General features: G+C 35.5%; 3 protein-coding genes across 4 annotated transcripts; 1 reads left to right on the top strand and 2 right to left on the bottom strand.

Moving 5' to 3' along the window:
• Positions 1-44,976: 44,976 nt before the first annotated feature.
• On the top strand, positions 44,977-119,362 carry LOC106136824 (neuroligin-4, Y-linked). Its single transcript, XM_060954300.1, has 11 exons — positions 44,977-45,151; positions 90,708-91,216; positions 91,564-91,781; positions 107,973-108,125; positions 109,501-109,701; positions 110,042-110,540; positions 110,990-111,080; positions 112,554-112,727; positions 113,307-113,458; positions 115,857-115,975; positions 118,068-119,362. Exons 2-11 carry the CDS (start codon positions 90,861-90,863, stop codon positions 119,087-119,089), a joined length of 2,985 nt encoding a protein of 994 aa, XP_060810283.1. The 5' UTR covers positions 44,977-45,151; positions 90,708-90,860; the 3' UTR covers positions 119,090-119,362.
• Positions 98,554-105,114, bottom strand: LOC132904336 (uncharacterized). 2 transcript variants are annotated; one of them, XM_060954299.1, is made up of 3 exons: positions 104,114-105,114; positions 103,358-103,480; positions 98,554-102,725 (listed from the first exon to the last, which is right to left on the bottom strand). In XM_060954299.1, exons 1-3 carry the CDS (start codon positions 104,370-104,372, stop codon positions 102,709-102,711), a joined length of 399 nt encoding a protein of 132 aa, XP_060810282.1. In that variant the 5' UTR covers positions 104,373-105,114; the 3' UTR covers positions 98,554-102,708. The 2 variants fall into 2 exon arrangements, with proteins under 2 accessions (XP_060810282.1, XP_060810281.1); XM_060954298.1 differs by having other exon boundaries at positions 104,114-104,681.
• A 6,726-nt stretch (positions 119,363-126,088) lies between the features above and the next one.
• Positions 126,089-129,335, bottom strand: LOC132903935 (uncharacterized). The gene is made up of 3 exons (XM_060953503.1): positions 129,300-129,335; positions 127,113-128,926; positions 126,089-126,096 (listed from the first exon to the last, which is right to left on the bottom strand). Exons 2-3 carry the CDS (start codon positions 128,920-128,922, stop codon positions 126,089-126,091), a joined length of 1,818 nt encoding a protein of 605 aa, XP_060809486.1. The 5' UTR covers positions 128,923-128,926; positions 129,300-129,335.
• Between the last annotated feature and the right edge of the window lie 14,844 nt (positions 129,336-144,179).

The following is a 144,179-nucleotide window of genomic DNA, read 5'->3' as shown; positions in this document are numbered from 1 at the left end:
CATATCTAGTCTATTTGAATATAGGTCAATGTAAGACTGGAGAACAAAAAATCAGTGACATATGCGTCCCACCAAGTGACACCTAACCTACGCAAAGTTGTTAAAATAAATGCTTAGGTATATTTTGCTCGCGAAATTAAATTTCGGGTTAATTGCGCCGCGTACAATTTAGATTAGAGTTAAAAAGGGTTAAAATTTTCTTTTTGAATGGTGAGGTTGAATGTTGTGTGTTTTGTCATCGGTATGATAAGGCAGCGGTGATAAGGAAAAATGGGCTTTTGACCCCAAAGCAGAATACGTATAATTAAATAATATATACACATGTTTACATGAAATCGTTATAATGTTTTGTCTACAGTAAAATAAATCAGGTGATAAGGAAAAATTTGCTGTTGATTAAAAAATTAAATAACATAAACTTACATACGTGTATTCACGTCTATATCCTGTACAGGGTAGACAGAGCCGAACAGACTTAAAAAGACTGGTAGGCCACGTTCAGCTGTTTGGCTAAATGATAGAATTGAGATTCAAACACTGACTAGGTGGCCCATTGCCTAAAGAAGAATCCCAAGTAAACAAGCTAATCCATTAGTCGCCTTTTTAAGACATCTATGGAAAAGAGATGTAGTGGTCCTATTCTTTTTGCTATAAGTACCGGGAACCACACGGCACTGCCTCAAGATATTGGTTGATTTACTAAACCAATCAACGTTTTAATACCGTTATAAAACTCGTGAAACGAAAGTGTCTTATATATAAGAATATCTACCAATATCCTATAATGTACGTTTCAAGTCTTACGTTTTATGATACCGATGATACCCTCAACTTAATCCACGATTATGTACCGTAAAACGATCGTAAAGTAAGGCTTGGAGCACTAACTTTCCGAAACAGAAATGTGTATACTTTAATTAAAGAATTCACTTAGCGCTTTGCTTTGGTGATTTCAGTCTCAAATATTAATTATTCCAGTCTCTAATATTAATTTTCCCCTCACTATATATACAGGGTGATTGGTAAATCGAGTTTTATATTAAAGGACTTATTAAATAATGTACAAATGTTATTTTAAATAAAACCAACAAAATACTCACTAATTAATAAGTCATAATTATATTTTTTTGTATAAATGACATCGTTAATTTTAGTTAAAAATAGGACAATAATTAAAGGTTGACGTTCATTTTTTTGAACAATTTGGAAACGGAATCAGATACTGAGTAGCCTCTTCACTACATATTATAAAACAAAGTCGCTATTTTAGTCTGTTTGTCTGTATGCCTAAATCTTTAAAATTACGCAACGGATTTTGATGCGGTTTTTTGTAACAGGTAGAGTGATTCAAGAGGAAGGTTTTTATGTATAATAACATTTATAATTTTGCACCCGCGCGAAGCCGGGGCGGGTCACTAGTTGAATATAAGACGCGATTTACTATTCACCTCGTATATATGCATTGTTGTTCTATGGATTTAGCACAAAGTGCAAGTATATGAAAAGGGTATGTTAAGGTGATTTGGTCAGATGAAGAGGATGAATGAAAGCAAATTAACTAAGCAGATATACAAGGAGAGTGTGGAGGAAAAAGGTCGGAGTTGGAAGGCCTAGACGAATGTATCTTGATCAAATTAAGGACGTCCTGGTAAAGGCACGAAGCGAGTTATGACTCGTGGCAAGTGGAAAGATGTAGTCTCTGCCAATCCCTCCGGGAAAGAGGCGTGATTTTATGTATGTATTTAAATCTATTCTAGTGACTATTGGCTCTGCCATTCTCTCCGGGAAGTATGTACTTATGTAACTAAAATAAGCAATTTTCAGAGTTACGACACAAACCCATCTTTGATTAATCCAAAAATTTACGACTTCACATACGGAGAAATTTAAGTGTCAGAATTTTAGTGTTATTACGAAAACGCCGTAAATGGTTGATTACGTTTTCGAATAAGTTAATATTTTTTTTTCTATATACTATAATCCTACTAATATTATAAAAGCGAATGTTTGCGAGTATGTCAGGATGTCAGTATGGGTGTTTGTTACTGTTTCACGCATAAACTACTGAACCGATTACGATGAAATTTGGTATGTAGGTAGCTAAATACCCGAAATAACATATAGGCTACTTTTTATATCGGAGTTCCCGCGGGATTAATAGGGTTTCCATGCGCACGAAGTCGCGGGCGGCCTTAAGTATACTATAAAACCAAAGAGATATATATATGTATATATATATTGGGATTATTCTTATAGGCTATAAGCTAGCAACCTGTCACTATATAAATCTCAATTACATCATTAAACGTTACAGCTGAACGTGGCCAAATAGTATGTGCAAGACCGTTGGATCTGTCTAGGCCGTAATGTGTAAAGAAGTGATTATGTGTATGTATATACTTACGTTCCCTTGCGGGGTAGACAGAGCCAACAGTCTAATGATAGAATTGAGATTCACATAGCTAGATTTGCTAGCCCGTTGCCTAAAAGAATCCCAAGCTATCCCTTATACTTACCTTAATCGTTTCTTCTTTTTAGACATGAATTAATTTCACGTCTTTATTAACGAACAGATTCCAAAATTAAACCACAAATAATCTAGAATACCTAACATTCTAGAAGTTAAATTTTGTAATCAAACTAAAATGGGTTGCCACTATCAACAACTGACGAATTCCCCGGACAATAACGAATTCTGACGAGCTGAATCCATCGTTGTCAAAACAACTTATCTGACCAGCGCTGACGGTTTGAAGTTAAGGTTATTGTACACAGTAGCGGGTTTAGGAGTAATAGAATTTAGTGTTTGTTGTTGATATTTATCTTGTTGTTACTTCGGTTATGTTGATTTAAAGTTATATTTCGAATATTATCGATCACAAAATTAATATGAATTGTAGAATTGGGAAGATAAGAGTGTGACAAGACATGTTTTAAAATCAATACCTACACGATTAATAACATTTTTCTTACTAGTTAACCACCTTTTTGTGTTTCGTACACGCTTCTAATATTCTGTTATTCTACTAAAGTTTGTGAGTATGTATATTTATGTATGTTTGTTATTCTCTCACACAAATACTACTGAACTTTTTACGATGAAATCTGGTAGCTGAAAACCCAGAATAACAAATAGGCTACTTTTTTACTACTACATTAATTACACGCTGACGAAGTCGCGGGCGGCTTTTAGTAATATTATCAATGCGGAAGTTTGTTAGCACGTGTGTTTGTTACTCTTTAACTAAAGAACTACTGAAAGGATTTTCAGTTAACCTTGGAGTAATATAGTTTAGACATTGAAATACTATAATAAGATAAAAACTGTAGAAATTTAAGGCAGAAAGTCGCGGGTAACAGCTAGTTATATTTACTGTAACAATGACTCTTATTTGAGATAAAAAAATCCCCAAATTTATACTAAGTTTTTAGTAACATAGAAGACAAACAATAGAAATGTACACTCAGCTTCACAAGTTCTGATTTACGAGTACACTGAAGTGTTAATAAATCATACTGGTTTATGTACGGGAGTTTTTATTGCATGGATCACTGTACTAGTAATAGATTTTCAGTGCTATATGTATGGCACGGATTTTACTATTTCGGAACATATAAATAAAAATTATTGCAACTAGAGCTGCGTAAAAGCATTGTAAATCATTCGAACAGAGGATTAAGTTAGAGTTTTTCTCGATCAAACTAGTCGTGCAAGTAAACGCGATTTTGTATGTGATTTAATTGTGACTATATAGTTTTGTTACATGAATACATACATACATATAGTCACGTTTATATCCATTACCCGTAATTATAATCACCGTAATAAAAATCAGTGTTCGCTACATCCTAGAACATAATTATCACGAGACTTCTGACTTGTAATTCTAAATTCCGACTGACCAGCTAACAACATAAGTAAGTTTTCCATCTTGTACAATGTATGTAGATTACACCTGCTCATTATTATCATCCGTCAAAATGTAACCGATTGTGTAAATAAATTGTTCTAATTTCCTTTAGTCACCTTTTACGACCGATGGATGTCGTAAAAGGCGACTTAGGGATAGGCTCATAAACTTGGATTTCTTTCTTAGGCGACGGGCTAGTAACCTGTCACTAAATGAACCTCAATTCTATCGCTAAGTCAATCAGCTGAACGTGGCCTATCAGTATTTTCAAGACTGTTTTCTTTGTCTACACCGCAAGGGATATATACATGATTGTATTTATGTATAAAAAAATACATAAAGACAAAAATAAAAATATAAAGCTTGAATTATCTCCAATTTCACTATACAAAGTAACTAATTTAAATCAAGTTAAATGAGAGTGCACAGTTAAAAGGACCGCTTTAAACAAAATGCAACATCAGAGATCGGATTCAGGTTACTCAACTTAATCAAACGAGCGACTGTGAGCAATCCTGCGCTATTGCTTTCGAGTAGCGGCAGCGTATTTGCAAAGTACATTCTAGTGATATATATTTGTATGGTGTAATTTCTGGTACAATAAAGTGTCGAAGTTTCGGTGGTCGAACGATGTAGGTCCTACCTCGGCCTAACTAACTAACAATTATCTGAGTTATTAACATTAGTTTGAGTGCTCGATCGTGCTGAATCGATGCTCTTACGATGAGAAAACCAGCACATTTAAGCATGGTTACATCATGATTCAATATGAGTTACGGTCACCTATATGTGTATTTATTATTGCAATTTACGTATAACTCTGAATCTCTTATTTAATAAAAATCGCAATTAAAAATATTGTGATTTTTATTAAATATGTAATGTAGGGTAAACCAGGCAGTGATTGCCCGTTTTTAGAAAAAAAATCTGAATCAAATGTTGTATTTTTACTTGTTTAGAATATAATTTACTAAGTTACTCTATAGTCAATTTATAGTAAATTTTAAAATTGACAAATAGCAACACTGAAGAAAAAAAACAGTAATGGCGGATTTTATCAAGACGGGTGAAGGTGTTACTCAAACAGGTAAGCATTTTAGCAATTTTTTTAAGGAATTAGGTAGTTTGCAAATACGCTACCTTGTATATTTGTTTTACAGCTACGGGAAAATGTGGAAATTCACAATTTTATTTATGCACAAACTACAAAGTGGTTAGTTGGCAGACCTAAGAAATATAACCGTGCCGTGTTAAACAAATTATTTTACATGCACATACATTCAAGCTTGTGTTCTGAAACATTATCAAAGTTATGTTTTTCTATGTTCACATTTCTCCACTTTTCATAATCAAAGAAATTTTCAAAGACATAAGTTTGAACATTAAATAATTGGTATTTAAAAAATACATAAATACCTTGTCACGTCTTTAAACTTACGCGTTACCTAGAACAATGACACAAGACTTTCATATATTTACATTAAAGAAGAATGCTAAGTCTAGATACAATACAACACAATACAAATTATCTATATTGCCCATAAAAAGAAAACATATGTAGCAGAAACATACATTATGAATACGTTGAGTAGAGGCAGACTTATCGCTAAGCAATCTCTTTCAGCCAACCTTTAGGTAGTGAAAGGTAAAAACAAGGAACACACCTAACAGATACAACTACAGCCTTTCCCTAGATCAAATTTTAGAATCTGTGCTGTAGATTTTGTTTTTTTTTTCTACCAGATCAGCATGGAAGTTATAAAAGTAGGTACGTACATGGAACTAAAAAAAACATAGCTTCAATTTGTTCAACTAGAGAATTAATTTAAACAACATTAAAGCTACCCGTTCCAAAAATATTTACCAGATAAACATTCAACAATAACAACGTATTTATTTCAAATTGAAATATCAATGAAGGGTAAAACAACGAAACGGTTTCATTTCGCCCAATCCCAAGGGAGCTATCTATTGGGGCGTAACGAGCGATCGGGTACACTGATGTGTGCCGTTTGGACCCGTCTGACATATTGTGGCAACTCCGCCGGAATAAATCACACCCTCTACCTGCATTTTCATGAAACACTGCCATAGTGTTACTGGAAATTCTTAAATTTTGGTAACCTGAAAGTAAAGAGTTTTTTTTGTTATTAGGTACTACGACTCATATTCTTTTTTTTTTGTATCGTACGTCCTAGGTCAGGTCAAGAGTACCCGAAACCGACGAGCTTGCATGTAAAGAGTTATGAATGTGGATGAAGCGAAAGAAGTGTGCAGGGATCGTGGCAAGTGGAAATATTTAGTCTGCCTACCCTCCGGGAAAGAAGCGTGGTTTCATTTATGTCATCTATGTATATTTTTGACATCATCAAATAAAGCGGACACATGCTCGTAACTATGCCAATTTTCAGCAAACGGTTTCACCTTGACAGAAATTTAAATCTTCTTTTCATTCACTTCCAGATGATCATAGATCTTTCTTCAAATGACATACATCTAACCTAAAATCCTAATAGAAACGGATACACATACTACATGACATACATATACAGTGGTGATACATTTTTGCCATGAGTTACGGCCCGGCCGGGAGATATGAAAATATACGGCGTTTGGCTAACCAAACGCCGTGACTGTAACACGTCTAAACGTGTTACAGTCACGCTTCAAAAGAGTATACGATGAGCCTTTGGCCTTATCCAAATGTTATTCTTCCAGCTGCTATACATGATTCACTGTGAGCGACGATTCAGGCTCGACTGCCACTAAAGGTAAGATCTTCAGCCAGGCTAAGTTTCTGGGGAACTATAGGTTCGAAGATATTGAGTCGGAACTTGTATTTATGCTCCAATCCGTGAAATCTTTGTTTGCACGATTTAGATTCTTCGCTACTATTGGCTTAGCGCGTCAATTTCTTCGCGATGATTGACAGTCTCCGTGACATAAGTGATGTCGCCACACCTAGAAAAAGGAACCCTACTGTACACATACATAGGTATATTAAAATTTTACTATTAACTTCTCATATATCCTCTTGCGCCGTGCGGTTCTCGACACCATGAAGAAAAAAAGAAATGAGACCACTCCATCTCGTTCCAACGGATGTCGTAAAAGTCGACTTTGGGATAGGCTTATAAACTTGGGATTCTTTCTTCTTGAGGGCTTCAATGATGTCCAAAATAACTATTCAACGCGGACGAAGTCGCGGGCACAGCTAGTATTTGATACAACAACTTATACTAAAACTGCTAATGTGAATACAATTGAAATTCGCTGCGAACGATAATCTCTCTATTTTATTTATAAAGCACATAGTAACAATCTGATCTACAGACATAATATACCTATACATTTATGCCCTAAATAGATTTTAAAATTTATTTAAAAGTTTCCAAGAGACGCGGCGAATTTCAATAAAAACACGTCATTGGCTGGAATTATTGTAAAACAAACATATTCTCAGAACATAAAAGAAAAGTTTTTTTTTTTTATATCAACTCGAAGAGGGCATTCTATACGAGTACACTATCTGTGAAGTTTTGTCTAGTGACTTTTGTAATCCTGACGGTCATTTCGTGGTAACAATACATACGCATTACAATCAAATTAGACAAATCTGTGCGTTAAGCGTCTGAATTCTAAGAACCTTATGTTTGTTGTTATAAAGGTCATTATTCCGTAAGTGTTTTCGAAGGAGTTTTGCAATAAATCATAGTCTAGGTACTAGTAGCTGGCTTACTGTGACTGACACTTACACGGTCTTATAATTATCCATTATTTTTTATTGTCTTATTAAAAAAGGAGGAAAATGACAGTCATTAACGCACATACAAAACCGCAAAATATACATTTACTCTCCATCTTATCTCATCTCAACATCTCATCTCGATCTCTTTCCCATGGATGTCGTAAAAGGCGACTAAGGGATAGGCTTAAAAACTAGAGATTCTTCTTTAAGGCGACGAGTTAGCAACCTATCACTTTATATGAATCTCAATTCTATCATTAAGCCAAACAGGTGAACGTGGCCTATCAGTCTTTTTAAGATAAACTAATAAAATTAAGATGAAGTATTTATAAAATAAACAAAACCGAATGAACTGTATAAGTGTGAATGTGGACCCGATTTACACTCAGATCCAACAGGATCCTTTTATCGGGAAGCGATCCCGTTCGCGACGTTGCCCGGATTCAGTCTTTTGTTATACATTTTTATCGTACTTTAGATAGTATTTTTTATGAAAAACATATTTTTCATACGTCTTTCAATCTTTCAACGTCTAGGCATACCTAGAGCGGTGGTTGTATAAAGCAAGTGTATGCTGAGATTTCTTTTCAATTCCTTCTTCAATTTAATTCTGATTAAATTAATCTTGCATTTTTTACATACAAATATAAAATCACACCATTTTCCCGAAAGGGTAGGCAGAGATTACTTTTTTCCACTTGTCACGATCTCTGCATACTAACTATTAATGCATATTTTTTCAAACTGATATATAAAGCATCTTTGCATTAAAAGTAAGGAAGATGTAATGTGATCATGTGTTTTCGTAAAAATGTAATGTACATTAATTTCATCTATATTGAATTGATATTAAAGTCTACTTTGGTTCAGAATCAATAGCTCTAAATCTGACACCGCACAATATCTTATTCTTCTTAAAATTGGTAGTAAAAATCTACTATGGAGTAGAGACTCCATTTAACTCCAACTAGAAAAAAGGACTATAAAAACGTTTTTAAATATTCCCTAAAACTGAGGTACATAATATATTGTATTCACCTTTATTATTATACTTATAAAGGAATGATAGAGTGGTCCTCACTCCATCACTTTCCCATGGATGTCGTAAAAGGCGACCAAGGGATAGCATAATAATCTAAGTATTCTTCTTTTAAACGATGGACTAGCAACCTGTCACTCACAATTTGAGTTTTAGTTTCATCATTGTGCCATACAGCTGATTTCTAAAGACTGATAGGCCACGTTCAGCTGCTAGGCTTCATGATAGAACTGAGATTCAAATAGTGGCTGGTTGCTAGCCCATTGCCTAAAAAAAGAAGTTCATATGCATGCATACCTTAACATTATTAAATAAAAAAAAATAAAAGAAAGTTTACGTGCCGAATCGGTGATTTAATAGATAATAACTATTGACTAATCTTGAGCAATATAGAATACAACGCGACGTGGAGACTGTTAAAACATACATACATAATATCACGTCTATATCCCTTGCGGGGTAGACAGAGCCAACAGTCTTGAAAAGACTGATAAGCCACATTCAACTAATTGGCTTCATGATAGAATTTAGATTCAAATAGTGACAGGTTGTCATCCCATCGCCTACTAAAGCTTATAAGCCTATCCCTTAATATAAAAAAGTCAACGTGCTGAATCGGTGATTTAATAGATAATAACTGGTCACCCTAACTCACCGCTCATTACACCCGGAACTATTTTTACGAGGCCATTCCCTCGATATTGGGGATTAAGTAAAAACTGTCGTAAAACTGTCGCAGCGTGAGCGTGATGACGTCATTAATCTGCACGTAAGTGGTTTTACTCTGCTATTAACGGTGGATGAAACGGGAAATATGTAAGGGTTTGTGTTATATATACATACATACATATATACATACGTACATATATACATACGTACATATATACATACGTACATATATACATACGTACATATATACATACGTACATATATACATACGTACATACATATGTACATACATACAAATATGTGTGTATATAATATCTTCTTTAAGGCGATGGCCCAGCAACCTGTCACTATTTGAATCTCAATTCTATCATTAAGCCAAACAGCTCGGAATAAAAAAAAAGAATAGGACCACTCTATCTCGTTCCAATGGATGTCGTAAAAGGTGACTTAGGGATAGGCTTATAAACTTGGGATTCTTTCTTCTTTTAAGCGATGAGATAGAAACCTGTCACTATTTGAATCTCAATTGTATCATTAAGCCAAGCAGCTGAACGTGGCCTTTCCGGTCTTTTCAAGACTTGTGGCTCTGTCTACCCCGCAAGGGATATAGACGTGATTATATGTATGTATGTTTATATCTTTGAATGCTACCTCTATCTATCTGCCATGCGAAGCGGGGGCGGGTCGCTAGTTTGTTAATAAAACAAATAAACACAGGCAAAGACGTTAGCAAAATCTAGACGTGTCTGTCTTAAACGTGCTAGATATTTACCTACCTAAGTCTTAGAGATATCTCGCTTTGGGAACCCGAATTAGTGCAAACTGCAAATTGAACTGCAAATCTTGTATCTGCTTTGAGAATTCGAAATAATTGTCACTAAATTCTCACTTAGAGAATTCTACGGTTTAATATAGACATGGTTTACTAATACAAAAGGTAACAAGTCCGTATATAACAGTATAAAGCAAAGTCGCTTACCGCGTCTATCCCTATGTCTGTATTTATGTATGCTTAGATCTTTAAAACTGCGCATACATATCAACATAGCTACATATAATCACGTCTATATCCCTTGCGAGGTAGACAGTGCCAACAGTCTTGAAATTACTTATAGGCCACGTTCAGCTGTTTTGCTTTAAGATAGAATTGAGATTCAAATAGTGACAGGTTGCTAGCCCATCGCGTAAAAGAAGAATCCCAAGTTTATAAGCCTATCCTTAAGTCGCTTTTTACGACATCTATGGAAAAGAGATGAAGTGGTCTTATTCTATTTTGTATTGGTGCCAGGAACCACACGGCACATTCTGTAGTTATATTATTAGTGTAAATATAGAGTACTATGATGAATGAATACAAGGGCGTTTTACGAATATATAACAAAACTGCTCTAACCACATTGTTACCATGAGAATAGGAATCGTTACGAGACTTACATCAGATCAGAAACCGCGTCGAAACTCCGAAACATTGATGGGGTTAATCAAACTTCACACATCTTGGTACATTTGTAAGGGAATGATTACTAGCGGTTCTCGAATCATTTTCGTATATAAGAATAACTTTGAGCCTTTGAGCGTGGTACTTGGCACTGTAGAATACTCAAGGACCACTCAATATCTTTCCCAAAGTAAAAGGCGACTAAGCGATAGGCTTATAAACTTGGGATTCATCTTTAAGGCGATGGGCTAGCAACCTGTCACTATTTGAATCTCAATTATTATGCCATACAGCTGATCGCGGCCTGTCAGCCTTTTCAAGACTGTTGGCTCAGTCTACTCCATGAGAGATATAGAAGCCATTGTATGTATGTATGTAGGAACTCATAAACTAAAGGTTTGACCAGATCCCTTCTCTTTCGGCGTTTCGTGTTGTAGTAGTTGATTTTGCTGGTGACTCAATTCTTAAAATTTACATATATAATATCTGAAAAACAGTTTTTTTTAGATTTAAAGGTTATTTCCGTTCTTTTTTTTTAAATGCCACAACAGTGTAAAAAAAATATAAGATAAACATATATTTTATGTTATAAGTATTTGTACTATTTCTAATAACTATTCATAACTGTGTCCGTCTAATAACTATTCATTATTCCAGTATTTTTATGACATAATTTTTAGGTCCACATGAAAACATACGCAAAGGCAAGCTTATATGCGTTTGTAAGCATTAAAGCCTTGTAATGTTTTATTCACGTACTTAAGAATAACGCTTGTAAATTATACAGAATTATGTCTAATTCCTTCACATTTGTCTGTGGAGAATTATTACAGTAATCAATGCGCTTATGAATAATTGTTGCTTGCACTTAAGATGTGTGTTGTATTAACATATGTATATATGAACGAACATATATAGACTATAACCTTAAGCTTCATTCACATGGGATTTAATAGAAATACTTGTTCATATCCGCGTTAATTTAGCGCCACGTATAAAAGAATGTTAGTTTTTAAAAACTGGTATAAAAGAATTCCTTTCCACCTATATAAGATGCAAAAACCAGGGGTTCAAATTTTTCGGTGAACTTTTACGGAGAACGAAGTCGCGAGCAACTACTAGTGGTTACTATACAAAGTGCAATTCATTATTTTCTAAGTCGCTCCTTTTAGAACTTTCTCTGATTGGCCTGGGTCTTGGATTTTTATCTACATAAGTATTTATTATAAAATATAGTAACCGTTGAGTTAGTATCTCGTAACACAAGTATTGTACTTACTTCGAGGCTAACTCAATCTGTGTAATTTGTCCCGTATTTATTTATTTAAAGAGAAAACAAAATATTTATCGTAATGTATATATGCCGTGTGGTTCCCAGCATTACTTAAAAAAGAATAGGACCACTCCATCTCATTCCCATGGATGTAACAGGCGACTAATAGAAAGGCTCATAAACTTGGGATTCTTCTTTTAGACGATGTGCAACAAAGCAACCTGTCACTATTTGAATCTCAATTCTATCATCAAGCCAAACAGCTGAACGTGGCCTATCACTCTTTTCAAGACAGTTAGCTCTGTCTACCCCGCAATGAATATAGACGTGATCATATGTATATATAATTACTATTTTCGATGTAGGTAAACATTTTTTCTCAAGTACCTATACAAGTATCAAGGGAGGTATTTGAATTTTTTTTTGTCACTCACCAAACGTAGGTAATCTAAATGAGACATCCTTCAACATAATCCTATTATTTCCTTGGCCATAATCGCATTAGAATGGGACAAAAAACCCGCCGTTTCATCATTGTCACAATGAGCACCGTGTTTTATTTAGAATTGCGAGGTCAAAAAGGGCACGTAAGTAGGTACGTAAATGTACAAGTATTAACATTCTACATTTTAATTTTTGACTTTTCTCCGTATTAACTGGTATAAGATATATAAAGAAAGAAGTGTGCAGGGATCGTGGCAATTGGAAGGATGTGGTCTCTGGCTACCCCTCCGGGAAAGAGGCGTGATTTATGTATGTATGTTTGTATAAAAGTTATATATATTTTATTTTATTGGTACCGCGTGGTTCCTAGCACCAATATAAAAAAGAATAGGACCACTCCATCTTTTTCCTATAGATACCGTAAAAAGCGACTAAAGGATAAGCTTATTAAACTGGGATTAATCTTATAGGCGATGGGCTAGCAACTAGCAAGATCAGTTTATGGAATTGAGCAATTAAGCTGAACGTGGCATTTCAGTATTTTCGGGACTGTTAGCTCTATCAAACCCGTAAGGGATTATGACGTGATTATATGTATGTATTTTATCTCATTCGGGCTGAGGAAATAATAATACATAAATATAATCACGTCTATATCCCTTGCGGGGTAGACAGAGCCAAAAGTCTTGTAAAAAGACTGATAGGCCACGTTCAGCTGTTTGCCTTTATGATGTAATTGAGATTCAAATAGTGACAGGTTGCTAACCCATCGTCTAATAGAAGAATCGCAAGTTTATAAGCCTATCCCTTAGTCACCTTTTACGATATCCCTGGGAACGAGATGGAATGGCTATTCATTTTTTATTGGTGCCGGGAATCACACGGTACCAATATAATAAAGAATATATATACCTTTTATGAAAACATACATAAGGTATGTATGAAATAATAATGATAATAACGAAACATATAGTAGGAGCAACAAAAGTGTGAATCACAGCCAACGCTCGGAAACTTTTCGAATCAACTTCAACAGTTTCCAATCGTTTGATATATTTGGGGGAATTGTTGTAATATAATATTGTTTTCTAACTTATATGTTCCTTATAATAATGAGGAGGAAAGAAAATAAATAAATAAAATAAATATATGCGGGTGTTTGAAAATACAATAACGCAACCTCTTTGAATAAGCAATAGATTGAAATAGGTTAGAACTGGCCACCTATAAAAATATATATTAAACAAAAAAGAAAAGAGAACGACGCGGGAACTACGTTTTTTAAATACAGCTCAGTACAAATGTTTAAGTCCATATTTTGTAATGTATACAACACATTATATGTCAATGAGTCCAGATATATAAGTGCAGTGATTATTAAGAAAAAGTGCAGTTTTACTTCATAGAACATTACATTCCTTTTACAAGTTTCAGTAATTGAATAAATAAATGCATGCATCATCATTAACACCGGGACAAATTACACAGATTGAGTTAGCCTCGACGTTAATATATGTTCCTTATAATACATGCATACATATAATTATATGGTCACGTCTATATCCTTTGTTCCTTATATTAATGTGGAGAAAATAATATAATCGTTAACTGCTTACTTTCGTCCGGTTTAGCCGGTGTTTAACCTTTTGCAAAACTACCATTTATTTTTTAAATGAAGCCATTATATTCTACTAATTTTCAAAGTATTATTCGTACCAATTTTGCGTTAAAATCAAAGATGCGTGTTTTCGCATTTATAATATTAGTGAGAATGTAATAGAGTATCTACAAGAAGGTATATGTAAGTACTTATATAGAAATAAATCACAGTTTAGCGAAAGGCGTGAGGTATCTGACATTTTTTGTTTACTACCAGTCAGACATTGAACTATCAAACTATTTCGTTGTATTATTATTAATGTACGTACATACATACATACATAAATCACGCCTCTTTCCTGGAGGGGTAGGCAAATGTACGTTTAGGCAAATGTACGTTTTAACGTGAACATACCTTTTTTTCGGTAAAAACCAAGTCGAAACATCAAAAAATAATTCTTATTTGCATACATTAATAAGCATTATCATGTCATGGTCATGTCTAGAGGATGAATGAAAGCAGGTTTACTAAGCTAATATACAAAGGGAGTGTGAATAGGACTGTTGGAGTGGGAAGGCCTAGACGAACGTTGATCAAATCGGAGACGTTCTAGCAAAAGGTCAGAGGGGTAAGTACAAGTTATACTCGATCAAACGCGTCGAGCAAGTGAACGCGAATTTTTTTATTTTTTTTTTATACATAAATATATACGGGACAAATTACACAGATTGAGTTAGCCTCGAAGTAAGTTCGAGACTTGTGTTACGAGATACTAACTCAACGATACTATATTTAATAATAAATACGTATATAGATAAACATCCAAGACCCAGGCCAATCAGAGAAAGTTGGTTTCTCATCATGCCCTGGCCGGGTTTCGAACCCGGGACCTCCGGTGACACAGACAAGCGCACTACCGCTGCGCCACAGAGGCCATCACACATTTGTATGTGATTTGATCAGCGCCATCTAGGGGTAACGCGATGGCACTAATGCAATTCTATACAAATATCTGAGGTAGCTAAAGGTCAGGTTAAGAGTACCCGAAACCGATGAGCTTGCATGAAGAGAGATGAATGTGGATGATGCGTAAAAGAAGTATGCAGGGATCTTGGCAAGTTGGGATGTAGTCTCTGCCTACCCCTCTGGGAAAAAGGCGTGATTTATGTACGTAAGTATCGTAATAAGCATACAAGTATGTAAAAAAATTGTTAAAGTCAATTGTAACTTTTACAACTACAAGCTTTACTTAACAGGAAATGTTTCTATTAACTAATAAATCTGTGGTCACTTAGCGAATTCGTATTAAACAATACCAGAAGAAAGTTAAAATAATGGATTTTTCGTTGGCAATGTCGCTGTAGGACAGACATGCATTGCCAAAAAAGGCATTTTTTATGCCTTCAGTTTACGCCCCGACCCATTTATAACTAAATTATGGAGCTTAGAAAAGGGGAATAAGGTTTAATTTTAATAATATGAAACATCCTTTATTCGGTATCTCCTAGCGGTTCCCGGCACCAATAAAAAAAAATAGGACCACTCCATCTCTTTCCAATGGACGTCGTAAAAGGCGACTAAGGGATAGGCTTACAAACTTGGGATTATTTTCTTGAGCGATGAACTGAACCTGTCACTATTTGAATCTCGATTGTATCATTGTGCGATACAGCTGAACGTGGCCTCAGTCCGACTGTTGGCTCTATCTACCCCGCAAGGGATGCAGATGTGCCTGTATATGTATATGTACGTGACAGACTCCACTCGGTTCTCAGTTCACAGGTCTAACCAGTTACGCTCTGCCACGGGACAAAACGAACAACACAAGATTGGACGCTGGATCCGCGCCAAATGTCGCATGACCTAATATCTTTCTGTGCTTAGTGCGTGACGTGTACGGGCGTAGTTTTGTGCTGTCTCCGTTTAGAAAATACAGGCTTGAACTATTTCAACAGGAGTTACAAACTGACTTCGAGGCTAATTCGATCTGTGTTATTTGTTCTGTTTATATTTATTTATTTATCTACTTTTGTTTTAAGTTCTATTTTATTTCTATGAGTACGTTTCGTGTAATAGTAGAATGTCAAATGAAAGAAAAATTTAAAGTACAAATATACCGGTAAATATAAAAAATCTTTACAATGGTTGTCGTAAAAGGAGACTAAAGGAAAATCTTATAAATTTGGGATTCCTCTTGTAGGCGACGGGCTAGCAATCTGTCACTATTTTAATCTCTAAAAAATAATGGATGCAAAATGTTGCACTTAACTTCACTGATAAAAACTGGCTGTAAAATCTATACTAATATTATAAAGCTGAAGAGTTTTTTGGTTTGTTTAAACGCGCTAATCTCAGGAACTACTGGTTCTGTAGGAAGGCTTTAGGCTATATAACATCACGCTGCAACTATAAGGAGCAAATAAATAATGGAATATGTAAAAAAAACGGGGAAAATAATTCATCCTTGAGAGCATCAATGATGCCCAAAATAACTATTCCACGCGGACAAAGTCGCGGGCACAGCTTGTTAAAGAATAAAAAGGGTTCTGTGTCCGTTACCCCTTATTCTTAGAAAATACTTCTCTGAGGATAAATTATTAAAATTCACACTCGGTCGGATTCTGTGATTTGTGTCGTGATCAAATCGAACTGAAGATCGATTCGTGGGCGACGGATGTCGTAAATGTTTTTGTGTCGTGTGGTTCCCGGCACCAATACAAAAAAGAATAGCACCACTCCATCTCTTTCCCATTGATGTCGTAAAAGGCGACAGGGATAGGCTTGCAACCTTGGCATTCTTTTTTGGGCGATGCGATGGGCTGGCAACCTGTCACTATTTGAATCTCGATTCTATCATTAAGTAGCTGGGCGTGGCCATTCGGTCTTTTCAAGACTATTGGCTCTGTCTATCCCGCAAGGGATGTGGACGTGACCTTATGTATGTATGTATGGATGTTGTAAATTCCAAGGATTAACAACGTCTTTTCTTTAGTTATGAAGAGATGAGTACTTAATACATATGTTGGTCGTCTTTTGCGACATCCATAGAAAAGTAAAAACCAGACTCACCTTATCCAAGATCATACCTCGGGTTCCACCCCAGAGAGGCTAGGATATAATCTGCATTAACGATAGGAGGAAAAATAATAGTTTAAAAAAAACTAAAAAACTACGCTTTATTGCTAATCAAACTAAAAAATAGAAAATAAAATTTAAAGACAAAGGAATTATAAAACAGTAGTAGCAAGTCGAACAATCGGTTATAGTCAATTACCTCCGATTAAAATTATAACAAAATTAAATTTATAAACAAAACAATTGAAATCTGAGTAAAAAGCGTGGGGTGCCTGATGTAGTAAATATTAAAATCATTCTATTAGCATATATTTATGACAAGAGAGTTATGAAAATGAAGTAAAATGCACCCCACGCTTTTTACTCTGATTTAAATTGTTTTGTTTATAAATTTAATTTTGTTATAATTTTAATCGGAGGTAATTGACTATAACCGATTGTTCGACTTGCTACTACTGTTTTATAATTCCTTTGTCTTTAAATTTTATTTTCTATTTTTTAGTTTGATTAGCAATAAAGCGTAGTTTTTTAGTTTTTTTTAAACTATTATTTATTTTCTATTTTTTAGTTTGATTAGCAATAAAACGCCTAGTTTTTTTATACAATTATTTTTTGGTAGAAGTGTTAACTTCCTACTACTTCTACTACGCTGTATAACTATCTTACTAGAAATGACTTTCGCAACCATGCGCCCATCGCCGGAGGTTTTCACAACTAACTTTCTTAAAGTTATATGTGGCCTGATTGGATTAAATCTCATAATATTCTCATCATCATGATTCTTTTTTAGGCGATGGGCTAGCAACCTGTCACTATTTGAATCTCAATTCTATCTTAAAGCCCAATAGCTGAAGGTGGCCTATCAGTCTTTACAAGACTGTTGGCTCTGTCTACCCCGCAAGGGATATAGACGTGATTATATGTATGCATGTATGTATGATGATTGTTAAACCCAGTTGAAAAGAATTTTATAGTGATAAATCACTGTTAATAATATTTTTGACTATCCAGCAAACATAACAATTTTCGATTGTGGCCTTGCCAGGAATCAAACCACAAGATTAAGAGGCAGATTGATACAGGAACAAAAATATTTCAAACATACCTCCACTGCCTTTACAACCAGGAACGCAACAATGTTTATCTGAAGACATCGTGGCACTTTTGTAGTAAAATCTGTCTTTCACAAAAACAAACACAAACTTGGGACTCCTATCTCAAATAATCAGGTACTTTTTACAGGAGTCCTATCTCAAAATATCTGCACAACACAGTGAACACAGTCAGAGTCCAATCTCAGATGATAAAATCACACGAATATCCGGAAGAACAAAGCTCGACTCAACGGAAGATTCCAAACTCCAAATAACGACAAGTTATCAGCACAAAACAAAGTGCAAATAGGTAAATACACAGGCACCGGTAAAAAAACAGAAAGAAAGTTTACAGGTGTTAGAATCGAATTCAAAACTTACTGCAAAACTTATTTTACATAAATAAACAAACTGTCACTCATTTTCCAAGCGAGTATTACAGTGTTGCTATTATAAATATGCAAAAGTTACATAATGTTAATTCAAGAATCGCATTAATATGTTAAATACGTATTAAATATCGCAAAGTTCTGTAGGTAGTAACTTTATTCTTGTATTGTTGTAAATTTAGTTGTTCAATTTTCATTTATTACTTTTGTTTTATTACTTATATATTTTTTATTGTTTTAAAATATTCTACTAATTCTACTATTGTTTCTAATGGTAATTCTAAATGGAGCGATGCGATGAAATAAAAAAGCCTCAGGTTAATAGTAACATTATATGGAAATATATTACATCTCTTTTTGGACTCCTTATACGTCAGAACTTCTTGGTTTCTTGTATGGAGATTACTGGCACTGGTGCTATCTCTGTCTCTCTTACTCTCATACGAAGGATCTAAAAATGAATTTATTAATCCTGGCAGTTTTAATAAGGATAATGAGAAACTCTTATCAAAATATTGCATTGTCATCGGTCCTTGATACGTGTGCAAAGTTTCAAGTTGATCAGACGTTTAGAAATCAGTGAAAATTAAGCTCAAAGATTCCGTTACATACATACATACATACATACATACATACATACATACATACAACCCAAGCTAATAAAAGCGTAGTAAAAAAAGAAGAGGCTTATCATGAACAAAGATTCCAAAAGCGCTCTAGAATCTAGATAACAAAAAATTATCAAGCGTCTTAAAAATGTAACAAAAATGGCAGACTTACATCAATCACTATATTTCCACAAAATTGTCAGTGTACTTTCGCAGTGACTCGACAAAATAAAAACATGAGTTGCAAGTTAAAAAAAGTCTCGACGGTGGAAAAGGGAAAAAGAACTCAATTATCATCCCCTCTCAAGTTTTTTTTGTCAGAGGTACGCGACCAAATTTAAAATGCGCCTCAGCGTCCTCAGCCCGTTCAAGAGTGCCTTATTTGAAAAATACGCATCACAATTTGCACCATTATCTTTGATAACTGTCACACACCAAAACAGGAGGTTTAGCGAAAACTAATACTTGCTTTATCAGATTTGAGTTTTGTTTAAATAAATGAATATATATGCAGGACAAATTACACAGATCGAGTTACCCTCGAAGTAAGTTCGAGACTTGTGTTACGAGATACTAACTCAACGATACTATATTTTATAATAGATACTTATATAGATAAACATCCAAGTCCCAGGCCAATCAGGAAAGGCTCGTTTCTCATCATGTCCTAACCGGGATTCGAACCTAAGACCTCCGGTGCCACAGACAAGCATTCTACCGCTGCGCCATAGAGGTCGTAAAGCGTATGAGTCATTAATACTTCAGGTGCTTCCCTACTTATATAGTAAAGGTTGGAAATGAATCGCGGATATTTCAGTTTGTTTCTAGTAAGGCGAAACAATTTGCGATGTCCCTTTCAACTTCAGATACGTGAATTTTGGACTGACCTCAGCATCTTGTCGTCACAACTAAAAGACACTATTAAGATTCTGCAGGGAGTCAAGAAAGGGTACGCGTGTTAGAGAGATGCAATTAAAACGCGAGAGCATCGTACTCTTCCCATGATTCGGCTCGTATAACCGCAAGGTAGGTAAAGCCATGGGTAGTGGTAGGACAGTGACCTTAGCGTCTTTTCACATTCAATTTGTTACCACTATCATTCCCTATTGCGCCTCAGTACCTATAAAACGTAATATAAAATCATCCCAGTTTTAAACCCACTAATTACTTTTGTATCGTAACTGATTATCTTTAATTATTATGATTATATTTTTCATTTACTTATTTATCTGCAAATTATGTATGTTGAAAAAGACCGTTAGCTCTGTCTACCCTGCAAGGGTACATAACCGTTATTGTATACAAATATATTATATAAAGAAGAAAAAAAGTGAAGCTCATATAGAACAGTCATAAGAATTTGAAATCGCAGCGTGCGCTGACGAAATAAACTCACTTATGTATTTCGAATAATGGAATGAAAATACAATTCTCCGGATGCAGAAACTGCATGGCTGTCCAAACATTAAGACTGTATTGCATACTAATGAGCTTCAAGATCGACTTATGCAAGTATTACGTTATGAGCTTGGTATATAGCTGGTACCTACATGTTTGATTAGATGCGGAGATTCGTTTGGTTTCGTGAATGACTTGGTTTAAGATTATGTGTTATTGAGGCAATTATTCTTAGACTTATCCATCTAAGTCAACCGCCAATTAATAAAGTAGAATAGAATAGATTTATTTTCAAAATTGGATACAAGAGTACCCGAAACCGCCGAGCTTGTTTGAAGAGATTTATGAATGTGGAAGTAGCGAAGGAAGTATGCAGAGATCGTGGTAAGTGGAAGGATGTAGTCTCTGCCTACCCCTCCGGGAAAACGGCGTGATTTTATGTATGTATGTATTGGATACAAGGTGAGTATTACGATTACTTAGTTAATTAAAGATATTAGTATTACTTATTGACGTCACATCACTTAAATCTAATGAGTGCTACTTAGGTTAAATGTTTTTTTTATTCTTTTTTCCAAAATGAAACTATTTATCAACATTACTTACTTCTTTAAGGCTGAATTATCAGGTTTTCGTAGATCCATAGATCAACCTTCTGATTCTTGCACAAAATTTACCTATCACATAAAAGCGTACTTTTGATCACATTTTCAGTTGTAAGTTTCCAATTTCGTGGTTCACTTAGCTAGCTACCAATGTAACGTTTGCAATTTAACGTTTTTTTTTTCGTAAAAACAGAACTAACAAAAAATAGGTCTTTTTTTCCAGAAGAAATGCGAAAACCGCTTACTCTTTGTAAGAACATTACGTGACATCCCCGATATAATCCCGCGATTCAGTCATAAGACTAGAGTTTCAGTGGACTTTGTGATTTATGTTTCTTTGTAACAAAGGTCAATGGTGAACTTTTACAATGAAAATTGTAATTCTTAATATATATATATATATTATATAGGGCAGACTGAATCAGCAATCTTGAAATTTCACCTTCAGTTTTGTGATAGTACTTATTAAGATTGAAATATAAATAATAAGGCGGTATGGTCTAGCAACCTGTCATAGTTCGCTAGATCATATCGCCTTATTCTTACCTTCAATCAAGATAATAATATTTCTGTTATTAGTACGAAAGAATATCCAATAAAATAAACACAAAGTAAACGCTACACCAATAATTTGCGAAAGAAAAATTCCGAACGATAAATCAAAAAATTTCCGCCATAAATTTCAAGCTAGAAAACCTTAACAATACACAAATTAATGCAGTATTCGTTGTGGAAACGGGCAGTTCAATTAAAACGGACTTAATTTCCAATTCCGCTCCGTTTTCTCCAAGTGATCGGCAGTCACTCTGTTACTCCAAACTCTGAACCTCATGGTTTTGAAGTATACAGCGTGCTGATTTGAAATTTATTACGATCTCTAAACGGTAGCCATTGTAAAGATTTGAAGACCCATATTTAACAAATATAATTATAATACCTGTCCCCATAGCAAGGCACGCGCGACGCTGAATGAACTGTCGCTGTTTCGCTTTTTAATTATGACGTGAAACGAGATAGCGATAGAGAAATAAAAAGGCGGTTTCTCTTACTCACTCATCGAAGTATTTCTTGATTAAATTCAACCTTAATGTATGGGAGTGAAACTAGGGGTATGGCTAAAGAAATGAGAGCGTTAAGGAGTACGATCGGTGTGAAATTGAGTGACCGGATAAGGAACAGCGTGATAAGGGAATGTTGTGATGTGAAAGAAGATGTAGTTACAGGAATAGAAAAGGGTATGTTAAGATGGTTTGGTCATGTGGAGAGGATGAATGAAAGCAGGTTGACTAAGCAGATATACAAGGAGAGTGTGGAGGAAGGCTTAGACGAACGTATCTTGATCAAATTAAGGACGTCCTGGCAAAAGGTCAGGTCAAGAGTACCCGAAACCACCGAGCTTGCATGAAGAGAGTTATGAATGTGGATGAAGCGAAGGAAGTATGCAGAGATCGTGGCCAGTGGAAAGATGTAGTCTCTGCCTACCCCTCCGGGAAAGAGGCGTGATTTTATTGTATGTATGTAGTTCTAGTCACACAAATTTAAAAATGTACATAGCGGTAACATTAGACAAGTATTTATCGTCATCTGAGTGTACTACAGGTTGCTTCAGAATCTGTGGTCCCATTTCTGACTAAGGTAACATGACTTAGGAAATTATGTTAATTGTTTATTTATCATCAGCTTTTACCTTAGTCGCTCCTTACAATCACGGATAGATTGAACTGGTTTTATTTTGTTCTGCCGAAAATAATGCAATTTAACGCAAGACCTCCGTGGTCAGATGTCAGTCGCTTCGTGTAAAAACCTGACTTCGCTCAATCCGGAATCCTGGTGGACCGGAACTAAAGCATAAAAACGCACGACACTAATACACATTGAAGCATTAGAAAAACAGATTCTTATTGGCTAATCTAAACTGCCAACAGTGCACTCTTCAGCACGTTCATTTCAAATAAAACACACGATCATCCCGAGGGTTCTTGCCTCATAAACGGAACTATTTATTAAATAGCACCATAATAATTACCTGTTCCGTTGATGGCAGTCGTTACGCGTCGTATTACTTATTTACAGAATTGGAGTACCCCATATTGTCTTGTTAGAAGTTATAAGAACACAGAAGGGCATAGAATTTCATGTTTCTTGTTAATCTGGAATGGTCACGATGAGATCATTTTTGTACAAATTATTTCAGCTTCTTAAAATTTTGTAAGTAAAAATACTTAATAAGATTTTAAAAAATTCTTACATGATAACCGTACGGTTATTTAACATACAGACATACATGTTATCACGTCTATATTCATTCCGAGGTAGACAAAGCCAACAGTGTCCAAAGGACTGAAAAACCACGGTCAGCTGATTGGCTTAATGATTGAATTGAGATTCAAATAGTGACAGATTGCTAGCCCATCGCCTACTATCGCAAGTTTATAAGCCTATCCCTTAGTCGCATTTTACAACATCCATGGGATGGAGTGGTCCTGAACACAGCTAAACGTGGTCTTTCAGTCTTTTTAAGACTGTTGCTCTGTCTACCCCGCATGGAATGTAGACGCACTTGTATGTATGTATGTTTAAATGTTTTAATGCCACATCTGTTCCATACATCCCATATTAATAGCACTGCTAGAGATTTACGCCTTGCGCAATTTTTTTCTTCGAATGTCCACTTTGTAATCCTTAATTCTGGCAATACTTCAGGCAATAAAGAACTGGCTGAAATAAAAAAAAATAGGTTCTTAATTCAAAGTGCATCCAAGTAAGGTCATCGCTCGAGATACGCCTGGAACTAATTTGTATTCAGTAAAGAGGGCGCTCATCTCGCGTTTGTCGCTTAAGTGGATTCAGACGATTCGTTGATAGAACATTACTTTAATATTCTCTTACATTTTAATTTCAATTTTCATAAGTCATGTCTATGTCCCCCGCGGGGTAGACAGAGACAACAGTCTTGAAAAGACTGATAGGCCATATTCAGCTGTTTGACTAAACAAACGTGGTAAGATAGCAACATCTATTTCAAAATTACTAAGAAATATTGTAATTTTCCGACACCAAAATTATTTTAATTTTGTAAAGTAATTTTGGTGTCGGATAAATAGCTGTAAAAATTGCTTAATAATTCGTAGCATTTTTTTGGCATAATAATAATTTTACAATTTTTATCAACCCAATTTCAGGCAAACTTTTTTTAATTATATTTTTCTTTTACATTTAATTGCTTACTTAAATAAGCTCCAAGCAAGAAGGTTTTAAGCCAGGCGTGTTGTTTTAATATATTATTATGTATACATACATCCATACGTAAAATCACGCCTTTTCCCCGTAGGGGCAGGCAGAGACTACATCTTTCCACTTGCCACGATCTCTGCAAACTGCTTTCGCATCATCCACATTCATACCTCTCTTCATGCAAGCTCAGGTTTCGGGTACTCTTGACCAAAATTCAAATTCAAAATTCAAATTCTTTAGTAGTCTTCCTTCTTTCTTATCTTCTTCCCAATCCGGCCTTTCAATCCACACTCTCCTATTACTAGTATGTAAAATAACTTATAAAGATCTACTTTTTTGTAAAGGACTAAGGGATAGGCTTACAAATTCGGGATTATTTTTTTAGGCGATCCAGCAAGCAACCTATCATTATTGGAATCTCAATTCTATCATTAAGCCAAATAGCTGAACGTGGCCTATCGTTCTTTACAAGTCTGTTGGCTTTGTCCACCCCACAAGGGATATAGACGTGACCATATGTATGAATGTATGTAATTTTTTGTCAAAGTGGTAATGAGTTACGTCATGAAAATAAGTTAAAAAAAAGAAATAAACAAACTTCTGATAACTCGATAAAAATCAGCGTCACAAAATAAATATAATGTTAAAATGGTATATTAACACAAACAGCTTTCAGCTTCAATGTTACAGCGTAAATAATTGCGATACTACTCTTTTCGAAATTACAACCTTACGTCACTGCGATTAAGGCTCAATTTTGATTAATCAATAATATGACCCTATTCGTAGTACGTATAGTTCAAGAGATGGTTGCACTTTTGGTGGCTATTAAATTTATAGATGACTTTTATAAAGTAAAAGTCATCAGTCTGTAGGCAATCTTCTTGTACAACGTAACATCGGTTGTCATGGATTTTGTTTAGTCAGTAAAATGTGGGATATAATTTTTATTGTCAAATATTCCTAATTTTTATGTTCAATAATATAGTAATTTTGAACTGATTATTTCTCTCCTCATTTATCCTTATATCTTCTCTAGAATTTTTTATTGGTGCCGGAAATACCGGAAATACCAATAAAAAAAAAGAATAGGACCACTCCTTCTCTTTCCCATTGATGTCTTAAAAGGTGAAAGGCTTAAAAACTTAGGACTCTTTTTTAGGCGATGGACTAGCAGCCTGTCACTATTTGAATCTCAATTCTATGATCAAGCCAAAATGCTGTCAAAGTGGTCTGTCAGACTTTTCAAGACTGTTGCCTCTGTCTAATACGCAAGGGATATAGACATGATTATATGTATGTATGTCATTAAATCATAATTTAAACAGAAAACCACGATACACATGATTATATGTATGTATGTATGTGATCAAATTATACTTTAAACAAAAAGCCACGATATAAAATGATAGTATCCAAACACGTAGCTAGCTCTTACACTATAAAATGCAAGGTATATTTGAAAGCGATGCAGTTCAGGATACCAGTGAGAAATACCTGGTGTTGTTAGCGCAAGGAAACACGTCTGGCGGAGGCGTGGAATGAAGACGGGAAGTGTAGATTCTGTCGATACTCATTAGTGCACGTAGTCAGTACGTAGACCAGATTGACAATTGGTAGAGATTCCAAGACTCTTTAAGAAAAATACTTTATGTGTTTGAGTGTTCGCTTTCTCAAATATGATTTGTGATAAATAATCTTCTACTACTTTTTCAAAACTCTAAATTCTAAAATTTTATTCTGTACTAGCTGTGCCCGCGACTTCGTCCGCGTGGAATATTTATTTTGGGCATCATTGAAGACCTCGAGGATGAATAATTTTGCCCGTTTTTTTACACATTTTTCATTAATTCTTCGCTCCTAAAAGTTGCAGCGTTATGTTATATAGCCTATAACCTCCCTCGATTAATGGTCTATTCAACAGAAAAATATTTTTTCAATTCGAACTAGTACTTCCTGAGATTGGCGCGTTCAAACAAACAAATAAACTCTTCACCTTTATATTATTAGTATAGATTATGGGAAAATTCATATCACATAATAATTGTCATATCTTTTGTTTTCACAACGTTGGTTGACGTCAAATAAATTACTCAAAACTAAGTTATACTGCCGCTTCCAAAGCGTCAGTGCAGAAGTACCGGTAACAAACTGCACTGCAGCATTTTCTTAAACAACATCAACTTGACAACTATCCAAACTTAGAACAGAAATGTGGAAGAGAGAATCCATTGTTCAGATTAAATGACTTACAAGAAATAAAAAAAAATCGTTAAGTTACCAGTACCAATACAAAAAACGAATAGGACCACTCCATCTCTTTCTTATGAAAGGCGACTAAGGGATTGGTTTATAATTGTACCGACCACCGACGTTCTAGTATTCATAATTTTCAACTGCTATTTATAACTGTAAGCGAAAATAACTTGAAACATTCTGAAGTATGGTAAGTTCATAAGACTTTTATCACTAGCACCAGCCGGTACTTACGAGTTAGGTTTTAAGTAAGAGAGCTGGGAATCGTAATAAAATGCTTGCGAATTTGTTTGGGCAATTTCTATATAATAAATACATACATATAATCACGTCTATAGCCCTTGCGAGGTAGACAGAGCCAACAGTCTTGTAAAGACTGATAGGCCACGTTCAGCTATTTGGCTTTAAGATAGAATTGATATTCAAATAGTGACAGGTTGCTAGCCCATCGCCCAAAACAAGAATCCCAAGTTTATAAGCCTACCCCTTAGTCGCCTTTTACGACATCCATGGGAGAGAGATGGAGTGGTCCAATTCTTTTTTCTATTGGTGCCGGGAACCACACGGCATAAATAATAAATGTTTTGTGTAAATATTTAAATATGATATGAGACTCTTTTTTAGTGCGATGGGCTAGCAACCTGTCACAGTCGGATTCTCAATTCTATCGTTGAGCCAAGCAGCTGATAGTGGCCAGTCTTTTGAAAACTGTTGGCTTTGTCTACCCCGCAACGGATATAGACGTGATTATATGTTACGTTATGTTATGGTAAAGACGATTTCACTTAATTTGGTCGTCTATAGTGGTGGTGAAGGAAAAATATAGTGTTATCAGCTGTGTGTATCGTGTGCTGTTTTCATCCCGGAGTTCCCACGGGATTGATTCCACGCGGACGAAGTCGCTGGTGGCTTGTAGTAGGAAAACATTATTATTACCTTAAGCTGTGCCAACACCGCTCCATTGCAGAACAGTTTCATTAAAAAAAAGAAATGCGAAAGCAATATAACGAATTTTTCATCATTCAAAACGAATTATAAGAAAACCACAACACGCGCGTGAAATGAACCAGTTTTGACTTCAAAGAAAAAAAAACGAGAGTGAATTTTTTCCCCGCACAACAAAGGAATTCGTTTATATGCGGAAGGAGAATTGCGTGTTGCCCTTAAAATGAAAGTAAACTTGACTGACAGTTTAAAAGGAAATTGTGTATAATAATCGAAATATTACGAGATGAACAAGATACCGATATAAGGTAAAATTATTTTGATTATTTGTCATTTTTGCAAAATATTCCATCATTACGCCATAGAGCTGAACGTGGCGTTTCAGTCTTTTCGATGCTATTGGCTCTGTCTCCCCTGTAAGGAAAAAAGACGTGATTATGATTATACACATATGTATGTATGTATGTATGCAAAAGAAACAATTCTGGCTCAAGAATATCTATTATCTTCCCTCATCCCGGGAATGTGCAAAGTACAATTGTTATTGTAAATTACAGTGCAAGAGCTTGTCTGGAAAAGACTGAAAGACCACGTTCTGCCGTTTCGGTTACTGATAGAATTGAGATTCAAATAGTGAGAGGTCGCTAGCCCATCCCCGTTAAAAACAGTCCCAAGTTTATAAGCCTTTCCCTTAGTTGACTTTTTCGTATACATCGTCATTTACCATCAGGTGAGATGGAAGACAAATGCCTTACCCAATACATACATACATACATACACATAATCACGTCTATACCCCTTGCGTGGTAGACAGAGCCAACGGTCTTGTAAAGACTGATAGACCACGTTCAGCTATTTGGCTTTAAGATAGAATTGAGATTCTAATAGTGACGGGTGGCTAGCCCATCGCCTAAAAGAAAAATCCCAAGTTTATAAGCCTACCTCTTAGTTGCCTTTTATGACATCCATGGGAGAGTGATGGAGTGGTGCTATTCTTTTTTCTATTTAGTGCCGGGTACCACACGGCCTTACCCAATATTGATTAAAAAAATTATTAGGAATGTAATTTGTTCCTGTTGTGTCCATACATTTATTTACGCCCCCAAACGCCAAGACATCAGCTTTTTGGCAAATGTATTCACAAAATTTAAGCGTCCTAGCAGAATTAATCATATAAGCTTCTTACTCGTTTCAGACGCCTAAGTCGTATCTAAGTTTGCGCATTATACAACATAATTGCGGCGCGCAGAATTCGTAAAGCCTCGTGTAGGCTTGTTGAAATGGGGATTAGGGAGATACCTTGTGGGTTTGTGTAGTTTACATATAGGAGAAAATGTTTTGAGGAAGGGTATTTACTATTCTCAAGTCAAAAAAAAATGATAAAGTAAATATGTATATTTTAATATACGTGTATATTTATATGGGACAAATAACACTGAGCTTTCTTCAAGGTAAATTGAGAATGTAAAAGTATTATAAATATATATATATATTAACCACAAATATAGTATGTGGAGAGGATGAATGAAAACAGGTTGACTAAGCAGATATACAAGGAGAGTGTGGAGGGAAAGGTCGGGGTGGGAAGACCTAGACGAACATATCTTGATCAAATTAAGGACGTCCTGGTGAAGGGTCAGGTCAAAAGTGCCCGAAACCGCCGAGCTTGCATGAAGAGAGTTATGAATGTGGATGAAGCAAAGGAAGTATGCAGGGATTGTGGCAAGTGGAAAGAGGTAGTCTCTGCCTACCCCTCCGGGAAAGAGGCGTGAGTTTATGTATGTATGTATGTATGTACAAATATAGTATACCTAGCAATATTTTAAGGATCTGTTTCTTCGTCGTTACCTTCTCCCACTTTTGACGTGGGACCGGCACAGTATGTTAGTTTTTTAAATAACTAGTATCATTTGCCATCTCACTGGTCATTCCCTTTTTAAGTCATGCTATCCTTTACGCTGTCCATCTACCTCTTTCTCGAATATAATATTTTGAGGATTTTCAAGTATAAAATCTAAAAAAGGTTCGTTTTATATTTAACAATAGTGTAATATAGTCAAATGACATCACTATCCCTATTCCAAACCTAAGCTAGTTACTTATATAAAGACATTCTTTATGGTCAAAACTATGTAGTGCTTTCATTCGGCTCCTATCTCTGGTCAAGCTGTTTGCCATGGAAGGATATGTACATCAGGTATTAGTCAATAACCTTAACTCCGACACTCTTAAATATACTTCCAAAATATTACTGAAATTATAATTTAAAAAAAAGACTTCCCACTGACAAATAGTGTAAATTAAGGAACAAACTGCTAATTCTTAATACTGTCTCGTAAAACCTTGTCTCTTGAGCGTCGGATTTTTTCTCAGCATTTGCACTGTGGCCCAAAAGTCAGTTTAAATTGTGTACATACAAATATTCTTGGGCAAATTACGGTATCCCGCACTTTATTATGACTTAAAGTTTAATAGTTTATCTAAAAAACGTGTCAGTTACAAAACAATTTTTATTCGTGTTTTTAACTTCCTATCATTATCAAATTATTTAGTATTTTGTGTATTTTTTCGTCAGTAAAGCAGGCTTTCAAGCAGGCAGACATATTATTTGCAGTATTTTTATAATAAATATAAAAAGTCTCAAAAAATTATAAAATTAATGTCATACTCGTATACTTTCGTAACATATTCCATGACGTAGTTACATTCACTATTTGTGGCATCCACATGTGACAGCTGCTGTATACGTATAGTAAATAAATGATTCATAATTTGAAAACATTAAAATGTTTAATTTAACAATAATTTTAATTAAAATGAACTTCTTTACAAGAGAAACGTAAATTCAGATTTTGAGACACGTTCAAATTTTTAGTCAATACTCGGTCCAGCACAAAATGGGACAGGGTGTTAAAAAAGTTTATCTTTACCTCTCATTATCCTGGAATCTTTTAGTTGAATTTGTTGGCTTAAAGAATTTTCCTGGGAAGCTGGGAATTTTCATGAATATTTTTCTTGTATTTACGAAGGCGGTGAGGTTTCTGTTATCAAAAGATTTAAGTAAAAGTGAAAATTATACTTATATAATAAATGCGAAAGTTTGTGAGGATGTGTTATGTATTTTTGTTATTTTTTCACGCATTATTTTCTTAACAGATTATGATTAATTTTGGTACAAATACATACATACATATAATCACGTCCACATCTCCCCGTGGGGTAGACAGAGCCAACAGTTTTGAAAAACCTGAAAGGCCTCGCTCAGCTGTATGGCTTTGTGATGGAATTGAGATTCAAATAGTAATAGCTTGCTAGCCCATCGCCTACAAGAAGAATCTCTAGCTTTGGATGTCGTAAAAGGCGACAAAGGGAAAGGCTCGTCTTTTCCCTAAGTCGCCTTTTACGATATCCGTGATTGGTAAATAAGGTAAATAAGGTAAATAAGGTAAATAAGGTAAATAAGGTAAATAAGGTAAATAAGGTAAATAAGGTAACCTGGACACTTCATTTTTCCTCCGCCGTCAGATCACAAAAACATCTTGGCTTCCAATAAACAAGAATACGTAAATGTCTTTCGTAAAAAGCCACTAAGTGCCGCGTTAACAAATCGTGTAAAAACGCGATTTAATCTAAAAACCTTTATGTTAACCCTATCAAGATCGGCTTTACATAAGGGCGTAAATCCATTGCTACAACAAGCTATAAAACTATCTTCCGTCATGCTTACTGTAGGTTTTAATGGTGAATTTGCGGGGTAGACAGAGCTTGCAGTCTCTAAAATGCGAATGATGGAATTGAGATACAAAATAGTGATGTCACACCTTGCTAGCCTACCGCCTGAAAGAAGATTCCCAAGAAGAAGTTCTTGTATGATGATTCAAGCACCATATCAATTTAATGATTTTCGCCTCACTAAAATGATCACTTCAGGTTATGAGATATTTTTTCTTTGAGTGGCATTATGTAATTTTTCAATTGCAGGGTAGACAGATCTAGCAGTCTCGAAAAGACGTATGAAGGAATTGAGATACAAATAGTCATGTCATAGTTTGCTAGCCTACCGCCTAAATGAAAAATCCTAAGTGAAGCTATTGTATGATTCTAAAACGATATCAATAAACCGATTTTCACCGTTTTTTTTTTGCGGCGTCTATATTATTTTTCAAAATAATTATAAACAACAATACTTATAAAACTGTTAGCTCTATCTACTCCACAAAGGATATAAGCGTGATTATATGAACGAATGAAGTAGTAAAGGTGCCGTGTGGTTCCCGGCATCACAACAAAAAAGAATAGGACCACTCTTTCCCACGGACGTCTTAAAATACGGCTAAGGGATGGTCTTATAAACTTGAGATTCCTCTTTTAGGTGATGGGCTAGCAACCTGTCACTATTTTCTTCTTCTATCATTTAGCTTAACCACTGAACATGGCCTTTCAGTCTTTCAAGACTGCTAGCTCTGCCTACCCCACAAGGGATATAGACGTGACTATATGAATGAATCCTTAGAGGGAAGAGACACGAACGCCAGGAAAAAAGTTACATACATACATACATACATAAAATCACGCCCTTTCCCGGAGGGGTAGACAGAATCAACAGTCTTGAAAAGCCTGAAAGGCCACGCTCATCTGTATGGCTTTGCGATGGAATTGAGATTCAAATAGTAATAGCTTGCTAGCCCATCGCCTACGAGAAGAATCCCTAGCTTTGGATGTCGGAAAAGGCGACTAAGGGAAAGGCTCATCTTTTCCCTGAATCGAAGGAAAAAAGTTGATGCGATATAAGCTAAGATATAAAGAGCTGTGGATTCATACCCATAGCTGTAGGCCTCCGCTGGCATCAATCAATGTCATCAGAAAGGCTGCGACGTAATTTTATAAAGATTTCATTGGAGGAGACTTTTTATTGCTTCCTGAGCGCGATTTCATTTTGTTATCATACTTTTTTTTTATAGAATCGAAGGGTTACGCAGTTGCGCTTGTTTTTAACCCTCGACTGAAAAGAGGGGTGTTTGTTTGATGAGAAATTTTGGGGGCATGTGTGCCTTTTTTGTATCTTATTTTTACAGCTTGAGAATGTTTGTCGTAGGACGTTTAATAATTGAAAAAAATATATACATGTACAACCTGAAAACGTCTTGATATTAGTGCCGATATAGCCTTGTGCATACAAATAATGTAATTAACAAAATATATAATTTAATGAAAGCTTATTTAATTCCTTTGAGAATTTGTCATATTTTAGATCTATGTATCTAAATATAAATTAAATTTCAAAGCGTTCATTTTCACTTTGAACTGCAATATGACATCACAACGAGAGACCTGCCCGCGGGCAGATGACAACTGTAAAGCGCGTCGGATGCACGCGGTATATGTATTTATGTAGCTAGCTTTTAACCCGGGCTATGTTTCAGTGGGAATTCTGGGAAATTTAAATAAATAAATAAATAAATCTATACATTCATGGGAAAGAAATGGAGTGGTCCTATTCTTTTTTGGTAAGTATTGGTGCCGGAAACCACACAGCACTCTATAAGCTTAGATTAAGTGCCGTGTGGTTCCCGGCACCAATACAAAAAAGAATAGAACCACGCCATTTCTTTCCCATGGATGTCGTAAAAGGCGACTAAGGGATATGCTCACAAACTTGGGATTCTTTTTTAGGCGATAGGCTTGCAACCTGTCACTATTCGAATCTCAATTCTTTCATTAAGCCAAATAGCTGAACGTGGCCATTCAGTCTTTTCCAGACTGTTGGCTCTGTCTACCCCACAAGGGATATGACGTGGCCATATGTATGTATGTAGATTTTGTGAACGCCAAACTTCCCCATTACCGCTGATTGTGAGGCGATTATAACACCGTTAAAATTCACATCTGTTGAAGAAAATAGGCTCTGAGGTGACTGATTTACATATTATCTTTGAGGAGTCACGAGTAAATTTTCCATGGCTTGTTATTGAGCAATCTTGCGATTTGTTATTTGAACCGACATCAACTTGTAACAGAGTTTAAAATTTGTTTGTGAAATTTATTTGGAGCTGGGCTCATTCCGTTATAGATGTTTGTGAACGTGATTGCGTTTTAAACGAATTTCGGACTGCCTTGGGCGTCGATGGGGTTTCATGGGGAATCTAATGGATGCCATGATATCGTGTCAAGAATTTTTTTTAATCTTAAAAACTCGTTCGTTATTCTATGTTACTTGAATTGTACTTGTTCTTGTTTCCAAATAAAATATTTTCATTTCATTTTCATCTTAAAAATTTAGTTATAAAATTGGGACCTTATGCGCAATCTCCGTTAAAAATTGTGGTTATGCCTGACCCCTAATTAAAAGCATAAAAGTCATACGTGAAGCTTGCATGAAGAGAGTTATGAATGTAGATGAAGCGAAGGAAGTATGCAGAGTACGTGGCAAGTGGAAAGAGGTAGTCTCTGCCTACCCCTCCGGGAATGAAGCGTGATTTTATGTATGTACATATGTAAGTCATATATAATTACGACTTTAGCCCTTACGGGTTAGACAGAGCCAACAGTCTCGCTTAAAGGCCACGTTTAGTTGTATGGCTTTAAGATGGAATTGAAATTCAAATAGTGACCCATCGCTTAATAGAAAAATCCCAAGTTTATTAGCCTATCCCTTATTCGCATTTTACGACATCCATGGGAAAGAGATGGAGTGGTCCTATTATTTTTTCATTGGTGCCGGGAACCAAACGGCATATTACGTCATCCTACCCAAATTCACAGCAAATCCGCCTCTATTACCGCGGCTTAGAGTTCCACGGAGACTTGATATACGTTTGTACAATTCTATTTACATAATGAAAGCACGAACAACAAAATTTGTTTTATCTGTCGAGTTATCAAGGTACTCGTAATATTATTTTCAATTTACATGCTACGACTGTTTAAGTACAAAATAAGTAATGTACTGCGAATGTTGTAGGTTTGGATCGTAATAACGCGCAGTACTGTTTATTGCTAGCTCGAGTGTTCCTCCAAGGATAATGTAAGTAATCGCAAGTGGAACAAAAAATGTATGGACTATTGTCAAAAACATTTGTTTTTTTTTTCAATTTATTTATCGTCATTGTCCTTCCATTTGTGACGATTGCGCTCTCCGTGGGAATGACTCGTGGTGAACTATGAGGTAACTGAAATAAGTGATCGCCGTTTGACCTGTGCTTATAGCAGATTGTAAAACTCTGCAGGGGAATTTATTTAAACTTCATTGCACAAAATACAAATGTACAGCACAATTGGCGGACTCAATGCTTGAAGCATTATCTTTATTATCCAGTCAACCATTGGGTCCGACAGAGAACTTCATGTGGGGTCAAACTAAATAAATAAATAAAAATTATTATAATAATCATACATTAAAAACACAATAAATAAACAATAGGTGCAGCGTTTACCGAAATGAGTGAAAAGGGTAATAGGTATTAAATACCCTCACGACTCAAGAATTAATTCATTATGGATCGTGGTTACACATCCAGTTGCCTGTTTGTGCTAGTTTCTTCCCGATATTATCTCTTACTCTCACTCACACTTCTTTTTAAAAAAATAGTCATTGTCACGGTGAAAATTAAACCTTCACCACATTTTTTAATACTTTGCTCTAAACTAGAATTTGTAATAAAGATTAATTATAATAAATACTGCTGCTCCAATCACTTTTTGTGCAGATTTTCATATCACACGTGAGCTAACACAACAAACGACGCCTCAGATTGCACAGTTTATTTCATCTCAGTCGTCATGTCATGTCATATTTACACTCGCGTGCGCAAGGTGAAAAGTGATTTTGGGCGCCAATGTTAGCGATTAAGGAATCAGGATGTGATACATTAGATAGATGTACTACTAATATTATAAAGCTGAAGAGTTTATTTGTTTCTTTGTTTGATTGCATGAAAAGAGTTATGAATGTGGATGAAGCGAAAGAAGTATGCAGAGATCGTGGCAAGTGGAAAGAGGTAGTCTCTGCCTACCCCTCCGGGAAAGAGGCGTGATTTTATGTATGTGTGTATGTATGCTGTTTGATTGAACGCGCTAATCTCAGGAATTACTGGTACGAATTGAAAATAACTTTTTGCGTTGAATAGACCATTTGTCGAGGAAGGCTTTAGGTTATATTACATTACTCTGCAACTATTAGGAACGAAGAAATAATGGAAAATGTGAAAAAAAAAAACTGGGAAATTATTCACCCTTGATTGGCTTCAATGATGCCCAAAATAACTATTCCACGCGGACGAAGTCGCGGGCACAGCTAGTTTACTATATAGGTCATGAGTATAAAGGATACTGACGAGTATGTTAAAGTTAAGAAAATAGCTTGAAGTATGCATAAAAATATACGTGCTACTAGTATTTTATTCTTTAATCTCAATTGGTCAAAGTAATATTATAATTTGTTAAAGTTTTTCACAAACTTTTTGTTCCTGTCAAGCTAAACAGCGTCGCTGTAACTGAGTCCCTACATCTCGAAACGCCGCGAGTAGGCTAGGAGTTCAGTGTTGATAGAATTCTTTATGCCGCTTCTATATTTGGCATGACTTTCCGCGCCGTCGAGCAACCGCGAATGACTTCTGACGAATCTCAGTTCTTACTGAATGAAAACGTTTGTCTTAGTAAAAGAAAATTTATGTTAAAATATCATGTTATACCGGCTGCTGTAAGATTAAGGAATCGAGTTGACATTTTTTTATTCTTTTTATCCATTTAGCCTGATCTCTGATCACGCTTATAACAAGAACCTCTTTCTCAGAGGGGTAGGCAGAGACTGCATCTTTTTCTCCCAATTGAATTGAGATTAAATCAGACAAAGTGAACATACATACATATCATCTTTATTTCCAGGAGGAAGGCAGAAGTGCCGTGTGGTTCCCGGCATCATTAAAAAAAGAAAAGGACCACTCCATCTCCTTCCCACGGATGTCGTAAAAGGCGACTAAGGGATAGGCTTATAAACGTGGGATTCCTCTTTTAGGCGATGGGCTAGCAACCTGTCACTATTTGAATCTCAATTCTATAACTAAGCCAAACAGCTGAGCGTGGCCTATCAGTCTTTTCAAGACTGGTGGCTCTGTCTACACCGCTAGGGATATAGACGTGACCATATGTATGTATATATGTAATTTACTATTTAAAGTATTTTACGTACATTTTGAATGCTGAACCCCAAGCCTTAACGTTGATATTATAATCTTTTAACCATGGAAAATTATAATCCTAAGAAATATCCTCTAATACAAGGGATTTTCTTTTGTAAAGAAATGAATTTTCTTCAAAAATGTACATTTCACCTTTATTTTTCTCGCCGAAAGTCGGCCATATTTGAATTTATCTTAGGCGACTGACGCGAAGGTATGATAAAGGGATTCACTTTTATTTTTCTTTCCTGCTTTATCTCTCTTACTTTTGAATTATAATGATATTGATATATTTTAGCGTGTCAGTGATGTAGTGGTTAAGTCTTCGAGTTATTTTTTTTAATTTCTTAATTGCAGCTATTGATAAAATATTTCAAAGAAAAAAAAATTGAATTTAGAATTTATTGTATTTTTTATTGATGAAACGTAAAATCAATAAGGTACATCTTATTGATTTTACGTTTCATCGATAAAAATTACATTTTTTTTCTTTGAAACATTATACAGTCTTTACACTATTAAAAATTCGTGATTTTGTAACATCGATATTGCGCAGACTAGTGATGTAACGAATATTTGCATTCGTGATTATTTTCAAATTTAATCGTTACAAATCTATCAAAATCGAAGGATTCCTTCTATATACAAACTCGTCCTTATTTTTTCATTAAACCTTACCATCTGATACCCTTAAATTTCACCCACAAAAAGGGACCTTAGGAAATCAGTGGTGTTTTTCTTCCGACAATGTTTATTATTATTAGCTCCCGACTCCCCATACTAATTTCCGTATCGATGTGGATCGATTTGTACTCTAGGGATTTGCCCTGTACTGAGTTATTCAAAGCATGAAGTTTTCTTTTAAAAGGAATATCATCGTTATGAAAATTATTTATTTATTACAAACATCAATGGCCGTTCTTCAAATAATCAGTATTCATAGTAATCATAATCAGACTGTGTTCTGATGCATTTGAACATTAAGTGTATTATATATATATATTTAGTTAAGTTTATATTTTTTTTTTTTTTTAATTTATTGGGAATAAATTTATATTATAACGTATTCTTTATGTTTTTATGTGCGCTGACTTGTTGATTATGAATGTCTTTATACTTCGGTTGACTGGAGAATTCCTGAAAATCCTGAATCGGTGCCCAGCTACACTGCCTAGAGAGCCTACATTCATACATATAGTCACGTCTATGTCTCTTACAGAGTAGACAGAGCCAACACACTCGAAAAGACTGAAAGGCCACGTTCATCTATATAGTTTCATGATGGAATTGAGATTTGAATACTGACAGGGTGCTAGCTCAACGCCTACAAGAGGAATCCTAAGTATGTAAGCTTATCCTTAAACGCCTGTTACAACATTTGGAATCTCTATTCCAAAGTGCTCAAAACCACACGGCACCCTACATGCTAAATTTCAGCTTCCTATGCCCAATACTTTCGGCGTTTAATGTATGAATGAACCATGTTTTATGATTGATCTTTCTCGTAGCACTTCTACGAAAACTTGTAGCATCTGCTACGAACTTATTTCTTCGACTGCTTTAACATTACTAAATATTTGAAGAAGAATTTCATAAAAAGCAATAATTCCAAATATTTGTAAGGAAGTAGTGAATAGTAAGAAAGAGATGGAGAGATTTTATTTTTCATCAAATTCAATTCAAATAAAAAAAAAAAACAATTACCTATTCATTACTGTGGGACATTTCAAACAGCACTTGATAGTTGTCATATCCTTTGGTCTCACATCATTGGTTGATGTCGAATAAATAACGTAAAACTTAGTTTACTGCCGCTACCAAAGCGTCAGTGCAGAAGAAGCAGTCTTTCTTAAAATCGAAACCTTGTTACTGAGAGTCGTTACTGGCATAAACTGGTCTTCTCACAATGGTACTCCAAACAGCATGATGCTTGCCTACTCCATAGCTTTCTGAAGACAGGTGCAAATAGTAGATTAAATCATGTCCAATCTTGTTGGAGCTCGTCCTGACCTCGGCTTTGGACATGACCCAACAAAAGAAGTCTTTTGACTATCGAGGTCGCAACGGCCTACGTGGTCAAATAAAATGATTAGGATTTAGTTTAATCAGTCAAAATAACTGTCCAAATAGAAATAATGTTATTTCGTGAAAGAGAACTTTTTAATTCGAATATTTTCTATTTGAATTAATACAGTTTCCATTAATTTTGAGAAAGCATCGGATGTGAGCTTGGAATACAAATGAGATGTTATCGAATGGCACTAAGTACTGTCTAGATTTTCAGATAATTATAAATCCACCAGAAGATATAGATTCTTAATCTAAATAAAGTTTTTAATGTGTATTTGAATAATATACATATATACAATACATCCCTTGCGGCTTAGATAGAGCCAACAGTCTTAAAAAGACTTGTAGGCCGCGTTTAGCTGTTTAGCTAAGTGATAGAATTGAGATTCAAATGATGACAGGTTGCAAGCCTGTCGCCTAAAATAAGATTCCCAAGTTGGTAAGCCATCCATCATCAAGCCAAAAAGCTGAACGTGGCCTATCAGTTTTTTCAAGACTGTTTGGCTCTGTCTAACCCGCAAGGGATATAGACGTGACTATATGTATGTATGTATGTAGAATTTGTCTTTTCACATTTATGTTATACGGTTATGTTATCTCAACACAATCCTACGTCAATTATGTTTCGATAGGTATAGCTATATACAATTTGTCTTTTCACATTTATGTTATACGATTAACTCAATACAATCCTAAATCAATCTGTCAATTTTCGATATAGCTATAAAATTTAATAAATCGAGAAGCCTTTCCCAGGCATACGATGGACGTTACGTTGTCACAGAATAAATTAAAATGACGGAGTGAGGCCCGATTGGATTATCAATATTTATGTTTGCACGTTTATGACATAATTGTGGAAATATGCTAATGGATACAGGTTTCCCTCCCGCGGGAATTAAGCCCAAAATGTAACCTATGCTTTCTCTCTCTCATCTTTGCGTGTTCCCAAGGTTCCTTTTTCTATTTCTACGTTTTTATCTATTACTGCGTAGCAAAGAAAATCGCTAAAACTAAAATATTTAATGATATTGATCATAAATTTCGTTAAATAGGTACAACGAATTCTAATTACCTATACATATATACATATATATACTCACGTTTGTATCCCTTGCGGGGTAGACAGTGCCTTTAGGCTGGAAAATACTGAAAAGCCGCCTTCAGCTGTATGACTTGGTGATAGATTCCGGATTTTAATTGTGCCAGGTTGCTAGCCCATCGCATACAAGAAATATCCAAAGTTTGTTGCGTTTCCCTTAGTCGCTTTTTACGACATCCGTGGGAAGGATACGAAGTGGTCCAATTCTAAAGTGGACGCGTACCACACGGTACCTAATGTAATTACCAAACAAAAACATCAACTAATTAGAAATAAATCAGAAATTCGTAGCAAAAGCAAAAATTTTTTGTACAAAAGACGAAGGCTTATCTCATTCTCAAATAAAATGGTCTAATAAGAAAATAAATCTTGAAAAAGAAAAATATGATTATGGAATTCGTCATCTCAAAAAAAAATTTACTTTATAAACATCTCGCGAAAATGATTTCACATTTTCCGAGTTAATAAACCATCCGGCATTCAATATGATATATACGGCGGCATCCTGAGATTTCCATAATTGCTAACAAGTGTCAATTTGTATGATAAATCGTGGGGATTTGAAAATTACGAATAAACGGTCGTCTACGTGTGGCGTAGGTACATTTGTAAAATTATAATATATGTATATCTTATACTAGCTGTGCCTGCGACTCCTGGAATAGTTATTTTGGGCACCATTGAAGCCCTCTATGGTGTATAATTCTCCCCGTTTTTTTCACATATTCCATGCGTGATGCGTGCGCAGCGTGATGTTTTATAGCCGAAAGTCTTCCTCGATAAATAATATTAGTATAGATTAAGTGACGGGTTAGCAACCTATATCGAATCTCAATTTCATCACTAAGCCTTGTAAGTCTTGAAAATACTGATAGGCCACGTTCAGCTGATTGGCTTACTGATAGAATTGAGATTCATATAGAGTGACAGGTTGCTAGCCCGTCGCCTTAATGAAGAATCCCACGTTTATAAGCGTATCCCTTAGTCGCCGTTTACAACATCCATGGCTAAGAGATGGAGTGGTTCTATTCTTATTTCTATTGATGCCGGGAACCACACAGCACCAAATAATAAGGCAACATTAACATTAACGGATACAAATATTAAGGCAACATCAACATTAACGGTTACAAATATTAAGGCAACATCAACATTAACGGTTACAAATATTAAGGCAACATCAACATTAACGGTTACAAATATATAGGCAACATCAACATTAACGGTTACAAATATTAAGGCAACATCAACATTAACGGTTACAAATATTAAGGCAACATCAACATTAACGGATACAAATAATAAGGCAACATTCATAATATCTCTACTAGTGGTATTAATACCTTCATTGCTTTGAGCATGTCACATGCAGTCTGAATGGAGCTTTCGCGCCTTCAAAGCGAAGTGGGGCGCTAGCTCGAATCACAAGTGTATGTGTGTCACTCGCGAAACAAACAAACAAACATAATTCTGCATTTATTACATACGTATAACTACGTCTGTATCCCTTCCGGGATAGTTAGGGACTTTAAGTAACTGACTATAGACTAGTGACCTATAAGATTTATTGTAGAAATGAGAGGAATAAATTTCCATTAACAGGATACAATATTGAATCAAACATGTAATTAGTCGATACATCGAAACATGCCGTGTTAATTGAAATCAAATTATTCTTTGTCCAATCCCGCTTCGATTCTATCGCGACCGAATTAAACGAATTATAATTCGATTCAAAATTCAACTAATCGAACAAGTTGGTACGAGGTACCTGCAATTAATTGACATTGATCAATATACATTGCTGCTTTTGAATAAGCCGATATTTCCTTCTTTTGACTTAAACGCGTAATGTATAGAATATTCATTATTCATATCGTGTTTTAAGCAGTTTATTAGGTTCACTTGTACAGAGTTTAGGAAGAATATGCCAAACGATGATATCGCACCAAATGACCGACTAATTTCCTGATATTTTGATACAAACCGGTCACTAATTTAGCGATACTGTCGAAAAGAAAAGTGGCTCGTAAGAAAAAATATTTTTCTTACGATCCGCGACCTATAACGTTTCAACATTTATTTTGTAACGAGTACTAGCGCTCGAATTCGCATACGTTGTAAAAACCTGAGCAACAGTGTACCATTCCTTTTATTATCTATAATACCTTATGTAGAAACCGCTAATTTAGAATAAAACCCAACCAATCATATCCGAAAATGGGTAAAAAGACGATTAAAAAATACTATGTCCTAATATAAAAGACTCGCTTTCGCACGCGTCTCCTCCATATAAAACCAAAATTATCGGTTAATTTTGTGGTCTAGTTTTGCACTTATTAGGTATTGAAAGTGGGGAGAGAAATTAACGGTATCTGCGGGCGTAATCTAATAGTATTTTATATTCATCCAAATTTAGAACGGAAGTTTTAAACCCATTCATCACATTTCCAAATTACGAGGTTAAGAACTAAAGAACAAAATTTAAATTCGGATACGGTTTAAAATTTAGAAACAGAGTTCTAAATTCGAATTCAATAATAATTTTGAAAGTGAGTTTTGAACCAGATCAATCAGATCTCGAAACGACCCGGCCGAATCGAAACAGGGCTATATATTGGATTTATTTGAGGCAAAGCGCCGACAATCCACTAACAAATACTTGGAACTCCCTAACACAAATATTGGTTTCGTGTTGTGTTCACGCCTCGCATTCCGTCTAAAGTAGTCTGGACTTTTTAAGAGGATAGACGCTTTAGTTTTTCTAAGTTTAAAAGTTGTTTTTGTACGTTTGCGCGTGTTTTCTACGATGTACGATAAAAGTTCGAGTCACGAAATATTGATAAATTACAGAATTATTATATAGATTTCTCATATAATTTTAAGTTTGCTTAACTTATAAAACAAATTGTTCTTGTCAAGCCAGGAATAATTAAGTACTTACTGCATAAATAGAGCTACAAGAATTTAACTTCTCTGAAGCTAGGAAAACCAAAATTAGCTTTAAATATAGTTCCTCGCTTAAATGTCAGTATGTAAAGATTGTAAAGTTTTACTTAAGATTATCTCTCACGCCGTTACAGGTAAATGCTCTAATGCCTTAGAACCTTATAAACGCAACCCAAATAAAAGTAATTGTGTCATAGCGACCTTACAATTTGAACCCGTATACCGAAGAAAACGTACGCTTTCGAATTTCTTTGGTCACGCCACTTACCGACGCATTTATTGAAGGCTTTTTAATAACAAGCGGTAAAACAAAACGCAAACTACTCATATCGCGTTTTGTTCACTTTGCCTCACAGCATGGTATGTGCGACGCCGTTTTCATCGCGCGAAAAACTATCGCTGGCCCGTTTCATGTCATAATAAAAAGCGAAATAGCGGCGGCGCGATAGAACGGCATAGCGCGTGCTATTCTACGGCTGGAGGAGAAGCCGGAATTCAAAAATGACCTGGATTGGGCAAGTCAGGTTTTTACACAAAGCGAATCCCGTCAGATCTTCGCAACCCTTTCCAAGGAAACTTTACATACATATAATCACGTCTATATCCCTTGCGGGGTAGACAGAGTCAACAGTCTTGAAAAGACTGATAGGCCACATTGAGCTGTTTGGCTTAATGTTAGAATTGAGATTCAAATAGTGACAGGTTGCTAGCTCGTCGCCTAAAAAAAAGAATCCCAAGTTTATAAGCCTAACCCTTAGTCACCTTTTACAACATCCATGGGAAAGAGATGGAATGGTCCTATTATTTTTTCTATTGGTGCCGGGAACCACACGGCACTTAAAGGAAACTTTACTCACATTGAGTCATGGTATCACATCCAGTTACCGAAATGTGAATGTCTCCCTACGATATTTTCTCCTAGCTAAAGAACAGCGGTTACCAACAAACTAAATCATAACATGAAAAAAATTAATTCAAACGCGCTTAGCAAGACTGAAAAAAATACACATACAGACGCTCAGCTGTGACCAAGACGGAAGATAACCTAAAAATGTAACTTCATATTCTGATGTCATCAGGATAGCTGTCAAATAATCAATGGGTGGAATGAATAATGTTCGCCATTTGAGTAACCGGTCGGCACTGTTTCGAATAATTAATTTTTGGGGTGTGTACTGTAACGTTTTGTGAGCCTGATTTTGACGGCGCATGCGCGGTGAGGCAGGCTCTAGGCGCGCTGTGTAGGGTGTCCACATGTAAAGCGGTATTGGAATAATGGCGAGGTGATTTTTTTTTGACGAATATTCCGGACGCGGGTGTATGTTAATAGATGTTATTTGTGTGCGTTAATCTTCAAAAAAATTGTACACAAATTAAGTAGATGTCACATTTCTTCCGCTGATAAGTTTAAATGGTAAAAGAAAAGATTTCGTAAAATCATTGCAAAAATTGCGTATCTAGTATGTTAAAAATCGTATAAGTAAAATTACAAAATAAAATGTACTCTTTTATTAGTTTATCAATTCATTAATTAACAAATAAGAATATCCATAACTTTTATTAATTTTTTTGTGTAATTTACAATTAACTAAATATTTCAAATGTTTTAACTTTCAATTAAATTTGTAAACATCAAACTTATTATTTAACGCATTAAAAATTCCATTAATGATATTCCTTCCTCAAATTCCTTGTAAATCACCCCCGAATAATTCATAAAAAAAATGGCTTAAAACCTACTTGGTCACCCTATTTGCAGCTTCCAGTACCCGAGAAGCTCTCATATTGACCTATACGTATTACGAAGTTCTCTTTCAGGCTGTGCGAAAGAGACGCAAGAAAACATTGAACAGAATCCTGGCGGGTTCGAAAAGGACGGAAAACTTGAGTACAGTGCCAGGTCTATTCGTTTCAGTATATCGCGACCGCTCAAACGTGGCGGGTCGGTGCGGGTGAAACTGGATTTTTCGAAAATACGATTCAGATATGAGACTTAGTGCTGTGTGAAATATTAATATAACTGTGCAGTGCGAGTTGAGTGTGAGAAAAACGGTGAATTGTGCGAGGATTTGTGGCGTGTGTTCTCGTTACCGACCGAGCTATATCCCGAGGGAGTCATTCCAGGAATGTAAGTAAATTTGACGCTTTTAAGAATTCCATCCTTACAGTCGGCTTGTTTTCGGTGAATATTTCAAAAGTGCTTTGGTATTTGGGGTGATTGGACATTTATCGTGATTATTGTTATTTGGAAAGTCAAGGATTTTAAGTGTTAATAAGTGCAATGTTTATAGTTCAGTTGACATAACCTCAATTTATAAGAATGGAGTATTTCCTCGTGGATTTAAGAAATAAGAGAGAAATGATGAAAATCTCAGTTGTTTTTATGGGCTTATTGTTATAAAAGAGGAAAAATAAACAAATATAAAACAAAATGACGTTGATCATTTGTGATAAAACTTAATGGCCATGAGATTCCTTGGAACTGCTTTAAACGAGTGGGTTTTAAACCAGGTAATTAAAAATTAAAATTAAACCTGTATAAATTAAAATTTACTATAGAAAAGAACAATATTTTAAACGAAAAAATTATATACTTTTTTATTTGTTACAATATAGAGAGATATTTTCTAATTGGAGTACAGCACTTAAAGAAATCGGATGTCCGCGAGTTGGTGATATAGATTCTAAAGCAATCATGTGTACGCGCTTAAAGACTTTTTTTAAATAATTAACTTATTTTTTTTGAACGGCCTGTAGCACAGCACGCGCGATCACCGTTTTTTATCGCGCGAAAAACTATCGCTGTCCCATTGCATGTCAAAATAAAACGCGAAACAGCGATTGTTTTTCGCGCGATAAAAACGGTATAGTGCGTGCCTCAGAAGCAGTATAATTGATGTGACTTTATCGACGAGCTTGCAAGAATGAAAAGTAATAATATAGAAGAAAAGAAAGATACATTTCTGCTTTCTTTACTTCAGGTTTTTATTTAATTTTGTACACATATACCGTGCCGTGTGGTTCCCGGCACCAATAGAAAATCAAGACCACTCCATCTCTTCCCCATGGACATCGTAAAAGGCGATTAAGGGAATAAACACATTCATCTCGTACAGGTTTTATCGTGATCCAATACAGGTTTAAAAGGTAGCAGAGGTCAGACGGGAATTCTTCGTGTAAAATAGTTTTGGTTCTAAACCACTAAAATCTTCTTCTTAGTCGAACACTCTTGACAGAGTGGTCGTGGTTGCGCAGACGAGGTACATGGAGAGGTGTTCGGCAGGTCGTATTCTTTCCTGAGGACTGTTCTCTCAGTGATGTGCTTCCATTTCTGCCGGTGACAGACGTTGCGAGCACACTGGACCATGGTAGACTCAGTAGCTTTTTTGATCAGGTCAGTCCAGCGAGTTGGAGATCGACCGCGTGTTCCATTAAAATCATACATACATACATATCACGCCTCTTTCCCGGAGGGGTAGGCAGAGACTACCTATTTCCACTTGCCACGATCTCTGCATACTTCCTTCGCTTCATCCACATTCATAACTCTCATGCAAGCTCGGCGGTTTCGGGTACTTTTGACCTGACCCTTTACCAGGACGTCCTTAATTTGATCAAGATACGATCGTCTAGGTCTTCCCACTCCGACCTTTCTCTCCACACCCTCCTTGTATATCTGCTTAGTTAACCTGCTTTCATCCATTAAAATCACTAGCATAAAAATCACGACAAACACAGTAGCGTCGAACTAGTCGAAACTGTAACAGCCATTTTTCAAAGGTGGTTAAAAATGGAGCAAGTCGTCATATACGAGTTACCCCCGTATCGGCATTTGGCGAACCTCCAACACTAAACGTGGGATAAAATTTTTAGTTTGGGAGCGAATGCATCTCGGTAAATTTATAGGCTTTGTCTTTGTGGAATGTGTTCGGGTCATTTAACGTGATACATGCATCACTTCTTTCTCTCTTACAGGGTAGTCAGAGCCGTTATATCCCAAAAAGAATAAGTGCACGTTTTGAATAAATATACATTACGTATATGTCCTTTGCGGGGTAGATAGGGCCAACAGTGTTGAAGAGATTGAAAGACACATAAACTATAAAACAGTGAACGTGACCTTTCTAAAATATAATTCCTCAGATTTTTTTTTACATCCTGTTGCAAAAAATAAATAGTCTTAATAAAATATTAAACATATAATGATAGGCTTTATAGACGCGGGCAAAAGCTAGTGATGTGGTCCATTTCAGCTAGTAAGCCATCACAAAATGAACGTAGTAATCGAGCCATGAATTTGATTCTTATACGCAAAAGTTTGCATTTATTTAGTAGTACCATGTGGTTCCCGGTACCAATAAAAAAAAAGAATAGAACCACTCCTTCTCTTTCCCATGGATGTCGTAAAAGGCGACTAAGGGATAGGCTTATAAACTTGGGATTCTTCTTCTAGGCGATGGTCTAACAACCTGTCACAATTTGAATCTCAACTCTATCATCAAGTCAAAAAGCTGAACGTGGCCTATCAGTCTTTTTAAGACTGTTGGCTCTGTCTACTCCGCAAGGGATATAGACGTGATTATATGTATGAATGTATGTATGTAAAAATGTAGTCTCCACCTACCAATCCAGGAAATAGACGTAAAATATGTTAGTGATACTGAAATCAAATAATATGAATGTCCATTTCATCGCAACTTTGCCCAACAAAACTTTCCACTGAACATGCATTTGTTAATACATCAGAAACTAATCTCTAACAGACATTAACTCTCCCTGTATTCCTGTGGGAACCATTATTCTCTCTGTCATCGAACCGACGAAAGCCATTATTTATTCGATTACACCGCCCACGATTATGTGACTTCATACATTGTAATTTAGTGACTGAAGTTAGTGAAGCGGTTTGGGACTTGGGAATCAAAGGTCCTTCTATTTTCGCATGTCTGTTGACCTCGTTGTGGTTATACATACATACATATGGTCACGTCTATATCCCTTGCGGGGTAGACAGAGCCAACAGTCTTGACAAGACTGAATGGCCACGTTCAGCTATTTGGCTTAATGATAGAATTGAGATTCAAATAGTGACAGGTTACTAGCCCATCGCCTAAAAAGAATCCCAAGTTTATAAGCCTATTCCTTAGTCCTATTCTTTTTTGTATTGGTGCCGGAAACCACACGGCAATGGTTATATCTGAATCACAAGGGCTTGGATTCGATCCCTGCTCAGGTCATGTCGATAAATGATCGAAAGATTGACCTGGGTTCATTGAATTAGAAATATCGATGTTAGAGAAATGTGTGGAGTGAAAGAGGATGTGGTGACCAAAATTAAAAAGAGCTTGTGAGATGGTTTGGACGACATAATGGATAAGGACATGCTAACGAAAGGAATTTATAAGGCATAGCTGACTGTAAAAGTTGAACAGGTTCAAATTTTCAAAGACCAAATTTCGAATGTCTTGAAAAAGGAAGATGTTAGGAGTACCCGTAATCGTCGAATATGCATGAAAAGAGTCATGTGTGTGGAGGAAGCATTTAGTAGAATCATAAACATGACACAAGGTTTAATAGCCAGGGTGTTCGTTATTCAAAATAAAAACCATGAAGGTTCAACAATTTCCAATTATTCCAAAAAAAATAATAATTTCCAATCCTAATCAGATTCATAGACGTGTTCCTCTGCCATTTTATGCCAAGAAACCTTACGCAGTGCATTAATCACTGAGCAAGCAAAGCATGAATTATTCAATAGCTTTCTTCAATCTCGCGTATATTGATGATGTTTTTATGATGTAAAATGTTTGACGCTAGCATATAACGTTCACCCCTTTGGCGCCACAAGATACTAATCATTTGAATATGATAATGATGTCTTTTTTAAGGCTACAAATGAGATGGAAAGTCGTCATCAGAAGGATAGATTTATTAACTTAAATTGAAGAGAATTATGAATGTGAATGAAGCGAAAGAAGTTTGCTGGGACAGTGATATGTGGAAAGTAGTGTAAGCTGAAGGAGAAACCGCCAGATATCTGGTTAAGCAAAGCAGAAAAGGAGAAGAAAGAAGAGCTGTTTTAAAATTAAATAGTACCTTCTTAAAATTAGTTTTTCACAACTTATTTTTAAAATTTTGCACATAACTTGGTAAGTGTTCGTTTAGAACAACAATAAAACTTCATAGTTGTAAGAAAACACCAAGGTCTGAACGGAGAAAAATTAATACAATTTTAAGTTTTTTTTGTTTTCTATTTGATAATGATCAGCATGATATGTTTAATATAGGACATACATACATATAATCACGTACTGTTGGCTCTGTCTACCCCACATATGATATAGACGTGAATATATGTATGATATAAAGATTCTTATGATGACATTGGAAAGGGTCGTAACTTCACTGACCTCTTTTATTCTATTTGGGGAATCTAACCCAATTTGGATCATTATTGTTTTTGCACAAGGTAAAAGTGCTTCCTTTGGTCAGCTAATATTATATTGAGAGATGTACACTGAGCCACATGGAAGAGTATACCGTCTGCGTATCATATTTGTATTGCAAATGATATACTTATCCATGTGGCAAACTGTACAAATACTGATTATGTTTCTTTTTAATGTCAGGTCACTGTCAGACAGATCTGTTTTGTTATGAGCGAAGTATAGTGGTAGGTAGGGAGTGAATTAAGTATAGTCATCGAATGATGTATTAATTATAACATATGAATATTAGAGCTTTCTCTTTACAGCGTCGGTAGTCGAATCGGTAAAGTGCCCGGTTAAAATGTGTGATGCGCAGAAAGACACAAGTTCAAATCCCGCCTTGGCCATGTATCAATACTATTTTCAAAGTGATGTACATTAGATTGAATACGAATCAAAGCTTTTTGGGTGAGGGAAAACATCGTAAGGAAACCTGCACATTCAGGAAACTGAATGTGTGACCATGGATCCAATACGGGTAAGGTTTAACCTGCAAAGGTTGCGGAGGTCAGATAGGAGTTGCTTCGTGTAAGAACCTGACTCAATCTAGGATCCATGGTCAAAGGCTTACCCCGGACTTCTCTTCAGAGAGGCGAGGATGCAACCTGGACTAAAGCCAGAAGGAAGATTACAGCTCTCTCTGAGCTACATTTACCTCAAAACAGAATAAAAGGCTAAGAATATTACAACTAAAGCTTCAATAATGACTCAATTCCCTATAATATCATCTCTTCGATCCACGCTCATATTTTATCTACAGACTATTTGACATTCGCACTGATGATAGTTATTGAATAATTCATGTTCTTAGTGATATGATTAATGCTTTTTGCTGGAGCTATTGAAGGAAGATAGAACCCACTGTTATGTACTAATGGGCAGTTATAGATAGATTTTTTTAGGTTGCCTATTATGTTTCTGACTTGGATTAATGACTGCCATCTAGTGGCAACAGCGTTAACTAATGAGGGTATTGAAGTAGATTGCTTCTCGTCTAAGGACTAAGTTTCATGCCTTAACTGATTAAGGACTTGTAGAGGGTTTCTGTATATGCCTACTTAGGATTAGACTCTATTCCGATGTAGTAAAACATAGTTTTCACCTGCTACAGATTTCAATATTCTTATTTTGCTTCGTCGGTAATACCATATTTTCCACCAGAAAGTCTCCGATTTTAAAAGTACGTTCGTCTGGGCGTTCTCTCCTATTGTTACAATTTATTTATTTTCTTTTTGTATTATTTGCGTTCATTATTTATGACCTTCTAAGCCATATTATTAGTATTTCTGTATTGATTGTATTCTTATTTTTTTCCAAAATTATACTTTCAAATAATGAGTGTGTATTTTTTAATTGTATTTTCTTTTATTTCTTAAAAGCAGCCTTTTTAAAAAACACAGACAAACAACCAAAATACAATGATAGTGCTATCTGTAAAATCAAAGTAATAACATATTCCCTTTGAATTTTAATAAAGAAATTTGGCTAAAAGCATTCTCCGACAATTCTCAAATAAGGGGTAATGTTAAATGTATTTGCTCATCTCATTTTCTATATTAATTAACCAATAAACACGAGAAAATTCGCTTTCATTATGAAGAGAGGAATTAATTTCCATGATTAAAGCTGTACTTTGTATCGTAATAATTATGGACATGTAGGGTAGGATCTGTCGACAGTGCTAATTATAAGGATCGTGGTACTTATTTTATACCAAACTAGAGGGCGCTTGTGTCTTCACCCGCAATTCCTGATAATTCGAATTTTTATTCATTATTATGGGACAATGTAAATATCACTTAATAATTGTTATGTCTTTTGGTTTTGAAGCATTGGTTGACGTCATTATTTCACTGGAAGAATACATTGTTATGATTGATTGATTGATCGAAATTTAAATAATAAATAATTCAATTTTAAATGGAATGTCACATTTAAATAAATTGATGCACAGAGTGTATTGAATTTTTTTTTTATCGTCGTTCCCCATATTTTTTTAATCCTTTATTAAACCTCTAAGTGTACTCCTAGACCACATAAGAAATCAATATGTCAAATCACAAGTCCGGTGGTACATATGTCATTAAGTCTCTTAGTAACGGAGGAGTTTTTTGTAGATATAAATATAAGCTTATTACAGAAGCTCTCGAAGATATTTCTAAGAAGAATCTACTTAAAGTATCTTTGAGCTAATTTTACGGTTGAAATTTATATCTCAGCAGGATTTGTCGCAGTTTTGTCATTTTTAAACTTCTTTTATGAATCACTTTAACTTTTTCACACATTTTTACTTGTCGAATTAATTTTCTATCACTAAAGTATGTTTTTTTAACTGAATTTGAACTTTGTCAGTACCATAAAATCTTAATTTTTAAACTACTCATATATGTGTCTGCTTCCTATTATCGTCCTAACTTATGAAATAAATTTATTCGCGTACACAAACAAACCTGCCCTAACAAACATTAGCGCTGTAACATACATACATACGGTCACATCTATATCCCTGGCGGGGTAGACAGAGCCAACAGTCTTGAAAAGACTGATAGGTCACGTTCAGCTATTTGGCTTAGTGATAGAATTGAGATTCAAATAGAGACAGATTGCTAGCATATCGTCTAAAAAAGAATCCCGAGCTTGAAAGCTTAAAATATTTCCTCATGTTTATGACCAATTATGTCGGGGTAGACAGAGCCAAAAGTCTTGAAAAGACTGATAGGTCACGTTCAGCTATTTGGCTCAGTGATAGAATTGAGATTCAAATAGATACAGGTTGCTAGCATATCGTCTAAAAAAAGAATCCCGAGCTTGAAAGCTTGAAATATTTCCTCATGTTTATGACCAATTATGTCGGGGTAGACAGAGCCAACAGTCTTAAAAAGACTGATAGGTCACGTTCAGCTATTTGGCTCAGTGATAGAATTGAGATTCAAATAGAGACAGGTCATATCGTCTAAAAAAAGAATCCCGAGCTTGAAAGCTTGAAATATTTCCTCATGTTTATGACCAATTACGTCTCTGTAGCTGACGGTGGGTAATATTAACCTAATTAAACTTTGCGTAGACTGCACTTACACATTACGGCTTCATTCATATAGCTCTGTTGCAGTTTAATTTTCTAGTGTATAAACATTTGTGAAGTCATAAGTTGTAATGTTATATGCCGTGTGGTTCCCGGCACCAATACAAAAAAGAATAAGACCAATCCATCTCTTTCCCATGGATGTCGTAAAAGGCGACTAAGAGAAAGGCTGATATAGTTTTGGGATTCTTCTTGCAGGCGATGGGCTAGCAACCTGTCACTATTTGAATCTCATTTCAATCATTATACGTGACCTTTTAGTCTTTTCAAAACCGTCGACTCTGTCTACCCCGCAAGGGATATAGACGTGATTATATACATGCATGTACAGATATTCAACACGGAGCTCACCGATGATGGCGTCTCAGTGTATGTTTCATCGTCTCCCGTAAATTTATTCCATTGGGTACGATGACGTGTGTCAACAGATGCGCGCCAACTTTGTTCATTTCATTTTGTTTTGTTCCTGATGTGTTGTCGTCAAAAGAGAACTTTCCAAAAACAAAATAATGAAAACTTCACTCTCAATACGTTTATATTTTAAGGTCGCTTTTGTTTAAACTCTGTATCAAAACAAAGGTGCTTCGTTGGGTTTGCTGGAAGATATATAATTTTTGATTCAGTACCTATTTCTGTACAGACATAGATACATATAATTACGTTTATAACTCTTGCGGGGTAAACAGAGCCATCAGTCTTCAAAAGACTGAAAATCCATGTTCAGCTGTTTGGCTTAAGATGGAATTGAGATTGAAATAGTGACCGGCTGCTAGCCCATCGCCTTCAGTAAGAATCCCAAGTATATTAGCTTTTCACTTAGTCGTCTTTCACGACATCCATGGGAAAGAGATGGAGTGGTCCTCTTCTTTTTTTCATTGGTACCGGGACCCACATGGCACTATACAAGGTTGCTTTAATATTATACATGATTATGATTATAAATAATCAACTAAAACTATGTATAACATACATTCTATAATTAGATTTCAAATTGAACTCCCAACAAATGTGGTTTTCAATTTTACCAAAATTCAAATACCAAAATCACGGATGACCAGACTGGCTGGAAATTTATCTGAAACTCATTAAAACACGGAGTTCGCTCTCGTCTATTATATTTTGACAGTGATTCCCAAATTGGGTCCGATCTACCCTTTTGTTGTTCCTTGAACACGGAACAATAGCTGTATACTTAGTCTAAGTAATTTCGAAGCCAGCGGACTCAGAATTTAATTGCCCACTATTGTGAATAACGGCCTTTATTGTTTTAGTATTAATAAGGGTATTTAACTGGTGACCGCCTTCGTGGTCCAGCCGTTGAATTCTGTAAGACTTGATAATGGTTCTACATACATACATATGGTCACGTCTATATCCCTTGAGTGATAGACAGAGCCAACAGTCTTGAAAAGACTGAATGGCCACGTTCAGCTATTTGGCTTAATGATAGTATTGAGTTTCAAATAGTGACAGGTTGCTTGCCCATCGCCTAAAAAGAATCCCAAGTTGTAAGCCTACTTATCCCTTAATCGCCTTTAACGACATTCATGGGAGAGAGATGGAGTGGTCCTATTCTTTTTTGTATTGATGCCGGGAACCACACGGTTCTAATTCTGTCGGAATCCGAACTACCATACAATACAATACAAATTATCTTTATTGCCCATAAAAAATACATATGTAGTAGAAACATACATTATGAATATGTTGAGCAAAGTCGTACTCATCGCTAAGCGATCTCTTCCAGCCAACCTTTGGGAAGTGAAAAGTAAACTCTTGGAACCGGATGGGCGATATACCTAATAATAAATTAGGCGGAATAATAAATTAACTACCTACATACATACGTAAACTATAAATATAAACTTATACAGACTACATTCATTATATTATACAGAATAAATAAATATGATATACATAACTATATAAAATAGCTTAATTAAAATAAATATTATATTATTACGATCCACGGGGTTTTTCACTAATGTTACTTAAACCTTGGAACTAACTTAATATTTTTTTATATATCAGCTTTCTTACTGGCTCTTTCTCAGTTATTAAAAATATATATATTTTTTAAATAACGTTAATTTACTTCTGATGTAAAGGCCGAAATGGCGAAATAATAGTTCATAGAATTATTATGAAAAACTGCAATTACGAACATAATTAAACTCGACGGTCTATTAATATAATGAAAGTAATTTGACGTTTAATTATTTCAGTCGTCCGTCGCTAACTAGAATATTGTAATAAATTGAGCGTAGTAATTTATTATTCATTTAAAATGTAAAATGTCATTGTAAATATAATTTATTATGAAAGGAGAAGGTTGTTATTATGAAAATGAACGAAATTTACTAATATTATAAATGTGAAAATGTGTTTGTTTGTCCACTTTTCACGACAAAACCACCAAAACGATAGACTGGGATGCGCTTTTTCTACCATGATCCTGATTTTTATGAGTCAGGTTTTTACACGAACTGGCTGCCATCTGACATTCGCAGCCTTTTCAGGGGATGGATTCCAACCCCTGGCAGTGTCCGCATATTTTTAGGCGTACATACATACATATATCTCTTGCGGGGTAGACAAAGCCATTAGTCTTGAAAACATTGAATCTTTCACATTCAGCTGTATGGCTAAATACATATAACCCTTTAATTCGCAGCGTTAGATATACATAACACACACATTTCGAAAATTCTACCTTCAAAACAATATCGATTCTACAGCGGTTTTTTCGATAAGTTAGTTAAAGACATCACTACCCACCCATAGCAAAATATAAAACGTTATTAAGTTGTAAATTTTGAAATTGAGGTACAAAATAGCGTCCCGACCACGAACTGCTCCCGCGCACAAGGTAAGAAATATTATTTTTATTTAATTAAAAGCATGATTTTTCGTTATATTTTACATTAAATATGTTTTTATGTTTGCATTCTACAATTATTAGTACAAAATATTACTAACAAAGTCATTTTGTGTTTTCTATAACATGTAAAAGTGGAATGTTAGCTACAATTAACATTGCGAAGCTAACGGTGATTGAGGCGAAGTTACGAATGTTAACAATAACTAACATTGCGAAATGATGAGCAATGTATTTAGGCTTTTTTATTTTAAATAACCATGGTGTTGGAGGGTGTTTGCATGAATGGTGGCTTGATTTTGTTCTAGCATAAGTTGCGCTTAGAGCGTGTGAAGAAGATTCCGGTCCTCATCTCTCTGGATAGCAGTATATCAGACGGTGACAAAGAGATAGTAAAAGACGAAACTGTTTATAGTTCTGCACTTCCCTCTCTAGATTCCTCTTTGGAACGTCTGAATATTATAGACGAGTCACATGATGATACGCTTTTGCCTGAAGACGTGATACCATCCACTCCGTCTATTTCCGAAGTTCTCGCATCACATAATTTACCACAAGATTTGCCTGCCATTCAATCAATATCATCTGTCTTGTCCGTTCCACCAACTCCTGAAGCTTCAAGTGTGCCCAAGATCACTCGTTCAAGAAAGAGACCTTTACCAACCTTGTTGATAAAAAAAGACAGCATTCATTAAAAAAAACCCTTGAATTTTGAATGGGAAGGCGGCAGATTTAAATAAACTGCAATTTTGGATGAAATAACTTTTATTAAATTTGGCTCTGAATCAAAGTCGCCATCTGAATACTATTTCGATTTCTTTAATGAAGATGTTATAAAAATAATTATAGAAAACACAAATTTATATGCCGTTCAAAAATTTCTAAAAAGTTTCAATTTCAATTTGAGTTTAAAGCGTTACGAACAGATACGTCAATTTTTACACTTTGTCGACAATACCCAACCAAATGATGATCGTTATTTCAAAGTTCGGCCGATTTTTGAAGTAATACGTCAAAACTGTCTTAAAATAGAAGAAGAACATTGGTACAGTGTTGATGAAATGATGGTGCCCTATAAAGGAACCAGAGCAAAAAAGCAAAGAAGTGGGGTTTTAAAATATTTGTCAGGGCAGAAGTATCTGGTAAGTAAAAAAAATCAAAAGCCGACGGGACCGAGGCCTTCTGATGCAATTCGCCGTGACCACGTGGGTCACATGCCTGACTTCATAGCAACTCCAGGCAGATGCAAATTTTGTAAGAATGGTATGACAACTGTTATATGTTCTAAATGTTATTCGAGATTATGTTTTGAGAAAAAATGCAACTGTTTTAAAAATTTTCATGATCAATAATATTTTTAGGTTCATGACAGTTTTTAAAAGAGTTCCATTAAACCATTCTATATTTTTGAAGATATAATAATAATAAATGTTTTAAACAAAATCAATAGAAATTTTATTTTTATTTTCCTGTAGCTTTCGCATTGTTAAAAATACATAACGGTATTTTTGAACACTTAAATGCTGGCCACTTCGTAATGTTACGTATTTTAAACATCCATTTATTAAAAAAATATATATAATTAAATTTTTTAAATATTTTTTAGATTTAGTATATTACATTACTAAATCAAATAATTAAAAAAATATAACAATTTTTAATACAATTCTTGTTGCGAACTAAAGGGATAATCATGTCTTTATCCCTTGCGGGGTAGAGAGAGCCAACAGTCTTGAAAAGACCGATAGGCCACATTCAGCTGCCTGGTTCAATGATAGAATTGAGATTCCAATAGTGACAGGTTGCTAGCCCATCGCCTAAAAGAAGAATCCCGAGTTTATAAGCCTATCCCTTAGTCGCCTTTTACGATATCCATGGGAACGAGATGAAGTGGTCCTATTCTTTTTTTTATTGGTGCCGGGAACCACACGGCACGGCTATTAGATACGATATAAATATATATTTATTTCCATATTTACCATCGCCATAATGTCCATGAGAAAGATATGCAGTGGTTTTATTCTTCAGCGCCGAAAACTACACGGTACATTTTTATGTGTGTGTGTGTTTGTAAAACACATAACCCCCAAACACGTTAAATTGTGACCATGCGTGTTATACTTGCGTGTTGTACTTCATAACAACTGGTTATTATTTCAAAGTTACCGTCCATTTCCTAATACGCAACTGTTTTATTAAAAACTTAGTTATTATGCTTGATTCACGCGGTTATATACGAGTATGTATAAAGCTGTAATGGAAAAAAAAATCAAAAAAAAATCGTCTAGGTCTTCCCACTCCGACCTTTCCCTCCACACTCTTCTTGTATATCTGCTTAGTCAACCTGCTTTCATTCATCCTCTCCACATGACCGAACCATCTTAACATACCCTTTTCTATTCCTGTAACTACATCTTCTTTCACATCACAACATTCCCTTATCACGCTGTTCCTTATCCTGTCACTCAATTTCACACCCATCATACTCCTTAACGCTCTCATTTCCACTGCATTTATTCTGCTTTCATGCTTCTTTTGCCATACCCAACTTTCACTCCCATACATTAATGTCGGGACCAACACGCCCCTGTGCACAGCCAGTCGAGCCTTTTTGGATAGTTTCTGACTGCTCATAAAGGCATGCAAAGCTCCATTCACCATGTTCCCCGCGTTCACTCTCCTTTCAATATCACTATCATACTTGCCATCTGATGTAAACTTTGATCCTAGATATACAAACTCTTTCACTTGCTCCACTTTTTCTCCTCCAATCAAAATATTACATGCTGTCATTTCTTTCTCCATTTCAAAAACCAGTGTTTTAGTTTTACTTACGTTCACTTTCATTCCTTTCTCTTTTAAAGCTTCATGCATACAGTTTACCATCTCCTGTAACTCCTCCGCTGATGACGCCAGTATAACCTGATCGTCGGCATAGAGCAGACATTTGACGAGTAACTCATTCATCCTTAATCCACTTTTAGACTCTTTCAAATCTGTCAAACAGCTATCCATAAATAGGTTGAACAGCCACGGTGACGCAACACATCCTTGCCTAACGCCTTTCTCAATCTTAAACCACTCAGTGTGCGCTCCGTTTATCCTGACACAAGCACTCGAATCCTCATATAAGGATTTCAGTGCTCGTATTAAGAGACTGCTCACCCCATGCATAGAAAGTGCTGACCACAATTCATTCCTCTCAACTCTGTCATAGGCCTTTTCCAGATCTACGAATGTGCAATAGACTTTTTGACTCTTGGCCAAAAACTTTTCGGCTATGCACCGCAAGGAAAAGACCTGATCAGTACATCCCATTCCCTTTCGAAATCCCGCTTGAGCATCCCATATTTTGTCATCAGTTTCATTCCTGACTCTATTAATCAATACCTTAGCATACAATTTGCCGACGACGCTAAGCAGGCTTATACCACGATAATTTTTGCAGTCCAGCTGTGACCCTTTTCCTTTGTAAAGTGGCACGATAACAGCCTTACACCAATCTTTTGGTACTCGGCCGCTTCTCCAACACAAATTGAAAAGGCAGTACAACTGACTAGCTACTACGCCTTTTCCTGCTTTAAGCATCTCGACCGACACTCTATCACACCCAGCAGCCTTTCCCGCTTTCATACTCTTAAGTGCTTCCACAATTTCGAACATTTCAATTTCGCCTTCCATCTCATTCTCTTTTTCTTCGCTATAGCAGAAATCTTTCTTATTTCCTTCCTTTTTTTCAAATAAACTTTCAAAATAGTCCTTCCATATCTTTAGTACACATTCTTCTCCTTTCACAACGCTACCATCCTGGCATCTGATCCTAGTCAGCTCTCTGGTTATAGTATTTCCTCGGGCTGACCTTACGGATTTCCAGAATACTTTCAGATTTGACTGAAAGTCTTCTGATAGCCTTTTATCAAAATCCTCTTTATACTCTTCTTTCTTTCTAATCACAGCTTTCTTAACCAAATCTTTCATTTTCTTATATTCCTGACGTGCTTCATTCACATCTTCATCTATAACCTCTTGCATTCTTAAGTTAGCTTTTGCTGCTAACAAATCCAGCCATGCTTTCTTCTTTAATCGCACAAGTTCTTGCACATCTTTACTCATCCACGCATTTTTGTGATTTTTTCCTTTCCTTCTTCTACTTACACCACACACTTCAACAGCTACTTTCACAATTCTTTCTTTAAATTCCTTCCATCCATCTTCAATATCGCTCATTTCCTCTAAATCTTCAAATTCATCCTTCAGTCTATTAATATACTTCTTACCTACATCCATATCTTGCAAATTTTCTACTTTTACTCTTTCCAAAGCGCTGGTTTGCTCCCTTACCCTGTGCCGCCAGCGATTGAAGATACCCCTTATCCGGGATATCACCAGTAAATGGTCCGAGTCAATGCCAGCACCGCGATATGCACGGGTATCCAGCACTTTGTTCTTCAATCTTTCATCTACAATCACAAAGTCTATCATACTTTTTAAAATACCTTCCACTCTTGTGTAGGTGTGGATCTCTTTATGTTGAAACATTGAGTTCGACACAAAAAGATCCCACTCTAGACAAATTTCTAATACACTTCTTCCATTATCATTCACCTTTTCGTCACCAAACGCACCAAGCACCTTTTCATATCCATCACGCTTTACACCCACCCATCCATTAAAATCACCTAACATAATAATCTTCTCATTTGGCTTGGTAACTTTCAATACTTCTCTTACACTATTCCAGAACTCCTCGTTTTCGCTTTTTGCTGATGTTGTACCCCTCGAACCCACATCCCAAGGTGCATAAACACCTAGAACGAAGATCCGAGTGATTCCAACTTTCAGCCTAATCCATAGAAGACGAGGGCTGACACACTCATACTCATTCACGCACTCAGCCATTCGTGCAGAAAGAATTAGACCGACCCCTTGACAGCCTCGGCTGGTACTGGAAATTCCAGACCAATACGCCGTGTAAGGGCCGTGCTGCGTCGCGTCGCATCCTTTCCGCTTCGTTTCATTCACGCACAACACATCCAAACGTCTTTCATCCATCATCTGGCATACTTCCTCAATCTTATCCTTCATTCCTCCTCTTACATTCATCGTCGCAAAGCGGCTTTCAGCAGACCGCATACCGCTCCCTCCGGGAACGAGACGTGATGGGGTGCGGACACCATCGCCGCCATCTAGGTGCTCTTTCAAAAAATTTGCATCCATGCGATTCCCACGAGACGCTAGGGAAAAATTTTGTCCGCCCCAGCAGAGCAGTAAATAAAACGTACTCTAAAGATAACTTCGTTTAGATTGACAGATAAGTAGGTAATTAGTTGTAATCTAATCATTCCTTTAGAGGAATTTGCCATTTTTTCAAGCAAGTAAATCTTCCATTCAAACAATATAAATATTCTATATAATGTTATGAATACGAAAGTGAGTTTATATGTTTGTTTGTTGTCTCTTCACGCGTTATCTACTGAACCAATAACCTTAAAATTTTTTTTATACCTTGAATAACCTTAAAACCTTTCTTAGTCTTGCTCTAACCAGCTCCTGGAAAACGAGCTCAAAGTAAAGTCTAGTTTTTAATATAATTTCTAATAAATTTAATCATGAACTTCATAGCTTTAGTTCATTCAACGCAATATTAATTATTATGCTTCTTGTAAGCGTTATCTGAATAAGATGAACTATTTTATATATTTTCTTATTTTTATCTTTATTTTTATATTATATTTTTATCGGTGCCGGGAACCACACGGCACTTACCATTTTGTATCATTAATTTAATCACCAATTAGTGTAATTGAGCGAAAGACATTATATCAAGTGTAGTGTAAACATTCTCAACTCTTCATCATCATACATACATACATAAACTCACGCCTCTTTCTTCATCATCATATACACATTATATATATATGATAATTAAAAGTTGAGATATATATATAATTTATATCAATTATATATATAATAGAAAAAATTATAAGACATCATCTCTCTCCGTTCCATTATAAACTTGGGATTCTTCTTTTAGGCGATGGTCAAGCAACCTATCACTATTTGAATCTCAATTCTACCAATAAACAGCTGAACGTGGCCTATCAGTATTTCCAAGTCCGTTACCCTGTCTACCCCGCAAGGGTGATAGACGTGATTATATGTATGTATTCATTACAAAACCAATTGGTGAAGCCATAAACTGCTTTCCAAAATAAACAGACAAGCAATCTCAAAGTTTATCAGTTAAGTAAATACCAGTAACTTGAGCCCATGTATTCTAAGAATTAATACATTTCTGTTACGAGTAATTCAAATCAATCAAATTCGCAAGTTTCGAAATGGATTATGATTAACAGACATACCTATATATAAGGCCACCTTTTTATCTTTCACGGGTAAGACAGAGTGAAAGTTTTGAAAAGTTAGAAGACCACGTTTCGTTAAATGGCTTTTTAATGCAGTTGAGATTCAAGCGACAAGTAGCTAGCAATCACTGATAACAAGAATCCCAGATTTCCCTTGATTGGATTTTACGATCTGCGATGCAAGCAAAGCAGATAAGTAATATTCATTTAATTTTAAAGGTTAAGACAAAAGTCTGTTTTCTCTGTCTGTCTGTCTCTGTCTTCTGTTCTGTTCATGGTTTAATTTCTTCGGGGTAGACAGAGCCAACTGGTTTGCAAAGACTGAAAGGCTACGTTCAGCTAGGTTTAATGGATGAATTGAAATTCAAAAAGTAACAAGTTTCTAAGCCGTCACCTACAACAAGAATCCCAAGTTTTTTAAGCCATTCCCTTAGTAACTTTTTACGACTTCGAACGTCCTATTCTGATGTGCCGGGAACCACACGGCACCTGTAAATCAATTATATTTTAATAATGTGAAATTTATTGTTGTCACTAATATTTTTTTTATGTATATATACATACACATACATACATACATATGGTCACGTCTATATCCCTTGCGGGGTAGACAGAGCCAACAGTCTTGAAAAGACTGAATGGCCACGTTCAGCTATTTGGCTTAATGATAGAATTGAGATTCAAATAGTGACAGGTTGCTAGCCCATCGCCTAAAAAAGAATCTCAAGTTATACTAAGTTTTCTGATTGTACTGGGTCTTGGATGTTTATCTACATAAGTATTTATTATAAAATATAGTATCGTTGTATTAGTATCTCGTAACACAAGTCTCGATCTTACTTCGAGGCTAACTCAATCTGTGTAATTTGGCCCTTATGTATTTATTTATTTATTAGTCGCTACAACAGCATTCATAGGAAAGAGATGGAGTGGTCCCATTATAAAGTTCCGGGAACCACACGGCGTGTTGCCCATTAAGCCCGCGTTACTAAGAAGCGTTAAATAGAAAAAATCTTTCCTTCTATACCTTCAGCATTTCGTGACTCATTCTTGGCTTCCTTCCAACCGAGTTAACTGTTATCTTCTTAACCCAAACTTAATGTTATGTACGACTCACATTGAATATTTATATAAATATATCCACATTTGTTTGCTTTCCCATTTTTCTTACTAATGGCTGGTAACTAATGTGTTTGTATCGGAATTCTTGTGTTGGAAAAATATGGATATTTTTCTTGGAAAACGTTTTTGCAGAAAACGATCCATTGTAATGACGCCATCGACTTATGTTGTCGAGAACGAACTCCTGCGTCGTTCAGATCCGTCAGTCGGTGACGATGTTTGAAGAAAGAATCGAAAAGGCTAGCTAATTTTGGGATTCTTCTTATAGGCTATGGGTTAGCAACCTGTCACTATTCGAATCTCAATTCCGTCATTAGGCCATACTGAACATGGCCTTTAAGTTTTTTCCAAACTGTACGCTCTATTTACCCCGCAAAGGATATAGACGTAGTTATAATATATACGTACCTATGAAAATAAAGTGTTTTTTTTTTTTCTAAAACGGACTCTTATTAACTCCACGCACTCCCACGAAAAATAATACATAATAATAACGTCCCATTCAAAACAGCTCATTTCCCTCAACTAACACCAATCACTTCCTAATTGAATTCGACATTTCAAGTTTGAACCACAAAAGTCGTTAACATGAAACCGGAATTTTTCCATTTGGAACCGCAAAGAAGCAATTTGGGGCAGAACTTGCAATTTACCGATTCATTAGAACGTTAAAAAATCCGTGTACGATGCCCATTATCGCCACAAAGGGCCCGTCGGGGCGGGATTTTATTGAAACAAAAGATATTTTAATTACTTTTAACAGCGAATCATTTTTAACGACGGTTGGGTATTTGGGTTTGATTGTGTTTGTTTGAAAAAAAATTGGGATTTTTTTATATAGACGATCTATCGTTTGACATCTGTCTAAACATTTCAGAAGCAAAATTGAAGTCTAAGGTGGTGTTTATTTATTCATTTGAAACTTTATTGCACAAAAAAAAAATTACAAATGGCGGACTGAATGCGGATTCTAAAAGTCTACTAGCTGACCATACAGAAAAACTTTAAGTTGGTGATGCGAAAAAGTGCACATGCATACTGCAAAACATACATTCCAAACAATATACATAAATACATATAATACATACCAAATACATTATAACAATAAATATAAATTAGGATGACCCATTATGGATCTGCCGAAGGAAGAACCCATTCACAAAATGTTTAAACAAAACATATATACATAAAATCACGCCTCTTTCCCGGAGGGGTACGCAGAGACTACATCTTTCCACATTCATAACAAGCTCAGCAAAACAAACAAATAAACTTACATTCACATTAATAATGTCAGTTAAAATTAACGAAATAAATGACATATAAATAATAAATAAACGTTTATATTTACAACCTTAAAGTTTCGGTTAACGTTTATTTATCATAAATAAAAACCCACACGAAACTGTATTAACTTAATAGTTCCATAATAATTTGGCTTTAACTCGGACCATCAATTTCAGTTTAGCGACCTCACAGCGGTCCAAATGACAATCACTGCTCCTGTTTTAAAGCCAAAATGTTCCGCGTAATGGCTTCCCATTAATAAACTTTTCAATTTAAAAACTCCCGTTTTTGTTAGGTTAGGTTAATTTATAACTTATTATTGGGCTCTGACTGATTCAACCGGGACTTAAACCAGGAGGAAGAAGATTATGTCGAAAGGTGTGCTTAAGAAATCAACAGAAATTGCTTATAATACATACTTCTTACGCTTCATGTACATAAAGTCACATACAAACTTTCTCCATTTTAGCTCATTAGCTTAGGGTACACTTGACCTGAACTTTCACCAAGGCGACGTTTTACAGTAGGTACGTTCGTCTAGGTTTTCGCCTTAAAGTTTTTTTTAAGTTAAACCCTGCCTTACCCAACCCATTATGGTGAAAAGGCACAAACTGCAGGCTCCTCTTCAGAGAGGTGACGATTTAACCAGGATTTATACCAGGAGATAGAGATTTTAAGTGAAACAATCCTTATAACGCGATAGATAAGATCCATCCAGCCAGTGGTAGTATTCCTGGTTCTGAGATCTAAAGCCCCGTGATCTATTTCCAGTCAAATCAAAATGAATAAACTACAAGGAGAGTGTGGAGGGAAAGGTCGAAGTGGGAAGACCTAGTAGATCAAATTAAGGACGTCGTTAAAAAGGTCAGGCCAAAGGGTACCCAAAACCGCCGAGCTTGCATGAAGAGAGTTATGAATGTGGATGAAGCGAAAGAAGTATGCAGAGATCGTGGCAAGTGGAAATATCTTGTCTCTGCCTACTCCTCCGGGAAAAAGGCGTAATTTTAGGTGTGTATATCATAGCTTTTTCTTATCAACCTGGGTCTTGGATGTTTGTTTGTTTTGGAAAAACAAAAAAAAAATTGAATTCCCTTACTTTTAAATATTATACTGCACGTATACAATTTATATTAACAACCTAAAAGTTTCGGCCGAATTTGCGATCCCAATTTGTTTTGCCCGATACGGCGATACAAGCGAGAGAGAAAATAAACTAATTGGTGAGCAAAAAAGAGATGGATATAAACCATTTACCACGTAACTACTTCCAAATCTAAACACGACAATCGTTCAGAAATTTTAATTGGCAATTTGTGTTCAAACGAAACTGGATTGGTACTAAGACTTGTCGAAATTAATTCACAATTTCAACAAAGCTGCCTCTTGAATCCTCAGACTAAATTCAGGAGCAGTAAGAGTTTTAATCTATACTAGTATTATAAAGCCAAAGAGTTTGTTTGTTTGTTTATTTGTTTGTTTGTTTGAATGCGCTAATCTCAGGAACTACTGGTTCGAATTGAAAAAATATTTTTGCGTTGAATAGACCATTTATCGAGGAAGGCTTTAGGCTATATAACATCACGCTGCGACTATTAGGAGCAAAGAAATAATGGAATATGTGAAGAAAAAAACGGGGAAAATTATTCTTCCTTGAGAGCTTCAACAGTATAATATATAGCGCTTAAATAATGGATGATTTAGGAGTCTTCGTCGATGTGACTCGAAATTTAAATTAAATATATGAACATATACATTACATACATTGTGCCGTGTGGTTCCCGGCACCAAAAAAAAAAAAAAGAATAGGACCACTCCATCTCGATCCCATGGATGTCGTAAAAGGCGACTAAGGGATAGGCTTATAAACTTGGGATTCTTCTTTTAGGCGATGGGCTAGCAACCCGTCACTATTTGAATCTGAATTCTATCCTTAAGCCAAACAGCTGAACGTGGCTTACCAGTCTTTTCAAGACTGTTGGCTCTGTCTACCCCGTAAGGGATAAAGACGTGATCATATGTATGTATGTATGTACATTACGCATTTACACGGTAGACAGGGCCAACAGTCTTCAAAAGACTGGAATGCCACGTTTAGCTATGCTTTATGAGTGAAGTCAAAGGAAATTCTTGATCTGCCATTTTTTTTTTTGATTGGCTGTGAACTGTAAAGTTTTACAAACAAGACGCTGAAAGGTTTGTCTAATGACAATAGAGAAACGGTTTTAAAGAACCAAAATTAAACCGCGTTCACACTAAAAATAAAATTTAGAAAATATAACACATCACCCACATCAAATCAAATTAAGGACGTCCTGGTAAAGGGTCAGGTCGAAAGTACCCGAAACCGCCGAGCTTGCATGAAGAGAGTTATGAATGTGGATGAAGCGAAGGAAGTATGCAGAGATAGTGGCAAGTGGAAATAGGTAGTCTCTGCCTACCCCTCCGGGAAAGAGGCGTGATTTTATGTATGTATGTATCACCCAGTACCCACATTACATCGTAACCAATGTTTTCGGTAAACTTTTTAATTTACTCATCGTCCCAGTTTGGGAGTTTGACATTACGCGAAATGCATACAAACGATCTTACCTTTTAACCCTACATTAGATTTGCCCCTACTATGAATACAAAACAGTCTTATGGTCGCCTTCATTGTGCTAACGTCGATTTGGAAACATTTTCATGTTGTTAAATTTATAAGTTAGAATCTCACCGATTCGGTGCCTAATTAAAATAGTTGTGGCTTATAAATGCACAGGTTCAAATTCCACGTCGTCGGCCATGTATCAATGACTATATATGAATACATGTACATGTGCCGTGTGGTTTCCGGCACCAATACAAAAAAGAATAGGACCACTTCATCTCTTTCCCATGGCTGTCGTAAAAGGCGACTAAGGGATAGACTTACAAACTTGAGATTCTTTTTAGGCGATGGGCTAGCAACCTGTCACTATTTGAATCTCAATTCTATCATTAAGCCAAATAGCTGAACGGCCATTCAGTCTTTTCAACTGTTGACTCTGTCTACCCCGCATGGGATAAAGACGTGATTATATGTATGTATGTATGTTATATTTTTTATAATAATTTAAGTGCGTTTGACCTTAATCTGCCTGGTAGTTATCAAGACGAGGCCTAAGGTGGTGTACGCAATGTCAAATAATGCCTATTCAGAGTTACCTTGAAAAATCCTCAAGTTATATGTATCGGGGAGGGGGAGACGCGGGGAGGGAAGCAACATCAAAAAAAAGGAAAGGGTAGGACGCAGCGGTAGTACGCACTGTCTGTGACACCGGAGGTCCCGGGTTCAAATCCCGGCCAGGGTATGAGGAGAAAAGAACTTTATCTGATTGGCCTGGGTCTTGGATGTTTATTTATAAAAAGTATTTATTATGAAATTTAGTATCGTTGAGTTAGTATCTCGTAACACAAGTCTCGAACTTACTTCGAGGCTAACTCAATCTGAGTAATTTGTCAAATCTGTTATACATAATATTTAAGACCTTGTTGTACTCATATTATGCAAATAAAAGTTTGAATTTGAATTTGAATTTTTGAATTCCAAATCCCAGCCGCTCACATGACAAAATAATTGTCCAATCGCAAGGTGCGAAGATGGGGTTTGTGTATCAACCAAATACAAATCTTTGAAGTTACCTACTATAATCTTTGGTTTCAATGGCTTAAAATACTTTTGACAACAGAGAAATTATAATAAGACCAAAATAAAGTTGCCAATTCTAAAACCAAATACATACATACATATGATCACGTCTTTATCCCTAGCGGGGTAGACAGAGGCACCAGACTTATAGATTCAAATAGTGACAGGTTGCTAGCCCATCGCCTAACTAAGAATCCCAAGTTTATAAGCCTATCCCTTAGTCGCCTTTACGACATCCATGGGAAAGAGATGGAGTGATCCTATTCTTTTTTGTAATCGTGCCGGGTACAACACGGCACAAATTGAATTCTAAAACCACAAAGTGAAATTATTTCCCATTAAAATAATAGAATTTACATCCCCATATTTAGATGCGATTGTTCCGCGGTTTCCCTTAAAACCAGTGCATTATGGAGTAACCGCTTTTTGCACTTTAGTTTATTTTAATGCAGTCTAATTTGCATAATGAAGTTGGTCACGTGTTAAAAGAACCGCCCCTTTATTGAGATGTTAATTTATGGTTTTTACGGGCGGGTACACAATTTTGTTTACATACATACATATGATCTCGTTTATATAGCGGGATGGACAGAGCCAACAGTCTTGAAAAGACTGATAGGCCACATTCAGCTATTTGACTTAAAGAAAGAATTGAGATTCAAATAGTGACAGGTTGCTAGCCCATCGTCTCAAAGAGGAATCCTAAGTTTATAAGTCGCCTTTTACGACATCCGCGGGAAAGAGATGGAGTGGTCCTATTATTTTTTTCTTATGGTGCCGGGAACCACACGGCACCATTTTGTTTATACATTAATTTTTACCTTGTACGTTTATCGTCAAGGCTGTGTTAATTTGAGCAGAAAGAACTTTAATGTAACAGCTTAAATAAGTAAGCGCGAAGGTTGTGTATTCATAAGAATTCCATTTGTAAGTTCAGCATACGAATGTATATAATAAAGTATACATATACATACATACACACATACAATATAGTCACATCCGTTATGCATAGCCTATCCCTTACTCGCCTTTTACGACATCCATGAGGAAAGATATAAAGAGGACCTATTCTTTAGTGCCAGAAACTACACGGCACAAAAAAGGTTTATAATCATTGTCTTACTTTGATATCGATAATAAGAAAATCGATAATCCATTACGTTTGATTATTACCGGATGTCGTTTTCTAGATTACTTTGACCTTGTTTGTTGATTGTTCTATTATGAATATTTAATTTGATAGATTTTTATTTTTTTATATAAACTTCATGGGGAAAAAAGAATATGACCACTCAATCTTTTTCCCACGGATGTCGTAAAAGGCGACCAAGGGATAGGCTTATAAACTAGAGATTCTTCTTTTAGGCGATGCGCTAGCAACTTGCCACTAGGCATTTGAATCTCAATTCTATCCCTAAGCCTGAGCGTGGCCTATCAGTCTTTCAATACTGCTGGCTCTGTTTACCCCGCTAGGGATATAGACGTGATTTTATGTATATGTATGGATGTACATATGCTTACTTACGTTATTTACAAAATATATATATATATTCACACATGTCCTCGTACAAAAGTTTAAGGATTCATTTATTAATGCCACACTTCAGAAACCGCCGGAACAAAAGGAGCATTACCCTCGTGGGAGCGTGGGAAAGTTTTCGGGGGGTGAAACCTAAACTATTACATTGGCGAACGTCGTGTTATGTGCCCGGGCCCGTCTCTAGCATTCCGAGACCGGTTTGAGCCGAGTTTCGTGCTGATGTGGTTCATTTTATGAGATTTAGCGAGTGTGAAACGATTTAAGATGCTTTCTTCGCAATGAGGAATCTTTTTCTGCCAGGAAAAAAGATGCGTTGTGTTGTAGTAATAAATATATAAGGGACAAATTACACAGACTGAGTTAGCCTCGAAATAAGTTCGAGACTTGTGTTACGAGATACTAACTCAACGATACTATATTTTATGATAAATACTTATATTGATAAACATCCAAGACCTAGGCCGATCAGAAAAAAATATTTTCTCGTCATGCCCTGGCCGGGATTCGAATCCGGGACCTCTGGTGTCACAGACCAGCGTACTACCGCTGCACCACAGAGTTGAGTTTCTGTATGGGTCTTCTTGTGGTGTACAGTTGTGTGGAGAGAGGCTTCATTTCAGGGGAGACCGTAACAACACAACGTCACAACATACATACATACATATTGTCACGTCTATATCCCTTGCGGTGTAGATATAGCCAACAGTCTTGAAAAGACTGATAGGCCACGTTCAGCTTTTTGAGTTGATGATGGAATTGAGATTCGAATGGTGACAGGTTGCTAGTCAAAGTCACAACATCGCTCTAAAACGGAGTCAAAAGAAAACAATACAATACAAATTATCTTTATTGCCCATAAAAAAAATACATATTTAGTAGAAACATACATGTTGAGTAAAGCTAAGCAATCTCTTCCAGCCAACCTTGTAAAAGTATGGAACCGGGAAAACCCTTATGAGATAAGAAAGAAACGCCGAAATAATAATGATGAACGAAACTAAAACGAACACAAAAGCTATTGTTCTTCAAGGAATTGCAAATTAAGTAAAATGATAAACCAACAAAATCAAGTAGGCAGGTAATCCTTCAAGAAATAACGACGAGAAACGAAACTAAAATTGTCTTCCAATTTTCAATATCTAAGTCAATGTTACTTAAGTTAAGGATCGAACCAATTTCAATCGAGATCTCGAGTATTCGACACTTTGGAGCCATTTCAATTTAAATTCGAATTAACCTTTGAACAGTATAACGGCTCTTTAAGCTACAAACACCATTTGCATTCCAGTTAAATGAAATCTAATTTATTTATTTTTATTTATTTATTTAAACTTTATGCACGTAAAATGTACAACAGGTGAACTTAATGCCATAAGGTATTCTCTGCCAGTCGAACCTTTGGACCAAACTGAGATACGGGTGGTGCGATAACTGTAAAGTAAATAATAATAGGTTACTTAATACACTTGCATATAATATAATACATCTAATATAGTGGCATCAAAATTTATACTTTTGAACTGATTTATTTTTGCAGACTTTAATAAAATAAACGCGTCATTTTCTTATCATATCAGTAGTAGTCGTTACTCAGCTGCTTACAAACTATTTATTAAGATTATGTTTATTTTAGGTTCTCATTTCTTGTAATAATTAGTAGCTGTGTCGTAGAAAAACAGTTACAAAAATCGGCTCAGAATATAACGTCACCCGGACGTATTTATTTATGAATGCAATTCTTTCTGAATTATATAATGTAAAAAGAAGACTTTTGTAAAAAAAGAACCGCCCCCCATCGATAACCTTCTCCTAATTGTAACAAACACTTTCCCTAAACCCGTATTAAAATCGGTTCCACGAAACGTGGTCTAACTGAGAAAACCACCTTTTTTAGAAAGGCGATAAAAATAACAGTTGGCTTAGCCAATTCGTCCTTAAACTCACAACCGAACGTTCAAATCGCTATATCACATAACTTGGGCCCCTCGAGTAGCGTTAGTTGGTAATGGATTTCCCTCGGCTTACGTGACGCGACGTGGTTTCGTGCGTCACGATTTTTAATAATACTTTCCATCCAGCCAGTATATGCGGAAAATTGTTTAAAACAAATTTATGGACACGAACGCACAGGGCTAAGAATGGAATTATCGTAATTATTTTAATACTTTGTTGGCAACACTGTGTTTTTGTGATGTTTTCGGCTGTAGTACCTATCGAATTAAATCTGGTTATGAGCCTTTTGATAGAATTGATTAATGAAAATGAGGTTTCGGCGGTGTTTTACATCAATATGGCGGTCTGTAAGTACTCTTTGACACACACACACACACACACAAACATAATCACGTCTTTACAGGCAGACAGAGCCAACAGTCTCGCAAAGTCTGATTGGCCACGTATGGTTTGAAGATAGAATTGCGATTCAAATAGTGACAGGTTGCTAGCCCATAACAGCTGAACGTGGCCTTTAGTCTTTTCAAGACTGTTAGCTCTGTATAACCCTCAAGGGATATAGTTAGCCCATTTCCTAAGAGTAACTTTTTCATTAACTGTAGGTATCATGCATTTCCTCACTGAAATAAAAATAAAATGATACTTCATCACGGGTGGTATTCACATCATATTTCAATAGGCCGCACTTCTATTACCACCAAAAAATGAATAAGGCTCCCCTGCAAAGATTGCGGAGGTCATCGTGAGGTAACCTGCACATTCAGGCAACTGGATATATAACCAGTCGCTTCGTGTCAAAACATGTCTTACCCAATCCAGGATCATAGTCATGGACAATCTCCGAGCTTCTCTGGAGAGAGATGAGGACGCTGGGAAATTAATCGCAAATCACTATCTTAGTTGAGAATCAGTTAAAATTTTCTATGATCGAGATCAACTTGAATTGAAACTAACAGAGCATTGCTTATATAAATCCAAACGGAAAGAGAAAAGTAATCCTGCTCATTGGCAGTGCTCCAACGAATAGGCTCAAGTTTCTATTTATTAAGCCATTTTAAATTGGTCGTATAAAACAGAGTTGAATATCCAGTATTGCAATAGTTGGTGATACATTCAGTGATGTTATATTTTATGCTTATAAGTTATGTCGTTCCATCACTATCTTTGACCGATCTTTAGTCTCTTACACCGAATACAATCCGTTCTCGTTGTATTCCATCTAGCCACTATGACATTTGTTTATTTTTCTCCTGAAATGACATACATACATACATATGGTCACGTCTATATCCCTTGCGGGGTAAACAGAGACAATAGTCTTGAAAAGACTGAATAGCCACATTCAGCTGTTTGGCTTAGTGATAGAATTGAGATTCAAATAGTGCCAGATTGCTAGCCTGTCGCCTAAAAGAAGAATCCCAAGTTTATAAGCATATCCCTTAGTCGCCTTTTACGACATCCATGGGAAAAAGATGGAGTGGTCCTATTCTTTTTTCTTATAGTGCTGGGAACCAGACGACACTAAAACCACACACAAAAAAAAATAAAAATAATAAATTTTGAGTGTGCCAGGAGACGGCACTTATTCGGACCATCACTGAGATCTTTAGATGTTCTTGCTTTCTGCATAATTTCTACATGACCAGCCCATTGGAGTCGTCTCACTTTTTTGAACTTGATAACATTCGGCTCATTGTAGTTTGTGGTAGTGTAGTACAGTTAGTGGTCGTATTCAATTCGCCAACAATCACGATCCAGTATTCGGCTAGATTTGCATCTCAGTTCAAGAAATAAAAGATAAAATTTTCAGATTCACTAAATATCCAAGATTTCTAGTCAAATTATTTACAGCAACGTCAAGAAATATAAATTTTCCATCCAAAGTGATAACATTGCATGTTAACCGATCCCAACTTGAGCCGAATTTATTGAGCGAGCCCAAAGTACAATGCCTTCCATTTTGTTTAATCTATTATAAACCGGTCACGTCCAACAGTTTTTCTCCTAGCCCCGCATAAGTTACCAGAATCGAAACCTTTGTATTCAGATTTAAGGGTATTAGTTTTCTGAAACGGGTCATATTCCGAAGTAGACTGTTCGGAATTTAGAACTGACTTTTGATCTTTTAATTACAAGTTTTAATCAAGAGACTTAAATTTATAAGGATTAATTATGTATGTTTTATATATTATATACTTTACGATAAAACCAAACTAATAGATTAGTTAGGTATACTCAAAAGTTTGATGAAATTCATAGCAAGTACTGCAAATACTTTCTTACTAAAATTCGCTTCATGTCCATGTCTTGAATGCAGTAAATGGCACCAAATTGACGCTACAGCTAATATAATTCTTCTAGTAACGTACGATACTAATAAAATTTACTTTTATATTTACAATAAAAATGAGAACTCGATGAAGAGACTAGTTATTCAGGGTCAGGTGGAAGGCAAGAGAACACGCGGTTGATCACCAACTCGCATGGACTGACCTGATCAAAAAAGCTACTGAGTCTACCATGGTCCAGTGTACTCGCAACGTCTGTAACCGGCAGAAATGGAAGTAAATCACTGAGAGTACAATCCTCAGGAAAGAATACGACCCGCCGAACACCTCGTCTGCGCAACCACGACCACTCTGACAAGAGTGTTCGACTAAGAAGAAGAATATTTACAATGAAGAAAAAATATGACAAACGGTTAAAAATTACTGATAGAAGAACATAAAAAAATTGTATCTACAAATTTTATCCGAGCCATTGGCGACTTCACACGCCTTACGATATTTTTCGGGGCTACAACATAAATATTCTGAAAGTTGTATCGAGAAAGGCGACAGTGTATTAAAGGACAAATTTGTTTGCGCAACATTACCCCCTACGGCTTTATGCCCTTGTCATAGTATTAACGATAGCTGAGTCCATATTTTATCATATTAACTTATTTTCGTAAGATTATTTATTATGTCAATATTTTGTTATAATCCCTTGTGTTAAATGAACATCTTTATAAGTTAGTTGGTAGAATATGAAATAGTTGAACGTTTTTGATGATACTAGCTACATTTTATGAGAGCGAAGGACTTTATCACTACATTCATAAACATATTGAAATAGAGTGTTTTTACCGCAGAATTACATAGAAGTCATTATTTCAAACGAAATTTCTTAATTATATTTATTACGCAAAAAGAGCTTTGGTATCAAAGCACAAATTCGTGCCAGCTAACAATTTGCGTACATGCAAATAGCGTAATTACTTGACTTCCCAACCGGCTGGCTCGGCTCAAAAGGGCTGAAGTGGCTCATAAAGAACCACAGAAATACCTTTTAAGAAATCTCCACGAAATTTGTTTACTTATTCTCTTTCCCTCTGATAAATTAAGCTATAAATTAAGTGATGTTAGGGTGAACGGGCGTTTTTTATTCAGAATTGCTTTGGTTTCCACGAGATGAAATGGATCTGATATGCCCGGCCATGTTGCTTCGCCCTGGTTAATTTTGATGCGGAAATGTTTTAAGATGTGAACTTTAGATATTTTAGTAATCAGATTTAAAACCGCAATCGTTTTTAACATTTTTATCACGACAGGAACATGATTTTTTTTGCTTTTTATCATCGAGACTGAGAAAAACAGAAAAAAGGAAAAATATTAAGCAAAAAAAAAAATTTGGTTTGAAATTTATCCTCAAAACCTGAGGCAATCATTTACATAATATTTTGGCATACCTAGACGATATCATTATGCAGCGACCTACTTTATATTCGTATCAGAAGTCGATAAACGCGTGTGTCGGGAGTGAGTTACGTGGTATCACGATGTGGGGTTGTAAAAATAGATGGGACATATACCCTGGGACCAAGATTGTGAATTCACCGTTGGATATTTGCAAATTTATATTTATGTTCTAGAAATGTTTAGCGTTACGATATTGATGACAGTACCAGAGTCCCTGTGTGTAGTTACCTGATTTACTTTCAAGGAGATTGAGGTGAAAGCCGGACCCCGGGCTCGAGACAACATGCAAGCAATCGGAACTAAAGGCAAGACTTTAAAAATGTACATAGCAATTGGAATTTAGATTCATATTTTGGTAAATTTATCAGATTACAGTTTGTTGAAGACTACTTTAATATAAAATCTAATTATAGTGAGCATAAATGAAAAAAAAAATATGACAAAGTTAAAATCGAAACCTTACAGAATTTTTCGATATATATGGAACATAAAAGTCAGATAAAGAACATTTAAGGATAATCTACAACTCTATTTGACAAGAGCTAGCATTCAATTTGGAGATAATTAAATAATTAGCCATATAAAAATATTTAATCAATAGATTCAAACTTTTTCCATGATAAAAAAGAGCAATAAGACCTAATAAATTTGGTAATATAAATTTTCTAGCAATTTAGCGTTGACAGTTGCCTTTTAATCTTCGTATAATCAAGTTAATTTGATGTATTTATACCTTTAAATTCAAAATATGCTTTAGCTGAAATAATAATAGGTGTAGATGGCTCACTTACAATTTTACATAATTAACAAATTTTTGTTTTTGCTTGTTATAAAATGTTGTTTAAGCATTTTTTAAATGTAACGCCTTCGTTTAGATGATTGTTACCGTTAGTTCTGCAACAACTCTTCTCTTATCTTTTCATGTTCCCAGCTGCACCCTCCGCCATAGTGCATTGGGATCAGGGGTGGGATTACCTACATTTATCTTTTCACTTTGTGTGTTCTGCATTGCACATTTTTTTCAAGCCAGTTTTTCTTCGGTCTGCCCCTTCTACCTGCTTCGATATGGATTTTTTCATAGACATTAAAAAATTCATAATATCTTCTTATACTGTAATAACGAATCAGTTGCATAAAATTGAAGTAATGTTTTCATAACTACTACAACGGCCTTGTTAATATTTTTCATAAAGACAGACAAAAACTGTAGGAAAAAAATGCATATTTTTATTCCCACGTGAGCCAAAATCAACGCAAAAGCAAGTCTATTTGAAATTAAAATTAATGTCAGAAAATTCAGCAAAACCACCGACCAACTTAACAATTCATGCATAAAATCAACATGAACTACAACGAATGAGTGCACTAATACAAAATGTTCTTAAAAGTAAATTTACAACTACTTACACAAAATTCCTCTTGGCAAATCCATCAAGTTATGTAACAAACTGTACAAAAGACGCTTCACTTGGACCAAGTTTTAGCGAAAATATAAAGTGCATTCTGGATATCTTTCATGGTTGGCTGAACTTCACAATATGCTGATAGGAGAAACTAGACGAAATAATCTTCATTGTGTGGTGGAAAATAACTGTGAATGAAGAATAAAAGAAAAGTTTTGTAACTGGCACAGTCTGGTATTGAAGTTTGCGTGGGAAAAAATATCAAAAAAAACTATTAACAAATGTTTTCACAGCGTGATGATGATGATTTTTATCTGCGAGACGTAAATCGGAGTTTAGATACTGAGAACAATTAAGAACAATAGTGCTAATATATCATAGATTTTTTCTAAAACTCCATAACATTCCTTTATTTATATCATCATAATGTTCAGGTAAATCCACTCAGCAGTCAAAAATGTGTAACTTTTTTAATTTGTCAGCTGTCTTTACCCAGAATGTTACAAAAAGCTTTTTAAAAGTTAAAACAACTTTGTCAAAAGTAGCCACATTTGCTTACAGTAATAGAACTGATACCAATCTGGCCTCGCTTTATATACTTACTCAAAGTTTTTATTGTAGAGACAGAATCAAAAAAGTTTTAAACTTTTAGTTTATGACGTGGTCTATGCGCGGCTTTATTTAAGGATTGTAACAAAACGTACTTTCTTCTTATTTGTTTTTTACGTTGCTAAAATTTTCCATTTCAATGTTTCGGAGACGTTTTGTGCAAAGTTCAATTTTTCCTGTTCATCGTCATGGAGAGTGATAATATAAATATTTTTTTATCGCCATTGAAGATTTCTACCTGTCACTGTAGAAAAAAGCAAGGGTTTTAGACCGATTTATATACTCGTATTATATAAATCTGTCTTTTTTTCTTAATAAATAAAATAATTATTTTATCACTCTGATCATTGTTAAGATTTCGTATAATATTTATTCATTTAAACTTCATTGCACAAAGTACAAATGTATAGCACAAATGGCGGAATATCGGTTCACCCTTTAAGTTATTTCTTACTTAGTGGTTACTTCATTCCAAATATTATCGTCTCTATTTGATCTCACTCTAAGATTTCCTTGCCTTGGTTAACTTCTTAGCCGTTGTGTCTTTACCTAAAGCACATCCTTCACATATTTTTATTATTGCACTGATTGTTATATGAAGGTAATTCGCAGATCTCAAATTCGCATTTATTGGAATTGTTTTGTTTTTTGTTGTTGAAATTTTTTCATTATTATTTTAAGCTGCTTTTAGAAAAAGCATGATTATTATTGTTGTTTATATTTTTTTATCATCAAAATATTCGGTAACAATATATATTTCAAAAACCAATTTAATTGTTAAAATTATTAAGCTTATACTTTTAACAACTGTGTATTTTGAGCAAAGAGTTAATTGAATTTCTAGTTTCCTGAAGCTGCTTTCAAAAAGACTATTTTTAGCATAAATTTCAATTCAGTTTCGGCTTTCATCTCAATTTCTGTAAATATTTTGAAGCGACTTTGAGGAGTCTTATTACCGCGTTCCTAGTTAGATTAAAAAATTCTTAGAGAGATCTTCTATTGTTAATCTGAAGCAATAATTCATTTATTTGCCGTAAATTTACTTGTGTATTTTTTATTTAAATGATCGATGTAATTGTCCATTTTATGAAACATTAAAATGTTGTGTTTTGGTCGTGCTTTGACTGCGTTTAATAATTAATAATAAGTTATTCTTTCATTGAAATGACATGAATGTTACACTATACTATATCTATAACTAGTAAGTAAAAAGGACTGACGAAAAACATCCGAATATCAATAAAAATAGATTGTTATCGATATAAAGTTTATATGGATTTCTTGTAATGAAACTCTATTTTAAATCTTAACAATATCATCTAAAGTTCAAATTGCCATGCCCTCATATCTGAGACTGCATATTGTCACTTCCTTACCATCTCAAACTAGCGAACCGGAGTTGACTGCATGAATATTCCATACAACGGATACAAAATGCAAGTGTTGGAATTGTATCGACACGTGTTGTTGCTGAATGCTTAATAATAAATAACGTCGTGTCCTGTCTGTTTACCGATTAGAATAGACTTGTTGAGAAATTTGCATAGTTTATGGTTTGTAAGATGTGTAGGGAGAGCGATGTTTCGGGCTCGACCGCCACCAAAGAGAATGTTTTCGACAAATTGTGAGCTTGGGGTAACTTGGCTCCGATAAAAATTGAAGGTTGCAATTTCTCCGTTATTGATCCATAGAAAATTAAAACTTTTAATAATTACCTGTCATCAGTTTATTTTTAGCGTTCCTTCGTCACTTCTTCATCTTGATCATCATCAAGGGGCATGTGTATTAATTTAAAACTGCTTACCTTTATTAGAAACAAGAGGCCGCCCGCGACTTCGTCCGCATGGAAACCCTATCAATCCCGCGGGAACTCTGGGTTAAAAAGTAAGTTATTTGTGTGTGTAGCTATTCTGGGTTTTCAGCTACCCACATACTAAATTTTATAGTAATCGGTTCAGTAAAGGGTAACAAACGTCCATACTGACATCCTGACATACTCACAAACTTTCGCATTTATAACATTGGTAGGATAAGACAAAAATAGAAATCTTGAAAGAAGCTTTCTATAATTTCTTTACTGGTCTTTTAGCGAAGAAAGAACATAGTTTGTGTTAGGAATTCAATCAAGAAAATGACTTAAGGTTCTTATTTTGGTCTTTGGGCTAGCAATCTATTTGAATCTCAATTCCATCATTAACCCATGAATCTGAACGTCGTCGCTTATGAGTTTCTTCGAGAATTTGGTTCTGTCTGTCTCTCAAGGGGAAAAGACGTGATGTTTAAATGTGTGTTTGTAAGTAGATTTCAGAAATGAATGTTATTCATATACTAAAACATTATCATTAAACATTATGCAATACGTAAACCTCATAACGGAACTTTCTATCCACAAAACGTTATTACAAGAATTCTATATAACGTTGAGTACTAACATTAATTAAATAGGTACATCATATTATACCCAACTTCTTTGTTCACTAATGGACTCTTAGAGCTGTTTGTTCCTCAAAGTATTTGATATCTTAGAGTAACAGCGTCATAATGACTTTATAAGGATTTTCTTGGACTCATTCAAAGATATACATATAAATATATGTGGGACATATTACACAGATTAAATTAACCCCGAAGTTTAATACTTGTGTAACGAGTTGCCAACTAAATGATTTATATATTAAAAACTTATATAGATGAACATCCAAGACCCAAGCCTATTAGAAAATTTTCGTTAGTCATCATGCTCTGGCCGGGATTTGAACCCGGCATCTACTATGTCAAAGACAACCGTACTACCGCTGCGCAACAGGGGCCGTCGTTAAGATGCTCTTTAGGTGCAGTGACTTGAGAGTAGATTGTATTTTTCAGTGATATATTATGCAATTTTCTATTTGAGTACAGAAATACGGTCTAAGTGGCTTGTAAATTTTTTAATATTCACTCGATTGTTCGGTCATCAATACATTCCTTATAAATGGTGGTTATATAATAATATTTTTTATTGAAATTGATATAAAGATGAACTCTCTTTATATTAACTTTGAAAAACAATACTTTGACAAAAAATATGAATATGTAAAATTGTGTAGGTAAATGACAATATTCTTTTAATGTCATGATAAAAAAATGTGCTTTTTCAATCAACACAAAAGTAAACACAATACATATACATATAAATCGTTTTTATCCTTTACGGTGTAGCCACAGCCAATAGTCACAAGACTCGGAGTACCCAATTAGCTTAACGGCTTAATAATGGAATAACACTAATTAAACACCCACCTGAATTCAAACAAACGAAACCTGAATTCGTACTAAAAACCGCTGAACAAGCGATTTCTCAGCTAAATTAGACCGATATACCTAGCATCTGTTAGCGGTTACGGATAACCCAAATTGATCGGCTAATATTTGATCAAGCCATTGATAAATGATGGGTCGCCTAGAATCTCGATAATAGACATGCTCTATATAATAGATTAAGGCCTTTTGTAGTTGATAAAACATTGTTTACTGACAGACTATGTGAACTCAAACAAGATGAATTTATGAGATATACTTCGAAAAGACGTTTGGTTTGATGATCTGCAAATATTAACAGAAATAGGTATATTAGTTAAACGGGTTGGTAAAAAGCAGGTAGGTACGCAGTTGACTGTAAAAGTTCGCAAAATCATAAATTTCTTAAACGTTGCCTTTAAAGTCAGCTACCAGATTAAGAACAAATAATGTAATCGAAATCACGTTATTGAGAGAGAGAGATTTGTGTTCCCTTCTCGTTACAATTTTTCTTCAATCTTTTTAAGTAAGCTCGTCGGTTTTGACTTTTAAAGTACTATTTGACCTTTCATACATACATATCATTATCTCTATATCTCCAATGAAGCAGACAGAGCAAACAGTCTTCAAAAGACTGAAAGGCCAGGTTCAACTATATAGCTCAATGATGGAATTGAAATTCAAATTGTGACAGCTTACAAAGGAACCCAACAAAAGAAATTCAGAGCCTTTCCTTTAGTCACCCATATGAAAGATATGAAGTGGCCCTATTCTTATGTGCCGAGCACCACACGAAAATTGACCTTTCACAACAGTTAAATTAATAACTGCAATGCAATTAAACAAACAAACCACAACTAAATTTATCATCATGTGACATTTGCCAAAAACGAAAAGAATCTTAATAAACTTGGGCGTGACAAAATAATTTATTTGGAGCCGTAAACATGTTTTCATTAGTCTGTAAACATGAAGTTCAGGACTCATTAGTCCACGTCTCTCGGGTAATGTAATTCAGTGTCTTGTTCAATTTTCTCTTTATTTATAAAATCTTTAGTATATTTTTTGGAATTTTTCATTGCTGGTGTTTTTGTTACATGTGTAAATGCCAAAATATGCTGTGAAATTTAGTCTGTTTTGCTTTAATACTTGCTCTGCACCAAAGCCAATCTCCTATTTGGTTTCCTTCCACGCACAGGTTGACTGGAAGAGATTGCATTAGCGATAAGTCCGCCTTTGTTGTACCATCTCTTTCTCTTATGTCCTGTTTTATATATCTTACTCTTTTGGTGCCATAAAGAGTTTAACTATCTATCTATTTACTTGCAGTTGCCACATACTATTTGCCTATTATTTAAATTGAGTAATATTAGGTAAAATTATATTATTAAAAATGGCCGTACTTTTTTCATATCTGCAAATTTTAACCTAATAATATTCTCTCAGGGTAAAACCAAATCCAGATGTTAGCAGTCATCAAACTTTTACTTCGATACCCACATTACCTTTTTGCAAACGAGCCATCTTCTTGTAATGCGCGGTGTCCATTACCGTTTAAGTGGTCATCTAAAACCTTTGGTTTGCACGTGCGCGCAATGGAACGAATAAAAGTTAATGTATCGTATATGCGACCATACGTACGTTATGTGGTAATGTGGCAAGGGAGTATGTTTAACCCCCTACATGAAGAGGAGAGTTATGTTAATAAAGTAATTTTATATGCCAAGTTATTAGCAAAGTTATTCCCAAAAACACTTGTGTACCTAAATGCCTGAGTTTATAAGAATGTTATAATAGTTGCTGTTACCTCTTTAATTTATTTTTGTGATTCTCTTTGTACAACTCACAATACATGCATTCATAATAATCACGCCTCTTACACGAAGGGCAGAAAATACAAATATCTGCCTATATATTTGTTTTTTGATATATGTAGAACCCATAGTCTCTTCCTATACCAATAGAAAATATGCGTGATATATATATACATAAATATATTTATTTAAAGTACCACTGGTGAATGTCATTTTCCAAGACGACTGTTAACACACACACACTGAATAGTGTTCTAGATATAAAGAAACAGATATCGAAATTCTATTCAATGTTCTCAAAACCTACGAGTATCTTTGTGAGAAATTTTTATAAACTTCTCATAACAACATAGTCGTGAATTGCACTTTCCCGAATAATACCAAAGTATTCCAATATCCAATAGCGGCACTAAATTATTTTTTGCCATCTACATTAGCCCTAAAAGATTATTCAGCGTAAAAGTTCGACCCTTTCCATGAAACTTCTTTCAGGGTTGTCAAGCTGTGAAATTTTGCAGAGTAATGCACTCTCTGAGCAAAAACGGGTCAACATAAAACAGTAGGGTTGCCGTTAAGTGAAAAATATCGGTCAAGTAGCAAATGCTACTTAGCTCCGTATATAGATGACTTATTGGATACTTTCGTTCGATGAGATGATCCCAATACTCGCTTTAGTGCAAATTTGAAAGTACTTATATTTTAAAAGCAGTTTTAATATTCAATGAAAAATTGTACGTTTGAAGCTTTTGACTTTGTTCTTTTTGTTTTTATAAATATTTGACTTTTGGAGATAGTGACAGGCCGAAATCTCATTTAATTTGATGGTTTTATTTTTGTTTTTTTTAAGCTATTACGGAGTACTTTGAAAAAAAAAACGAAGGAAGGAAAAAATCTTTTTAATTCACAAAACTGTCCAGACTAAGCATGTGCTTGTGAATCTGAAATTGTGTTCTTTTTATTCCGAATTACCATGATTTTTTTATACGTGAGCAAATCTTTATTTTTTCTTACAACCTTTTCCTCTCACAGGTAAAAAAATGTGTACAACTGTGAAATTACCTAATTTAATAGCGTGTGTGTCACACATCGCCCAAGCACAAAGACCATGATGAGGGTCGACGTGTACGAATTCTGAGGAGCAAGTGGGAATTTCATTATTTCATTCTACCCGTATTGTGCTATATTTGAGAACCCTTCTTTTTTTGAAAGACACAAAATTAGCTTTGATACCTACGTTTTCAGTCGGATTTGTCAGTTCATTTTAACCTAGAACGTAGTACCCGTGTTGTGTGGTCCTTGGCAAACAAACAAACTCGATTTCTTATCCATGTATGGCGTAGAAGGTAACTTAGGGATAAATAACTTTACGTACTGCATCAAATACCATTGTGGTTAGAGTTAATATACCATACATACATATAATCATGTGCATATTCCTTGCGGGGTAGACAGAGCCAACAGTCTGTTTGGCTGAATGATAGAATTGAGATTCAAATAGTGACAGGTCGCTAGTCTGTTGCCTAAAAGAAAAATCCCAAGTTTATAAAGCGTATCCCTTAGTCGCCTTTTACGACATCCATAGGAAAGAGATGAAGTGGTCCTATTCTTTCTCTACTAATGGTGCCGGGAACCACACGGCACAGTTTATATACCTTTGAAGTAAAAGGTTTCAGTCAAAAAGATTTTGCATAATTTGTGTTGGCCTTTTATGAGGTATCGCAACCAAACCAACCTAATTGAAATTTCACATAAACATAACCAAGGGTTTGGAGAATGACATAGTGAAAGAACTAAAGTTCCCGTAGATTTGTGAAAAACTTGTATTCTTTTGTAGATGGCGCTAGGTTCTCGTTGGCGAAGCTGTAGGTAAAAGCTAATTTTAATATTTTTAAGCGTATCCAAGGTAATATCGTTCATATTTAAAAGGTCATCGAAGTCTGAAGGGAGTCGCTTCGCATAAAGATTTTCGACATGTTACTTATTATTGAGACCTTTCTGTAAAGGAACCAAGGTTCCGGCTTCATTTCAGGAAAGACTGAATTATGACTTAATGGATATTAATGAAACAAAAAACGAGAAAAATCTCGTTATAAATGAGTATGCAAGAAATTTTATTGGAAAAACTCACTCATGCTTATCGTGTCGCGTCTGAAAATGGAACCTCAAAATTGCGAGATAATACGCTTTGCTTCAAAATGGAGGAAATTTGGATGTCGGATTCCATTTAACCTCGAGTATGTGTGGTGCTTAAGGATAATGTAGATAAAATGATAATTCAATTCTCTTTGCCTCATATTTTCATGATGAGATTGGAGGAAGGTCTGAATGATATTAAGGCGGTCTTCAATGTGGAAGTAGAAGGTGTTAAAAATAAGTTGAGACTGAAAAACAATGGTGATTGGTGAATAGCTTGAAAGAAATTATGAGTAGTGAGATGGCAAGTGACAGAAAAAGTTGGGAAGAACTAACATACTGTGCCGACGTAACGTAAATAGTGAGTAAAGGTAACGACGTAGAAGAAGATGATATAACGAAGGTTATTCTTATAAGATTGCCTTCAGTAGGCTGTGACTCCTTTGCCAAATGAGTCCATGACATATTACTCGTAAGTATTGCATATATTTGGTCCATGATACCACTTCATATTGTTTTAGAAGAATATGCACTCTAAAAATGTATCTTTATTCTTTAGACCTTAGCGCACAAAATAAGTTTCGCGGAATTTTTATTAAGTTAAGCGAATCGGAATTTCAGATCGAAAACTCATTAAATATTTTTAATACGATTTCTACGCTCTAGGGAATAATACGAATAACTCGATCTGAAAGCACTAAGATATCTATGAGATATTTTTTATGTGAATCCCATCGAATATTTTAAATGAGAAATCTCTTTTTATTCTTATTTATTGCTTAACCGTGTAATCACTGAACCGATTTCCACGACTTTTTACAAAGATTATAGTGTGTGATTATAGGAGTATGGAAAGGAAAGTAGAGTATTTTTCACGCGGGCGGACCGCGGATTTAAGATAATCTAATTGAAAATTCATAAGATCAAATGAAATTTAAGAGAGAGAAATTAAGATGTTTTTTTAGGATTATTTTAAATTTTCAAGCATCGTATTAACTGCTATTCCTCATTAGCACAAAACGTGTATTCGACAAAATCTTTATGTCTGATATTAACTTTATTACATTTCCAGTCTAGCGTGGCCTCAATAAAACTTGGATTAGATTTTACGACTGCAAGATGGCGTTAGGCGTTCTTTGTCTCGACAATTTTCGTCTTAAGATTTGAACGCGTACAATCGTAAACTCTCATTTCATTTTGGAAGTAAAAGATAATGGTGTTTCAAAGAAACACAAGTAAACTATAGCACACAAAACTCAAGTTAAAAAGACGACATATAAATTTATATACTAAAACTGTTCTTATATGGATGAAAGGTCTGTCCTTATATTTCTATTCCAGTATCTCGTATGGCTCTTTTTTAAAAAGGCGACTAGAGCAGTTGTTTACATTATTCCCTGTAAGTAGGTATTGTAACTTTAATCTAAAAGTAGTAAAAATTGTGCAGGTACCAAAAGGTAAAGAATAACTCCTATGACTAATGTACGAGATAGGCTTAAAAACTTGGGATTCTTCTTGTAGGCGATGGGGATGTGTCACTATTTGAATCCCAATTATATCAATAAGCTGAACGTGGCCTATAAGTATGTATGTATGTACTAAAATCCATTGTACAAGAGTTTCCACCGCCGTTTTTCCGTTCACCGTGTTATCAACTCTGCATGCAGTTACTGGATACAAGTGCAATCGATATTCGATAATTTGAGAATAATGAAAGAGATGTCATTAAAATAACAACAACATTGCCAGGAACATACAATCGATGAATTTAATCAGAATTCATAAGGCATCTGATACCCTCAAAACAATTTGTTCATAAATCAAAGAAAACCAATTTCGATAAATCAATGTACGGTGCGTTAAATTAAATTTTGCGCGTGTTATTATACCCGTCAAACCAAAGACATGTAATATATCAAAATGACAGTGCTAGGTAACCGACGGGGATTATAGCAAATTGGAATCCCTTTGCGGGGATTATCATTTACAACCCACTCGATTAAAATGGATACGAAACGTGTTTTATTGGTATCATTTGGGATCGCTAAACGTAACAAATTAATAATCTATATTGTGTGAAGAATATTTAGTATTTTTATTTATACTAAAACTTTTACATGGATGATATATTTGAATCATCCTAAACCCTTATTTTATATTGTACTTTTTGTAGTCTGAACTTCTAATGGAAATGTTACAGCTATTATCCAAATTTTTAAAATTTATTTACACCTTTACTGTTTATATAAATTAAAATTTGCATTAGATCATGGTCACAAGTTATAATTAAATTAGTTCCGCCATTATGTCAAACGTCGACTGAATTGTGTTTTTTTATTACTTCAAAAGTTTTATTACGTTGATATATTTTTTTTGTCTTTATTACTTGGATTGGTTTATGACGTCAAATCTGACTTACTATTTCTGAGAATCCTATTTCAAGTATTGTCAGTCTAGCCGTTAAATTAATTTTAAACCAAATCAAGCGAACTTTAGCGAACATGACTTTACGTCTTTCATTTAACCTTTGTGTGACAAGGTTGAATAGAACATTGGAATTGAACATTTAAAGCGAGAGATTAAAAGAATAGAATTAATTCCAAGCTGTTTGATATATTTTGTGGTCTCCAGAAACATGGTCAGGCAGAAACGATGAATGATCATCAGAGTAATTCTCTAAAGATGTTCAGCAATTACTAGCTACATATATACATAAATATAATATATGTCTCTATCCCTTACAGGGTAGACGTTCAGCTGTATGGCTTAAATATGAACGCGAGTTTCAAATATTGACAGTTCCAAGTTCTTAAGTTCATTAGCCTGTCCCTTAATCACATTTTTCAGCATCAATGGCAAAGAGATGGCATGGTCTTATTCTAAAGTTCTATTGGAAAGTTCATACCATATTTTTTAACGGGTTAAAATTGCTAGCCATTCTAACACTAAGATTGAGTCGATAGTAAAGCGTCGATACGCTCACGTGATTTCCATACTGGATCATAGTTTTTAAGAGCATATTATATTCTTGGTAAAGAATTTATGGGTTAAACGTGATCTCTTTCGTTATTCACTCGAACCTGTGAATATTATATGGGAGAGAGGGATGGTGATGTCTACTTTAAGTGCTCTAACGGGAAGCATGTGTTTTAAATGGCTGTCTTTAGTCATATTTTTGTTGAGGTATACACTTTTAACAAAAGTTTTGGTCCCGAATTGAAATGGAATTTTTTGATAACACAAATATTATTTCTAACAACATGCTTACTACAACTGAACTGAACTACAAACTAAGAGCCAGTTCAGTTTGCAATCTGGAATATATACGAAGAAATAAGAGGAAGTGAGATTAAGAACTGCGTGGTTTCAGAATCGAACCACTCCATATCTTTTCATGGATAATGTAAAAGGCTCCTAAGGGAAAGGCTTATAAACTTGGGATTCGTCTTGTAGGTCATGGGCTGACAAGCTGTCACATTTTTAATCTTAATTCAAACATAAAGCCATGCGGTCAAATGTGGCAATTCGGATTTTTCAATCTGTTGGCTCTGTCTACCCGCAAGGGATAATATACTTGGCTATACGTATGTATCAGACTAAAAAATATATCAAGACGAAACCAATGATGAAAATTACGAGAATAAAATACTAAAATTACATTGGCCAATTTTTTCTATCATCTAATCGGACAGTGTCAAAGAGAAAAATGTTCGAACGATGTCATTATGAAGGAACTTTTTCCTATAGCAAACGTGGCAAGAAATAAAATCAATGGTGAAGTGCCACTCAATGGATGACCAACGGTTTTTGTCCGGGTTGCTCGACTTTCTGGCGTTTGATTGGCGTAAGCTAATGACTCTACTCCCGGCGTAACTTGTGAAAATGTCTGTACTTTATTTGCTGGATTATTCGGAGTTGGTCCGTCGTGATTAATATGAGCATTTAGTTAGTGAATCAGGATCGTTTTGATGATTTCGTTAAAAGAAATGGCTGGAGTGTTTTAATCTTATTTTAAAAAGTTAGAAATAGATTTATTTTCAGAATAGGATGCTTACAATAGGAAATGATAAATTCCAAAACCAGTCTAAATTCAGTGAGAAAATAATTAACAATAAATAAATGCATAATATTATGTTGCTTGTAGCATGAAAATTATGTATGCAGGTTATATTTATCGATATTTCATTCTATATTTAGATTAGCTACAATTATAACTCAATCAACTGAACGTAAGATTTATTTTTAAACCCAATCATAAACCTGGATAAGCCTTGCGCTCGTTAATTTAAATTAAGTGTAGACCTTTTTAGCCATACATTCAATTTTTACTAACAAAGGGAATCTGATAAAGAGACGGGTAATTTTTTCATGCCAACCTTTTGTTCCGTTCAAAATGTAAAGCCCGAAGCTCCATTTGTTTTGTTTGGCCTGTAGTAGATTTCACGTGTTTCAAAGTTATATTTGTGAAAACTAAAAGAAAATTGTTAAAGAATTTCGTGTCGTATTGTTACTGTTATGAAACTCTTATTAGGTATACCAGGGGATTTCGGATTTTTGCGGATACTTTGTTTCTGTAACAAAACAAACAGTTTGAAATTCTACAGGTATATTGATATCACACATTTGTCTTTTAATAAAAAATTATCGTACAAGCGTTTTTTTTTTTTGACAACTACGTCCTAGTACACACCACACCACGAAAGTTTTTGGGCAAGACACGGAGTAGAAATGAATTGATATCTTCTAATATCTTTTTATAAGAAGGCTTATAAGTTTAATTTTAGTTCTAAGCCATATTTTTATCTTTGATCATTGTAAATCATAAATTTATTTCCCTTATGAAGTTTAAATTTGTTATCTTATAATGCAATAAAGCGTTGTTATCATTGAAATTTTCAAGAATCATGTTAGAAGAACATGTAGTCCTCTCTAGAGTAGTGATGATGTAACAGAAATTAACGCCAGATGGAAAACTAATATGGCAAATATGACTAGATTCACGAAAAAAAAAGGAAAGGATAGTGCATACAAGATCTTCAACATTCAGCAAAATATTTTAATATGGCTGATTAGACGTCTTTATTTCCCCATCAATATTCCTCTACGCCCTAATGGTACCTTTATTGATTTATTACAAGCGTTCGCAACGAATATCGAATAAGCCATTTGTCATCTTTTTTAACGTCTCAGAGGATTGAGTGTTCTCGTTTTAGATAAGATCGATGTAGGAGTTGCCGGAGTTTGTATCAGTCGCTCGCAATTTACGTGGTTCATGTACGACTGTCATTTTACTTTGATATTCTTTATGTTCCGGTTTTATATCGTTTATTTTATGGTCTGTTTTTTTTTTATATACTTAATCTGTTTGTTTTGGTCTATTTTATCTAATATTACCTTTAATGTTTAATGACCGTTCCCGAAGAATGTAGAAGGGCATTAGGGGATGTAAGAATTGAAAATTGTGGCTTCATGAGTTTGCGAACTCGCAATAGAAAACTAGGTCTTCGAATGTTTGTTTGTTTAGGTAAATACAAAATTGGACCGTTTAAAAATGGCGTTTTTTTTTTTCAATAATTTAATATTCAGAAAATTAACTCACTTAATTATTATATTAAGATTTGTAAGTATCCCCTCAATTTCTTCTTGTAAATATGATTAATTGACGTTGACATTAAAAAAAAAGTTCTCGCAGCATAATTTAATTTTATAAAATTTTCCTTAGCATTTTACAATTATATATTCATGAGAGAAAAGTTAAAGATTTGGCCTACTTTGTTATTCATTATTAAAAGTTCCATAAAATTTGCAGTTGGAACGAAATCTGAACAGCAAGTTTCATCATAAAAGAAATTGAAAACTTCTCACAACTTGGGTCTGATAGTTTAGCTTCTTGAAGCAGTAATTAGGGCAATTGGCATCAGCCGAAGTTGGCACACTACAAAGGGGTTGATGGTAAATTGTTACTTCTGTGCTAATTTACAAGAATGACATCACGGATAGTTGAATGATCAAAGCTTCTCGTTTAGAAAGTTGAAGACAGTGTTGTCAAAGAAATTTAAGTAGATTGACTTTATCAGAAAAAAAATCTATAAGAATAAGTGTTTCATACATAATTAGAGAAAGTAAAATAATGTTGTATAAAATTTTAAATTATAAATAAAAAAAAATTAAAGGTTTTATTTGTGTTTTTATATTTGTTACAAATTATTGTTATTAAAAAATAACTTTACTCACTTCATGTATTCGTCGTCGACTCAATTTCTTCAATCCTTTAAAATTGACATAATGCAAATATGTAAATTAATAGTCACAATTTCTTTGTTTCAGGTATCGCAATACTTGTGCCAATGACATACAGTAGTAATGAAGAAAATATTGGTAGAGATAACAAAAATGGCATAATAGGAATGTTAAAATCAATTCTAAATACATTACGCAGAGAATAAAGAAATGGGGCCACAAAGGTGATATTCACAGAAAATGGCCTACAATAGACTGCCGCTACACCTTTGCAATTCAATAAAACAGTACTTTATTCAGAAAAATAAACTAAATAATTTAATACTTGTAAGGGAAAATACTTGTTGGAGAAAGTTACATTTATGCGCAATAGAAAGAATCAAATTAATTTTACTGCTAATTTTATTGTTGAGTCAGAATACCGACGGGAATAGCTTTGGGAGTGGTAGAAATTCTATGTTAAGGACAAGGATTATAGGCACGAGATACGGAAAATTACAAGGAGTAATATTACCAATGGATCAGCATAAGTATCTGAAACCCGTGGAGGCTTATCTTGGGGTACCGTACGCCACACCACCAACGGGATCTAACAGGTATTCCAAATTTGTTTTTACGCTCGATTAAAGTCATATTTTCTGAAGCATATACCTTTGAAATTGAGGATGAAATGTATTCCGATATTAACCCGAAGATTATCCCTGTTTCAACGACATTGAAATGTTAATATCTTCCTTTGTAAGCTAAAAACCTTGTATATCTTTTACAACTTTTTTTTTATTGAAGTAAAAAGCATCTTTCTTTCACGAGATATTAAAGTTTGTTTTGTTTGCTCTTTGTTACCTTAAAATCATTATTTACTCTTATTGGGAAAATATTCTTCATCTCTACTTATCAATATGAAGAATTATATTTTATATCAAATTAATTTATTTCTACAAAGGTTTGCCCCAACACGAGCTCCTGCACCGTGGGATGACGTGAAGACTGTAGATCAGATGGGCCCGGTCTGTCCTCAAAGGTTACCAGATGTATCGAACGAAACTCTCGCTTTGGAGAGGATGCCCAAGGGCAGGCTGGAGTATTTAAGAAGATTACTACCACGCTTGAAGAACCAGAGCGAAGACTGCTTGTACATGAACATTTATACACCAGTTCAAGGTTAGTATATTTAGATAGATGGATAAAACTCTTTATTGTATCATAAGAGTAAAACATACAAAAAAGGCACAAAACAGGTATAGATGATACAAAGGCGGACTTATCGCTAATGCAATCTCTTCCAGTCAACCTTTGGGTTATAGGTTGGGTTTAGGTACATTTAGTATTTAAATTTACTTTGATTTGATAGGCACCTTCACTGGAGTTAATTTCAACCGATGATACACGCACTGTGGTGTCAGAGATTGTATAAATACCATCATATGGTAAGTTGTTCATGATTAAGGCCAAAAAATGGCGATCAAGGTAAACTTTTTAGATTGAATTGAAAGCACATCATCTTTCTATTTCAACAATCAGTTTATTTTGGCCAAAAATGTCCTATCCCAAATAAAACTAACTAAACCAAAAGCATAGCTTCGCTAAATACGAGCAAATTATAGTTTGTATTAGGCAAATTCCTTAACCAATGAATAACTATAAATTATATTCGCAATAGCAATCAGACCTTCAAACTCAACAACTAAACATTCCGTAAACAGCAAAAACAAACCGCGATCCGAAGCCAAAATTACCGATTTACTCGCCCGAATTCAGCATTTACCTTCACAGAAACAATTACATTGTTTGAATTTCAACTAACGTCTACATAAGCGTTCATATTTACGCAATTTATGTGCACTGAGAGCACTGCAAGCTCATATTGTTCGTATTCCTACACCGCAAATGTTAGACGATAAAATGGAGATGTAATGACAACTTTGGAATTGAATTCAAGGCAAATGTAGAATGCACATTTCTGTTGGAAACTATTTGAGCATTATCGTGAGGCTTTTTGTGTCAAAGTTCCTTTATTTAAAGTAACCATTTTTAGTTTATATTTAAACAATTATTTTTAGATACCAAAATCATTCTTAAATTACTAGCCATGATTACAAATTTCAACCCTTTCGGGATCACCATATTTCATGTCTATTTTTGTACATATCCTTGTTTGTTTTTTTTACGCTATGAGGTAACTGTGGTTTATATTTAATCCATGGGAAAGAGAAAGAGTGGACAAAGAGTTCAATGGAGCTATTTTTCCATTTGTAATCATCACTTCATCACTATCACTTCACTATCATCACTATTACTTCACTATCATCACTTTTTCACTATTTATTATGAAGTCCACCTTTTTCTCTGTCTTTATGTATGCAACTTTCTCGGATTTCGTTCCAGTTTGAAATGTTGAAAAAAGAGCTTTATGAGAAATGTTAATGTTTAAATGTTACCCATGCATAGCAGGTGCAGGTGGCTTTTAATAATACAGACATAAAATCACGCCTTTTCCCGGAGGGGGTAGGCAGAGACTACATCTTTACACTTACCATGATAAAATCATCCACATTCATAACTCTCTTCATGCTAGCTCGGCGGTTTTGGGTACTCTTGACCTGACCCTTTGCCAGGACGTCCTTATTTGATCAAGCACATATTAGTAATCGCTTAAGATTTGTCATGATTTTAATATGACACGTAGGTATCATTACTCAAATTCTCAAGCTTATTAGGTATATTATGTTCATATATGCATGTCATATGAATATCTGATGCTTTACGAATGTGATATACGCTGTTAATTGTAATTTGCATAATGGATCAAACAATTATGCTAAGATTACTCGTAATAAGCCTCAAAGCTACTAAGTGGAGTCAATTAAAGCTAGATATGTACATGAATAAATCACCCAAAAACGAAAAGTTGTGATTACAGTTTGCTATCGGGGATAAGTGATTTATATTTGCCTAACTGGGCAGTTTGAGGCCAACATTTCGCAGAATTCATATTTTACTCAAATTTGTTTTGTTGTTAATTATTTTTATAAAATAATTTTGAGCGCCGGTGGTCGAATCGGTAAGGTGACCGGTTAAAATACGTGATGCGCGTAAAAGACACAGGTTCAAATCCCATCTTAACCATACTACATACATAATTATAACTATTTTCTTAGTTATGTACATTCGTTTGCTCTTACGATGAGGGTAAAAAAACATCGTGAGGCACGCACACACACACACAACATCACCTTACTTTTAACAAATCTATTTATATTCTTTTATATAGGTACGGCAGTGCCGCGTGGTTCCCGGCACCAATAGATAAAATAATAGGACCACTCCATCTCTTTCCCGTGAATGTCGTAAAAGGCGACTAAGGGATAGGTATATAAGCTTGGGATTCTTCTTTTAGGCGATGGGCTAGCAACCTGTCACTATTTGAATCTCAATTCTATCTTAAAGCCAAATAGCTGAACGTGGCCCATCAGCCTTTTCAAGACTGTTGGCTCTGTCTACCCCGCAAGGGATACAGATGCGGTTATATGTATGTATGAATATAGGTACACTTCAACTCTTTGTAGTCGTCAATGCTTTAATAATAAAGATTCTTTTGAAATTCTCAAGCTCAATGCAGTCGTCAACATGAAAGGTGTCGTATTAAAAATCGAATAGGAAACGCGTGAATTACATTGTATTACTCGGAAATCCCATTTCTCACTGCAGAATTTTAATATTTCATGTCAATAGCGTCTTTTGAGAAGCGTCGGTCTTGGAAAGCTTCAACACGGCTTCCGGAGGCGAAAATTTTAATCATAGTTTACAATGGGAATGAAAGATAGTGCTGGATACTTATTTCTTTGTAGTTTCAACAAAGAACCGTATGGTTTTGTGAGTAAATGTCATTATTTTCAATACCTTCTGATATTACGTGAACTGTGTTACTTATAAATATATAAGCATGCATATCAGAAGTATGCAGAGATCGTGGCAAGTGGAAAGAGGTAGTCTCTGCCTACCCCTCTGGGAAAGAGGCGTGATTTTATGTATGTATGTATCATTGTATCACATATGCAACAAAAAAAATATTTTATGAGATACACACAGCCAATATCCTCAAGATTCTTAAGCCACGTTTTGTTAGACGGCTTAATACATACATATAATCACGTCTATATCCCTTACGAGGTAGACAGGGCTAACAGTCTTACAAAGATTGAAAGGCCACGTTCAGCTGTACGGCTTAATGATGCAATTGACATTGAAAAAGTAACAAGTTGCTAGGCCATCGTTTAAAAGAATTCCAAGTTTAATAGCCTGTCCTGTAGTCGCCTTTTACGATAACCTCGGGAAAGAAAGGGAGTGGTATTTGTCAACAAATATTTTGGTTATTTTTTTTTTTTCTTTATGAGAAAAACAGTCAATTTTGTTGTTCGGACCTTGATTGAAATTCGGAATCAATCAAAACTCCAATTTGCAATCTCAATTCGTGATTATTCACGGTTCATTTTAACGTTGTTTTAATCACAGGCTATTATTTAAAGTAGTTCATAGATGAATCATTACAATATTTAATTATATTTGATCTCTGTGGATCTCAATTCTATCATTAAGCCAAATAGCTGAGCGTGGCCTATCAGTCTTTGCAAGACTGTTGGCTCTGTCAACCCCACAAGGGATATAGATGTGACCATCTGTATGTATGTATGTATGTATCTCTGTGGCGCAGCGGTAGTACGCCTGTCTGTGACACCGGAATTCCTGGGTTCAAATCCCGGCCAGGGCATGATGAGAAAATACATACATACATACATACATAAAATCACGCCTCTTTCCCGGAGGGGTAGGCAGAGACTACCTCTTTCCACTTGCCACGATCTCTGCATACTTCTTTCGCTTCGTCCACATTCATAACTCTCTTCATACAAGCTCGGCGGTTTCGGGTACTTTTGACCTGACCCTTTACCAGGACGTCCTTAATTTGATCAAGATACGTTCGTCTAGGTCTTCCCACTCCGACCTTTCCCTCCACACTCTCCTTGTATATCTGCTTAGTCAACCTGCTTTCATTCATCCTCTCCACATGACCGAACCATCTTAACATACCCTTTTCTATTCCTGTAACTACATCTTCTTTCACATCACAACATTCCCTTATCACGCTGTTCCTTATCCTGTCACTCAATTTCACACCCATCATACTCCTTAACGCTCTCATTTCCACTGCATTTATTCTGCTTTCATGCTTCTTTTGCCATACCCAACTTTCACTCCCATACATTAATGTCGGGACCAACACGCCCCTGTGCACAGCCAGTCGAGCCTTTTTGGATAGTTTCTGACTGCTCATAAAGGCATGCAAAGCTCCATTCACCATGTTCCCCGCGTTCACTCTCCTTTCAATATCACTATCATACTTGCCATCTGATGTAAACTTTGATCCTCGATATACAAACTCTTTCACTTGCTCCACTTTTTCTCCTCCAATCAAAATATTACATGCTGTCATTTCTTTCTCCATTTCAAAAACCAGTGTTTTAGTTTTACTTACGTTCACTTTCATTCCTTTCTCTTTTAAAGCTTCATGCATACAGTTTACCATCTCCTGTAACTCCTCCGCTGATGACGCCAGTATAACCTGATCGTCGGCATAGAGCAGACATTTGACGAGTAACTCATTCATCCTTAATCCACTTTTAGACTCTTTCAAATCTGTCAAACAGCTATCCATAAATAGGTTGAACAGCCACGGTGACGCAACACATCCTTGCCTAACGCCTTTCTCAATCTTAAACCACTCAGTGTGCGCTCCGTTTATCCTGACACAAGCACTCGAATCCTCATATAAGGATTTCAGTGCTCGTATTAAGAGACTGCTCACCCCATGCATAGAAAGTGCTGACCACAATTCATTCCTCTCAACTCTGTCATAGGCCTTTTCCAGATCTACGAATGTGCAATAGACTTTTTGACTCTTGGCCAAAAACTTTTCGGCTATGCACCGCAAGGAAAAGACCTGATCAGTACATCCCATTCCCTTTCGAAATCCCGCTTGAGCATCCCATATTTTGTCATCAGTTTCATTCCTGACTCTATTAATCAATACCTTAGCATACAATTTGCCGACGACGCTAAGCAGGCTTATACCACGATAATTTTTGCAGTCCAGCTGTGACCCTTTTCCTTTGTAAAGTGGCACGATAACAGCCTTACACCAATCTTTTGGTACTCGGCCGCTTCTCCAACACAAATTGAAAAGGCAGTACAACTGACTAGCTACTACGCCTTTTCCTGCTTTAAGCATCTCAACCGACACTCTATCACACCCAGCAGCCTTTCCCGCTTTCATACTCTTAAGTGCTTCCACAATTTCGAACATTTCAATTTCGCCTTCCATCTCATTCTCTTTTTCTTCACTATAGCAGAAATCTTTCTTATTTCCTTCCTTTTTTTCAAATAAACTTTCAAAATAGTCCTTCCATATCTTTAGTACACATTCTTCTCCTTTCACAACGCTACCATCCTGGCATCTGATCCTAGTCAGCTCTCTGGTTATAGTATTTCCTCGGGCTGACCTTACGGATTTCCAGAATACTTTCAGATTTGACTGAAAGTCTTCTGATAGCCTTTTATCAAAATCCTCTTTATACTCTTCTTTCTTTCTAATCACAGCTTTCTTAACCAAATCTTTCATTTTCTTATATTCCTTACGTGCTTCATTCACATCTTCATCTATAACCTCTTGCATTCTTAAGTTAGCTTTTGCTGCTAACAAATCCAGCCATGCTTTCTTCTTTAATCGCACAAGTTCTTGCACATCTTTACTCATCCACGCATTTTTGTGATTTTTTCCTTTCCTTCTTCTACTTACACCACACACTTCAACAGCTACTTTCACCATTCTTTCTTTAAATTCCTTCCATCCATCTTCAATATCGCTCATTTCCTCTAAATCTTCAAATTCATCCTTCAGTCTATTAATATACTTCTTACCTACATCCATATCTTGCAAATTTTCTACTTTTACTCTTTCCAAAGCGCTGGTTTGCTCCCTTACCCTGTGCCGCCAGCGATTGAAGATACCCCTTATCCGGGATATCACCAGTAAATGGTCCGAGTCAATGCCAGCACCGCGATATGCACGGGTATCCAGCACTTTGTTCTTCAATCTTTCATCTACAATCACAAAGTCTATCATACTTTTTAAAATACCTTCCACTCTTGTGTAGGTGTGAATCTCTTTATGTTGAAACATTGAGTTCGACACAAAAAGATCCCACTCTAGACAAATTTCTAATACACTTCTTCCATTATCATTCACCTTTTCGTCACCAAACGCACCAAGCACCTTTTCATATCCATCACGCTTTACACCCACCCATCCATTAAAATCACCTAACATAATAATCTTCTCATTTGGCAAAATAACTTTTTCTAATCATGTAAATGTTTATCTATATAAGTATTTATTATAAAATATAGTATCGTTGAGTTAGTATGTCGTAACGCAAGTCTCGAACTTACTTTGAGGGTAACTCAATCTGTGTAATTTGTCCTGTATATATTTGTTTATTTCGTATTATGTTAAAAATGTAATTATGTTTCGTATTGCCGTGTGGACCACTTCATATCTTGCCTTTATTTACATTTTTACAATTTATTTATTATTTTTACAAAAGTATTATTTATTTTATTACAAAAGTAAGACATATCACGTTACTAATTGGATTGTGATTCAATACATTTTCTGTTCCTAAGAAGAATCACTCACATAATAGCTCGCATTGAGTATATTTATTTTGCTTTGCTAATTAGTACCACGATCGGATTTCTGGAAATTTCCAATGACATTATATTCTGTTTGTTACGAAATTGAAAAAGTATGTAAATGGATAGATTGTAATGTAAAGTGGACTGTATGTATTGGACTGGTAAAATAAAATTCCTTGAGTTAACGGACAAGACTCGTGTCGCTTTATTGCGGTGACCAACAGGAAGGAAGATCGGATGTACAATGTTGCCATATCGAACAAACAAATTAAAAAAAATAAAATATTTTAATGTTGGTGTTCCAACATATTGCCGGGGCAAAAGAAGGTTATATTATGTGAAACATTTTACAAACTTAATATACCGTGAGTACACTATAATAGGTACATAAGTAGAATGACATAATATATAATATTAAATATAAAGATATGTAGTTGCCATGCATTGTACATAAAGTGAAGTTAGAACTGCACTACAAGTTACAATTACAGATTGTTAATAGCAGTACAACACTTAACAGACATGAAAACATATGTAAGGCGTTTTAAAATTTACATTAAATGTTTAAAAACTATGCATGCCCTTTTTTTAATTTAAAATGTAACATTCTTACTTGTGTTTTATAGAAACACTAAATTTGTGCTTGTTCTATTAGAAAGAACTAGATAACAAAAAGTAACTTAATACTATTTATACGAAAATGTATGTAAGGCTGTTGCTGCGCCTATCCCTACGATAGTAAACACATATCTCGGGGTCGGTACACAACACCAATAGGCGCAGCTACTGCCGTTCTTCCGTATCTAGCGGTAGGACACATATTTTCACTACTGCTCTTCTATGTATATGGCCGTTTGAAGTTTTAACTTCAACTACACGGACCTTTCCATCATCGCCTGGATAGGTATTAATTACTCTGGCTAAGGGCCAGTACATTGGCGACAAATTTTCGTCCTTAAGTATAACAAGTGAACCTATCTTTACATTTGGTTGAGAGATCTGCCACTTAGGTCGACATTGTAATAAATTCAAATAGTGCTTACTCCACCTTTTCCAGAATTCTAATTTCATATCATTACATATTTTCCAAAATTGAGATTTAGTAATAACAGTAACATTTGCATCTGGGTATGTATTTAAAGCAGTACCTATCAAAAAATGTCCTGGAGTAATGCAGGAATAATCAGTTACATCATTAGATAGTGGCATTAAAGGTCTACTATTTAATATGGCCTCAATTTGACATAAAACTGTGTACAATTCTTCATAAGTTAAAATTGCCTTTTGTAACACTCTCTTTAACAAATTTTTACAACTTTTTACACCACTTTCGGCCAAACCGGCGAACGTCGGGGAATAACAAGGTAAATGGTGAAATTTTATCCCTTTTTGAGCTGTAAATTGAGAAACTAATTTTTGATGTTCTATGGAGTTATGTAATTTGTACAAAGCATCTAACTGCCTCTCCGCACACCTGAAGGTTGAAGCGTTGTCGCTGTATATGTCAGTAGGCAACCCTCTTCTGGCAATAAACCTGTTTAAACATGCAATGAAAGTCTCCGTCTTTAAACCTGAAGCAAGCTCTAAATGCATTGCTTTGGTTACAAAGCATACAAACACACAAACATAACCCTTTGTGATTATTGGCTTTCTAACTCTTGCTATTTTCAATGATATTGCTCCAGTGTAATCTAAACCGACTTTTTGAAAGGCGCGACATGTTTTCACCCTATCAGGAGGCAAAGAACCCATCAATTGCTTAGAAGCTTCCGCTTTTAATCTAAAACAAATGGTACACTTGAATAAAACTTTTTTAACTTCTCTTAAACCATGTACTATCCAAAATCTTTGTCTTAATGATGACAGAGTCAGCTTAGGGCCTGCGTGAAGGTTTCTCAAATGTTCACTATGAATTATTAAATTAGTGACGCGCGAGTCTCGCGGCAAAATGATTGGATGCTTCTGCGAATATGGCATATCAGCATTGTGCAACCGGCCTCCAACACGCAGCAAACCACTGTCATCAATAAAAGGAAAAAGAGATTTTAAATTGCCTTTGACAATTGCCTTACCACATATTAAAGCATGAATATCATCCTTAAGGAACTTTTGTTGTTCATACATCACAATAATTGACAAAGAGTTATTAAGTTCCTGACTAGTTACATAGTTGAGCTTATTTCTATTACCCTTGGACTTTGCATTTTGACAAAAACGTAGGACGTAAGCTAACACTCTTTGCATTTTATTGATATCTGAAAATTTGTCCAGAAAATCTAGACATAATGTTTTTGAAATAATATTGGTGGAAAAACAAACCATAGCGCTCAAGCATGTGGAAGAGTCCTTGACCTCAGGCAATTCTTGTGGCATTGTAAAATTTAAATTGGGTTTATACTCACTTGAATGTAAAAATGTTGGTCCCCTCCACCAGAGGGAGTGGTCAGCTAACTCGTGAGGTGGCACTCCTCTACTGAGACAATCCGCTGGATTCTCCTGCGAGCTAACATGCGACCAAGTGTGCGCATGTGTGAGTTGTATTATAGCCTTAACACGATTGGCTACATACGCTTTTAACGTGTTTATGTTAGTTTTAAGCCAAGCTAAAACGATTTGTGAATCTGAATAAAGAAACACATCATGGATTTTTATTTTTGTTGATAGTGTGTCATGGATTCTGCTAGCTAACTTAGCGAGCAGTAAAGCAGCGTTAAGCTCCAGTCTTGGAACAGATAAGCTTTGTGAAGCAGGATTTATGCGCGATTTTGAGCATAACAAGGAAACCTTAACATTGGCTGCCTCGTCAACACATCTTAAGTATACACAACAGCCATAGGCAGTAGTGCTGGAAGCATCGGCAAACCCAATAATTTGTGCAAAGCTGCTCTTGTGCAACCTTATGTAACGCTCTATAATTAGTGGTTTCATTGAAATTAAGCTAGTGTAAAACTCATGCCATGCTTGAAGCAACTCCTTATCAGGTAACGAATCCCAGTCTATTTGAGCTTTCCACAGTTGTTGCATGATGACTTTAGCACCTACCACTATGGGCCCAGCAAATCCTAATGGATCAAAAAACTGGCTTATAAAACTAAGAATCTCTCGCTTACACTGAGGCATATTACCAATAGGTTTTGGACTTGACACTATAAATGCATCTGACTGAGTATTGTAACACATGCCCAAAGTTTTTAATAAATGATTATTTGTTTGTAAATCTACCTCATCAAAATGTTGTCTATCTTGTGGGATGTCTTGTAATAATTGTTCTGAATTAGACACCCACTTATGTAACTGAAAACTACCTAGACTCAATAGTTTACATAGCTGCTCTCGGGCTTCTATCAAGTTATCCGAGGAACAGTCTGAGAAAAGAATATCATCAACATATGTACAGTTATTTAATATAAATGCAGCCAATGGGAAGTCATCCTTGTATAGCTCAGCTAACCATTTCAAACACCTAGTTGCTAAGTAAGATGAACTTTTCAACCCATAGGTGACAGTGTTTAGTTGAATGCACTGAACACTATCATTGGGATTATATCTCCATAGAATATTTTGTAAAGACCTGTATTTTGGATGTAATAATATATTGCGAAACATGTTTTTTATGTCTGTTATGAAGAAATAATTATCTACTCTGAATAGTAACAAAACATCAACAAGTTCCTTTTGTACTACAGGCCCATTAAGCAATAAATCGTTTAAAGAAGTCTTATTGCTGGTTTTCATAGAACCATCCATAACAACACGACATTTTGTTGTTTTCTTTTGTAAGTTAAGAACTGGGTGGTGTGGCAGGAAGTACACTGGATCAGTTGTTAAATTGTATTGACTGATGTCAATGACTGTACCATGCCCTTGATTTATGTATTCATTAATGAAGTCTGAATACAATTTATAAAGACTAGGGTCTTTTGTAAGTCTAGCTTCTAAGTTATAAAATCTTTGTAAAGCTAAATGTAATGAGTCTCCTAAAGACTGATTAATAAAATCTAAAGGCTGTTTTAATGGCAGGACAACTTGCATTTTGTTATTTTGTGTGTCCAGTTGAATATTTTCTAAAAATATATTTTCACACAATTCATGTTCAGAATGTGTTTCTGTAAATGTTTCAGGAACCTTTTCACATTGCCAAAATTCAGTAAGAGTATGATTTAAGCTAGAAGTACATGTTTCACAAAATAAGGAGGTTACTGCTTGGTTGTGTTTCAAATAAATATTATCTGAGTTAATGCTACCTGCGACTACATGACCAAACTTTGTATTAAGTAACGGAGGTGAAGCTGTGATGTCCCCATGCCCCGCACAGTTGTACCGGCTAACTCGAGGCTCAGGCGGCAGCAACACCTTAAACACAATGTCAGCACCCAATAATATATTTATGTTACTGGATTGATTAAATGTCTTGTCAGCCAATACTATATTGGGAGGCAAAACTAATTTATTAATGTTGAAAGTCTTCTGCGGCAATTTTGAAGTGATTTTTTCAAGTAAGTAGCACACAACAGAAATGCTATAGTTCTGTGTCAGTGAGTGTAATTCTAAATTTACTCTTTGCTTTAAATTGTTAAAAGTTTGGCCTATGCCTGTAACAGGAGTACTGGCAGTCTGAATCTGTAATTTTAATAACTCTGCTAGCTCTTTGGTCACAAAGGATACCTGTGAACCTGTATCAAGGAGAGCCTTGACATAAACCTCAGTTCCGTTGCTCGCTAAAAGTTTTACCTGTGCTGTAGGCAACACAACTTGTTCAGTAGCAGATCCAGCCACCAATGTGACTGGTGATGGGGCCTCTTCCACATGGAGAAGAGAGTTATGATCATTTTTACAGACCTGACATTTAAACTTATACCTGCATGGCTTATTGTGGTTATTCAAACATATTTGGCATAGATTATTAGCTGTAACAAACTTAATTCGCTCACTTATTGACATTAATTTAAATTGAGAACAAGAAAAAAGTTTGTGGTTAGACTTACAAAGTATGCAGCTCTTCTCAGCGCTGGCAGGCTGTACCTTCTTCACAGTGGCTACGTGGACAGCCTTCGGAGCCAACAGTACCTTATCTCGTTCCACATTCTCGAGCGCTAATGCTCGCTTCTCTAAAAATTCAATAAGGCTTGTTACACTAGGTTTTTCTTGTCTACCAAGTTCGAATTCCCTGTTGCAAATCATATCCAATTTTCTTGTTAAAATGCAAAGAGTGATAGGATCCCACTGATCAACAGAGTGGCCCAAGTTCCTTAATGCAGCTAACTGTTGCTTAACAATAGACAAAAAACTTCTAATATTAACAGCTGTGGATTTAGTCATAGGGCTTATATCTAACAATACATTTAAATGGTCATTTGTAATCTTATACCTATTGTTGTATCTATCATTTAATATTTTACGAGCTTCCTCATAGCTTTCAGAACATAAAGGTAGATTTTTAATAAGCTCATGAGGTTCATCCTTTAAATAAGATTGTAAATAGAATAACTTTTCAATACTTTCTAAGTTACTATTTTTATGGATAAGAGCATCAAAAAGCCCAATGAAGGCTTGGTAATCCCTGTATTTACCAATGAAAGTTGGAATTACTACGTTTGGTAACTTAATTTTACTTTGTTTTGAACTTTGACACATCACTACTGGGTCCTGATCATGTATTGAAGTTTGACACGACACTACTGGCTTCTTATCATGTTTTACAGAGAGTCTTCCAATTTTAGTGAGCGCTTCCAAATACGTACTTTCAACGTCGTCCTCGGGGTCATCAGGATCCATCGCTAAAATGTCGAGGCGTAAGTCCTCCCACTTAGAAAATGAAGATCGCAGACGTTCTTCTCTGACGCACAAAGCGTGTTTGTCTAACTCAGAGGCGCTTGGATCACGCAGGGCGTTATGCAATTTGGTGATAACACCTTTAACGGCAGCGCGTTTGCGTCGAAGAGCGGCCAAATCATAGGACTCAGCAATTGCGAATTCCGATTCGCCCTTATCTTTAGACATTTTGTTAAGACGGCGTAAACACTTATTTGTACGTAATTTGCACTGATGTAACGCACTGATTATGTTTATTTTACAATATTACTCGCAACACGATAATTAACGAAACTCAGCTTTGCTGTGATGTAACAATTAAAATGGCGGGCGAAAGTTGTCGTCGTAGTCTCGACGACAGCGCATCGGACCAATGATGCGCGTAGACGCCGCTGCAACAGCGCCAAATAGCTTCTCGCGTCGAAAATCGGCAACTTTACCGCGCCAATGCATCAATCAATGGGCGCGAATCGTGTAGGTAGGCGCGAACATGTATCGTTGAAATTGAATTGAAAATAAAATTGACACGCACCATGAAATGAAATGAATGTAAATTGGCAATGGATGATGTCACTATAATAATGAATGCAACATGTAGGTACTCCCGTCTATCCGGTGCACTGTGATGGCGTCTTCCCGCGTAGCGTCTTCTAACCAAAAGGAACAATGCGGAATTATGTACTGCACATCACTCACACTAAACTTCTGGAAATTTACTGGCCTTGAAGGACCATGAAAAAGTATGTAAATGGATAGATTGTAATGTAAAGTGGACTGTATGTATTGGACTGGTAAAATAAAATTCCTTGAGTTAACGGACAAGACTCGTGTCGCTTTATTGCGGTGACCAACAGGAAGGAAGATCGGATGTACAATGTTGCCATATCGAACAAACAAATTAAAAAAAATAAAATATTTTAATGTTGGTGTTCCAACAGAAATAGAGTAATTAGATTGAAAGGGTTTTTTTTTTACACAAACAAGCTTTTTAGTCCGTCATCATTTTTATTTTTCCATCCATCCATTAACATTATGACTTACATTTTGCTACTAATAAGATATTTTAATCCAAGCAAATTTGGAGCTATCTTATTTCGATTATCAAAATTTGGTAAAAATACATACATCCATAGATCGCAAATAATTACTCTAATAACAAATAATATAAAACAATAACATTATCTTCATTTCAAGTATTTTGGCTCTGTCTACCCCGCAAGGGATATAGACATCATTTTAAGTATGTACGTAATTTCAAGTTATTCATTTGATTTAAAATCTTTTTTCTAGACCAATGTGATCTCTTTACTTTGGCAAACTTTTATCCAAATCCAACGTACCTATTTCATGCATAGTTGCATGCATTACAATGCAGCATGCATGTTTTATTTAAAGCATATTTAATTAAAAGCAAAAATACGTTATATATTCAATAATTTTGCAACGCAGTGGACATTTTTTTTTAATTTATTTATTTGGGAAACATACAATTGTAACAACTCTGTAACAATACACAAGTCAATAAAATTTTCACTAGAAAAAAGTAAATAGAAAACGTTAAACAGACTTTGATAATTTAGATCCTACTACTATTATAAAGGCGAAAGTTTGTATGGATGTATGGATGTTTGTTACTCTTTCACGCAAAAACTACTGAACCGATTACCATGAAATTTGGTATGTAGGTAGCTGAAGACCCAGAATAACACATAGGCTACTTTTTATCCCAGAGTTCCCGCGGGATTGATAGGGTTTCCATGCGGACGAAGTCGCGGGCGGCCTCTAGTATTTATATAAATTGTTCTAACACCCCACTCATTAAGAGTCTGCTTGGTTATTAATAATGTCTTTTAAGTTCGACATCAGACAAGCAGGTCCACATCCGAAGGGATCGAGAAAACTTAATCTAATACAAATTATTGTCACATATTCTTATCCAGTGCCGTGTGGTTCCCGGCACCAATACAAAAAAGAATAGGGCCACTCCATCTCTTTCCCATGGATGTCGTAAAAGGCGACTAAGGGATAGGCTTACAAACTTGGGATTCTTTTCTAGGCGATGAGCTAGCAACCTGTCACTATTTGAATCTCAATTCTATCATTAAGCCAAATAGCTGAACGTGGCCATTCAGTCTTTTAAAGACTGTTGACTCTGTCTACCCCGCAAGGGAAATAGACGTGACCATATGTATGTATGTATTCTTATCCAGACTGAAGCAATGTGACGGACGGGATAACTTTACAAAGTTACAATATTGTCAGTTTACACGGAAACCGTTCCTAGTAAAGTTACGACAGTATGAAGCTTTAACTGAGGCAATTTTCTAAGAAACCCAATCTATGGCGATGTTAAAAGTTTTATATGTACTTAATGATTAAGCGAAGTAACTTTTAGTTGTATTACAGTTTACTTTTTGAGACTAGCCGGCGCCTGGGGTTTCTTTTTCTTATAATCAAGACTATTTATTAACGTATCTTGATCAAATTAAGGACGTTCTGGTAAAGGGTCAGGTCAAAAGTACCCGAAACCGCCGAGCTTGCATGAAGAGAGTTATGAAAGTGGATGAAACGAAGGAAGTATGCAAAGCAATGCCGTGTGGTTCCCGGCACCATTACAAAAAAGAATAGGACCACTCCATCTCTTTACCACGGATGTCGTAAAAGGCGACTAAGGGATAGGCTTATAAACTTGGGATTCCTCTTTTAGGCGATGGGCTAGCAACCTGCCACTATTTAAATCTTAATTCTATCACTAAGCTTCCCTTTTTTTTTCACATTTTCCATTATTTATTTGCTTCTAATAGTTGCAGCGTGATGTTATATAGCCTAAAGCCTTCCTCGATAAATGTTCTATTCAACGCAAAAAAAGAATTTTTCATTTCGAACCAATAGTTCTTGAGATTAGCGTGTTCAAAACAAACAAACTGTACAGCTTTATAATATTAGTATAGATAACGAAACGTATAAAGTCATATATTTGAAATCGTTCAGTAAGAATTTGTTTTGATTTCTTTTTTATCAACGTCTCGCATGACGGCACGCTCACGCTAGATAAAATTCGTACTTTGGATCCAAGCCAACAAAAATGAATAACGATTCCCTCATTGAATATGTTCATATTATTGTATTGGATTCCCAACAGAAACTTGTGCATTTGCAACGTGCATAAATCTAAGAGAAAACAAAAGCTTAAGGTATTGAGAATTCGAAAGTTATGTTCAGAGTTACAAATGGTGGTTTATTTCGGGATTACTAGTTAGAAAATAGCTATTTACATTCTCATGTAAATGTCAATGGTGTAGAAATGCAGATTTTAAAAGTCAATAAAGGGAAAGGCTAGTAAACTTCTTCTTCTTATTTTAGGTGATGGGTTAGCTACCTGTCTCCATTTGAATCTCATTTCTATCATTAACCCATGCAGCTTAACGTGGTCTTATCGTCGAGACCATTCTAGGCTCTGTCTATCCCGTAAGGAATAAATCATACATACATATAATTACGTCTTTATCTCTTGTCTGGCAAGAGAAAGAGAGAGCCAACAGTCTTGAAAACATTGACATTCACGATCAGCCGATTGATAGAATTGAGATTCATAAAGTGCCTAAACTAAGAACCCCAAGAATAATAAGCCTATCCCTAAATCGCCTTTTACGACATTCATGGGAAAGAGATGGAGTGGTTCTATTCTTCTATCTATTGATGCTGATAACCACAGCACGAAAAAAAAACATGATTATCAGTACGTTTGTATGTTAAGTCATATCAATAACATAAACTCCTTTGTTGCAGTTGGTCCAACACTCCAAGCAAAATACCCAGTCGTCATATTCATTCACGGCGAATCTTTCGAGTGGAATTCTGGCAACGTGTATGATGGTGCAGTTCTTGCGAGCTACGCTGGCGTGGTTGTCATCACCATCAACTATAGACTTGGAATTTTAGGTGAGTAATCTTCTTCAAGATTCAAGATTATTTATTTGTAAAACATGTAACATTACATACATATAAATGGGTACATACATATATTGCAGATGAAGAAGCATATTGTTGTGACTGAACTTGATTATTTAGTTGTCTTCCTCCCGGCTTTAGACTTGGTTGCATTCTCACCACTCTGGAGATGACTACGGGGTAAGCCTTTGACTTTGATTGGGTGAGTCAGGTTTTTACACGAAGCGACTTCCATATGACCTCCGCAAGTAAACCAGTTGCAGGTAAACCTAACCCGTAGTGTTTAACATTGATTACTATGAGTAATATTAATATCCCTGTAACTACCTATACCATATCTATACAACTGATATTATAAAGCTGACGAGTTTGTATGTTTGTTTCTTTGAACGCGCTAATCTCAGGTACTACTGGTCCGAATTGAAACATTATTTTTGTGTTGAATAGACCATTTATCGAGAAAGGCTTTAGGCTAGAAAATATCACGCTGCAATTTTTAGGAGCGAAGATATAATGGAATATGTGAAAAATAACGGGGAAAATTATTCATCCTCAATGATGAGGCTTCAATAATGCCCAAAATAACTATTCCACGCGGACGAAGTCGCGGGCGCAGCTAGTCTCAGATAAATTACCAAAGGCACAAACATTGCTGAACAAAAATCCTATAGTTTTATTTTTCTCTGATCTAATTATGCCGGGGCTGGCTATGGCGTCACGCCTCACTTTGCTTAATTAAACATTTCTTGCAGAGTTTTCCAATTCAAATCTTAATGCAATGAAATTTTAACCTTAAATGTAACTGGTTTGGGTACATTTCTGATCAGAACCCGCAAAAAATTTTCTCTTTGCTCTTTTAGCGCGATGTATGGAGATTCGTGTTAATTATTACGAGAGAAAATGTTTAAATTAAACACGAAATCTATTTGAATGATTAGACTAATGAGGTAGGGTGACTAATTCAAAGAAAACAAGAAAGTGATCTTATTAGCAGAAATTAATAATGATGGCCAGACGATGTGATTAGTAAGCGTAGCTTTTTGCTGACATTGTGAAAGTTGGAAAAGATGGCGAAATCACGATCTCTGCTTATTTTCGCTTCATCCTCATTCATAACTCTCTTTATACGAGCTCGGTGGTATCGGGTACTCTTGACCTGACACATTTATGAAACGACCAATATGCGAATTATAATTTAGATAACGATAAAATACTCTAAGCCTTAAGTATTTAATAATATGAATCTAGATTATAGTATATATATTTCTGATATATCAGATAAATTCACTTAAGCAAAAAATACGAGATTTGTTAAAAAGAAGAAATTCTACGAAGAAAATGTATGTAATACGAACATTTGTTACAGGATTTCTAAATGCAAACCCTATACCTCACTTAAAGGCTCGGGTAGCGAACTACGGACTTATGGATCAGATAGCAGCTTTGCATTGGGTGCAACAGAACATTGCACTATTTGGAGGGGACGCAGGCAATGTCACGATGTTAGGGCACGGCTCGGGTGCGGCGTGTATTAATTTCCTTATGATTTCACCCACTGTTATGCCTGGTGAGTATTCCTGTACTAACAGAATGATACTCGTTACATTTGAATTCTGTTTTCAGGCATTTAATATTAATGAGCTATCAAGTGAACCTATACATATAAAGAAGTAGAAGAAATGTGTAAATTTGATGAGATTATTCATATTTTATTTTTAATTTTAACCGCAGTTGCTGCAAGTTTTTTAAAGTGGTGAAAGCAACTATTAGTATGATCTTTAAAATAGGTACTAAATTATTTGACGATAATGAGATAGCCAATTATTGAAATTATGAAATGAGTATATTCTTTAACATAGGAAATCTCACAACAGCATATACAGATACTAACTCAAATTGTATTCCAGGTTTATTCCATCGGGCAATCCTCCTGTCGGGATCCGCATTAAGTTCATGGGCTTTAGTCGAAGATCCTGTGAGTTACTCCGTCCAACTTGCCAAGCAAGCTAACTGTACACTCCCTGAAGATATAGTCAAAGACCATGAACTTATAGTCGATTGCTTACGAGAAGTACCTCTTGAAGAACTTATGTCAGCAGAAATAAGCACTCCAAGTTATTTAACAGCATTCGGACCATCAGTTGACGGCGTTGTAGTCAAAACTGATTATGCAAAAGAGTTGCTCACATTCTTTATACCAAACGATCTTCAAGGGTTCACTAGCGTATCAGGGGTCAACAACGTCAAAGCCGACAAAAGAAGTGGGGATAGAATATTTGGTATACGAGGAGGTCAAAACAAATACGACCTTCTATTTGGAGTGGTTACTAGTGAAGCGCTTTGGAAATTCTCGGCTCAGGACATACAAAACGGGTTTGAGGGTGAACGGAGGGACAGAATAATAAGGTAAGGTCAATGTTTATTCAGCAAATTGGCGTTCGGTCTTTCCGTTCATAGGAATGGGTGGTAATGAAAGGTTGTGTATAGACAATTGTCACGATATGTGAGAAGTCAAGTAGTATCAATGCTTTTATACACGTAATGCGAAGGTTACTTGAATGAGTAAATTATGAGAGGGTTTATTTCATCGTATTCTTTTTCTGTGAATTATATATTCGTGTATACTTGTTTCATTTCATAAAATAAATGTTTTAGAATAACTCGTGATTCTGTATTACTTAAAAATTCAGGTTTAAATGTTTCATCAAGAGCTTATGCGATAAAAAGATTTTTAAAAATTATACTCACGTTTCGCTTTGCTTGTTTGCTACTTAAATTCTTAACTCTGTTTTATATTTTTGGGCGAAATGGTAAACAATTTTAATACTTACTAAAATCTCTGTTCTTTGTTTCAGAACGTATGTGAGAAATGCATATACATATCATTTAAGTGAAATTTTCTTCACAATAGTCAATGAATACACCGACTGGGAGAGAACAGTTCAGGTAATATTTTGTTTTTTTTTTATTTTTCAATTATACCAATAGATATCAACATTTTTGAATAAAGAAAAAAATCTGGAGCAACTGTTATCAGAGCACTACCAAGTGTCTCAACTAGGTTTAAATATTACCTCTTACTAGACGCTTACGACATTAAGGTAGTAAACTGAGTTATGACAAGTGTAAAGACGCGATATCAACCTACCCCTTCTGGAAAATAGGAGTCTTATGCCGATAGAGTAAAATTCCCAAACTTGAAATTATACGTATTTCTGGAAAAATTTACTACCATTCTATGTATAAAATAAACTCAATACTTATTCATATTTTGCATAAACTCCAGCAATATTGGAGATTTGGAGGACGTGTTCACACTCGCTTGGAATCCGGAATATATTCAAACATCATATCAATTCCAAACGAATCCAATTTAGATGGGGGTGTCGCCATCTGGTGTCGTCTGGCACCCAACATTTTGTAAGATCTGCCAAATAGTTGCAAGTGGCTGTACTTGAAAACTGCAATTTGAAATTATATTTGGGGCAGCGTTGTGTAGTTTCGTTATTGCCTTTTGATATTTTGTTTTCAATACAGTTCGAGTGTAATAAAGTTTTCAATTATTTGTGTTACACTTATATAACCTTTCCCGGAGGGTAGGCAGAGAGTACAGTACAACTTTTCGCTTTCTCTAAATGTACCATTATATCTTCATGCAAGCTTATCGTTATTCAATGAATATTTTTAGTTTTGAATAACAAGAATTAATAAAAAAACGACTATAACGAGAGAAATACTTTGTTTTATGAAATTAGTTTCTAAAGTTGCCACAGCAGATGGTCTGCGTGATAGCAACCACGAACCTTAATATTTTATAACATCTAAGCAGGAACGTCACAAAATGTTCAGATTTCAGACCATGAATTACATTGCAACATGCAACATATTACTTAACAAGCTTTTGCATATTTATTTGAACGCTAGGTTCCGAAGTTATTAGTTCAGTTTATTTTAAATGATCACAGTGATAATTTGTTAAGGTAACTGCAACGTTATAAGCGTCTTTTTCGCTCACCGTTCTTTTGTTGTTAATATATTTTTATATATATTACTAAAGAGAAATTCAGTACAAGGGCACTACTTATTAATTATAAAAATTAATGTACTATGTTAATCAACAAATAATTTCTATTCTTACGCACTTTAACGGCCTCTGTGGCTCAGCGGTAGTACGCTTGTCTGTGACACCGGAGGTCCCGGGTTCGAATCCCGGCCAGGGCATGAGGAGAAAAGAACTTTCTCTGATTGGCCTGGGTCTTGGATGTTTATCTATATTAGTATTTATTATAAAATATAGTATCGTTGAGTTAGTATCTCGTAACACAAGTCTCGAACTTACTTCGAGGCTAACTCAATCAGTGTAATTTGTCCAAAAAAAAAAAAAATTATCAAGGAGAACCAATGTCTATTTTATTACAGCATCCAATTAACACAAGAGACGCAGCGGTGCTAGCAATATCGGACGCCCAATACGTAGCGCCTCTGGTCCAAACTGGAGATTTTCTGAGCGTAGCCAAGAGTTCTCCGGACTCTGGTCCAAACACATTCTTCTACGTATTCGACTATCAAACTAAAGACGGAGATTATCCACAGGTAAGGTTCTTATGTATTATTTTAATCTGTACTATTACATTATAAAGCTGAAGAGTTTGTTTGTTTGTTTGAACGCGCTAATCTCAGGAAGTAATGGTTCGAATTGAAAAATTATTTTTGCGTTGAATAGACCATTTATCGAGGAAGGCACGATAGAACCAGCAGTTCCTGAGATTAGCGCGTTCAAACAAACAAACAAACAAACAAACAAACAAACAAACAAACTCTTCAGCTTTATAATATTAGTATAGATATGAATGAAACTTAACAATTGTGGATAAACCTTAATGTATTGACTTTAATTAAACAGTGCAATAATATCTATTACTGAATTCTAGCTATTGGTATCATTGATCAAAATTATTCATCTGAAAGCTTTACACAAAATGATTGATATAGTAATGTTTTCATCATAGAGATCTGAATATTCGGATTTATGCGGTTCGATATATGAGTTTCTAAATTAATTATAGGTTTGTAATGATCGCAATTTCTGTTATTATTACAAAACCATTATCGTTATTACATTTTAAATTGTTTGTTTCATCAGTTAATATATGTATGTATGTTTTGTTACAGCGCATGGGATCAGTTCATGGTGAAGAGTTGCCTTATCTCTTCGGAGCACCATTGGTTGAAGGATTGGGTCATTTTCCAAAGAACTACACCAAGTCCGAAGTGGCATTGTCTGAAGCATTCATTTTGTATATGGCGAACTTCATAAGAACTGGGTGAGTTTGTTATTGTTGTAACCTTATTGTCTGTTAAACCATCATCGTTATGAATTAAGTCGTCTATATATCTCTCAAATGATTTATTTATTATTCATTAAGGGCATGATGAGAAAAGAACTTTTTCTGATTGGTCTGGGTCTTGGATGTTTATCTATATAAGTATTTGTTATAAAATATAGTATCGTTGAGTTAGTATCTCGTAACACAAGTTTCGAACTTACTTCGAGGCTAACTCAATCAGTGTAATTTGTCCCGTATATATTTATTTATTTATTTTTTATTTTTATTAATTAACTAGCTTCTCCCCGAAGCTACTGCTGTTGAGTTCGCGTTCTGCAGTAAGTAGGTAGTCCGGTCAATTTAGACCAAAAAATAAGAATGAAGCTACATTAATTCCCATCAAGCTGAAAATAACACAAAATCATTATTTCAAAATTCCCCATGAATCCGGTTTAAGGAAAAAAAATTACTAAGGTCAAAGGTAAAAAATGGGGTTTTCACGATTTTCTTCTTGGGCATAAAATAGTTTTGAAATAATGCTTTTGATTGTGTTTTAAACAATTATACTCATTTTCAGCTTGATGGAAATTAATGTAGATTCGAATGTCTAGATTGACCGGACTAAAGTATTTTATCATAGAAATTAGTAGCGGCCCGCGCATGCCGCAAACGGTTCAAGCTAAATCCGACTTTCGGCGCTTTGAGTTACACTTTGAATCCACTGCGGGTAACGTAACGTGTGTTCGCGGTTCTACAGAACAACGTCTATGGATAAACTGAAAAAATTAAGATTTTTTTTTCTTTGTATTTTTCCAGGATAAAAAGTATCCTATTTTATGCCTAGGATAATAAGGTATAATTATACCAAGTTTCATCAAAATCGAACCGTTAGTTTTCACGTGATGCCTGAACATACAGACAGACAGACAAAAATTTTTTTTATCACTTATTTGTGTTTGGTATCGATTCAGTAACACCCCCTGCTATTTATTTTTTCAATATTTTCAATGTACAGAATTGACCCTTCTACAGATTTATTATATGTATATAGAAAACATGATAACACCCAGATTGTTGTGTCACCAAAGATTGGGTTACATGCTAGTTCACTAAATGTAATGTTTATTGTAAAGGTTTGTCATGTTTGTCTGCTGGTGTAATAAATAAATAAATCAAAATTATCCGTTTAGCCCGAAATGTTGAAAGTATACACACATACATACATATAAACACGTCTATATCCCCTGCGGGGTAGACAAAGCGATAAAGTTGAAAGTATAAAGCTTATCAATTCCATTGTAATGCAGTTTTGATTATTTAATTTTGTAGATAAACCGCTTATAGCCACATATGTGGTTTCCGTTGTGGTCATATAAAATTATGATGATTGAAACACAAAGTCGCACCAGGTTAAAACATTGTTATTAAAACAGCCTTATCTTTATGAAAATCATCAAACATCAGAAATTTTTAAAGATCTGAATTCAAATATTGCACTGTCTCTTAGAATCAATTTGGGTTCAAAATTCTTAAAGTTATTCAACACTAATGTCACAGGACTATAGATCAACAAAAAGGAAATGAAATGGCTTCCAGAGGAGCGCTTTAGGATTTATAGACGTCTTTGTGTTCAAATAAATCCTTGAACACAAGTTAAGCTTTGGTTCCAAAATTCGTTTAACCTAAATCTATATGAAAATTGAATCTGCCGTGTGGTCACCGGCATTGCCGTGTGGTTTCCGGCACCAATATAAAAAAGAATAGGACCAATCCATCTCTTTCCCATAGATGTCGTAAAAGGCGACTAAGGGATAGGCTTACAAACTTGAGATTCTTTTTTAAGCGATGGGCTAGCAACCTGTCACTATTTGAATCTCAATTCTATCATCAAGCCGAATAGCTGAACGTGGCCATTCAGTCTTTTCAAGACTGTTGGCTCTGTCTACCCCGCAAGGGATATAGACGTGACCATATGTATGTATGTAAATTAAAATTTCTATAAAAAATATGACAAGTAACAAAGTAAAGTAATTCAAGTAACAAAAAGTTGTTCACAAGCTGTATCTTGACATACACAAAATCACGCCTCTTACCCAAATTCTCATAGCCTCTTCAATACCTGATCCCTCGTTATAAATCAATATTTAAACACAAATAAATAATTCCACTCGAACAAAATACACCAAAAGTTTATCTCCACATCGTTACTTACTTTGAATGAAAATAATAAATGACAAGCAATTTATACTAAGACTTTGATAGAAGCATACTTGAGAGTCCTTTAACGGATCTCAATTTATTGTTCCCATCCATTTTCGTTCATTACGTGCCCTAATCGAGAGTCATATTCATCGCAATTTGAACCTTATTGTTATTGTGATTGGATGCTTTTTAGGAATCCCAATGAGGCTCAGCGGCAGGAGGGCGTTCTTCCAATATCCAGAGAAAGGAATCGATACAAAAGCATCGTTTGGGACGAGTACGACACATTACATCAAAAATATTTGGAAATAGGTAAGGTTTATTTAAAGTATTAGAAATTGATTTTTTTTTATTGGTGCCGTGTGGTTCCCGGCACCAATAAAAAAAAGAATAGGACCACTTCATCTCGTTCCCATTGATGTCGTTAAAGGCGACTAAGGGATATGCTTATATAATTACTTGGGATTCTTCTTTTAGGCGATGGGCTAGCAACCTGTCACTATTTGAATCTCAATTCCATCATAAAGCCAAACAGCTTTTCAAGACTGTTGGCTCTGTCTACCCCGCAAGGGATATAAACGTGATTATATGTATGTATGTTTGTATGTAGAAATTGATACTTTTATAAGATCCTTTTTTGAGAGCTGAAAGACAAGGTCGACTTGAACCACAATCGTCTAATTTGGGGATCTTAATTTTAGACTTTAAATGATTTATAGTAAGCTACATAATAATGCGGAGGCAAAGAAAGCTAAGATTTCACACAAATGCCTTCTAGATGATCTTCAAGGATATTGATAAAATATTCTCCTATATTATATTCTATTACTTATTTACACTAAAGGATTTGTATGATGTACTGGATAATGCCATATGCCGGTGGCGACACGCTGGTCTTCGCAAATATGATCTGCCACAATCGATACGCTAAAGATAGGAAGAGTTGTAAAAGTACAATTCATAAAAAAATATTTATTATACTCGTATAAACAAGATTTTTATTTTCTTTTTTGATGACAAGTCTGAAATTTGTTTCCCTGACAATTTAATGTTTTTAAATATTAACAGTGATTCAATACTCTGATTCGAACCATTCCATGGGGAAATCGATAAATTGATCCGATTAAAAGCTTTCTTAATAAAATTTAACATACATGCATATAGTCATGTCTATATCCCTCACGGGGTCGTCAGAGCCGACAGTCTTGAAAAGTCTTAAAGGACCCACCCACGTTCAGCTTTATGGTGGAATTGAGATTTAAATAGTGACAGATTACTAGGCCATCGCCTACTAGAGGAATCCCAACTTTATAAACCTATCCCTTACTCGCTTTTTACGACATCTATGGGAAAGATATTGAATGGTTCTATTCTATAAAACCAAATACTTTGTTAGAAGGATAATTATGAAAGAAACAATTTTGAAAAAAATGTATATAACAATTTTTTTTATTCTTTGTTATTTCATATAATAATGCTTTATTTATACTTTCCTTGGTAATGCAAACAATACAGTTAACAAAAGAGTCTTGGTTACACGAGTGTCATATAGGCACAAACAAAAATATTCGCACACAAATGCTGCCTGTTTGATTGTATCACACACTCGATTGCTCAAGGAAAACGATGATACCTCCGACTATTTGTATTCAACCGACGATATTTTATACTCGACAAAATAGGAGATAAGTGTGAGAAATATGACGCTATATAAATTTTTGCGTAAGATCGCGTAGTGGATGATTATGAGTTGCAAAGTCTCATGTTTGATCCATAGCCGGTTTTAAATTTAGAACGAAATTTTTCGGACTTTGTTTAGTCTTGGATACATATGAGTTCATTATTGCTGTGTTATTTTTTGATAATATAAATATAATGTTGGCACAATAAGCGGTAAAAGACTTATTTTTTGAGCGTTTGACTCAAATAGGATAAAAGCAGATTGATATTTTTTACCCGACTACAGCAATACAAAGAGAAAGAATGTGATAAAAGAAGACATCTAAACATCTATAATGACAAATACTGACTCACAATACCACTATTCTATAAAAATAATATAGTGTATGCGTTGGTATTCTCTGAAATAGATAAAACTTTGCTGACTGACGTGTTTACTCTTATCGCAACTCAGCGAGAATTGGACCGTGAAGATATGCTCGCGTCGCAAAAATCCATTATTACAACAAAAATATCCCTTTTACAAAATTAATATTTATGACGAAAATGAAATGTGAGACGTGTTGTGGATATTTAATAAAAGCAACAAAAATGTAAATTCCGTCTGGTCCCGCGCTCGCATAATATCAATTTTAAAGTTAATTACGTCGACCTTACCGTTCGGCGAGCGAAATGATACCATCCGCAAATTCCTTGACCCTTTTACATTCAAATTTTGTTGCAGGCATGAAGCCGAGGATGAAAAACCATTACCGAGCCCATCAACTGTCCGTGTGGCTACGGCTGATCCCCGAAATCCATAGAGCGGGAATGAAGGACGTGGTTGCGAAGCACAACCTTTTTCGTAACCACAACGATCCGGAGCTATACGACGGTCTGGTCCGCCCTGATCCACTGACTCGTGCGAACTATTACGACCCGACTTTGGAACTTTACCGCAAACCTATTTACAACGTCACTCTAGATATACCTTCCACGACAATGGACACTTACGTCACGACTTGTATAAGCGTTATGTCGGCTCGACCGGGCTCGGCAGTCACTCAGAGTCATACTCCAAATAATACCCAACAAGACGTCTCTAATTTAGAAGTGGCTGGGTACACTGCGTATTCGACTGCCTTGAGCGTTACTATTGCTATAGGCTGCTCCCTCTTGATATTAAACGTATTAATCTTCGCCGGGGTTTACTATCAGAGAGACAAGACTAGGTTGCAAGTGAAAGCGTTACAACAACAGCAGAAGAGGAATCATAACTCGACTTTCGACAGTGTGTCTTCGAAGCATCCACATTATTTCGTCGGTCATTCTCAAAGTTCCAGCACGATTGTCGACATAGATCATCAAGATAAGAACGCAATTATAGCGATGACAAACAGAGTTCCCCATTTTACGAGTTCGAATTGCCCTAACGTGTGTCATACGGGTATTCAAATGTCGAATTTGTCGCAGAAACCAAGTCCACCGTCTACTAGAGGGGGTCAATGTACGACTTTGCCAAGAAAAGTGGGGTTCAGCTACCAACAGCAGAACCAGATATGTAACGCGTCGAATTGTATGACGCTTCCGAAGAATGCTACTTTTATGAGCAGCGCTAGTAACCTGCCCGACGTTCAGGCACAGACTGGGCAGTCCCAGGGTCCTGGGAATGGGTCAGTGCTCCCTCCCCCCTCTTCGCCCCCCTCCCAGCATTTCTCGCAAAAGTCTAGAGTGCCCCAAGCGGCCATGTCAGAAATGAACGTATGAGAAATGGAGGATATTTACAATTATGTGTAAGTTATACAGTGATATGGACACGAAGTGTAACTGCTAGTTAAAACATGGTTGTAAATATCTAAAAATGAACAAAATGTAAATAATGTATTAATGTTTAAATACAGGTACAATGTTTTATGATTAATAGGTGTAATATAGCCAGTATATAGTGTTTTGAAGGATAAAGATATACTGATCTTTTGAATCCTTATTATTGGTTGAAATTGTCTATGTAGCTCACTATTATAAATATAATTTAGAATTTAATTTGTTAATGATCAGTGTAACTTTGCCCAAATCATGTTATTTTAAGTTGTAATTGTATATAATTGATGTTTTATAATTTCCATTGTAAATAGGCGAAATTAATGTAACTCAATGCAAGAAAATCCATTTTGTTAAATGAAAAAAGTTAAATCAAGTCCTTTTGAAAACATCAAAAAAAATCGTATTGTTATTTCGTGCTACAGTAATGCTATTCCAAATGGCAAATTATTGTAAATACATTAGAATCTTAAAGACTGTATACTATTATAAGAATCTTTGTAATGACATGACGCATGATTTCGTCTTTATCAATACCAAGGTATTCATTTTAATATATATAATTACATGTTATATAAATTTTAATTATATATTTAATTAGTTTCCGAATATAATTTTCAGAGTCATGTATTTTTTTTATTATTGCTTTTGTGATCTGTGTCATGTCATTTTAGTAAAACGATAGATATTTTTGTGATAAAATATTATTTCTATTTTTGTTTATTCCACTATAGGAATTTCTTTTTTATTAACCAATAGTTATATAATTCCTGGTGTATCATTTCTTTTAGTTCGATTAAAAATGATAATGAAAACAAAATGAAATAATAAGTCAAACATAATAATCTTCTAATATCCAAATGATTTCGGTTTTAAAAATTTTATCATACAAAATTAAATTTTTAACTGTCTTTTGCATTTATTATATAATGAGGATGTATGGATAGCAGCAATGAATATTGTAAAAAGGTTGACAAAGGGAGGTTTAAATTTAAAAAAAAGCATTACATTTTTACATTCGAATTATAAAAGATAATTTTGAACGTTCTCTTTAATGAAAATAAAAAAAAAACATAACATTAAAGAGAACGTTACATAAAAAATTTCAATACACCGCTATTTATTATATATTTTTTATTGCACAGTGGTGATACAACGTAATTACAGAATGTTTCAATAATAGTATTCCAAGAAACAAATTCAAATGAGCTGCCGATACACTCTTAGAATTTTATTTTAGGTGTTTTTTTTTTTTTTTTGTACGAGTAAATGAATACTGTGTTTTCAGAAAATGGAATTCTACATTATTATATTTTTAGTCGGTGCCGTAACAGAAGAACAAGTCATTTATGTTCGACTCAATTTTTTTTGATTACGTATACATATAAAAGGTGTTTGACTATTTTTAAAAACTAAACTCATTTTGTTTAAATAAGTACATTAAATGATGTGACTTTTGATAATTTATGTTCATAATTACAACGATGATTAGGAAAATCTTATCCCCAGAAAGACGAAAGAAAATCTTCGTTTTCTGGAGAAAATTAAACTTTATCTTAATTGATTTCTCCTCTATTCAACTAAAACCCTTCATGTTAGTTATTCATTATCATTTTTATGTAATTTTGTTTAGTTTTAATTTATTTTTATTTTTGTACCTATAGGTAATCAAAAATAATTTTATGTAAACCTTATAATTATCAAACTATGTTGAATTTTATAAGATAACAAGTTATCTAAACGTTACTACCAAATCTTATGACAAGTATCAAGATTTAAAAGAATAATACAGAATAAAATTCGTGAAAAAAAATTTCGCCTTTTTATTTCCATATCATTTTAGTAAGACCGTTATTTAAGTGAAGGACGAAGTTCCACAAAAGTTCACGGACAAAAGGCGCACTAGGGCTCTCCTCCAGAGAGGGGTGGATTCTACCCGGGACAAGACCCGCGCGACGCCGTTTCTATCGAGCGAAAACCATCGCTCTCACGTTTCACGTCGTAAAAGGCGAAACAGCGACGTATTTTGAAAAATGGCGTCTAGCGTGTCATGCTACTGGGGCAGCAGTTACGCCAGAAGGAAGAAGAAGACTTACGGCTTTTACCCGGAGGGGTAGGCAGAGACTATTTATTTTCACTTGAAAGAGAAGACAGAAAATAATGAGACTTGATTTCGATATATTTTAGGTTAAACAGTTAAACAATAATTACATACATACAAATAATCACGTCTCAATCAAAATACTGAGAAATAACGTTCAGCTTTAAGACTGAGTGACGGAAATAATGATTAAAATAGTTAACCTTTATTTAAATTAAGCCACAGTTTCAAAACGAAACTTCATAAATACAAACATTAAACCACCGCTGTTTTTCGAGGAAGACAGATAATAGTACATCATTCCACTTGCCCCGATCCTTGCATATTTCTTTCATCTCATCCACCTGCACCAATCTCTTCGTTCACTCTCGTCGCAAGCATAAACAAAACACGTATCATACTTCACCATTTTCAAAGTCTTAAGGACTCAGACGTTAACTCGAGCCGTGAAAAAGATTTTAGAGATATCAATGTCAAAGGTGTTTTAGTGCATGGAGAGCGAGCAGAGTGCCTTTCAAAAGAAAATGGCCACCCTCGTTTTAACTCCTATTTTTTGCCTCCTGCCCATGTAATTCAGAGTAAATATTTCACGAAGATACTCTGGCTCAAAGGATATATTGTGGAATTTTTCATGTTTGTAAATGGATACTGCAACTTGAAAGAGTAGGTGTTTGGATCGGTCATTTGGATACTGCAACTTGAAAGAGTAGGTGTTTGGATTGGCACAGGGAGATTCTCACTCCCAGATTCAGGATTTTTTTTCTTATACATACATACATACATACATAAAATCTCGCCTCTTTCCCGGAGGGGTAGGCAGAGACTACATCTTTCCACTTCCTTCGCTTCATCCACATTCATAACTCTCTTCATGCAAGCTCGGCGGTTTCGGGTACTCTTGACCTGACCCTTTGCCAGGAAGCCTTTAATTTTATCAAAATACTTTCGCCTAGCCCTTCCCACTCCGACCTTTCCCTCCACACTCTCCTTGTATATCTGTTTTTTCTTTTTTTTTTTCTCCAAATTTAATTGTAAAAAGTCAATTAAAGGAAATACTAATAAACAACTCACTAGGCACTGCAGCTGAACGTGGCCTATCAATATTTTCAAGACTGTTGGCTCTGTCTATCCCGCAAGGGATGTAGACGTGATTATATGTATGTCATATTAGTAAACTTAGGTTTCTCTTAGGAGATGGGTTGCCTCATTATTTGTATGTCAATACCATTTTAAAAAGACAGTCTCAAAAGTAATGTAAGGCTGGATTTAGGTGTATAAATCATATAACGTGGCCTTCCAGCCTCTTCGAGATGGGCTCTGTCTACTACGTAAGGGATAAGTATTTACACTCTTTGTAGCGGCCGTTCAGCCTCCATGGACAGACATACACTTTGACTTGACATTTTAGATGAACAAAACTGACTGACATATTGATGAAAAAATTACCAATCAAAATTTGGACTAAGACGACAATAAGACACGACGCCTTGAACAGCCAAAAATCGGGTTTTATTCTGACTGACTAACCAGATCGTCGATCGTCGATCGAACAGAGATCTATCATTAAGCCAAACAGCTGATCGTCGCCTATCAGTCTTTTCAAGTCTGGCTCTGTCTACCCCGCAAAGGATATAGACGTGATTATAGTATATATGTATGTATGTTCTTTTTTTAATCACATGTGTAAGTGGCTTAAGTTAAGTAGGTATGATGCCTAATCAGATGAAATTTTTGCTAGATACAAACTTTTTCCGTCACTGACCCAAATTACGGGCCGCCCTGAGCGTAAGAGCCCTTAGCTTTGCCGCGGCGTGTGCAACTGAACGTAGGGTTGACACAATTGAAACTAAATAATAGTATCTACATAAATAATATTAAGACAATTTTTATTTGTTTAATCTTCTTAATGTATGTAGTTTGAGACGACTAAAGGATTATCAATATTTTACATCAAATTCCACAACGAGGTAAGTATGGGAAAACAATGATTTTTTTTTCACTGAATGCATGCAATTACATAACATACATACATACATTATAGTCACGTCTATATCCCTTGCGGGGTAGACCGAGTCAATAGTCTTGAAAAGACTGATAGGCCACGTTCAGCTTTTTGGCTTGATGATAGAATTGAGATTCAAATATTGACCATCGCCTTTGTCTCCCGCCTCCCTTAGTCGCCTTTCATCATGGAAACAAGATGCCGGGACCATACGGCACTACCGCTGCGCCACAGAGGCCGTCAAATCCATACCATGAAGCCGTTTCAAGCCATGAATGAAATGAATGAATGAATTATCAAACTGAAATCTCAGGTGATAGTGTGACAGCCCTATCCCCCACCCAGGGGCGCGGTATAAGAGCCATTCCAGCACTTAACGTGTGTCTAACGTGCGCAGTCGGAAATTCGTTCCCAGAATACATGATTTATAAAGAATTTCACGAGAATTACATACAAAATCAATGATGGGAGGGGCTAACAGCGTCGGTGGTTGAGTGGTTAACGTGTCCGACTTAAAACTGATAGGTTTTGAGTTGAAATCATGCTAGCGGTCATGTATTAATTAATGATGAATTTGATGTGGAAGTAAATTTCAATGCTCTTCAATATTATTTGTTTGACATAACGTCAAATTTCATATAAGACAGTATAGAATTAAGAATGAAATATCCAAAATTACTGTAACGATTATTAACGGAATTCTTTATTTAACGCAAAAAAATTTAAGAGTGATTACCTGACAGGTAATCACTCAAACTAATAACTGAAAATCAAAGTAATGCATATAATAAAACGGTAAAAATATTTTGTCTGTACATTTAATATTTTGACTGATACGGATAGAGATTTTTTTTTTACATTTTTTGTCTGTCTGTCTGTATCTCACTGTATGATTAAGATTCAACTCAAAATTTACGCGGACGAAGTCGCGGGCAACAGCTAGTTTCATATAAGACAGTATAGAATCAAGAATGAAATTTCCATAATTACTGTAATAATAATTAACGGAATTCTTTATTTAACGCAAAAAATATTTAAGATTCAAACTGATGTACATAACTTAGAAAAGGTTCATTGAGATATCTTCATAAAAAGTCATAATAAAATTACAAAGAAGCTAACTAAGCGATAAACTTCGCTTAAAATTTTCACAATATAGTGTAAGGCTTGACAGGTATAAAATACAAATTGAGCAAGCCGACTTTAAGGCCCGTAGTATATAAAATGGGTGTTATTTTTACAAGAATAAACGTTTAATGTGAAGTTTACAGGTGATAACTCTTTATTTTCTGTTACAGCTACGTGTTTTGTATCGTGTGGTTTCCAGCACTTCACAATAGAACCAATCCATATATTTCCCATGGATAGACTTATATATGTGCCGTGTGGTTCCCGGCACCAATAGAAAAAAGAATAGGACCACTCCATCTCTCTTCCATGGATTTTGTAAAAGGCGACTAAGGGGTAGGCTTATAAACTTGGGATTCTTCTTTTAGGCGATGGGCTAGCAACCTGTCACTATTTTAATCTCAATTCTATCTTAAAGCCAAATAGCTGAACGTGGCCTATCAGTCTTTAAAAGACCGTTGGCTCTGTCTATCCCGCAAGGGATATAGACGTGATTATATGTATGTATATGTATAGACTTATAAACCAAGGATTCCTTTTGTAGGCGATGGGCTAGCAACCTGTCACTATTTTAATCTCAATTCTATCTTAAAGCCAAATAGCTGAACGTGGCCTATCAGTCTTTAAAAGACTGTTGGCTCTGTCTATCCCGCAATGGATATAGACGTGATTATATGTATGTATGTTCAATAATCATTCAACGCAACATTGTCCCGTCCGGTCAATAAATATAAAACCAATTTCAACGACCACAGAATAACATTTTCACCTCAAGCATGAATGCTTTCAATTTCTGAATTACAAACAAATCTAAACATTAAATTCTCCCGTAAAGCTCACAATCGTATTACAGTGATTCGTGCCGTAAAAAACTCGTAAAACATCCAAACAATGTAAATTGTCTGAATTGTATGCAGGGACAATACTTTGAATTTGTACCAACTCTGTTGTTGTTATTAACTATTGAAAACAAACTATTTTTCAGATCCGTGCCTTGTGGTTCCGAGCACCAATAGAAAAAAGAATAGGACCACTCCATCTTTCTCCCATGGATGTCGTAAGAGGCGACTGAGGGGTAGGCTTATAAACTTGAGATTCTACTTTTAGGCGATGGGCCAGCAACCTGTAACTATTTGAATCTCAATTCTATCTTTAAGCCAAATATCTGAACGTGGCCTATCAGTCTTTTCGAGACTGTTGGCTCTGTCTACCCCGCAAGGGATATAGACGTGATTATATGTATGTATGTACAAACTACTTTTCAGATCCAGTAGTTTTCATGTCCAGCTTAACGTGACCTTTGAGTCAGAGAGTGCTGCACTGTAGTTTGTTGCGCCGCATCTTCTACACATGCGCTTTGGGAGCAGTAGTAGTTATAATTAGATTTAAGTGATGTGACATCAATAAGTGATACCTTGTATCCAATTTTGAAAATAAATCTATTCTATTATATTATAGTCACGTGACTATTGCCATTGTTTGTTCGTTAAGATAATAAGACATCATATATGCATGTAATACCCAGACCAGAACAAGTTATTTTTTCAAACAAAGACGTTAAAAAAAATAAAAAAAAACGACATTGGACATCTGGCTAAGTTTTAAGATACGACCTCACTCTGGTCGGCCTAAGGCGATGCTCCAAACTCAGATTGGTACAATCAAAGAGAACAATCAAATTCAGATTTTGTAAGCACATCGTGAGGAAGTCTTATCATGAAACTGGAAAATAGGTCAATCACATTTAAAACTTTTACGTTCGGATGACCATTAGCCTGCGCCTGGAAGTAATGGAATATCTACATTTGGCGAGTGTACTTGAATGAGAGTGTGTTTTGCTGTTCTATATATATGAATTAATAATAGGGGAAAGTGGTTACCCTTCGTACACTTTTTAGATTTATTTTTTTTACTTTATGATTAATTGCCGAATTTATATAGTTTATGTTCCTAAGTATAACAAATATATTGCAGTTTGTTATAAAAAAGTTCGAAACTTTTATGTCAAAAGGTTAAAGGGTTATAGTAATTTTTTTATGATAAGATATTTGTACGAATGTACCTCACGTACGGGGTACGTTCGTACAGTAGGCGGGGTACTTTCGTACAGCATGGAGTAGATTCATAAAGGAAATTAAAATGCCAATTAAAGTCGTTAAATTTTTATTATTTATTATAAAAATATTTATTTATCAAAGAACTAACTTAATAACTTGTGACTTGACTCATAGTCGATAAATCTTTCTTTAGAAAAATAACAAAAAATAAAATCGTTCATCCTTAGTTTACTTATTGATAATTCTAAGTCTAAATGAGATGTTTACAATCATTTTGTATAACATCGTTGTACAGTCTTTGACAATTTAAACTTAAAGTATATAATTATACATTTGGTTGTTACTTTGGAACTTATTGCACATTATAATTATTTAAATTAACTCCAAAAGTTATAATTCTAGCCATTCTGGATGTACAGCCCGTTCGTGGTTGAGGATCAGGGAGGATCATGGCGACATCGCTGATATACACAGTGTGTATGTCTTCTATATCGGGGAAAATGAAGGACCACGATAATCCCGGTTTCTTCCGAAGATAACTTATTTTCATCTCTGTATCCGAATAATGACTGAGAACTTTTCCGACATAATAGACAACAGAAGTCTTTTTTTCAAACTTTACCAAAACATAACAATTATCTTTGATTTTCTCTGGTGTAACATTTAAATAATTATTGATACTAAGATCATCAGTCTCTTCGTCCATTTCAAAATCAACTGGAGATGTTGAACTCTCCCGCAAGCTAAATTGCGATCCTTTAGATTCATCTGAATCATCTTCGCTTTCTATTTTCTTAGCTTTCTTTTTCTTTTGTCTAGAATTAAGTTCCTTTAAATTACGTTTCACTGCTTTGGCTCTGGCTTTCCTTTCCTGTTCTATTTTTTTCAATTCTTTCTGTCTATGTCTCTCTTCTAGTTCAGTTTTTTCAGGTGTATCTGTATATATACGGGATTTACCCGGTTTTCTTCCTTTATTGGTTTTTCTATTTCTAACAATTGTAGGATAAGGTCTTATGACTTCTGGTGTTATGGGAAGATAAGAACTCGGTTCAGATTGTGCATCAGCCGCAGAGGGGGAAGATTCGCCAGTTCCGATAACAATGTCTTGAGTATTTTGAAGCAAAGAAGGCGACTGCTCACGAATATCTGGCTCATTCATATCAGTCGATGGCACGCTGATGGAAGGTTGTGGTTCTAGAGCCACAGTACTTGTTTCCAGATTAGGTGGCACATTTACCGAATTATTTGAAGCATACACGTCAATGGGAGCAAAATCTTCATCGCTGAAGGCCATTTCATTGAACGGCCATATACCTGGCTTTCCAAATCCACTTGTAATATTTTTTGCGGTGAAAGATTCGAAATATGCAAGTTTTACCAGTTTAGGAATATTATAAATGTTGATTGTTTTGCCAGGATTTGACATATGCCAATTATTGAACGCTATTTTCAACTTTGCCTTGAATGGGCCAAACACTCCAACGTCTAAGGGTTGCAATCGATGACTTGTGTGCGGCGGAAAAGACACATAAATGATGCCATTATCTCGAGCATATGTTATAGCTTGTAAGCTGATGTGGCTTTCGTGATTATCACATAGCAGTAAAATCGGATGTTCTTTAGAGCTTAATGTGTATTTCTGAATGTGCTTTAATACTGAAACAAATATGTCAGCATTTATCCACCCACTTCTATTAGCAGCTCCGAGGCTTCCTTCAGGCGCACCTTCAAGAAAATGGTCTCTGTAGTGCACCCGTGGAAATACAAATAGCGGAGGGATAGTATTTCCGCTTGCAGAAATAATAGCACCAAATGTTATCAACTCTCCTCTTTCCGCTGACACGATTTGCCCCACTTGTTTCTGTGATTTAGGGGCCAAAATTTTAGGAGTTTCTAAAACAGTTGATACCCCGGACTCGTCGAAATTAAATATCCTGTCGGCTGCAAAATTATGTCGCTGTAATACTTCAGCCAAATTATTATAGAACTGTTGGACTGCATTCTTATTAAACGCGAATGATCGAGCAGTGCTAGTGTTCTCTGGCTTTCGCAGACTGAGGTTGGTGTTTCGTTCCCTGTATTTACGCATCCACTCTGAGCCAGCCATTTGATTTTCGTCCCATTTCGCTGGATATTTTAAATTCAACGCTTTCGCATAATCGTAGGCAAGTTTCCGAATTTGTACTATCGTTAGGCCATAATGCATTTTGCAGCAATTAGTAATATAGTCATTTAAGCGTACCTCTTCTTCCAATGAGAAGACTTGAAGACTCGTGAACTTTGAATGAAAAGTTCGTGAGAGTCCATCGGCATTAGAGCCATCTTTAAGTTTCTTAACTCTGCTTTCCAACGTTGATGTTTTGATGTTGTATTTTAACGCGGCTTTCCTATACGACAACCGTCCTTGTATCACATCATCAATTGCTAATTTCATGGACTCTTCATCCACTTCTTGAGTACGAGTACCCTTTTTTTTATATTTTCGCACCATGATTCTGCAATAAAAAATAAGTATAAGGTTGACTTAATAAAAATATTTCATTTTGTTAGAACAAGAATACTTCAAAAGGTAATACTATATTTTATTTCATAAAAATTTAATTTTAATATACTGGTAGTTGATAAAATCTAAAGGGGAGCATTCGTACCCGTACGAATGTGCCCCCTGTCTGGCTGTCCGAATGCACCCCATGCCTTTGCACAAAATTAAAATAAAACTTTATACAAATTCTTATTTAGTTTGAGAAATATAACAATTAAAGCTCAAAATAAACAATGTTAACATTGATTAAGCATCACCATTTTATCAAAAACATAACAATTCTACTTTCAATTACGAATTACATTTAGGTAAAAAAAATTACTCACCGTGCGCGAAAACACGTTACGTCTTGTCAGCTGATACACCGTAATGCGACTGGCGCGACAATCCGCTAGCAACATGGCGGCCGATATGTCTATGCACACAAGCAAAGGCGTGTTTGTGCCCCGTTTAGTATTTCTGTTATACTAACTGTACGAATGTGCCCCGCGTACGAATGGTGACCACTTTCCAATATAGACTAATTGCAAAGATCGAGTTAGCCTCGAAGTTTGTTCGAGACTTGTAGAGAGATACTTACTCAACGATTTTATACTTTATAATAAATACTTATATAATTAAACAGCCAAGACCTAGACCAATCTTCTATTCCAATCTAAACTTCGGGACCTTCTGTATCACAGACAAGAACATGAATTATTATTATTTTTGAATGCATTTGAATTTCAGTGGAGTAGCTGTCACTATTTGAATCTCAGATCCATCTTAAAGCCGTATAGCTGAACGTGGTCTTTCAGTCTTTTCAAGACTGATAGCTCTGCCTACCCTTTGAAAGTTTGGTGACAGATTTTGTTCCTGTTTGAAATGTTGAAAACTGGTTTTTCGAGGAAGGTTTTTATCTTTAATTGCTATATGCCGGGCGAAGCCGGGGCGGGTCGCTACTAATTTTTAAGTAGCTACTCAACTTTCAGAATAACTGAAAGACTCGCCATTCGACTCGACCACAGTATACATTGTTTGCGACAACAGAAAGCAAAGAAATTGCTATTTAAATGACCACAGGATTTGTATTGTTCTATTTTTAAAATGAAAAGAGGAATGCGTGAATCTGTACTTAACTTTATTAATATATCTTTATCAGCGTTTTTGTACTCTTTCAGTGCAAAAAGATCTCTGAGTTATGACCGTTTCGACTTGTTACAGCACATCTGTGTTAGTTTAAAGAATTTGTTATTGTTGTATTTGTTTAGTATCTGTAGCACTGTCGAATAAACGTTTTACCTCTCGACTTTGTGCCATGAAAAATTATTAATTACAATATTATTTATTCCGATTTATTAATTCTATTTCTTTAGTGCTATTCCACAATGACTTTTATTGATTACTAGCTTCCGCCCGCGACTCCGTCCGCGCGGATGTTGATCTTCGCGTGGATGGTTTATTTCTCCATTTTGAGTAACTGACAATGACATCTTATAAATATCTATTGGATCCAAATAAGGCTAGGCCTATTATAATTAAGGAGATCCCTCTATTGAGCTACTGCTATTGAGCTCGCGTTCTGTAGTAAGTATTTTTTTCATAGTAATTCCGACCTTGATAAGTAGCATCTAGCAGTAAATTACTGACAGTCACGAAAAGTTTGCAAAAATAAAAAAGTGATCCTGACAATGCGACAGAAAGTTAATTGAGATCTTCAGAATACACAATATTGTTAGTGAGCTCATCCGGAATATGAACATGAAGATTTCTTCGACTGCTCACACGGGAAAGAGCTACGTAAAGAACAACAACTCGCCGTAAGATCTACGCCAGCAACTCCTAGGGTCTGACCTTGAGCCCTATTTATTGTCATGTCATAACACAAAGCTACAGGAAACTGTATTCTCTTAAATTGAAATGGAAAATTGTTGAAAATCAATGGTGTAGCGGGAGCGATGATTCGGCTCGACCGCCACCAAAGGGAAGATCTTCCGCCAGGCTAGGTGTTATGCCTGGGGAACCGCGGCTCCAACGATGTTGTGTCGGAGGTTGTATATATAGCTCCAATCCGTGAAATCTTTGCTTGCGCGGTTTAGGTTTTTCGCTGTTTATGATTGATTGCGTCGCTTGTTTCTATTTTTTATTTTTGTGACTTGTGGCGTAAAGATTTTGCCACAGTACTGCCCCCCAAGACCGGAGGTCTGAAGTCTTGAGATCTTGCTGTGCAATCTATGATTCAGTTAGCTTGCAAGTGGCAGTTGTCTTTCAGTGAGTCGGAAGTTACTCGAAGTCCTAGTGAGTCAGGAGTGAGCCGTTGCGTTGCTCGTAGTCTGCGGTGAGTCGAGACAGTAGAGAGCGAAGTCGACTTGTCGGCGCCGGAAGAAATCGTGCAGAGCTGCCACGCTGGAGAGAAGAGCAGCCGTCGAAGATCCAGGCGTGGGCTGCGGTAGATGCGTCGTTCGCTGAAGTCGATGAAAGTGAGTGCGGGTGGAGACAGGACCAGGAAGCTCGGTGAATTGATTGCGATGGACCTGCTGCGATCCCTGTTGCTGGTTTGCTATGAGTCTGCTTGCAGAGTGAGGAGTGATGATGGTAAGGATTGGAGTTGATGTAGAAGGTTGCTTCCAATCACGTCGGGGTCACCAATGTAGCGGAGCGATGATTCGGCTCGACCGCCACCAAAGGGAAGATCTTCCGCTAGGCTAGGTGTTATGCCTGGGGAACTGCGGCTCCGACGATATTGTGTCGGAGGTTGTATATATAGCTCCAATCCGTGAAATCTTTGCTTGCGCGATTTAGGTTTTTCGCTGTTTATGACTGATAGCGTCGCGTGTTTCAATTTTTTATTTTTGTGACTTGTGGCGTATAGATTCGCCACAATGGTATTCGAGGGATTAAAACACTTTCCCCGGCACCACCACCGGTTAAAATTTCAGCTTAATTTACGTTAGGTTGTAAATTAACGACCTTAAATCGAATGCCGTTAAGAATAATAATCGACCCGATTTTTAACTTAATTATCGTATGTGAACGAACTACAGAAACATTTAACGAATTTGAAAATTCTATGGGGTAAATAGTGGACTCTTCTTGATCCATCATTCTATTAATAGAGATATACTCTCGACTTTCTCCTTAAATATGTGCCAATAATTCATTATTTATTGCAGATGTTTGGTCATTCCAAGAAGACAAAATGGACCTTTTGCATAACCAAGTATTGTGCTAATGTGTAACGCTGCTAAGTCTCCGTCAACAGCAAATATTAGCTCTCGCAGGGATGAAAAAGTATAACACAACTCATCATTTAAAGCTACTTTTCCTTCATCATTTGGATAAGTTTCCTCGCCAATTTTTAATATTAAATTTGAAAATTGTTGTGCCTGTGTGTCATCTCCGAGTCTCACCCGCATATTTGTTGTTAAATGCATAGATATAATATGTTGCCATAGACTCGACCTTTTAAGGCAAGCTCTGGCTTCATCAGCTCGTGTTCCTCGTGGTATCACCGGCAGAATTTGTCTGAAGTCGCCACAAAAAAGAACAGTTATTCCACTCATGGGTTATTACACGCATACAATATTATTAATTCCAATAAGAACGACAGCCCGCGTTTGACGCAAACGGTTCAAGCCAAAGCCGACTTGCGGCGCTACAGGTTATTTTTTTTTTGATTTATTTTTTTGCTACGTATTTTTCCAGGGTTAAAAAGTATCCTATTTTATGCCCAAGATAATAAGGTATAATTATACCAAGTTTCATCAAAATCGAACCATTAGTTTTCACGTGATGCCTGAACATACAGACAGTCAGCCAAAAATTTTTTTAATCACATATTTGTGTTTGGTATCCATCCAGTGACACCCCCTGCTATTTATTTTTCAATATTTTCAATGTACAGAATTGACCCTTCTACAGATTTATTATATGTATAGATAAGAATGACAGCCCGCGTTTGACGCAAACGGTTCAAACCAAAGCCGACTTTCGGCGCTACAGGTTACGGCGCTTAATCCACTGCGGGTAACGCAACGTGAGTTCGCGGTTCTACAGAACAACGTCTATGGATAAAACTGAAAAATTAAGATTTATTTTTTTTCTACGTATTTTTCCAGGATAAAAAGTATCCTATTTTATGCCCAGGATAATAAGGTATAATTATACCAAGTTTCATCGAAATCGAACCGTAAGTTTTCACGTGATGCCTGAACATACAGACAGACAGACAAAAATCTTTTTAATCACATATTTGGGTTTGGTATCGATCCAGTAACACTCCCTGCTATTTATTTTTTCAATATTTTCAATGTACAGAATTGACCCTTCTACAGATTTATTATATGTATAGATAATTAGAAAGATAGTTTGTATGTTTCTCATTAATTAATCGAAAATTTTTAAGGTAATTTTTCCAAAGTATAAAAGATGTAGTCTCTGCCAACTTCTGCGGGAAAGAGGCGTGATTATAGTTTTAAATTATCTCTCCTTCTTCCTCCTGGCTTTGAGACCCAGTTGCATCCTTACTACTCTGGAGAAGAGACTTGGGTCTTCTTTTGGTAATGGACCCCAGATTGGGTAAGTCAGGTTTTTATACGAAGCGATTCCCATCCGACCATCGCAACCTTTTTAGGTTTGACCTAACCCGTCCGTTTGACCTAACCCGTATTGGATCGGTCATTGTTACACATCCAGTTGACTGAATGTGCAGGTTTCCCCACGATGTCTTCTCTCACCGTAAGAGCATCGGTTGGTATTGAAACGCTAAAGAAATTTATATGATTTTCTAAGCGTAGCCGTAAGCAAAAGTAAGTCTTTAATCCTTCGTTCAGAAGTTTATGGATCTCAAAAGATTATTATGCACTTCATAAGAAGTGCATCCTAGGTACACCTAAGTCTAATGGAGTTTTAAAGTTATCTTTTCATTACAAAGCCTTTTATGAAACAACCTTTAGCCTGAAGCAGCTATTAATGTGTTGAATAATTAATTCATACATTCATACAATCACGTCGATATCTCTTGCGGGGTAGATAGAGCCAGCAGTCTGTAAAGACTGACAGGCCACGTTCACCACACTAAGGTAATAAAAAAATATAAAGTATATAAGTTGAAGGCAGAGTCAAAAAATGCATAACAAGAACTCTTTAAAAGTACATATTGCATGTTTGTTTATATCGTACACATTTGTTTGTCCATCATCTCTTCTCAATCTTTCCATGCAGCTCCGCGTTTACAAATTGCTTATTTACAACACCCTCCTTTTGAACTAAGAATACCCACTTATTCCTCTCACGAAGGACCCTCGTGCCTTTACTCTGCATTTACATACAAGCTAAACAAACGGCTCCCATAAACTTGGATCTGAAATAACCTCGAGAATCAAACAATGCTATAAAATCTGATCACATTATCAGAATTTGCAATATGTATTCATGTTTGGTGTAAGTCACGTAAAAGAGCGGCCAAGAGCGAGTTTGGTTAGATATGAAGGGTTCCGTACTGAAAGGAATATAGAGAAAAATGTGATTCAGTTCTGGGTTAAAACGTACCTTGATCAAATCGGAGTCGTTCTAGCAAAATGTCAGGTTAGGAGTACCGAGCTTGCGTGAAGAGAGTTATGTGAATGAAGCGAAATAAGTATGCGGGGATCGGGGCAAATAGAAAGATGAGGTCTCTGCCTAGCCCTCCGGGAAAGAGGCTAAAACCAACTATGCCGTGTGGTTCCCGGCACCATTAGAAAAAATAATAGAATCACTCCATCTCTTTTCCGTGGATGTCGTAAAAGGCGACTAAGGGATAGGTTTATAAACTTGGGATTCTTATTTTAAGGCGATGGGCTAGCGACCTGCCACTATTTGAATCTCAATTCCATCTTAAGCCAAACAACTGAATGTTATCTATCAATCTTTTCAAGACTGCTAGCTCTGTCTACCCCGCAAGAGTTATAGACGTGATTATATGTATGTACGGAACGAATTACTCAGATTTAGTTAGCCTCGATTTAATTTCCAAACTTTTGTTATTGGATGGCTAACAGAAATACATCTTCAGAAAAAAGTATGTATTATCAATTTTTTTTTACAGCTGCGTCATAATTCAGTATCCAGTTCCAGCTGTAATACACGATTTGTTTGCAAAACTCGCTAGATTTCTTCATTAACGCTGATTCGTTCTTCAACTGGTAATTGGCCGGTGTCCAAACTTCCCTATTACAAATGGAATGGGTATCGATTTTTCTTGGTTAACACAGTTTGCTAATTACGAGAATTCAAAGAGTAGTAAACATATTGTAGGGTGAATCAGAAGTAATTTGTTTGCTGTAATCACGTGTGTGTGTGCCGTGTGGTTTTTGGCACTTTAGAATAGAACCACTCCATATTATTCTGATGAATAAACTTGGGATTCCTCATGCAGGTTATGTTCAGCTGTATCGCTTAATGTTAGAATTTAAATTCAAATAACGACAGTTTACTATCCCATCGCTTAAAAGAAGAATCCCAAGTTAATAAGCCCATACCTTAGTCGCCTTTTACGACATCCATGGGAAACAGATGGAGTGGTCCTGTAGTCTAGTAGTAGTGGGAATCACACGGCACTTCGAAGGACATTTTTATCGTGACCAAACCAAAGCCGTTATCATCGTCACCTTATTTACCTTTTTTCGCAACCTTTCAATTTAGCCAATATAACCCTATTTTTATATATAAGGGATATAGACATGACCATAATTATGTATGTATGTACGAGTATTCGTATAACCCAAACCAAACCAATGAATATCATAGACGGTATATTATTACGGGTAGTCTGGTGCCGTGTGGTTCCCGGCAGAAATACAAAAAAACAATAGGACCACTCCATCTCTTTACCATGGATGTCGTAAAAGGCGACTAAGGGATAGGCTTATAAAATTGCGATCCTTTTTTTTTAGGCGATGGGCTAGCAACCTTTCACTATTTGAATCTCAATTCCATCGTTAAGCCAAGCAGCTAAGCAAGCTTTTGTGGACTTATGGCTCTGTCTACCCCGTTAGGGATATAGACGTGACTATATGTATGTATGTAGTCTGGCTTAGTTCTCGGTTGCGTTCTCACCTCTCTGGAGATGGGCCCGGGGTATGCCTTTGACCGTGGAACCAGGATTGGGTGAGTCAGGTTTCTATATGAATACGAAGCGACTCCAATCTGACCTCAGAAACCTTTGCACGTAATTCGTATTATATTACGTGTATATTACGTGTATTGGATCCATGGTTACACATCCAGTAGTCTGAATGTGCAACAGGCGTGTCTACAGGCACTGTCGGAGTGCATACATACTGATACATAGTCACGTCCATATCCCTTGCGGGTAGGCAGAGTCGAAAGTCTTGAAAAGACTGAAAGGCAACGTTCAGCTGTATGACCTTTTGATGGAAATGAGATTAAAAAAAGCACAGGTTACGCTAGTCGACTTTAACGACATTCATGGGACAGATATGGAGTGGTACTTCTTCAAAGTGCCGGAAACCGAACAATCTATACTAATATTATAAAGCTAAAGAGTTTGTTTGTTTGAACGCGCAAATCTTAGGAACTACATGATTCAAATTGAAAAATTCTTTTTGTGTTGAATAGACCATTTATCGAGGAAGGTTTAAGGCTATATTACATCACGCTGCAATTTTTAGGAGCGAAAAAATAATGGAAAATGTTAAAAAAAAACAGGGAAAATTATTCATCATTGAGGGCTTCAATGATGCCCAAAATAACTATACGCGGACGAAGTCGCGGGCACAGCTAGTTATAGATATGAACTACACTTGTACATATTTTTAAACCAGAATTGGACATGACTTATGTTACTGCAATGACAAGCATAATAGCTGAGCTTCAAGTGAAGCATGGTATTACAGGAACCTCATAAATCTTAGTAATGCAAATGGCGCGAAATCCTATTGTAGACGACAGTCGAATTTGAATTACGAACACTTTATTCCTATGATTTTGGTCATGGTCAGTGGTATTCGAATTTGTGGCGCAGCGGTAGTACGCTTGTCTGTGACACTGGAGGTCCCGGGTTCGAATCCTAGCCAGGGCATGATGAGAAATGAACTTTCTCTAATTGTTCTGGGTCTTTGTTGTTTATCTATTTATTATAAAATATAATATCCTTTTTATTTATTGTTTTTTTTTTAATTTGAATCTCAATTCTATCATTAAGCCAAGTAGCTGAGCGTGGCTTATCAGTCTTTTCAAGACTGTTGGCTCAGTCTACCCCACAAGGGATATAGACGTGACCATATGTATGTATGTATATCCTTTTATATATATATGGATTGATATTACATAAGTATATAGTTTTTTTTATTTAGATAGATATCATTACCTATACTATAATTATTAAACATTAACAACGTTACATCTTTTTTATTTCCTCAAAAATAAAAGCGAGATTAACATAACATCAGCAACGTTCCTCAAAACGGAACGGGGATTCCCTGAACTATAAAGAGTGCCGTAAACCGCGGACAGACAAGCAATTATGCTCCTTTGTTTATTGTCGTTTGCCTACTGGCGGGCTTGGTGCAAGTGACAAGATTTATTTGTTTATTTATTTACTAGCTGTCCCGGTAATATAAGTTTATTGCTCACCATATAAAAAACTTAATTCTAAGACAATTGGTACATTTACAATTTTTATTCTTATTTAGGTGTTAGGCTAATAAAACAGTACCTTCTATAAAATTATGGCGGATTGACACCTGAACTAGGACTAGTCCTAATATAAATATTTTTAAAGTAATTTCTAGTTAATGATCGTGGCAGGTGGAAAGTCTCTGCCTACCCCTCCGGGAAAGAGGCGTGATTTTATGTATGTATGTATGTATGTAAAGAAAAATGTTAAGGGTGGACAACCCTTATCACTAAGGGGTATGAAAAATATATATATTGGCCGATTCTCAGACCTACTCAATATGCTCACAAAATTTCATGAGAATCGGTCAAGCCGTTTTGGATAAGATCCAGTCAACCAGCTGACCGAACAAAAAAACTTTAAGTTGGTGGTGCGATAAAATGCACGTGCATACTGCAAAATACATACATTTTTGACAAATATATTATTACAAAAGATTGACGATATTTAAGTTGTTACTATAAAACTATATTGAATTCAATTAATAGCATTACATTTTTTCATTACATTACATTAGTTTTAAATGTATTAACCAAAGAAACAATTTTTCTATTTTTTTTGATTCGTTTTGGATCTTGAATTGGTTATAAATATACATGTACAACGTATGTTATTTGCCGAATTTCAAGTCTCTAGTACCAGTGGCTCTGAACTAATACATACATCGAGTTTTACTGAATATAGATTTCCTTTAATCAGCTCAAATAAAGGTCTGTCACGGTAACTAAATCAACTGTAACTAAATTACAATTTAAACTAGAATGTCAACCCTTTCCAGCCAACACGAAAAAACAATTAGAGAAAGGATTCAACTGAATCAATCGAGTGAAGAGGTCAGGACGTTGATGTAAAAAGAGAATAGATGCGCTAAAGATAACCTTAATGTAAAACCTTAATGTGTAACCTAAATATGATCTAAATATTTCCAATAGAGTCAATAAAATATTATAAGGAAATAGTATTTATTTATTTCAAACTTTATTGCACAAAAAAAATTACAAATGGCGTACTTAATGCCGTTTGGCATTCTCTACCAGTCTACCAGCTGACCAAACAGAAAAACTTAGTATGTATAGGAAAAGTTGGTAGGTAAATAATTATTAAAGCTGTTTTTAAACCCTTTTATAGGTACTTAAGTATGTACTGTGCATTATGGAAAAAAAATTCCACTAGCTAATATGAATGTTTATGACATCCGAACCATAAACAAGAAGTACTCTCACTTACTTCTAACTCTTAAGGTGACAAAAATACAGTAATCTCAAATTAAGAAAGCTTAAGGTGTATGTGAACTGTAAATAAGGACATAAAAATGTATTAACATATACCGCGCACCTATTGAGATAAAAATTCAAGACCTGTGTGTGTATATTCTATAATATTCTGACCAAGGATTAAATCCAGGACGCATTCTGAAGTAGGAATACAAACACAACATCAGAAATCAGCCAAACCATAATCGATGGCAATTAACAAAAAAAAAATTGACAATTCCAACGCATCTATTATTAAAACATCTTTCTTTATGTCCTAGTGTCCTCAAATCCTCATCGCTTGTACCATTCGCAGGGTTACGCTCCGTTGCAACGGGATCCCGAATTACTTATGGGTCACGAGGCTTTTCTACTGTATTTTTTAAGTGACAATAGCCGTAATAAAAAATATTGGTTTATGGTCTGTGTTTTATATTTATATGGACGATTTGGTGATCTGTTGAACTGTCCTTAGATCTTAATTTGAGAAATTGGGTCAGCAAAACTTGCAAACTTGTCGTGTGGTAAATTTTTGATTGGAAAGGCCATTGTTGATTGTGAATAAATGAGTGGTTGAGAAACTCAATAACTGAACGACTATTTTGGAGAATTCAAGTAATGTTTCAGCCTCAACTTGTTAGCAGAAAAAGCTTTATTTTTTGTTTCATTTACATGGATGCATTAACACACATTGATAGTGGTGCCGTGTAGTTCCCGGCTCTAATATAAAAAAAAGAATAGGACCACTCCATCTTTTTCCCATGGATGTCGTAAAAGTCGACTAACAGAAAGGCTTATAAACTTTAGATTCTTCTTATAGGCCATGGGCCTGTCACTATTTGAATCTCATTTCTATCATTAAGCCTAACAGCTGAACGTAGCCTGTCAGTCTTTCAAGACTGCTGGCTCTGTGTAGCCCGCAAGGGATAAAGACGTTATTATATGGATGAATTAATGGATACATTAAGTTTCAGTGACGTTTTACCACAGATGAGAAACCACATATTATTATTCATCTATCCAGTCTTGGTTCCATCAAAATCTGCTGTTTCATAAGTCATTAATATTAATAAGTTTGAGATAGCATCGGTGGTCGAATTAGTAAGATGTCCGCTTAAAATGCATTATGCGCAGAAAGGCACAGGTTTGAATCCTACCACGGCCATGAACCAATGAATATTTTCGAAAGTACATTAGTTTGAATACTTAAGGTGAGTGATAACATCGCGAGGAAACCTGGGCATTCAAGCAACTAGATGTGTAAACATTATCGATCCAATACGTGTTAGGTTCTCCTGAAAAGGTTACGGAGGTCAGATTAGTCTTCTCGTGTAAAAACCTGACTCACCCAACCTAGGATCCATAGTCAAAGGAATACCACGGGCTTCTCTCTAGAGTGGTGAGGATGCAACAGAGACTAAAGCCAGGAGGAAAATTAATAAGTTCTAAAATAATTTTCACATAGCAGCCACCTTAGGCCTTATCTTGGTAACCAGGTAGATTGAGGTCAAGCGCACTAAAATCTATTATAAAAAAAGTGCGACATCTTTGACTTGGGAATCATTAAACAATTAATAAACATAACATAACATAAAATCACGCCTCTTTCCCGGAGGGGTAGGCAGAGACTACCTCTTTCCACTTGCCACGATCTCTGCATACTTCCTTCGCTTCATCCACATTCATAGCTCTCTTCATGCAAGCTCGGCGGTTTCGGGTACTTTTGACCTGACCCTTTATCAGGACGTCCTTAATTTGATCAAGATACGTTCGTCTAGGTCTTCCCACTCCGACCTTTCCCTCCACACTCTCCTTGTATATCTGCTTAGTCAACCTGTTTTCATTCATCCTCTCCACATGACCGAACCATCTCAACATACCCTTTTCTATTCCTGTAACTAAATCTTCTTTCACATCATAACGTTCCCTTATCACGCTGTTCCATTAATGCATTACTATTAAATAAAAACTGAAGTGAAGCTTTTAGAAGTTTTACTTTTTGCTGTAACTAACTTATGTCAGAGATCCAAACCATATTTTTATTGATACCTAATAACTTAAAGAATAATTTACTCCAATAACTGGCGTAGAAAGTTATAACGAGTGGCTTAGCGGGCAGTACTTATCAAGTTTTGTACTGGTTTCACTGGAGTTATAGATCAGATTTAATTGCAGATATAGCAACAATTTGTAGCAACATAACAAAAAGCCGTTTGATTCCCGGCACCAATAGAAAAAAGAATAGTACCACTCCATCTCTCATCATCCCATAGATGTCGTTAAAGGCGATTAAGGGGTAGGTTTATAAACTTGGGATTCTTGTTTTAGGCGATGAGCCAGCAACCTGTCTAAAAGCCAAATAGCTGAACGTGGCCTATCAGTCTTTACAAAACTGTTGGCTTTGTTTACCCCGCAAGGGATATAGATGTGATTATATGTATGTATGACAAAGCTCTTAAAATGCAGAAATGTAACATGGTTATCATATACATTTTTAGTATTTCGAAGGACGTTTGCCTTGACTCATTTCACCATCCATTTCAGTTTTGTGCTTGGAGCTGACTTCTAGACGACTAAGAGATAGGCTTATAATAATTTGAATCTCAATTATATAATTCAGCCTAACAGCTGAACGTGGCCTATCAATCTTTCAAAAGCTGGCTCTGTCTATCCCGCAACGGTTATAGACGTGATTATAGTGTATGTGCCTTCAGATAATTTTATGGTCTGAGTGACTGGTTCAAGTCTAATACTCACCGTATTAGACTTGAACCAGTTATCTGTTTATAAGACTTCTTCTGTCTAAGAATTCTACAATCATTTGATGTAGCGGAACATACAACCTGTTACTCTACGGTCACCCAGCACTGGATTAACATACAACACCCAATTCCTACACATTTAAATCAGCGCCATGCGCTACGATTGCAGAAAAATTTTCAAAAATGGCATCTCATCTCCTTGTATCTTATATCTAAGCTCGGGCAGAAAAGATTTTCTGTGAGAAAACTTACCCGCTCCAAGGGTTCTTTGAAGTTGGTCTTTACGACATTTCTGGAACTTTCTTGGTTTTAACAACATATTGTGTGAATGATTATTGTGGTGTTTATATTATATCATTGTATTATAAACTTGGAATTTCTTTTTTTAGGCGATGAGCTAGCAACCTGTCTCTATTTGAATCTCAATTCTATCATCAAGCCGAAAAGCTGAACCAACCAACCAACAGTCTTGTCAAGACAGTTGGCTGTGACTAACCCGCGGGGTACATAGACGTTACTAAATATGTATATTAATTTACACTTATACCTTTAGCAGAAATGAATTTCTAAATAAAGTATATTTTACTATCCCGGTTTAGTAGTATCGTTAATATTGTGAGAACGTTATTTTTACTGCCGGCCAAGATTTTACGACCGTAAATTCAGGATTACACTGAAGGGATCTCACTGATATTAATATAAATAGAGAGCGAATGTAATGATTTCGATTGCGAACATGTTTCGCGTCATTTCCCTTACGCGGTTAAGTTAACAAGCACATCATCAGTATTAAAACATTTCTATAATACTCGTATATGATTCAAATCGTCTGCTAAACAAAACTTTGAGTAATTCATTAGTTGATTGCATATTTACTAAGATTTTCAATTAATAATTTGTGGTGAAAATGAATTCTAACCCCGGTCGTCTCATGATGGGAGATACAACATTGTCGTATAGGTCTGGGTCTTGGCAAATGATTAATAAGAGAAACTTTGAATTCATTAGCAAACTTTAAATTTTAGATAAGTATGTTATTCAAACATAGGAAAAAGAATAGGACCACTCCATCTCTTTCCCATGGATGTCGTAAAAGGGGACCAAGGGATAGGCTTATAAACTTGGGATTCTTCTTTTAGACGATAACCTAGCAACCTGTCACTATTTGAATCTCAAACCTATCATTAAGCCAAAAAGCTTAACGGCCTATAAATTTTTTTAAGACTGTTAGCTGTGTCCACCCCGCAAGGGATATAGACATGTTTATATGTATCTATATATAATATCGGAATAGTCACATGTATATCAGAAAATATCATACCTAGCATTTAATAATATGTCACAACTCACATGATGAACAATTTTAAAGCAAGTTAATGATGAAGCATAAAAATAAATGGACTTTTATATTATCTGTGTTACTATCTCATGACACTAGTATCGTGTTTTCAATGTAAGTTAAATTTGTGTGATGCGTCAAGTATCAGAAGAATAAAAAGAAGAAGATGAACAAGAAAAAGAAGAAGTAATTTTTTCTTAAAGACCTTATCTCATTTAGTTGGAGTCTGCCTTTGTTCTTCTTCTTCACATCAGACGATGATGAAGCATCTACGTCTTAGGTCTTTTTCGGTATTCGTCAAGTATATTTATTATTATTTATTTTAGAGTTATTTCAAGTACCAAATTTTGAATGTCTTGAAAAAGGAAGATGTTAGGAGTACCCGTAATAGTCGCATATGCCTGGAAAATCTTAATCTTAAGAAAGAGTAATCTTCTTCTTCTTCCGCCTCTGGTCTCGTTATGTGGCGTCGGGTCTCCTCACTTTTCTGCGCCAAGACATTCGGTCTTGGGTTATCGATTCTGGCAACTGAGCTTGCTTGAGATCCTTTGGATATTTGACCACCAGGTCGATGGTGGGCGGCCTCTTCCTCTTTTTTGTTCTGGCAGCTTTAGCGCAATTTTGTATTGCAAAGAGTAATGAGTGTGGATAAAGCGAGAGAGGTTTGTAATGATCGTAGCAAGTGGAAATCCAAGTGGAAGTCTCTGCCTACCCCAATGGGAAACAGGCGTGATGGTATGAATCTTCTTCTTCTTCTTCAGCCCATATTCATCCACTGCTGGATGTAGGCCTCTAGTAATGCACGCCATTCTCCACGGTTTTGTACTTTTCTCATCCACCTCCTTCCAGCAATCTTGACCAGATCGTCCGTCCATCTGATAGGTGGTTTACCCACATTTCGGCGACCAGTTCTGGCATCTGAAATAATAATAATAATAAATAAATAAATATATACGGGACAAATCACACAGATTGAGTTAGCCTCGAAGTAAGTTCGAGACTTGTGTTACGAGATACTAACTAAACGATACTATATTTTTATAATAAATACTTATATAGATTAACATCTAAGACCCAGGCATATCAGAAAAAGTTCTTTTCTCATCATGCCCTGGCCGGGATTCGAACCCAGGACCTCTGGTGTCACAGACAAGCGTACTACTGCTGTGCCACAGAGGCCGTCAAGGCCGAAATAA

Source organism: Amyelois transitella, chromosome 4 (assembly GCF_032362555.1).
Source record: "Amyelois transitella isolate CPQ chromosome 4, ilAmyTran1.1, whole genome shotgun sequence".
In the NCBI taxonomy this organism is placed as follows: Eukaryota; Metazoa; Arthropoda; class Insecta; order Lepidoptera; family Pyralidae; genus Amyelois; species Amyelois transitella.
Note: the sequence above shows the minus strand (reverse complement) of the source record. Positions and strands in the feature narration are given on the sequence as shown.

Coding starts and splice junctions, on each gene's coding strand:
- LOC132904336 (XM_060954298.1), bottom strand. CDS start 102,404: ATGCAAGTTGTCCTGCCATTAAAACAGCCTTTAGATTTTATTAATCAG.
- LOC106136824 (XM_060954300.1), top strand. CDS start 90,861: ATGGCCTACAATAGACTGCCGCTACACCTTTGCAATTCAATAAAACAG. Junction 91,217..91,563: donor CCACCAACGGGATCTAACAG/GTATTCCAAATT, acceptor ATTTCTACAAAG/GTTTGCCCCAACACGAGCTC. Junction 113,459..115,856: donor GCGAACTTCATAAGAACTGG/GTGAGTTTGTTA, acceptor GATGCTTTTTAG/GAATCCCAATGAGGCTCAGC.
- LOC132903935 (XM_060953503.1), bottom strand. CDS start 128,922: ATGGTGCGAAAATATAAAAAAAAGGGTACTCGTACTCAAGAAGTGGAT.